At 42.8% G+C, this 144179-nt stretch overlaps 1 protein-coding gene across 1 annotated transcript; it reads right to left on the reverse strand.

Moving 5' to 3' along the window:
* Window positions 1-9294: 9294 nt before the first annotated feature.
* LOC126282327 (protein abrupt-like) lies at window positions 9295-120380 on the reverse strand. The gene is made up of 3 exons (XM_049981984.1): window positions 120327-120380; window positions 106917-107090; window positions 9295-9576 (listed from the first exon to the last, which is right to left on the reverse strand). The coding sequence occupies exons 1-3, from the start codon at window positions 120378-120380 to the stop codon at window positions 9295-9297; spliced, it is 510 nt and encodes a 169-aa protein (XP_049837941.1).
* Between the last annotated feature and the right edge of the window lie 23799 nt (window positions 120381-144179).

Consider the following 144179-nt stretch of genomic DNA (forward strand, 5'->3'; position numbering starts at 1 on the left):
TTGTAAATCGTTTACCAGCCGTACCGTGCCGCATTTCGCTGGTTCGAAGCCAAAAGCTTACTGACAAATTTCACAGAAGGCAAAGGGGGACGAAATGTCACCCCCTGTAAGATCATGTTATTTTATTTAAATGATTACAAAACCACGTAAAACGAACAGTGAGATTGTCAGTAAAAGAACATTACTGTTGTCAATATGATGTTGCACTGGCGAGGGCCTGTAATGATAGAGGGCCCGTTTAAATCAGGCATAATGTATACAGAAGTGGTAGACAGAGCACCACGATATTCAGCAATCCATATGCATTGCACACAGAAATTACTGTTACAGTGTACTTATGGAACCCAATGGGTTAATATCGTATTTTCCGGTGAGAAAGAACACTGGCAAGCAGTATTCGCTACATTAGGTTACTTAAACTGGTGTCACTCTGAGCTGGAATTTATGGTCAGCGTAAGGTCAATGGGTCGGATGCGGGTATTCCAACTGTGAAATACTTTTCCACATTACAGAAGCGAATATTAAATGTGAACTAACACTACGAAAATTTTGAACTTGGTTAGCTTAAAATCAAGGTCTTTCTGTATATAGCAAAGAAAAACAATTGATTTTCTAGAACATTCTCTGTCATGCACAACATGAAACAGGTCACGTCGACCAAATCATATGGAAGAACTGGCAGCGACGTATATCGGAAGGCAGTAAGATCCATTGGCTTTTGGTTTGGCAGTATTCGGCAGCCATTTCTAGGCGCAGGTAAATGAAGAAAGACAGTGCGTTTTTGTTATCAAGTGACATCAGCATCAATTACTTTAGTTGTAATGTAATCTACGAGTAATTGCTGATGTTTGATATTAACATAAAAAGAATTCCGTAGACAGTGAAAGAACCTGTTCTTGGACAACTACTTCTATAATGACCGAAAGGACTTAAATGATCTTCAAGCACATGTGTTCCAGCAGCGGTATGAAGAAAATGATAGTAATAATGACGGTGATAATCGAATTATCCGGTAACGTCACACTTCACAGTGGATTTTCTCGGACTAAGAAATTTCCTGAATTAGTGAAAATTTCAAAATGGCTTCAAATCGAGGCTATGACGCCTAGAAGAGTCGTTGCATCCTGCAGACATGAGAATAGCATAATCTCCACGTCAGAAGCTTGCTTCTACTTAACCATGTAATACACTCGCGTTTTTTCCCACCGTGACTAGTTTAGTAAGCTATGCACATAATACATTACAGCGCACTCCTGGGGCTGGCAAATGTGGCCACAATGGTCTGGTGGAACGAACTATCACTAGTGCAATGCGTGGGTTCAGGCATTTATTTTTAAGAGGCACAAACAGAGAAAGCTGTTATAATCCAGAATCCGCATTAAACATCACGTTCCTTCATTCCAAACTGGGCAGAGCCGGTTTACGTTGGAAAATGACTCAGGTGGAAGTCATGGTAAAGAGATATATTGTCACCAGTAAACTTACTTACATTAGACAATTTTATTTTATTTGATGAACTGATAGCCATCTAAAGGAACAGGGCTCTTATTTTACTTGTACTTGATTGAACTAGATACTTTGAAAAATTTGGTGCTTGACTGAGATTCGAATTCGTATCTCCTCTTTCGAGGATGTGAATCTCTCGGAACAGTATAGTTCAATCATTTCATTCCTTTTCCCAAGACTGCAGTCTTCCCTAGGTCTCCTCCAAAGGTAAATATGTGGGTCCGAATCCTGATCCAGTACAAAAATACTGATAATTTCATTTCAAGCCCTATCACGTGCACACCGGCCTGCTAGTGAAAATTAACGTGCATTTTTAATGTCTATTCATGTTGCCAACAATTTCCGGTCAAACACACACACATCTTACAGTTGGTGAGTAAGCAATTGATACTTAATCAATATTCGTAAACAATAAAGAAGAACGATGGGAGTACGGTTCGGTTGTCGCTCAGGCACAAAAATTTGTGTCCTTATTTTAGATTCAAACACCTACCAGCTGGCAAGAAAAACCGATACGTAACATTTGATTTTACTTAGTTAACTATCGGATTACGTGTTGGGTTCGTATCTCCGTCGCAGAACTTCACATCATGCGCTTCATCTTTAAATACATACACACTTCGTTACTTCTGAATTGAGGTATATCAGACATCTTTCATGGTTAGTTAACAGGGATGAAAGGGTCTTGATAGGAGTCCCGGTTTGTTACAAAAACTGTCGTCTTTTATTTTCAAATTTAGATATGTTTACTGATATAGGCGAAAATTTCGGTACTTCATGACTCTTCATAGATAGTCAGCAATATGATATGATTAGATTAGATTAGATTAATACTTGTTCCATAGATCATGAATACGACATTTCGTAATGATGTGGAACGAGTCATTTTAATGAAAGATTTCTTTACATACCAGTATTCAATTTCTTTACAACAATTTTTTACCCCCCCCCCTCTCTCTCTCTCTCTCTCTCTCTCTCTCTCTCTCTCTCTCTCACACACACACACACCTACACACACACATTCTCTTTTTATTTTCATTTGTTTGTTGTGCTCGACTATCGGCGTGGATCGAAAACGTCCGTGAATGAATTTCTTAGTTTTGAGTACAGTTATGAAAGAAATATAAAATCTATGATGAGAGTTACTGATTTATGATGCTTAGTAGCAGTCAGTTCTGAGTATTATAAGTAACTAAGCTCCAGTCCCTAAACCTAGTTAAAGAAATGCGAATCAGACGCATTACGTATTCCAGGCCGTAGCAGCTGCGTCTTTGAGGCGCCAGCTATGGTCACTTCCCATCCCGCTGTAGGATCACATCGGTTCGTCTTCTTCCTGCTGGTAATGTAACACAGATTTGGCAACAACGCAAGGTATGTTTGGCAACTCTGTGGTCGACGAATTACTTCCTGGTGTGCACGGAATTAAGCCTCAAAGTTCACTTGATTTCTCGTGTCATTTCCATTGAATAACCTGAGTTGTTATCGCTTGAGGTGTAACAGAAGATTGTAAATTTACGGTTTTCAGCCTAGAAAAATCATTGAACGTGAAATCGCAACTATTCTCGTTCTTTAAATAGCGATTTATGAGTTCTAGCCACTATTGGCCTCGTAAGAGGAAGGCGCAAGCCATAGCTATCCGCTAGCTCTGTGTTGACGTGCTGACCTGTAGAAACACGACTGTTATGGTTCGCGGTTCCAGTCTCACAGAGTGTAACGTTTTTATCCCTTCTGTATAAGAGCTGCAAGCAGTCAGATCAAACATCGATAAGCAAATCGTAAGAAAATACTTTTAGCTCATAGTGAAATGGTGAAAAACTTACAAAGCTGCCCAAAAGTGTTGAGTATGACACAGCATAACATGTAAACACAGACTCAATCGAAATCTAAGTGAGAAGTATTTTACTAATTCGTGCAGATAGAGGCACGCTTGTGTACAGATACCCAGTTTTGTTAAAACAGACTTTCGTCGTAAGGTTATCGTGGGTAATTTTTTTTCGTTTCTTATAATACAGTGCACAGTTTTAGTAAGGTTTCTTTTAGTGGTGTTAAAACAATACTAAACATGAGAGAGAAATTAATCATCACCGATATATGCGAATTCTCTTATGTTATCTATAACAGTCTGACATTGCACATGCAGTTTACTGATTACATGCATGTATAAAACTTGTTCTGAGTTAAAGCTGTCAAAAAAGGTTTGAAGAAGAATAAAATGCCACAAGCAGACGACAGCTAATGCAGAAAATACTTTTCTGGCTATTTTGGCACTATGGGCTGTCCCCACACATAAAACAAAAGCTTCGAGATGCATCTGCTGCCTGTCCGTCTATTAAACCTGAAAAAAAATGACACAAAAGTTAGCATTTTTTCCACATGCGACTGTTTTCCACAGTGCTGTGAGATAATGGATATGGCCGGATGTAGACGTTTGAGAGATAGACAGTTACAGCATTTCTTTTGCACTGCACGATGGTTTCAACAAACAGATAGCGCAATAGAGTAGCTCAAATGGAAAGGAACATTTCCTATTTAAATTTCTGCATCCTACACTGTTGGCAGTTCTGTGTAGGTGGCAGTTACGTTATTTTATTTCAGTGATTACAAAATAGAGTTGAATGTATGCACTGTGTAGCCAAGGCAGCTAGTTCATGGCGATTCAGTCAACCAAGTAAATTAATGTACTGAACATCGTGCAAACCACTACAGGGAGTCTGTGTGTTAGAATTCTCATCTTGTGTGCCGCAACAGTTTTCTGGTAGAGAAGTGCGTCGTAGTGAAGAGGGTTTGGTGGTCTGTCGGACTGACGATAGTCTCAGTTCGATTCCAACTTATGTCGATTTTTTTTTTTTATTTTTTTTTTTTATAGGTAGAGGCAGATTCTCTTCTCTTCTGGCTACGTCAAGTGAAGAAGGTATAATGGCATTGTAGTCTGAAAATCACATTAAACATGATATTCCTTCTCTACTAAGTAGACGTTAGGTGGAACCACAATAAACTAAAGAGTGGCGACGTGTAGAAACTCTGTCACTAGTTACCTTTCCTATACTAGTTATTTATTTCTAGTGACGAAACAAACCCTTTGTATGGTCACAGGACACTTATTACGTCTTTTATTTGAGCTTCTGTATGTAGATAAAATTGGTTCTGTACTGGGAATGCAACTCAGACCGGCCTTAACGCGGAATTTGATCCCTTCGTGACAATACAGCTCGACTAAAACTTGTTGTTAGTTCAAAACTGCAGATTCCTCAACATCTCCACATATTACGCATGAATGGGTTGGAATCATGGCCAAGCACTAAACTTTTCACTATGTATTATCAAGCTCTAGCATGAGAACACCTATCTTTTAGCGGATAATAATTTTTAATGCATTTAAATCCGTTGTCAACACTAACGATATCTGACGTTTTGACTCCCAGTGAGACGCAGAACTATTTGCGAGACCACTGTAAGTTCAAGGATGTTATTCCGAGCTGCTGGTGGAGAAAAATTCGGTACCTGACGTCTCTTTGCGTGCAGTCAACAACAATATGTGTGGGGTTCGATTCCTAGTCAGCACTGAACTCTTTGTCATATTATTTCTAGTTCAAACATGCTCACATGTCGCTGCTGGTGTAACAAACCCATACTTAACGTTCCTTTTCTCTAGAGTATAACAGCGATATGTGCCGGGTTGGAGTTCTGGGAAGGAAAAAATCAGTGTTTCGTCTCGTCATTTCAGTTAATACATCTAGCTACTGCCGATTGTGCTTCGATAACAATCCGATTAGGTTCTGGGTTCGAATCCCTGTGCAACACAAAGCTTTAGCTCACTGCATTTTAAGTAAGTTACTTGTGAAGAAGCAATATTTAACATCTCTCGTAGTTCGTTAACAGGGACAATAGATGCTGGGTAGGAATTCGCGTCCGTTAAAAATGTTTACGTTATCTAATTAAAAGTTGATATTTGTTAACTGATACTGTCTAAAATCGAGGTATATCACTTTCTTTATGCCTAGTCTGTAATGACTGTTAATTTCCGTCAGTCACGAAATCTTACTTTGCATGACCTGGGTTTGAATCCATATGCAAAACGAGTCAGTTCGTCGTGTCATTTGAAGTTCATACATATTCTCAACTAGCTGCTCGTGAATAACGTAAATTTTTAATGACATTTTGTGTTAAATAACAAGTATGGTAGGTTACTGTGAAGAGGAAATCATGAATACGACGAAATTACTACGTGCATTACCTACCTGACGTAATAATGAGTGCTAACATTTCAGGTATGTCAGTTATTGCAATAAATGCGAGCTTACAAGCCTTAAGGACAGTCTTATCTGTGATGAGGTATTCCCTGATATTTGAAGTATCGTGGTATTACTGTAAATCTTAATTTATTGCGATAGAGAGCAGTGTTTTCTAGTGGTGACTCGTTGGAACCATTTTCAATCGTCAAAAGACTGTATCAAGGAGCGATTAGAGGACCTGTTAGACGGCTGCGTTATGTGGGTTGCATGGGAATCAGGCGAAATGCAATCCAGGTCGTTTGGATACTTTTGAGCTTGACTATACTTCGTTAACAATCCGATTATATGCTGGGTTCGCAGCCCTGTCACAAGCTTTATATGACGGTATTTCAATTTTAAACATGAGCATACCTTGTTCCTTGTGAATGACACCATATTAAACGTCGTTGGGGGTAGTTCCTTGGACAGTAACTGTAATGACACGATTCCCAGTTCAGTACAAATATTTTCGTCATTTATTTTCAGGATCTGAATTGATAACTGATACTGGCGCAAACGTCTATATACTTCACGTCTCTTTATGCCTAGTGATCGGGTCTCAATAAAGCACAAACCAAGCTTAGCTTAGTTAGCAATGGCTACAGGTGCTGGGTATGAATCCAGGACCAGAACGACTACGTTGGTCATGTCATTTGAAGTTCGAATTTGTGTACACGTAGCTGTTGATGTGTTACGAGAACAATGATATTACTGGTGATTCGCTGTTAATGTTGAGATTTCCTTAGAGTGCTTGTTGCCGTTAATCGCGTTTTTCTACTGGTTCGTCCAGTATCCAGTTTCCAGAGCCACTCGCTGTTGAGCGACCTTCAGCATGTGGATGGAAAACCTTTTAGAGAGCGAAAACAGCTTTGTAACTCCACATATTGTCTCAAGTATTTAATTTTTACTAAGGATTACAGTACGATATATGTAAGATAATCCGTTTTCTCAGAACTTTAAGAATGTCACTTGTTGTAATTAAGGTTAGATTATGACTGTTATGGGGTGTCTTATCGCTAAGAACGTGCTTTCTATTACGTTTTGTATGACGATATTAGTTGACACTTAGACAGACTGCCATGAAGACCTTTGGTCTATTAGTAGTCTCTTGCGGTACCCACTGTGTGTAGTTAAACGACTGTACCCCATGGGGATTTGGTGTTTAGAGGACCTGCAACACAGCTACGTTATGTTGGTTGTATTCGGCAGTGACCCACAGTGTACAATATGAAGGTGTTTGTGCTTAATGGTACTTAGATCACTAATAAGTGTTACTTATCGTGATAGTTTTATCAAAAGCCTTTCTGCCCCGTTCTACTGCCTTCTGGCGCACGCAGCGGTGATTCTTAAGGATACACATTACAGAAAAGTTGTAAAAACGCCAGGAAATTACAGTTTGTCTCATGCAAGCAATCAGGCATGGAAACAGCAATCACGTACACGAATAAGATTTTAGAATCATCAGTTTGACAGATTGGTGTGCTTTAATGGCTGAATTAACAACATAACACTTGGCAGGCAAGAATTTACATGAGAAAAGTACTTAGGATGGGATTCCGTTGAGGTTTACGCCATGTACGTTGCATCGATCGAATTCAATATTCACTAGTGCACGTTAATTAAATACTTTTGAACTTGTGGAAATAACTGAGATCGTTCAGATACTGTTCAGCATAGCGAAGGTGCCTAATCTGGAGCTACGCTGTGATTTCTTTTTAATGACCACTAAAAAATTGCGATATGATTGGCTGTTTAGATGTAATACAGTGGTGATATTGGCTAGAGTGGGAAGAGGAAGGAGAAACGGAAGGAGGAAAAGAGTTGGGAGGCATGACTGGTTATGTGATAGATGGTGATAGTGTATTTTATCATTTAACACACTACTGGCGATTAAAATTGCTACACCAAGAAGAAATGCAGATGATTAAGGGGTATTCATTGGACAAATATATTATACTTAAACTGACATGTGATTGCATTTTCACGCAATTTGGTGAATAATCCTGAGAAATCAGTACCCACAACAACCACCTCTGGCCGTAATAACGGCCTTCATACGCCTGGGCATACAGTCAAACAGAGCTTGGATGGCGTGTACAGGTACAGCTGCCCATGCAGCTTCAACACGATACCACAGTTCATCAAGAGTAGTGACTGGCATATTGTGACGAGCCAGTTGCTCGGCCGCCATTAACCAGGCGTTTGCAATTGGTGACACATCCGGAGAATGTGCTGGCCAAGGCAGCAGTCGAACACTTTCTGTATCCAGAAAAGCCCATACAGGACCTGCAACATGCGGACGTGCATTATCCTGCTGCAATGTAGTGTTTCGCAGGAATCGAATGAAGGGTAGAGCCACAGGTCGTAACACATCTGAAATGTAACGTCCACTGTTCAAAGTGCCGTCAATGCGAACAAGACGTGATCGAGGCGTGTAACCAATTGCACCCCATACCACCATGCTGGGTGGTACGCCAGTATGGCGATGCGAATACACGCTTCCAATGTGCGTTCACCGCGATGCCACCAAACACGGATGCGACCATCATGATGTGTAAACAGAACCTGGATTCATCCGAAAAAATGACGTTTTGCGATTCGTGCACCCAGGTTCGTCGTTGATTACACCATCGCAGGCGTTCCTGTCTGTGATGCAGCGTCAAGGGTAACCGCAGCCATGGTCCATGCTGCTGTAAACGTCTTCGAACTGTTCGTGTAGATTGTTATTGTCTTGCAATCGTTCCCATATGTTGACTCAGGACCGAGACATGGCTGCACGATCCGTTACAGCCATGCAGATAAGATGCCTGTCATCTCGACTGCTGGTGATACAAGGTCGTTGGGATCGAGCACAGCGTTCCATATTACCCTCCTGAAACGACCGATTCCATATTCTGCTAACAGTCATTGGATCTCCACCAACGCGAGCAGTAATGGGGAGATACGACATACCGCAAACGCGACAGGCTACAATCCGTTCTTTACCAAGCCGGAAACGTGATGTGTAAGCATTTATCCTCCTTACACGAGGCATCACAACAACGTTTCACCAGGCAACGCCGGTCAACTGCCGTTTGTGCATGAGAAATCGGTTGCAAACTTTCCTCATGTCAGCTTGTTGTAGGTGTCCCCACCGGCGCCAGCCTTGTGTGAATGCTCTGAAAAGCTAATCATTTGCATATCAGAGCATCTTCTTCCTGTCGGTTAAATTTCGCGTCTGTAACAGGTCATCTTCGTGGTGTAGCAATTTGTAATGGCCAGTAGTGTATATAAGGAGGGCATGACTTCTTACGTGATAGATAACAGCATGGCTCTGACCTAGTGAAGGCAGCGTAGTGGCAGAACCTCAAATGCGCGGCAGAAACTTGAACTGTGGATCAAAGTAGTCACGAAAGTAATACTTTTCCCAGAGAAAACTTGATTTTTGCGGTGCAACATTTCCTAAACCGTACAAATCCAGATCTGTTCGAGAACTAAGTAGGGTAAAGATGGAGGAGATTGGAAGAATTTTGGAGTGTCAGACCTGTTTTTCGGCCGTGGAGTTCCTCACGAGTTGTCCATTGGCACGGTCAGCGTCTGTGTCGGCCACGGCGGCGCAGATGCGCAGTGCGGTCGACTGCAGCATGCGCACGCCAAATATCCTGGCGCACTCGAGAAAGCGCGGCAGCTCGCCCGCCGAGACGCGCACCTCGCCCCTGTAGATGAGATCGAGTAGCCGGCCCAGGTCGTCCGGCTCCACGCCGTGCAGCACCACCATCACGGGGTCCACGCTGCCGCGCGGCTGCTCCAGCAGCACGCGCTGCAACAAGACACACCACCGTCAACACCTACGTCATGCATTGTGTGAGGGAGAATTATTTGGTTGGGACGGAACATGTTCATTTGGATAAAAGTCATTTCGTCATCTGACGTCTCCAAGCTGTGTATATTGACAATTTGGATACTATCAGGAAGATCACGTCCAACAGTCCGTGAAGTGCTGGAATATTTCGATAGAGTAGGAATATACAGGACGGTTCATTGATAGTGACCAGGCCAAATATCTCACGAATTATGCATCAAACGAAAAAAACTACAAAGAACGAAACTTGTCTAGCTAGGTTGAGGGGGGAAACCAGATGGGGCTATGGTTGGCCCTCTAGATGGCGCTGCCATAGGTCAAACGGATATTAACTGCGTTCTTTTTAAAAATAGGAACCCCCATTTTTATTACATATTCGTTTCGTACGTAAATAAATGTGAATGTTTTAGTTGGACCACTTATTCCGCTGTGTGATAGATGGTGCTGTAACAGAAACGTATAAGTATGTGGTATCACGTAACATTCCGCTCCATCCAACTCAACTCCTATCGCTCCGCTATCTTTGTTTCGCTTGATATCTGGAACGCCTATGACCGTGTCTGGCATCCTGGGCTCCTCTTCAAACTCCACACCTATGCCCTCCCCATCAACTTCGTCCATCTCGTTGCTTCCTTCCTCTCCCATCGTCCCTCTTGTGTGACTATTCCAACTCCTGTACATTCTATCCCTCTTCCGGCGTGCCCCGAGGCTCTGTCCTTTCCCCTCTCCTCTGTCTCCTGTACACTGCCGACATGTCCGAATCTCCCCCACCTGATCATCTTCTCCAGTTTGCTGATGACACCGCCTTCCTAGCCCTTTACCCTACCCTTCAACGGTCCCAACGTACCCTCCAAACACACCTTGACCAATTCACCGCTTGGTACAACCAGTGGTTCCTCCATGTTAATCCCTCCAAGACCCAGGCGATCATCATAGGCCACACAACCTGCTCCTTCCATCTCCTTGATTTCTACCTCACAATTTATGGCCGTCCTATCCACCTCACTCCTACCCTCAAATACCTTGGCCTCACCCTCGACCGTCACCGCCATGTCCTTACCACCCAAAACAAAGCTCACAACAGACTCCATCTCCTGAAACTCCGGCCGCACATGGGGTCTGCATCCTTCCACCATCCTTCACACCTACAAATCCTTGATACGCCCCATCCTCTGTTATGCCAGTATACCTTGGATTTTCGCCCCTCCCCGGTCCTATAAAGCCCTCCGAATCCTCGAATGCCATGCGCTCTGCCTCGCCCTCTGCATCCTCCTTCCGTCCTCCACACACCTCCTCTACGAAATCATCCCCATCCCCCACCTTCTCCTTTTCCTTGAACACATCCGCACACTATATATTGTCAGCCACATTGATTCCCCCACCCCCTGGTGTCTTCCTTCCTCTCCACTCCCAACCTGTTGCCGCCCCTTTACCGCTGTGTCCCACCCTCTCTCTATCTCCTTTCCAATGCAACTTCCACCATCTACCCCTCCTGAATGATGACCTTCGCATTGACATCTACCCTTCCTACCAACTCTAACCCCATCTTTCTGCCTCCTCCTCAGGGCTCCCTCTCCTCCCCGTCCCCTCTCCTGAGCAGCTTCCCCCTCCTACCCCTCTCTCACTCTTGTACTCCCTTTCAGTGTCTCTGCACTTCCTCCTGCCTTGTTTTCACTATTCTAGGGCTAGTAGAACTCCTTGGGCAACAGAGGAAATATTGAATTTAATTGATGAAAGGAGAAAATATAATAATGTAGTAAATGAAGGAATACAAACGTCTCAAAAATGAGATCAACAGGAAGTGAAAAATGGCTAAGCAGGGATGGCTAGAGGACAAATGTAAGAATGTAGAGAGTTATCTCACCACAAGATAGATACTGCCTACAGGAAAATTAAAGAGACCTTTGGAGAAAAGAGAGCCTCTTGTATGAATATCAAGAGCTCAGATGGAAACCCAGTTCTAAGCAAAGAAGGGAAACCCGTACGGTGGAAGGAGTATATAGAGCGTCTATACAAGGACGATGTACTTGCGGACAATATTATGGAAATAGAAGGGAGTAGCCGTGGTCTAGGGGTAGCGTATTTGATTCATAATCAAAACGTCTTCGGTCCCAGGTTCGATCCCCGCCACTGCCTAAATTATGATAATCAGCATTGGCGGCCGAAGACTTCCGGCATAAGAAGTCAGCCTCAGTCTGCCAACGGCCTTGTCAAAGAGGCACTGTCTTGTCCTAGGGGTGGGAAGTTGGCACTAAAGGCAGAAGAATCAGCCTTGATCAACGACATGAGAATGCAGAAGGCAATGGAAACCACTGCATTAAAGACACGTAACGTGTATCCACAGGACATGTGGCCTGTAGTTGAAGAAGTGTCGTGATGATCTCTCCATTGGCAAAAGATTCCGGAATAGTCCCCCATTCGGATCTCCAGGAGGGGACTGCCAAGGGGAGGTTACCATGAGAAAAAGATTGAATAATCGACGAAGGGATAATGTTCTACGAGTCGGGGCGTGGAATGTCAAAAGCTTGAACGTGGTAGGGAAACTAGAAAATCTGAAAAGGGAAATGCAAAGGCTCAATCTAGATATAGTAGGGGTCAGTGAAGTGAAGTGGAAAGAAGACAAGGATTTCTGGTCAGATGAGTATCGGGTAATATCAACAGCAGCAGAAAATGGTATAACAGATGTAGGATTCGTTATGAATAGGAAGGTAGGGCAGAGGGTGTGTTACTGTGAACAGTTCAGTGACTGGGTTATTCTAACTGATTAGAATAACCCGGTCGCCAGCAGACCAACAACGACAACGATAGTTCAGGTATACATGCCGACGTCGCAAGCTGAAGATGAACAGATAGAGAAAAGGTATGAGGATATTGAAAGGGTAATGCAGTATGTAAAGGGGTACGAAAATCTAATAGTCATGGGCGACTGGAATGCAGTTAGAGGGGAAGGATAGAAGAAAAGGTTACAGGAGAATATGGGATTGGGACAAGGAATGAAAGAGGAGAAGGACTAATTGAGTTCTGTAACAAGTTGCAGCTAGTAATAGCGAATACCCGGTTCAAGAATCACAAGAGGAGGAAGTATACTCGGAAAAGGCCGGGAGATACGGGAAGATTTCAATTAGATTACTTCATGGTCAAACAGAGATTCCGAAATCAGATACTGGATTGTAAGGCGTACCCAGGAGCAGATATAGACTCAGATCACAATATAGTAGTGATGAAGAGTAGGCTGAAGTTCAAGACATTAGTCGGGAAGAATCAATACGCAAAGAAGTGGGATATGGAAGTTCCAAGGAATGACGAGATACGTTTGAAGTTCTCTAACGCTGTAGATACAGCAATAAGGAATAGCGCAGTAGGCAGCACAGTAGAAGAGGAATGGACATCTCTAAAAAGGGCCATCACAGAAGTTGGGAAGGAAAACATAGGTACATAGAAGGTAGCTGCGAAGAAACCATGGGTAACAGAAGGAATACTTCAGTTGATTGATGAAATGAGGAAGTACAAACATGTTCCGGGAAAATCAGGAATACAGAAATGCAAGTCGCTGAGGAATGAAATAAATAGGAAGTGCAGGAAGCTAAGACGAAATGGCTGCAGGAAAAATGTGAAGACATCGAAAAAGATATGATTGTCGAAAGGACAGACTCAGCATACAGGAAAGTCAAAACATCCTTTGGTGACATTAAAAGCAACGGTGGTAACATTAAGAGTGCAACGGGAATTCCACTGTTAAATGCAGAGGAGAGAGCAGATAGGTGGAAAGAATACATTGAAAGCCTCTATGAGGGTGAAGATTTGTCTGATGTGATAGAAGAAGAAACCAGAGTCTATTTAGAAGAAATAGGGGATCCAGTATTAGAATCGGAATTTAAAAGAGCTTTGGAGGACTTACGGTTAAATAAGGCAGAAGGGATAGATAACATTCAATCAGAATTTCTAAAATCATTAGGGGAAGTGGCAACATACGCCTATTCACGTTGGTGTGTACAATATATGAGTCTGGCGACATTCCATCTGACTTTCGGAAAAACATCAACCACACAATTCCGAAGACGGCAAGAGCTGACATGTGCGAGAATTATCGCACAATCAGCTTAACAGCTCATGCATCGAAGCTGCTTACAAGAATAATATACAGAAGAATGGAAAAGAAAATTGAGAATGCGCTAGGTGACGATCAGTTTTGTTTTAGGAAAAGTAAAGGCACGAGAGAGGCAATTCTGACGTTATGGCTAATAATGGAAGCAAGGCTGAAGAAAAATCAAGACACGTTCATAGGATTTGTCGACCTGAAAAAAGCGTTCGACAATATAAAATGGTGCAAGCTCTTGGAGATTCTGAAAAAAGTAGGGGTAAGCTTTAGGGAGAGACGGGTCATATACAATATGTACAACAACCAAGAGGGAATAATAACAGTGGACGATCAAGAACAAAGTGTTCGTATTAAGAAGGGAGTAAGAAAAGGCTGTAGCCTTTCCCCCGTACTCCTTAAACTTTACATCGAGGAAGCAATGATGGAAATAAAAGAATGGTTCAGGAGCGGAATTAAAATACAAGGTGAACGGATATCAATGATACGATTCGCTGATGACATTGCTATCCTGAGTGAAAGTGAAGAAGAATTAAATGATCTGCTGAACGGAATGAACAGTCTAATGAGTACAAAGTATGGTTTGAGAGTAAATCGGAGAAAGACGAAGATAATGAGAAGTAGTAGAAATGAGAACATCGAGAAACTTAACATCAGGATTGATGGTCACGAAGTCAATGAAGTTAAGGAATTCTGCTACTTAGGCAGTAAAATAACCAATGACGGACAGAGCAAGGAGGACATCATAAGCAGACTCGGTATGGCAAAAAGGGCATTTCTGTCCAAGAGAAGTCTCCTAATATCAAATACCGGCCTTAATTTGAGGAAGAAATTTCTGAGGATGTACGTCTGTCTGGAGTACAGCATTGTATGGTAGTGAAACATGGACTGTGGGAAAACCGGAACAGAAGAGAATCGAAGCATTTGAGATGTGGTGCTAGAGACGAATGTTGAAAATTAGGTGGACTGATAAGGTAAGGAATGAGGAGGTTCTACGCAGAATTGGAGAGGAAAGGAATATGTGGAAAACACTGATAAGGAGAAGGGACAGGATGATAGGACATCTGCTAAGACATGAGAGAATGAATTCCATGACGTATGTTGCATGTGATACTCTGAGATGAAGAGGTTAGCACAGGAAAGGAATTCGACTGATGACCAAAAAAAAAAAAAGAAGAGGATGTAGATGAAGATGAAATGAGAAATACGATACTGCGTGAAGAGTTTGACAGAGCACTGAAAGACCTATGTCGAAACAAGGCCCTGGGAGTAGACATCATTCCATTAGAACTACTGACGGCATTGGGAGAGCCAGTCCTGACAAAACTCTACAGTCTGGTGAGCAAGATGTATGAGACAGGCGAAATACCCTCAGACGTCAAGAAGTATATAATAATTCCAGAGAAAGCAGGTGTTGACATACGTGAAAATTACCGAAATATCAGTTTAATAAGTCACGGCTGGAAAATAATAACGCGAATTCTTTACACAATAATGGAAATGCTAGTAGAAGCTGACCTTGGAGAAGATCAGTTTGGATTCCGTATAAATATTGGAACAAGTGAGGCAATACTGACCCTACGACTTATCTTAGAAGCTGGATTAAGAAAAGGCAAACCTACGTTTCTGGCATTTATAGACTTAGAGAAAGCTTTAGACAATGTTGACTGGAATACTCTCTTTCAAATTTTGAAGGTGGCAGGGGTAAAATTCAAGTAGGGAATGGCTATTTACAATTTGTACAGAAACCAGATGGCAGTTGTCAGAGATGAGGGGCACGAAAGGGAAGCAGTGACTGGGAAGGGAGTGAGACAGGGTTGTAGCTTCTCCCTGATGTTATTCAATCTGTATATTGAGCAATCAGTGAAGGAAACAATAGAAAAATTCGGAGAAGGTATTAAAATCCATGGAGATGAAACAAAAACTTTGAGGTTCGCCGATGACATTGTAATTCTTTCAGAGACAGCAAAGCACTTGGAAGAGCAGTTGAACGGAATGGACAGTGTCTTGAAAGGAGGATATAAGATAAACATCAACAAAAACAAAGCGAGGGTAATGGAATGTAGTCGAATTAAGTAGGCTGATGCTAAGGAAATCAGATTACGAAGTGAGACACATAAAGTAGTAAAGGAGTTTTGCTATTTGGGGAGCAAAATAACTGACAATGATCGAAGTAGAGAGGATATAAAATGTAGACTGGCAATGGTAAGGAAAGCGTTTCTGAAGAAGAGAAATTTGTTAACTTTGAGTATAAATTTAAGCGTCAGGAAGTCGTTTCTGAAAGTATTTGTATGGAGTGTAGCCATATATGGAAGTGAAACATGGACGATAAATATTTTGGACAAGAAGAGAATAGAAGCCTTCGAAATGTGGCGCTACAGAAGAATGCTGAAGATAAGATGGGTAGATCACATAACTAATGAGAAGGTATTGAATAGGATTGGGGAGAAGAGAAGTATGCGGCACAACTTGACTAGGAGAACGGATCGGTTGGTAGGACATGATCTGAGGCATCAAGGGATCACCAATTTAGCTTTAGGGGACAGCGTGGAGGGTAAAAATCGTAGAGGGAGACCAAGAGATGAATACACGAAGCAGATTCAGAAGGATGTAGGTTGCTGTAGGTACTGGAAGATGAAGAAGATTGCACAGGATAGAGTATCATGGAGAGTTTCATCAAAGCAGTCTCAGGACTGAAAACCACAACAGCAACAACAATAACATATGTAACATTTTATTCTTGTATTAGTTGTCATGTGACTCGGCTGAAGAGCGGCGGATTGTGTCGCTGACAGCCCTTCCCTGCCCATATGGGGCAGGGGAATGAAATCACAATAAAGGAAAAAAATAACATTCTGCCAGTGCAGACAGTGTCTGCTTCGTGACACATTACCCGTGTTAAAAAGGACTGTTTACCAATTGCGGAAAAGTTAGATGCCGTGTTGATGTATGGCTATTGTGATCAAAATGCCCAACGGGCGTGTGCTTTGTATGCTGCTCGGTATCCTGGACGACATCATCCAAGTGTCCGGACTGTTCGCTGGACAGTTACGTTATTTAAGGAAACAGGAAGTGTTCAGCCACATGTGAAACGTCAACCAAGACCTGCAACAAATGATGATGCCCAAGTAAGTGTTTCAGCTACTGTTGTGGCTAATCCGCAAATCAATAGGAGACAAACTGCGCGAGAATCGGGAATCTCAAAAACGTCGGTGTTGAGAATTCTACATCAACATCGTTAGCACCGGTACCATATTTTTACGCACCAGGAATTCCACAGCGACGACTCTGAACTTGGTGTACAGTTCTGCCGCTGGGCACAAGAGAAATTACGGGACGATGACAGATTTTTTGCATGCGTTCTATTTAGCGACGAAGCGTCATTGACCAACAGCGGTAACGTAAACCGGCATAATATGCACTATTGGGCAACGGAAAATTCACGATGGCTGCGACAAGTGCAACATCAGCAACCTTGGCGGGTTTATGTATGGTGCGGCATTGTGGGAGGAAGGATAATTAGCCCCCATTTTATCGATGACAATCTAAATGGTGCAATGTATGCTGATTTCCTACGTAATGTTCTACTGTCGTTACTACAAGATGTTTCACTGCATGACAGAATGGCGATGTACTTCCAACATGATGGGTGTCCGGCACATAACTCGCGTTCGGTTGAAGCGGTATTGAATAGCATATTTCATGACAGGTGGATTGGTCGCCGAAGCACCATACCATGGCCCGCATGTTCACCGCATCTGATGGCCCCGGATTTCTTTCTGTGGGTAGGGTTGAAGGGTATTTCCTATTGTGATCCACCGACAACGCCTAACAACATGCGTCAGCGCATTGTCAATGCATGTGAGAACATTACTGAAGGCTAACTACTCGCTGTTGAGAGGATGTCGTTATACGTATTGCCAAGTGCATTGAGTTTGACGGACATCATTTTGAGCATTTGTTGCATTAATGTGGTATTTGCAGGTAATCACGCTGTAACAGCATGCTTTCTCAGAAATGATAAGTTCTCAAAGGTACATGTCTCCAAATCGAACAACCGAAATAAGATTTTCAAACGTACTTACGTTCAGTATTTTAATTTAAAAAACCTACCTGTTACCAACTGTTCATCTAAAATTGTGAGCCAAATGTTTGTGATTATTACAACGCCACCTATCACAAAGCGAAAAAGATGATCCAACTAAAACATTCATTATTCTTTACGTACGACACAAATACCTAATAATAAATGGGCCTTTCTATTTTTTTTAAAAACGCAGTTGACACCCGTGTGACGTATGGCAGCGGGCCAACCATAGCGCCATCTGGTTTCCCCCTTCAAGCTAGACAAGTTTCGTTCTTTGTAGTTTTTCGTTTGACTCTTATTTCGTGAGATATTTGGCCTGGTCACGATCAATGGACCACCCTCTATTGTCCGGTCGAATATATCTAGACACGAAAATGTGGGCATTAATATGTGGCGTGTGTACCCTTCGAACTCATGAAGGCTTGAACTCTGCTGGGTTCGCCTTGTATGAGGCGTCTGATTGTTTGTCGAGTAACGGCAGACCATTCTTACACAGGAACCAAACACAGAATGCGCAGTTACGTTCATCTACATCTACCTGGCTAGTCTGCAAATAACACGTATGTGCCTGGCAGAGGGTTCATCGAACCATCCTCACAGTACTTCTGTTATTCCACTCACGAACAGCGCGAGGAAAAATAAACACCTGTATTTTTACGCGCGAGGTCTTATTTCCCTTATTTTATTAGGATGACTGTATTTCCTTATATAGGTCACCGTCAACAAAATATTTCAGCATTGTAAGTGGAAAGTTGGTGATCGAAATTTCGTGATAAGATCCCGCTGCAATCGGAAGCGCCTTTGTTTTAGTGACGTACACTCAATATGCTGTATCATGGCCGTAAAACTATCTCCCCATTTTTTCTCGATAGTACAAAACGTGCTACCCATCTTTGAAGTTTGTCGGCCTACTCCATTAGTAGTAACTAGTAACAATCCCACACCGCACAACAATACACCAAAAGAGGGCGGACAAGCGTAGTGTAGGCAGTCTATTTAAGTAGATCTGTTGCATCTTCTAAGTGTTCTGCCAATAAAACGCAGTCTTAGGTCCACTTGCCCTACATTTTCTGAGTGTTCTTTTCAACTGTTCGTAACGCTTACGTATGTAGTGGATTTTAGGACCTTTATATTTGATTCATTTACTGTGCACTAGAGTTTAACGAATTGCTTTTAGCACTCATGTAGATGTCAAACTTTCATTATTTGGGTCAACTATTTCCGCGCCATACAGATATATATCTAAATCGTTTGTGGTTGGTTTTGATCTTCCGATCAGTGTACTAGACAGTAAACGACAGCACTCTTGCAGTTATATATACCACAAAGGTGATTTGCGGTTGTCGGGGGGGAGGGGGGGGGGGGGCTACATACTTTTTAAAAAGAAATTGATGTGTAAGTACAGTCTGGAACCTGAACATTCTGAATATGTCACTGTGAAATGTCGAAATGTCCGATCGACTAATGAGATTTAAATTTGTGGGTTAAGTTTATCTGAAAAATTAAGACACGTATGGAATCTTGTAGTGATTTCATTAAAAACAATCCCTCATTTAATTACGGAACCTTCAAAGATAGACAAAAAAACCTATCTATTCTTGGCATTGCGAGGCTTAAGGCCATAACTTGGACAGTCTAAATAAGCTACAGTTCAATAAATAAGTATAAACTTCGTAAAAAAGTGTTTAATTTCTAAATTTTTTGGTGCCAGAACGCACATATTCAATAACACAACATTCATTTATCTACACCCCCCCCCCCCAAAAAAAAACCACAAAAATCTTGGTATGTGGAATGCTATTTGCGCAAGCGCGCTCGCACACACACACACACACACACACACACACACACACACACACACACATTACCTCGCCCTGTGTGTGTGTGTTCCATTACCACTTGTCACTTGTAACCACAGAATGCTGGACGTGATTCTTATTGTAAGATTTCACATACGGATCCATGTTGTGACCACCAACTGATATCGCTCTCTACGTACATCAAAGGAGTCACAGCCGCAGCCCTGCATTGAGCACACTACACAACAGGGCAGAACCGATGCTTCGCTACACATTCAAGCGCCTACCACGCTCCTCAACACTGGCTGCGCTCTTTTCCTATTGGCCGAGCAATACCGCTCACTGACGACGTCGTAAGGACCGTCAATCACAACTGAGATATGACTGACCACACTAAACATATAGAGTAGAGGACACAGATTTTCTTAACAAAATTGCTCACGAATTGGCGGAGTTGAAAAATACAGTAAATATAAGTAGTGGGATGTTACAGGGCACTTTAAACTTATACGTTGCGGGCTAAATTACGAGATGGTACAAGTAAAGGGGGAAATCGTTCCACATGCAGAGATGTGTGTAAAAGCTCTTCCAGGGTCAAGAATAACGCAGTTCCATGCATACATTACCCCACATTCCTACCTGTCAACATAGAGTTCTTTACAGCTTGTTATATCTTTTCCAGTGCAGTTCCGATCTTGATGGATTAAACACTGAATATGCAGAAAGAATTATAATCTTTCAGATTTCCGGCACACTGTTTCAACAATTCAAAAAATGCATCCAACAGAGATATTCATGACTAATTGTGTCTAAGTCAACTTATGTAATGAATTCGACAGTAGGATAATGAAGTATTTGGCACCTCGGCGACGAATAGCTTCATAGCCATACTGTATGAAATGTGTCGTGTTACTTGGCAGCTTAGAGACAGAGTCATTTCTCTGTAGGAGCAAGATCACGAAGGAATGGATAGTTGGGTGTCTGGGTTTGTATCTGCAAAGCTATCTAGTGAGACTCGTATCCTGTCAAAGTGATGTTAAATTTTGAGTTAATAACTTCAACAGACGTAAGCGATCCCTGGTTCCGTCCAGGCATCTTATTTGTTGATGACATGATGCTATTTCATACAGATAATATTTCCACTTCTTAAAACAGGCGCCTCACAGTACGTTACCGAGAATTACTTGCGATGTTGTAGACAAAAATCAGTACGGAATGCTGGCCTTGTCTTCTATCCATACAAGAAGCCAAGTCAGTATTCCTGCCTAATTCGAGTTCTTTAGAGGAGATTCCACTATCTCAGTTCTGCGAGAATATTGAGAAAAGTAAGCATAATCGTGTTGAGGGAGACAATCCAGCTTTCACAAAAGCTGGTCTAGGATAACTGAAGTAAACCTAAATCACCCTAGTAGAAATAGGACGTGATACAGATTTTTGAGAATGTTTCTGTTAGCATATAAACGCGGGAAATATCTAACTTCTACGATTTACGAAGTGCAGAGTAATCTTGAGAACCTCAGTACAAAAATATTTATTAATAAGTAATGGAGCAGTTTCTGAGATGAGATAAATCAGCTGATACAATTCCTGTTTCAGTGAATTTATTCAAACATCTACGAATTACCTAAGCTCCTTCATCGTATAATTGCATAACTTAGTAGTATCTGTTAAAAGTTAATGTATTAAACATTGCTGTAGCTGAAATTATTACACTACGTACTAAATACAAAGCGAAGCAGTAACGATCTGATTATTGTGCACTCTACTACGTCTGACTTTGAGAAATACACTCCTGGAAATGGAAAAAAGAACACACTGACACCGGTGTGTCAGACCCACCATACTTGCTCCGGACACTGCGAGAGGGCTGTATAAGCAATGATCACACGCACGGCACAGCGGACACACCAGGAACCGCGGTGTTGGCCGTCGAATGGCGCTAGCTGCGCAGCATTTGTGCACCGCCGCCGTCAGTGTCAGCCAGTTTGCCGTGGCATACGGAGCTCCATCGCAGTCTTTAACACTGGTAGCATGCCGCCACAGCGTGGACCTGAGCCGTATGTGCAGTTGACGGACTTTGAGCGAGGGCGTATAGTGGGCATGCGGGAGGCCGGGTGGACGTACCGCCGAATTGCTCAACACGTGGGGCGTGAGGTCTCCACAGTACATCGATGTTGTCGCCAGTGGTCGGCGGAAGGTGCACGTGCCCGTCGACCTGGGACCGGACCGCAGCGACGCACGGATGCACGCCAAGACCGTAGGATCCTACGCAGTGCCGTAGGGGACCGCACCGCCACTTCCCAGCAAATTAGGGACACTGTTGCTCCTGGGGTATCGGCGAGGACCATTCGCAACCGTCTCCATGAAGCTGGGCTACGGTCCCGCACACCGTTAGGCCGTCTTCCGCTCACGCCCCAACATCGTGCAGCCCGCCTCCAGTGGTGTCGCGACAGGCGTGAATGGAGGGACGAATGGAGACGTGTCGTCTTCAGCGATGAGAGTCGCTACTGCCTTGGTGCAATTATGATGGTCGTATGCGTGTTTGGCGCCGTGCAGGTGAGCGCCACAATCAGGACTGCATACGACCGAGGCACACAGGGCCAACACCCGGCATCATGGTGTGGGGAGCGATCTCCGACACTGGCCGTACACCTCTGTTGATCGTCGAGGGGACACTGAATAGTGCACGGTACATCCAAACCGTCATCGAACCCATCGTTCTACCATTCCTAGACCAGCAAGGGAACTTGCTGTTCCAACAGGACAATGCACGTCCGCATGTATCCCGTACCACCCAATGTGCTCTAGAAGGTGTAAGTCAACTACCCTGTCCAGCAAGATCTCCGGATCTGTCCCCCATTGAGCATGTTTAGGACTGGATGAAGCGTCGTCTCACGCGGTCTGCACGTCCAGCACGAACGCTGGTCCAACTGTGGCGCCAGGTGGAAATGGCATGGCAAGCCGGTCCACAGGACTACATCCAGCACCTCTACGATCGTCTCCATGGGAGAATAGCAGCCTGCATTGCTACGAAAGGTGGATATGCACTGTACTAGTGCCGACATTGTGCATGCTCTGTTGCCTGTGTCTATGTGCCTGTGGTTCTGTCAGTGTGATCATGTGATGTATCTGACCCCAGGAATGTGTCAATAAAGTTTCCCCTTCCTGGCATAATGAATTCACGGTGTTCTTATTTCAATTTCAAGGAGTGTAGTCGTTATGTAAATTACTGAAATGATGTAATCAGAGCTTCTAAACGCCGTGGCATGAGCAGAAAACGACCGGTATATGTTTTGGGATCGTTTCCTCCTCGTCGTTTGAGTGGGAGTCTACAAACAAATAACTGTAATTGTTTGAAGACCGTGAGAGACAAGTTATTGCGTCAGGCATTTTACTTGAGCTACACCTCAGTTGAACGAACAGATCAGGTTTTTTATGCTGAAACATGGCATGTGAAATCAGGACATAGACTGGGCTCTAAACCTTTGTGATACAATGGCTGGTGTTTAGAGTACCTCATATAAAATTTAGATGTTGTACCCAGCTATGACTGAAAACACCACGTTTTTCATTTCTCCCATTTTTAGTTTCATAACAGTCATTACAGTCGACACGGTAGATTGTAACATGTATAGCAGGAGTGCTACGTACTTTCAGATGCATTCTCACATGACTATTGCGCTAGAGGGATGTCATCAAGGACCTCCTTGAAAGCAAAATGTCGTCATGAAGTCGGTGGACTGGAAATTTAAAATCCTGCAAGATGGAGATGAGCACGAAATTCAAAATATGCACGGTAGTAGCAAGACGGAATTTAAGAAATGGAAGAAGGCTCTGTTGGGTAATTTTAAAGATGCGAGATGGTGGTGGAACTAAAATTAAAATCTTTTAACGTTCATGGAAATGATACAGAAAATGAAAGGACAGTTTATTTTTAACTGAAATTTAACGGGCCAATAATTATATGACCAGGCGTATTCAAAAGCATTAGCCATAACAAAGTGTTTCCACATCAAAAAGTCATTTACATTTCTTGACATGAGTTGTATAAACTTGTGCTATTTATCACACATACACACACACAGACACACAAAACGTAAAAATTTGTGCGTATCTGTACTATTTACCGAAATACATAATCATATAAAATTCAGCCTATTCAGTGTACTGCATCATCAGCAACAAAAAATAAAGAAAGACAGAAAGAACAAACAAATAAATAGAAAGAATTACATGCATTTTACGTCACATTTAAACTCTCTCCCCCTCCCCTCCCTCACATCCTCTGTGTTCCTCGCTAAGTAATTGTCGCCTGAGTGAGGGATGAATCAAATAATATATTACAAAGCAGGATGGGAAGCGTAAAACGAGCAATAATACTACACACATGAATTTTATTACATTTTTTTTTTCATATTTTCACACATCCATCAAATCATAGTTAACACTGAGTTGCTACTGAAATCATTTGTCTTCTTCACCTACACCGTGGAAACACATGAATTTTATCACTTTCAGCACCTTTTGACATTTCTATCAGCTAAGTAGATTTTGGCAGCTGTATCAACTTCAACAAAATCAAAATGACAGTGAAGTGTGTTTCATGGGCAAACGGTATACAGTATGAACACACAGACCAGCTAAGCTTCTGTCTCCTGTGATGACCAGCAAGTAGTATCAACATTATAATTGTGCCTATATGTTAACTCCTACTTTGAAATTAAATATGATCGCAGACCATCTTTTACCAAGATCTAAAACATGCAGTTAGACATACGAAATTGCAAGCTACAATTACATAAACTACTCAGAAATCAATCTGTTTTGTGAAATGCATCTTTTTTGGATGTCGTTCAACTGATAGGAAGTGCTCACACACAACTTCCCCTTCAGCCGTTGAGACTTCCAATTTATTTTGAAAAGCATTAGAAACTTCAAGCAATAACCGCTACTTCTCAGATTTTATTTGTGAAGCACTGCCGACTACTTTCAAAGATAGACGCAGTACTAATCTCTCTACCAATTTAGTCGGATCATTCCAGTGGACATAGTCGAATATCTTCTGGTGATTCGATGAAGACCAGCTTTGACTCGTAAAGAAAATCTTCCTTACCGTAATCATCTTAGTCATCTTCTTGACCTTCATCATTTTCCTCATCACAATCATCGTCTTCTTCTTCTTCTTTTTCTTCTGCTTCTTCACTATCTTCCTCATCATAACCATTTATTTCTTCTTCACCTCCAATATCTCCATCATCTCCTTTTTAGAATACATTAAGTTATTTAGGTTTAATGCCTTCATCTTCTTTGGTTTATCTTCTTCTTGAAGGTCTCACTCTCGTTTTCGAGGGCTGACTTTCTTCAGTACATCTCTGTAGCTGCCGAGCGAGGAAGGTGATGCAGTGGCTATCATACTGGACTCACATTCAGGTGGACAGCAGTTCAAATAGCAATCCAACCATTCAGATTAATTTTTTTCTTATTCCTGCAGAGGCAGGTCAGTTCTAGCCAGCCAGGGGAAGCTACATTACGAGTAACCAGCTGGTATAAGACATGCTGTCAACACTGGTGAGAAGGGAGAATTTTGTGAAGTTATTGTTCTAGTTTTTAAGTGATGTGAGCCATGTACTGGCTCGTGTTGATAAATTGCAAGTGCACTAGAAACATTGCTAGTCAGTCTGCAGCGACCAGCACTGGGCACACGAAGAACTGGAGAAGTAAATTTAATGTCGAGATATCTCACAGAGTGTACTCGTGGTGGTTATTATTTTCTCTCATCTTTTAAGGAGTAGACACTGCTTGGATGGCTTCAATTAGTGTTAATGCTACATGGGACATGGGGTGATGTATTCAGTCAGAGTTCACATGAGTCGAATTATTGGCTACAGTGATGTGAAATGCCGTTTGGCAGTAATCATTCCCTGTGTGTGTACTACATGGCCAGTAGAAAAAAATTTAACATTTCAGTCGCAGACCCCACCCATCATACAAATGTCAATGACACATTGGACTTTTGTTGAAACTGGTGAGCCTGTACATTATTAAACAGTAACTAGTTGTAGTTGACTTGCAAAAGAAAGTTTTATTGTAATGTTGCTGGCCGAGTTTTGGAAGTAGGGTTAAAAATAAAATGAAGTAAATGTTATATTACGTGGAAAAGGTGTGGTCCGTAACCCTACGTAGCACCAAGTCAGATAAATTCAAATTCTGAGAGTGATGGTACCAGCGGCCATTAACGTGTTTCGCACCTCATTAACATGTTTTCACATGTGTCTGACACGCTGGGAGTAGTCCTGTGATTTTTATGTAAGCTGTTTCTGATTGTACTTCTTTAGAAGCTAATGAACTTCGTTCAAATGGCTCTTAGCACTATGGGACTTAACTGCTGAGGTCATCAGTCCCCTAGAATTTAGAACTACTTAAACGTAACCTAACCTAAGGACATCACACACATCCATGCCCGAGGCAGGATTCTAACCTAGCAACAAAAACCAATGTCATATTATGGCCCCCGTTGTCCCACGCAACATTTGTCGCACAAACTTTTCAGCTACTTTCATACTTGCAGAGCTATTCTAGGTGGCAATAGGTAGTGACTCACTATGTATACAAAACGTCACTGTCTGTTGGCTGGATTTACAAGTATCAAAAATACGATAAGGTTTCGTGGAAATGGTGAAATGGATAGAATAAAAGACGCTAGGGCATTTTAAAATTGTTATTACATCCTTTATTTATCGACAAATATGTGATGGTTGGAGTGGTTTTTTCTACTGGGTAGGGCGAAAACGACACCCAGCTGGTGCAAGTGTGAACGGCCATAATTCTTTTTATACGCATATAGATTGATCTCAGATATGTTACGCTGTTGCTGCTTGAGCTTACAGGTAGTGTGGTGCATGTTCCGACTGATCACCAGACGTTTGTGGGAAGTAATCAGATTACTATACGTGTAAAAGGAAATTACATACGACTAGATGTAAGGTGAGGGTACATTTGGCGAAGTGAATAGTGATTTGAACGCACTGAGGAGTACATTCACTTGTAAGGGATGATTCGTTCATTTTGTAAACTGCTGCACAATATAGTAATGCGAGGGTTGAACTGGATCTGGTATAGGGTACAAACAGGACGGGAACATGGCTGTAATAAAATGAATACACAGAACGTCCCCTAATAGGCTCCCCTGAGCAGATCCTCACGGTTTCCTTGTTGCACTATCAACTACAATGTTTATTATAGTATACCAACCCATGCTGGTGATGTATTTTCAACCCTTTCGTCCGCGGGAGCGCTGATGATTATCACTTAGGGGCGGACGCCTTGTTTTACAATACTTCTTTGAGAGAGACTTGGCAGGACGCAACACCTTCCAGAAGCGCTGACTCGAAGACTTCAATGGCAAATACAGACATAAAAAAAGTTTTTTATCACCCCGGTTCCCAGAACTCCTGAAGATATGCAACCTGTCCAAAGATTTAATCGACTACGCGTGAGCAGTGCCTATTACAGGGAGGTGGTTCGACAGCCGATCAGTTCGTCATTCTATCAGGAAGGAGGTACACTGCTCTTGTTGTCTGTATTTCAACCATGTCTAGACGATCAATACCGCGGCGATTGCGTCGGCATTGTTACTTTGTGCCACGATGGGCCACCATCAAGGGAAGTGTCCAGGCATCTCGGAATGTACCAAAGCGATGTTGTTCGGAAATGGAGGAGATACAGAGAGACAGGAACTGTAGATAACATGCCTCGCTCAGGCCTCCCAAGGCTACTACTGCAGTGCATGGCCACTACCTACTGCTACTACCGTGACAGCAACGCCACCATGTCGAATAATGCTTTTCGTGCAGCCACAGAACGCAGTGTTACGACTGCAGTGCACAGCATGCTGCATGATGGGCAACTTCACTTCCGACGTCCATGACGAGGTCCATCTTTGCAACGACACCATGCAGCGCGGTACAGATGGGCCGAACAACATGCCAAACGGTCCGCTCAGGATTGGTATCATGTTCTCTTCACCGATGAGTGTCGCATATGCCTTCAACCAGACAACTGTTGGAGACGTGATCGGAGGTAACCCGGTCAGGCTGAACGCCTTAGACACACAGTCCAGCGAGTGCAGCAACGTGGAGGTTCCCTGATGTTTTGAAGTGGCGTTATGTGGGCCCGATGTAGGCCGCACGTGGTCATGGAAGGTGCCGTATCGGCTGTACGATACGTGAAAGCCATACTCCGACCGATAGTGCAACCATATCGGCAGAATATTTGCGAGGCAACCTTCTTCATGGACGACAATTCGCTCCTCCGTCGTGCACATCTTGTGAATTACTTCATTCAGGATAACGACATCGCCCGACTAGAGTGGCCAGCATGTTCTCTGGGCATTAACCTCATCTAACGTGCCTGGGATAGATTGAAAAGGGCTGTTTATGGGTACGTGACCCACCAACCAGTCTGAGGGATCTACGCCGAATCGCCGTTGAGGAGTGGGACAATCTGGACCCACAGTGCCTTGATGAACTTGTGGATAGTCTGCCACGGCGAATACATGCATGCATCAACGCAAGAGGACGTGCTACTGGGTACTAGAGGTACCAGTGTGTCTATGAATCTGGACCGCCACCTCTGAAGGTCTCATTTATGACGGTACAACATGCAATGTATGGTTTTGATGAGCAATAAAAGAGCCGGAAATGATGCTAATGTTAATCTCAATTCCAATTTTCTATGCAGGTTTCGGAACTCTCAGAGATGAGGTGATGGAAAACGTTTTTTGATGTGTAATATGCTAGAACTGAGAAGAATAGAAACACTTAGCCGGCGTTAGTGTGGGCACACCATAATTTGTTCAGGTGCTGTACACATACAAATTATATATCCACTGCTTGTCTCGAATGTGTATATGTTGCACTGTAAAGTTACTGTGGCTAATGTTCCAGCGTGCGCAAAGAAAACTGCTTTTTCCGATCGCAAGAGATGTGTAGATTCAACACATCGATAGCCGTAAGATGGTTAGAGATACGTTACATGGAAATTTACGTGCTTAATAGGTATTGAGATTCGTTCAACAACTGCAGCAGTCAGGAGGAGACATCACTCAGTGTCAGACTGCACCTGCAAACGTAATGTTTAATTGTAATTACACTGATAATATATTCTTCTGGTTCCTGATATTATTGTTAGTCTGGAGATGGCCATACAAAGCATAGCAGCAAGCAAACAGGTTGCGACTGCAAACAGTAATACAGTGGATGTCTTTGTTCCGGGCTTGTCCATTGTTGCACACCATTTTGGAGAGTCCAAGAAACTTCCGGTCAGCTGTGGCTTATGACAATTTGGCTCGTGGCTAGGCTTGGATAGGTGAATACTGAACTAAGTCTGCTATGAGTTACCTATGGGACCATGTGCGTTGGAAGTGCACTTCATGGACATTTGAGAATATCCAATATGATGAGCGTTTGTGCTGGGAGTATTGATAGCGTTCGAACTCTCATCATTCTGGCCCTCCTGGGGTGCACAGACTGCATGACTGGAGCGCCCCTCTCTGGCTTCTGCAGCTGCGGCAGCCGGAAACGTTTACAGCAGTAGTTTTCCACATCTTCGAACATTTCCACTGTACTGCGGCACCGAAGCTCTGCAATTGTATGTCCAGAAGTTGAGTATGTGGGATGTAAGAGTGTTTTCAGCAATCTCTGTCAGCTAGCTGGCAATGGATTGTTTCCAAAGGGTCCACAGCGGTATTTGTTGTTGTTACTATCCTATCACACAGTAGAACCTTTCCTCACTCCTTTCGAATGTAGCTGAGAGGACCGGTCGACTTTGGAATTCTATAGTTCTTTTAAAATAGAAAATTCACTTAGCAGACCTGCAGTGGGAACTCAGTAATCATGACGGTATAAATTCCCGTTGAAATTCCAATTATGATTTCATACATCACCACTTCCAATCATGACGTCAAATAATAATATTCGATTTTTTAGTGGAATTTCTCGTCAAGAAACATAACACCATTGTTTATGCATGGAAACTACAGTGGCATGTCGGACATTTTTATTTCTAGTAATTTTTAAATGTGTGAAGGCAATTGCTTGAACACCTATATTAACCATTTAATTAATATTTCTTGTGGCACATCTTCTGAAACAAGATTTATGACACATTCAAAATGGGATATTCCACATCAGATTTAATAATACCTGAGGGATTTCGTGTTTACTGCCAGAAAAGTGTGCCAGGAATGCTTGGGCGGTTTAGGGTGGAATGGAATATCTCATGTTATTTCCTATGTCATCTACAAAACAAAATACAGCCCTCTTTCTCCTTGTATGCAACGATCTCTCTTTTTTTAAAGTTTATTTCGAGACAGCCTGCCACTACCTTTGTGACATCGTCAATTTGTATGCTTGAAATAGTTACTGCATCTACCTTACATCCCCTGTATCAAAATCATGTGACAAAACAATTATTTATTAACTTCAGAAGTATTTTTGGATCGATTCCCACTGAGGCATTTGCTTTGGAAGATAGGTGTCTTGCCTGCACAGGTATCTCAGAGGCTGGTTCATCCATAGAGATCGCTTGGTGGTGGACACTGACAGGAAGTGTGTTTTTGTTTGGGGAGGGCTTAGCTTGCTGCTACTTGCAGCAGCTGGAATGGACACTGGTGGTTCCGTGGCCCTTAAGCAATAACACACTGCTACTTGGGCCTGCACAATGAGGCAGGTAATAGCCATCATGGTCCCTGGTGTGGATGGCCGGGGCAGCCAGTGTGGATGGCATGATGAGAATGTTTTTTGTGAAAATTCAAACAATGTATGACAATGTATGTACATGTTTCCTTATGTGATCAGAATGAAAAAGGGGCCACAGTTTTTTTAAATAGTCCGCACACTGCAATCGATTTCCTAACAAATTCTCTAAATGAAATATATTCTGTTCACCACCTTGTATCCTGTAAATTGTTTAAAAAAATGTTCCACACATTGTCCAAATTTTTTATACAATATTCCACACACTGTGACTGACCAATCAGTAGTTCCAGAATCGGAAGAGGGTAGCAAGGAAAACTGAAGAATATCTATTTAATTAATTAATAAATTTGATACAGTGTATGGGGGATTATTTGGAAAACCTGGAGCAGCTTGTGAATACTGAAAGTGGTGCAATTGAGCTGATTTCTGCCAATTTTTTCAATCAATTAATTAATAGTGTCAGGTTTCCAAAAGGGTGAGGATGAGTAGGGGTGACATAGGAAACCACTTACCTGATTAATAGTTTAAGGACCCATCATTCAAGATAATGGATCATCTCCATGGCGTCATAAGCCCCTTAGAAAAATAATAGAAACAGAACCGGAATATGCATTATTAGTTTTGCCTGTAGAGTTTTATGTAATTGTGTAACAATGTTTTCAGAGACAGAATTTGAAGCCCTTGCTCTCGTCTGGTCCATAGAAAATTTAATTACTACATTTATGGCTGACAATAGTTATCCTGAATGCGTGCTGATGCCTGATATAGGAAACCTGCAATGTGCACTGATGCCCCTGTTGCCCCTCTACTAACGTTCAGGTGGCTGAGTGGCTTACCAGTCATCAGTCCGTTGCACAGACAGATGTGTTATTAACATTTGTTGAAGCATTCTGTGTGTGACCCAGGGTGATTAACGGTTAAGTGGATGATATGAATGTAGTTCCACTTAATACCTATTCTCATTAGACCTATTTAATCCCATCGGCTAAATGTAAAGCAGTGATCAAGAAATGCAGAAACTGCTGGCTTCGCAAATTATTGAAACATTCGCATCACACGACATCCGTCCGCTATTAGCACTTTCCAAAGCAGGAGAAGATAAGTGCCTTTTTCTTGACGCCCAATGTACAAATAAAACCATTGTACCTTTTAGGACCAGACCAAAAGTATTCTTCATTGCCCTTGATACCGTTCTTGGGCCACAGTTATTAGACAAAAGTGGCAGTTCACATGAACATTCCACTAATTCTGATGCCTAAGTGGCTGGAATTTTTGCATAGTGGCCAATAATATTAAAAAATTCTGGGGTTTGGGTGTCAAGAAAATTCAAACTCTGTCACACAGCAGATAGATTTTGTAACATTGTATCTCAGGTCTGGGTTGCTCCTGATCCAGATAAAATCAAAGCTATTACCTACATCATTCACCAAAAAGCAACTGAAGGCATTTTTCAGTTCAACATCAATATAAAAAAAAAATTATTCCGCGGCAACTCCTTAATAGCCAAGAACTTCTGAATTTGCTGAACAAAAATACTGTAGGGGTTAGAAAACTTTTTAGAAAATTAGCGAACCTTTGGTACGTTCAGAATTACTGCATCACCCTAATATGGGTACAGATTTTTGTATAGTGTCTGATGCTTCCTGTTTCGGAGCTGGTGACTGTCGTTTTCGAACAGTTACAGAAAATGGTAAAACCGCATTTTTAATTTTTGCCTGTAGAGTTTTCTGTAATTGTTGAACAGGTGTACTTGGCAACAGAATTGGAAGTCCTTGTTGTCGTCTGGTCCATAGGAAATTTAACTACAATATCTGTGGTTGACATATTAAAGTTTATTGTGCCGATAAAGCACTGACTTTTCTTCTTAGTTCTAAATTACTGTGAGACTAGAGAGATGGTCTTACAAGAATAGACTTTTGAGATTTTTCATATCCAAGATATTAAGAACATAGTTATGGATGCACCTTACAGATTGCCCTTAGGATAATTTGAAATCAGGGAGCTCGTTGAGGAGGTAACTGATTACAAAATTTTGGTTATGAAACATCATACCCATAGTCGGTAGTCTCTTGAGATATATAAGTAAATGAGAGATTGGAAAGATGCAAATTCCATGTGGCAAAAGGTGAAAGATATTGCAGAACAACATCCATCTCGTTGACTGACAAAGTTCTGTATGTTGCACAATATTGTATTATATTGTTGTTCCATTGGAACAAACCTTAGACTGAGTTATGAGGCCCATCAAGATAACCTGATTTGGTTCATAGTCACGCCATGGTGGCATGTGGCGTGTAAAATAGTTTATTGTTATTTACCTTATTTGCATAGATTGTGTACACCATTTATTTGGGACTTCTTTCCTTCACATCACTTAAATCTTTATGTTCAGACACCACTCTACATGGGGCTAAAAATATAAAACAAAGTAAAAGGAAGAAATATATTAACAATGGAACTTGGTTCGCTGAAAAGTTTATTCGAAAATATTTTAATAGAGAAATGTTCCTACACCGTTGAAGAATTCATGGAATACCGTCTGACACTTTGAACAATAAAAATCTATAGCTAATATTGTAGTGTTGTCTGTTTACAACAAAGGAAATTGGTAAACTGTTAATTAATAGTAAAACTTCATAGTAAAAATTGGCATTATTTTTAAAATAGTGTAAAAAGAATTTCTCTTAATCATTATACATTATATTTTCGATAAACTTGCAGTGTCTCCTGTGCAATAGATCATATGATCTGTACGTTGTATGTAATGAAACGAATAAATCGCATTCACATTCACCCATTTACGTCTGCCAGAGAGTTAAGTCACTAAATCTCTCTAGAAAGACTCTCATACACTTACTCCTTATTTCGGAACCAAGAGAAATAGTATCTATTTGTGTTGCAGAACATTGCCCCCAAGCTAGAGGAGGTATTAAATATCTTGTAGTTATCGATTATTTGATTTCCAAATATATCTGATCGTATATCTCAAGGTCCACGAAAGCAGAGCCTGTAGTAGACATATTGAAGAACACCACTTCCCAGCTTAGGAAAACTAAGAGGTGTTCTGTCTGACAACTCTTCGTCTTTCACAGGGAAAATTTGGCACACATTTTTGAAATATTACAACAGCAGAAAATTTTTAATTTAAGTCCTTTATGGCATTACAAGACCCACCTGGAGGATATTCTGTGAGTTTAGCTGTTTCCTCCGATTTACATATACAACCACCAAACTCAGAGAGTCGGGTTCATTACTCCTTTCGTACAAATCGTGAACAATTGGCCACAACTCTCCACCGTATACTCATATGAGGAGAATATACAAGGGAAGGAAGACGAAAGGATTAGGTAGACCCTCTTGTTCTAAACTAAGGAATAATGTGGCCTGGGGAATAAAGATTCGTCTAGAGATCCCATCTTTGAACACTACGGCAAGGTTCCGAAAAGATGTGTAAGGCAGTCGGCTCGGCCACATAAAACGTTTTCTGTGGAGATTTAATTTTGCTGAAGTGCCATCCAAAAATTTGTCTTTTAAAACGTTGAAACAGAACGTGGTTACCTCTGTATACTGGCCATTTCAGAATGGTGAGGATTCGTCAAAAAGAATGCTTCATGTTATCTTATACTAATTCTAGATTTATGTAAAACATGAAATTCTGGTGATTCTATTGTTTGAATGTACGTGTATGCCTGCTACTTTTTAATGTTTAAGGAACAATGAAATTTTAGTTCCCGGCGAGGTAACCTAACAGATAAATGCAAATGAAGAGTCCATAATTGTGTCCTGTTACAATATGATTGTGCGGTTTAACCATCTGTTTACCTTATGCTCCCAAAACAAACATGAGCTGATTATGTTCTATTCAAAGATCTATTATTTATTTAAGAAAAAGACTTACAAATTTTTTACACTACATAGTACTGACTCAAGAGGTTCCATATGATGTAAATCCATGTTTAGATTTTGAGTGTCAAAGCTAGTCGAACTTGTTGGAGTGGTTTAATTTGCCGATAAATCTCTAAATTTTCTTTTACCTATTACATCTACATCTACATGACTACTCAGCAATTCACATTTAAGTGCTTGGCAGACGGTTCATCGAACCACAATCATACTATCTCTCTACCATTCCACTCCCTAACAGCGTGCGGGAAAAACGAACACCTAAACCTTTCTGTTCGAGCTCTGATTTCTCTTATTTTATTTTGATGATCATTCCTACCTATATAGGTTGGGCTCAACAAAATATTTTCGCATTCGGAAGAGAAAGTTGGTGACTGAAATTTCGTAAAAAGATCTCGCCGCGACGAAAAACGTCTTTGCTGTAATGACTTCCATTCCAATTCGCGTATCAATCTGCCACACTCTCTCCCCTATTACGTGATACTACAAAACGAGCTGCCATTTTTTGCACCCTTTCGATGTCCTTCGTCAATCCCACTAGGTAAGGATCCCACACCGCGCAGAAATATTCTAACAGAGGACGAACGAGTGTAGTGTAAGCTGTCTCTTTAGTGGACTTGTTGCATCTTCAAAGTGTCCTGCCAATGAAACGCAACCTTTGGCTCGCCTTCCCCACAATATTATCTATGAGGTCTGTCCAACTGAAGTTGTTCGTAATTTTAACACCCAGGTACTTAGTTGAATTGACAGCCTTGAGAATTGTACTATTTATCGAGTAATCGAATTCCAACGGATTTCTTTTGGAACTCATGTGGATCACCTCACACTTTTCGTTATTTAGCGTCAACTGCCACCTGCCATACCATACAGCAATCTTTTCTAAATCGCTTTGCAACTGATACTGGTCTTCGGATGACCTTACTAGACGGTAAATTACAGCATCATCTGCGAGCAACCTAAGAGAACTGCTCAGATTGTCACCCAGTTCATTTATATAGATCAGGAACAGCAGAGGTCTCAGGACGCTTCCCTGGGGAACACCTGATATCACTTCAGCTTTACTCGATGATTTGCCGTCTATTACTAGGAACTGCCACCTTCCCGACAGGAAATCACGAATCCAGTCGCACAACTGAGACGATACCCCATAGGCCCGCAGCTTGATTAGAAGTCGCTTGTGAGGAACGGTGTCAAAAGCTTTCCGGAAATCTAGAAATACGGAATCAACTTGAGACCCCTTGTCGATAGCGGCCATTACTTCTTGCGAATAAAGAACTAGCTGCGTTGCACAAGAGCGATGTTTTCTGAAACCATGCTGATTACGTATCAATAGATCGTTTCCTTCGAGGTGATTCATAATGTTTGAATACAGTATATGCTCGAAAACCCTACTGCAAACCGACGTCAATGATATAGGTCTGTAGTTAGATGGATTACTCCTACTGCCCTTCTTAAACACTGGTGCGACCTGCGCAATTTTCCAATCTGTAGGTACAGATCTATCGGTGAGCGAGCGGTTGTATATGAGTGCTAGGTAGGGAGCTATCGTATCAGCATAATCTGAAAGGAATCTAATCGGTATACAATCTGGACCTGAAGACTTGCCCGTATCAAGCGATTTGAGTTGCTTCGCAACCCCAAGATGAAGACATACCTATCAATCAAGGAAGTATACTTGGAAAAGACAGTGCAAACAATGTATGTGGTAGCATACATTAAATTAAATATCTTCCCACGTTGAGATCCGTAACTCACTTGTCACTGTATGAGCCATCTAGCGACAGTTTTAGAGCTGGTCAGGTCGTATGATCCGGTACAATATGTTCCCTTTCGGGAAATACTGTGACTGTGAGCGGAAGTGGACTATCTCAGTTCTTTCTGCAAGCAGGTATGGTGGTTGGCTGTTGTAAGCGGCCAGCTGGTAGCACAGAGACTCAGAAGCGATCAGAAGTACGTCCCGTCCAGACAAATGGCCGCAGCCTGCGAGCACCTTGTGTTGTTGTTGTTGTCTTCAGTACTGAGACTGGTTTGATGCAGCTCTCCATGCTACTCTATCCTGTGCAGGCTGCTTCATCTCCCAGTACCTACTGCAACCTACATCCTTCTGAATCTGCTTAGTGTACTCATCTCTCGGTCTCCCTCTACGATTTTTACCCTCCACGCTGCCCTCCAATGCTAAATTTGTGATACCTTGATGCCTCAAAACATGTCCTACCAACCGATCCCTTCTTCTAGTCACGTTGTGCCACAAACTTCTCTTCTCCCCAATCCTATTCAATACCTCCTCATTAGTTACGTGATCTATCCACCTTATCTTCAGTATTCTTCTGTAGCACCACATTTCGAAAGCTTATATTCTCTTCTTGTCCAAACTAGTTATCGTCCATGTTTCACTTCCATACATGGCTACACTCCAAACAAATACTTTCAAAAACGACTTCCTGATACATAAATCTATATTCGATGTTAACAAATTTCTCTTCTTCCGAAACGCTTTCCTTGCCATTGCCAGTCTACATTTTATATCCTCTCTACTTCGACCATCATCAGTTATTTTACTTCCTAAATAGCAAAACTCCTTTACTACTTTAAGTGTCTCATTTCCTAATCTAATTCCCTCACCTTCACCCGATTTAATTTTACTACATTCCATTATTCTCGTTTTGCTTTTGTTTATGTTCATCTTATATCCTCCTTTCAAGACACTGTCCATTCCATTCAACTGCTCTTCCAAGTCCTTTGCCGTCTCTGACAGAATTACAATGTCATCGGCGAACCTCAAAGTTTTTACTTCGTCTCCATGAATTTTAATACCTACTCCAAATTTTTCTTTTGTTTCCTTTACTGCTTGCTCAATATACAGACTGAACAACATCGGGGAGAGGCTACAACCCTGTCTCACTCCTTTCCCAACCACTGCTTCCCTTTCATGCCCCTCGACTCTTATGACTGCCATCTGGTTTCTGTACAAATTATAAATAGCCTTTCGCTCCCTGTATTTTACCCCTGCCACCTTTAGAATTTGAAAAAGAGTATTCCAGTCAACATTGTCAAAAGCTTTCTCTAAGTCTACAAATGCTAGAAACATAGGTTTGTCTTTTCTTAATCTTTCTTCTAAGATAAGTCGTAAGGTCAGTATTGCCTCACGTGTTCCAACATTTCGACGGAATCCAAACTGATCCTCCCCTAGGTCTGCATCTACCAGTTTTTCCATTCGTCTGTAAAGAATTCGCGTTAGTATTTTGCAGCCGTGGCTTATTAAACTGATAGTTCGGTAATTTTCACATCTGTCAGCACCTGCTTCCTTTGGGATTGGAATTATTATATTCTTCTTGAAGTCTGAGGGTATTTCGCCTGTCTCATACATCATGCTCACCAGCTGGTAGAGTTTTGTCAGGACTGGTTCTCCCAAGGCCGTCAGTAGTTCTAATGGAATGTTGTCTACTCCGGGGGCCTTGTTTCGACTCAGGTCTTTCAGTGCTCTGTCAAACTCTTCATGCAGTATCGTATCTCCCATTTCGTCTTCATCTACATCCTCTTCCATTTCCATAATATTGTCCTCAAGTACATCGCCCTTGTATAAACCTTCTATATACCCCTTCCACCTTTCTGCCTTCCCTTCTTTGCTTAGATCTGGGTTGCCATCTGAGCTCTTGATATTCATACACGTGGTTCTCTTCTCTCCAAAGGTCTCTTTAATTTTCCTGTAGGCAGTATCTATCTTACCCCTAGTGAGATAAGCATCTACATCCTTACATTTGTCCTCTAGCCATCCCTGTCTAGCCATTTTGCACTTCCTGTCGATCTCATTTTTGAGACGTGTGTATTCCTTTTTGCCTGCTTCATTTACTGCATTTTTATATTTTCTCCTTTCATCAATTAAATTCAATATTTCTTCTGTTACCCAAGGATTTCTAGCAGCCCTCGTCTTTGTACCTACTTTATCCACTGCTGCCTTCACTACCTCATCCCTCAGAGCTACCCATTCTTCTTCTACTGTATTTCTTTCCCCTATTCCTGTCAATTGTCCTCTTATGCTCTCCCTGAAACTCTGTACAACCTCTGGTTCTTTCAGTTTATCCAGGTCCCATCTCCTTAATTTCCCACATTTTTGCAGTTTCTTCAGTTTTAATCTACAGGTCATAACCAATAGATTGTGGTCAGAGTCCACATCTGCCCCTGAAAATGTCTTACAACTTAAAACCTGGTTCCTAAATCTCTGTCTTACCATTATATAATCTATCTGATACCTTTTAGTATCTCCAGGGTTCTTCCACGTATACAACCTTCTTTCATGATTCTTAAACCAAGTGTTAGCTATGATTAAGTTGTGCTCTGTGCAAAATTCTACTAGGCGGCTTCCTCTTTCATTTCTTAGCCCCAATCCATATTCACCTACTATGTTTCCTTCTCTCCCTTTTCCTACACTCGAATTCCAGTCACCCATTACTATTAAATTTTCGTCTCCCTTCACTATCTGAATAATTTCTTTTATTTCATCGTACATTTCTTCAATTTCTTCATCATCTGCAGAGCTAGTTGGCATATAAACTTGTACTACTGTAGTAGGTGTGGGCTTCGTATCTATCTTGGCCACAATAATGCGTTCACTATGCTGTTTGTAGTAGCTTACCCGCATTCCTATTTTCCTATTCATTATTAAACCTACTCCTGCATTACTCCTATTTGATTTTGTGTTTATAACCCTGTAGTCACCTGACCAGAAGTCTTGTGCACTTGTTAGATATTGCTGAATAGCACCTGTAAAGTAATAGGGAATAAAGTGCTTACATATCAAAAGGGTTGTCCTCGGTCTAATTACTGCGAGTGGAAACAAGGAGAGGACAGTGAGTCTTCTAGCACTACACGCTCAAAACTTAAATTTACTGAATGAAGACAAGAATCCTGCAAGAGAACTACAACCATTTTCTGGTCCTCCAGGACGGATACACTCAGCAAGCGGAACAGAAACGTTCCAGGGCGTGTTTATTCCGGTATTTGTGTACGCATAAAAAACTGCGAGAAGATAGCCGCGTGTGTTCCAGTTTGTACCTTCCTGAACTGCCTCTGCAACGTGGTAAGTACAACTGTTGGCTTCCTACTATCACCTATCCGTTCCCAAAATGGATTCCTGTGAGAGAACAAAATTAGTCAAACAGAGAGGGGTTGAAAAGGCTGCTATAGCACGCATAGGAACCTTTTCGCAGAATGCAGATAGTGGTAGCACTGAAATATTGGAGGTAAAATTAAGCAGACTATCGCGATTTCAGGCTGATTTCGAGTCGTCTCAAGGTCGACTGGAAACTGAAGACGACTCCACGGATCACAGCAAGGATATAGGGAGGGAAGAATTCGAGGATTCATGGGACTGGATTCAATCGACTATCAATAATTTAATCAAGGTTCACGCTAAGCTACAGCCTGTGGAATCGAATCAGACAAGCAATTCCAATACTTTAAAATTACCTGCCATTAATTTGCCAAATATCGAAGGGACCTATCTTAAGTGGGCATCCTACAGAGATGCCTTTTTAAGTCTCATTATGAACAATAATTCAATTGATGACATACAGATGTTTCATTACCTATACTATTCTTCACAAAGTCAAGCAAGGAAACTTTTGCAATATATATCTGTAACATCAGGAAAGCTATCAATTGCTTGTATGTTATGGCTTTGTTAGCTCTGCCTACAGTCGTCCGTGACGTGGCAACCGATTATATGCAATTAATTATTGAAATGTCTAATCATTTGAACGCCTTAGAAGCTTTTAAACCTGACGTCCCTCTTCATGAAGTGATTCTTTCTCAAGCAGTTTGGAATGTTAGGCGACCCAAAGACTGATGTGAGTTGGAGAAAAAATGTATGGTTCCAGGTTCGTCACATTGAATCAACTGATAGAGTTTTTGGAAGCAAAACGTCAGGCTCTTGGTCAGATTCTGGGACTTCACCTGAAGGAAATTTCAGTACTTCAAATCAAACTAAACGTGTGAGGAGGGCTCATCGGGCTAATGCTGGTGATGAATGGGCATATCAATTTTGTAATGAACCTCATGCTATTAGGAAATGCAAGTTGTCCTTTTTATCTAAGGGTACGACAGATAAATTAAAACTGAAAAGAAACAAACATTAATTTCTTGTGATTGGCATTAACATTGCCTTTGCAATCACTTGTGCTATTGTTCAAAAAGTCACCAGTGACCTACAGCAAGCTGTATAGACATAAGAAGTTGGAATGTCCCACATGACCTACCATTTGCTTACCCTGAGTTCAACAAGCCTGCCACAGTATATTTAATTTTTGATGCTGAGGTTTTCTTCGATGTTGTTTACAGGGGGAGGCTGGAGAAACCAAGTCATCCAGCACTGATTGAAACTAAATTTGTCTGGATTTTGTCTGGTATGATTCCTTCAGCTTCATGCAACATGGTCGTTTTAAGTAGCCTCGTTCTTCGCTAGAGGTGACAATTTAATGCCAAACTGCAAAGGTTTTGAGACCTAGAGGAACTTACTACCAAAACGATGAGTAAGTAGGATAAATGTGTGAGGCTCACATTCAGCACCACACAGCTCGAGAAGAACATGGGAGATTTGCGGTGCGACTGCCGTTGAAACCTGACTATAAACCCTTAGGTGAACCACGAGAACAGGTGTCTCGGAGGCTAGAGAATCTTGACAGAAGATTTTAGAGGGAACAACCGAACTTGAAGGAATATGCTGCATTCATTCATATTGAACTAGGACACATGGAGGTCTCTAATTCTCAGGATATTTTTGGTCCAAGGTTTTACCTTACACATCACGCTGTCTTCAAAGAATGCCACTCTACTACTAAGTAGAGGGTAGTGTTTGATGGCTCTGCTGCGATTTCTAGAGGAATTTCTCTCAATGATATCTTGAGGGATTATGCCGCCGTCCAGTCAATTTTTTTCGTTATTATAAAATTTTGATCCTTTAATGTGGTTCTGTCAGATGACAACGAAAATGAATCGTCTAGTGTCTCTCAGCCTGATGATAGGGATTTCCAGAGAACTCTGTGGCAGGACTCACCATCTGAACCGATGCAGGAATATATTTAGTCTACACTAAGAAGAAATGCAGATGATAAATGGGTATTCATTGGACAAATGTATTATACTACAACTGACATGTGATTACATTTTCACGTAATTTCGGTGCATAGATCCTGAGAAATCAGTACCCGGAACATCCACCTCTGACCGTAATAACGGCCCTGGTACACCTGGGCATAGAGTCAAACTGAGCTTGTATGGCGTGTACAGGTACAGCTGCCCATGCAGCTTCAACACGATACCACCGTTCATCAAGAGTAGTGACTAGCGTATTGTGACGAACCAGTTGCTGGGCCACCATTGAACAGATGTTTTCAATTTGTGAGAGATCTGGAGCATGTGCTGACCAGGGCAGTCGAACTTTTTCTGTATCCAGAAAGGCCGAAACAGTACCTGCAACATGCGGTCTTGCGTTATCCTGCTGAAATGTAGGGTTTCGCAGGGATCAAATTTAGGGTAGAGCCACTGGTCCTCAAATGTAACGTACACTTCAGTCTTTGGCCACGTCATGTCGCGGATCAGTGCGAACAAGAGGTAACCGAAACGTGTAACGAATGGCACCCCATACCATCACGCCAGCTGATACGCCAGTATGGCGATGACGAATACACGCTTCCAATGTGCGTTCACCGCAATGTCACCAAACACGGATGTGACCATCATGATGCTGTAAAAAGAACCTGGATTCATCCGAAAAAATGACGTTTTGCCGTTCGTGCACCCAGCTTTGTCGTTGAGTACACCATCGCGGGCGCTCCTGTCTGTGATGCAGCGTCAAGGGTAACCGCAGCCATGGTCTCCGAGCCTATAGTCCGTGCTACTGCAAACGTCGTCGAACTGTTCGTGCAGATGGCTGTTGTCTTGCAAACGTCCCCATCTGTTGACTCAGGGATCGAGATGTTGCTGCACGATTCGTTACAGCCATGCGGAGAAGATGCCTGTCATCTCGACAGCTAGTGATACGAAGCCGTTGGTTCCAGCACGGCGTTCCGTATTACCCTCCTAAACCCACCGATTCCATATTCTGCTAACAACCATTGGATCTCGACCAACGCGAGCAGCAATGTCGCGATACAATAAACCGCAGTCGTGATAGGCTATAGTCCGACCGTTATCAAAGTCTGAAACGTGATGGTATGTATTTCTCCTCCTTACACCAGTGATAGGCTATAATCCGACCGTTATCAAAGTCGGAAACGTGATGGTATGTATTTCTCCTCCTTACACCAGGTATCACAACAACGTTTCACCAGGCAACGCCGGTCAACTGCTGTTTGTGTATGAGAAATCGGTTGGAAAGTTTCCTCATGTCAGCACGTTCTATGTGTCGCCACTGGCGCCAACCTTGTGTGAATGCTCTGAAAAGCTAATCATTTGCATATCACAGCATCCTCTTGCTGTCGGTTAAATTTCCCGTCTGTAGCACTTCATATTGTGTAGCACCCTTTAAAGGGCAGTAGTGTATTTAGTCAAGCTGATCTTCTTGCCGTGTGATTTTATTCACCTCTCACGAGAAACTGTAAATAAAAAAGACAGCGTGAGACAGGGGAGATGTAGACAATGTGGTAGCTTCTGTCTCCTGCAGGTAAGACTACTATGCGACTTGTCGGCAGGGCGTGAATCCTCTACGACAATTTCATTACTGATAGCGACACTTTATGCAGCCATGCCACCTGAACCACAAAGTGGAAGGGGCAGCAGACGTTTGGAGATATGCGGACAAGCTGGCGTCAAGGCAGTCGGGTATGTATAAACTCAGGCTCTGATACACAGCAAACACACGATAATGGGAGAGCTGTCAAAGCGGCAAAGTAATGTACGTCGTTTCCAGTACCCTTTCTGCCTCGCTGTAACACGACATTGAGTCGACTGCTGCCTGGCTTATGAGCTAGTAAGTATTTCCAACATGATCACAACCTGGCGCATATATTGACTAGCTGTTACTGCGCAAACCACCTAATAAATTATCTCAATTTCCCAAGACTTTGATAAACTATAGTTTCTATGCTAACGTTAGGAACACAGGAAGTATTTTATGAGTCAGCTTTTCGTGTTATTTATGTAGCTGCCATCCAGGCCGCACTGCACATTTCACTGTGCTCTGATGTGGATCTCGTTGCCCATCTATGTCTGAGAAATGACGATCTGCCTCAAGAAGCCAGAATACAGAAATGTAAGACAGGCAGCAAGGAACATTATTGACGCAGAGAAACGGTAAATCATCAAAGTGGGGCTATTCCCTAATTATGTGATAGCCTATATTAATTTCGCAAATTGTAGAAAAGATCCCAAGTTTTTTAGACGTGTAGTTAAAAATCTTATGCCTGATCTTATTAAAGAGCTAAAGGCTAAAATAGATATTCTCAGCGAAGAGGCATATTATCTGTACTTAGAGCTCACAAATATCTTCCGTATTAATTATAATTTTAACTTTAATGATTTATGGATACAGATTAACGAACATTTAGAAATTTGTAAACAAGGTATATTGCGTAAGCACGAAAAGAAACTTAGTAAACTTTTTGTCTGTATCCTGCTGAAAAATGTTCTCAAAGTACTTTTAAGAAAAGGACCCACGTATTTCATAAAAGAATTTTAAATAACACCAACAGTACTTTCACACAGCATGAAACTGTCTTGCCCCCAAAATACCTACAGTACAATGACATGGCCAACTTGGCAAACAAAAATGTAATAGAAAATATACTTGTGGAGCTAAAAACTGGTCTTGATTGTTCAAAAATGGATAATTCATGTCAAACTAGAATTGCCTTTGACGTATCTAACATTCTTAGTAAAAGCACGGCCTGTTTTCAAAATGTTACGCATAAGGATAGGAAATTGCTTAAATCTATTAATAATAAACTTAAAGAAGCTGACGCTTTAATAACTAAGTCTGACAAAGTTTGCGCTCTGGCTATTGCCTACAATTATGAATATATTTCTAAAACAGTAGATTTTTTAATGAAAATAATATTTCAGAACTGCATAAGGATCCGACTCCGGAATTACAAAAAGAAACGAGATCAATTATTAGTGACGCAAAATTTTTGAATCAAACCTTTCCATAACGAAATCATTATCAACACGAACCACCAGCTCCCAAAATTTCATTCTCAATTCAAAATTCAGAAACCTGACCATCCAATACGCTCGATTTCTAACAGTATGAATAGCGCGAACTATGATTTAGCCACATTTCTTCATGAAACTCTGAAACAATCGTTCGGTTTCGAGAACAGTTATTCCATCCCCAATAGTCACTCCTTAGTCCATAAATATAAAAGATTTAGAATGCAACCTACATATCAAGTTATTTTCACTAGACATCTAAAATTTATGCAAACGTTCCCATACAAGAAACGCTTACAGTCGTCGAAAAAAGTTTACATCATTTCAGAAAAGAACTTGCCGAAAAAAAAATCACTTACCTTATGAATATCATTACAGTCGTAGTCAAATACAACTATTTTGAATTTAATGAAGAATTATATCAGAAATCCGAAGGTCTCGCTATGGGAAATCCGTTAGCTGGTGTCCTTGCTTTTCATTAGCTCTCTATAAGAAAAATTTAACTGTTTCTCAGCTACAGCGCTATTTCAGATATGTCGATGATATTCTAGACATCTACAAAGGACGTGATGATGGCATTGACGGTATTTTCAATCTCTTCAATGAACTTCACGAGAAAATATCCTTCACCAGCGAATCCAAAAACGAGGCCTGTCAGTTGAATTTCGATTTGACGCTTACAGTAGAAGAAAATAAAACCACATTTAATGTTTTTCGTAAACAAAAGTATACTGATCACTTGCGTCTTAGATACAGTCACAATCTCATAAGAACGGTATCTTTCACTCTATTATTCACAGAGCTACTTCTATTCCACTCTCTAAAGAATAATTCGACGAAGAAATTAATATAATCAAAACGATAGCAGTCAATAACGAATACGAACCTGACATAGTGGATAACGTCCTTAAAATGAAAACTGTAAAGAGTTGCTACACTCGCAACCTCTACCATTGAGTCCAGCCTAAGGAAGCAGCTTTTTCTATTCCTTCCTTGGATCCCATCTCCTATCAGATCCAGCGCCATCCTCACAATAAATGCAACTATAATTTCGATTTTTCAACCAATAATAGTTTGAAAAACATTTTTATTCATAATTTAAAATCGAACCGTTCCCCTTTGCAAAACTCTTGGGTGTATAAGATTCTTTGCGGCATCTGCTCTTCTTACCTATAGGAGAAACAGGACATGCCAGTCAGATGTAGAGAACATCTTTTAAGAAGAAATGGTACTAACGCACAAAATTTGCCTTTTGTTCACCATCTTCCAACACAGGTAAAACGCCTTAATCTGTTCACGATGTCAACATTTTGCGCACAGAGAAGAAAGGGCGTACATTAGACGGGCTCGCAGAATTAGAAATTTTTAAACGTCTTTCTCGAGATGGTGGCCTCATTCTGAATCAGCAGCTAGAATTACGTAATAAAAGCTTCTTCAACGTTATAAAGCCGTTAGTGGAATATGATTTCGTTTTCCCTCTTGCACTTACCGAAATACTTTTTCTATCTAAGTCGATTCATAACTATTTGTTCATTAAATGGTTTATACTAACTACATTTCATGTTACATGGTTTTTTTATTAGCTGAGTTATTTAGCTCTTTTTGTATTTCTGTAATGGCGGTTTTCAGCCTTTATACTGCAGTTCTAAGCTTGTATGTAGACAAATTTTTACCATTTCTATAGTTGTCAGATAAAATATTGCATCTTGCTCATGCATGACTCATTTCACCTCTCTATTTGGAATGTTAAGCAGCCGGTTTGTATTTGCGACTACCAGATGGCACTTTTAGTATAACGTTCACCTGCCCACAATTGCCAACGAGGGCACTTCAGTCTGATGCTACCGCAGCTCGACATTTCATGCAGCCGTTAAGTGTCCTGCCTCTATGTGTTCTATTTTAATATTTTGTGACTGAAGCGTTATCGCTTCACATTTGTATTGTGTGTGACATACCAGTTTTAAATGTTTTATTTCTTATGAAGGCACTCTTAGAAGGCATCGGTGTATAACGAGAGTACAGTGAGGTATGCGCAAAACAATTGGCTGTTAATAATATTGCTATAAAATTAAGCAATGATAATGTAGACGTAAATCAGCGATAATGGAAGCGTGAGGTAATGGTTCTGAAGGCGAATGGAGCCAAAGGAGAATGTTGCAGACACATTTTTCAACATAAATACAGAACAGTGAGCACCTAATTCTGCTGTCGTGCAGGAAACGATGTTTGGAAGTCCGGAGACCGATTTCGGCAGCGCTCGTGGGGTGTCATTTTTAAGCCGTTCTCAAGCAGCTCCACATCCCATCGCCGGAAATTGAATTAACATGTCTAGATTTCCGATTATGGATGCCTTTGCACTAGAGACCCAATAGGATGAGGAGGCTAATGTTTCTATTTGATATAAATCTACAAAGACGGAAATAAGCAGTACCATTGCCATTATCGGTAAAATGCAGAAACAGGGTCAGAGAGTGTTCAAGAAACCATAGTGACATATCGAAGCAATTGCAAGGGAATATCGTGAGGCGGCAGAGGGTTGTCATCAGAAGGCAAAGGAATCTCGACAAACTAAGCGGAAACTTCCCAGCGAAGGACTGTCCGGAGCTGTAGAGAAATTCCTGGACAAAACTGAAAATTAGTTTCTCATTGTTGGGATATGCTGACGCCGCAGTTACTCAGTTAATGAAAATCCATGCTAGTTACTCAATGAAAACTTTTAAGTCCACAGGACCTGTTTCAGGGTTAGTAACAGCCATTATCAAGCATATATGAAACGCTAACTGCTAGTATGATTGGCATGTATATACACTCCTGGAAATGGAAAAAAGAACACAATGACACCGGTGTGTCAGACCCACCATACTTGCTCCGGACACTGCGAGAGGGCTGTACAAGCAATGATCACACGCACGGCACAGCGGACACACCAGGAACCGCGGAGTTGGCCGTCGAATGGCGCTAGCTGCACAGCATTTGTGCACCGCCGCCGTCAGTGTGAGCCAGTTTGCCGTGGCATACGGAGCTCCATCGCAGTCTTTAACACTGGTAGCATGCCGCGACAGCGTGGACGTGAACCGTTTGTGCAGTTGACGGACTTTGAGCGAGGGCGTATAGTGGGCATGCGGGAGGCCGGGTGGACGTACCGCCGAATTGCTTAACACGTGGGGCGTGAGGTCTCCACAGTACATCGACGTTGTCGCCAGTGGTCGGCGGAAGGTGCCGTGCCCGTCGACCTGAGACCGGACCGCAGCGACGCACGGATGCACGCCAAAACCGCAGGATCCTACGCAGTGCCGTACGGGACCGCACCGCCACTTCCCAGCAAATTAGGGACACTGTTGCTCCTGCGGTATCGGCGAAGACCATTCGCAACCGTCTCCATGAAGCTGGGCTACGGTCCCGCAAACCGTTAGGCCGTCTTTCGCTCACGCCCCAACATCGTGCAGCCCGCCTCCAGTGGTGTCGCGACAGGCGTGAATGGAGGGACGAATGGAGACGTGTCGTCTTCAGCGATGAGAGTCGCTTCTGCCTTGGTGCCAACGATGGTCGTATGCGTGTTTGGCGCCGTGCAGGTGAGCGCCACAATCAGGACTGCATACGACCGAGGCACACAGGGCCTACACCCGGCATCATGGTGTGGGGAGCGATCTCCTACACTGGCCGTACAGTCTGGTGATCGTCGAGGGGACACTGAATAGTGCACGGTACATCCAAACCGTCGTCGAACCCATCGTTCTAACATTCCTAGACCGGCAAGGGAACTTGCTGTTCCAACAGGACAATGCACATCCGCATGTATCTCGTGCCACCCAACGTGCTCTAGAAGGTGTAAGTCAACTACCCTGGCCAGCAAGATCTCCGGATCTGTCCCCCATTGAGCATGTTTGGGACTGGATGAAGCGTCTTCTCACGCGGTCTGCACGTCCAGCACGAACGCTGGTCCAACTGAGGTGCCAGGTGGAAATGGCATGGCAAGCCGTTCCACAGGACTACATCCAGCATCTCTAGGATCGTCTCCATGGGAGAATAGCAGCCTGCATTGCTGCGAAAGGTGGATATAGACTGTACTAGTGCCGACATTGTGCATGCTCTGTTGCCTGTGTCTATGTGCCTGTGGTTCTGTCAGTGTGATCATGTGATGTATCTGACCGCAGGAATGTGTCAATAAAGTTTCCCCTTCCTGGGACAATGAATTCACGGTGTTCTTATTTCAATTTCCAGGAGTGTATTTTTATAATATGAAAGAAGAGAAATGCTTATATATTAATGTACGGGTCAAGAAAGAAAATACAACTTACTTTAGACTGTAGAAAAGCAAGAACGAACGTAAGCATATGTTTGTAATTTATAATAATTCGACATCTACCCACGTCATTATTCCAGCCGCGTCATGTCATCCTGTTCAGTAGAAAAAGTCCTAATTTTCGTCCCGCTATAGACAGGATCCTTAAATTGGCACAACATTTTAAGGAAGTTGAGAAGCAACTTCGCTGCTTCCTAAATATTGCATGGAATGCAGTCTGTCATGGTCGTCTATGAAATTTACAACTGCCGAAGTCTAAAACGAAACAGTTGAAACAAAATTAAGTACTAAGTAACATATTGTTTGTATCGTTTCCTTTCAGTGGCCACACATCACAGTGACTAAGCCATCTTTTAAAAAAATGTAAAGCACTGATAGCCTATAAATCTCCCAAATGTCACTTTTACGCCTTTTAATACTCCACATTAAAGCAACACCTGACGTAGGCCAAAACAGTGGCCTACAGGAAATTTATTGTTCTAGCTATTAGGTGAGCTAAATTGTGTAAACCAGAGTAAATTTCTAAAAACCACGTTAGGAACACAAGACATAAAAAGGAAAGAAAAGAAAGAAACCGACGGAAGTCCACATTCGCAGCTCACCTTGTAAAAAGTAGTCAAAAGATACTCGATATCAAAGACAACCTTGGAATTTCAAATTCAATGAAGAAGGCCTACTTTATGGACGGTTATTTTACACTCACCTAAAAAAGCTAAGGAAAAGAGACTTAGTTAGCAATGCCCATTAACGAACACCAATTTCTGGGATATTTTCCGTCCTCTTACTGACAATTTTCTTTGAAGATATTCGCCAAATTGGCAGCTGTACTTAATTGTCTCTAAACGTACTTTTGTATGCATACGAATTATTGAACATGTTCTGGCTTTGTTAGAAGTGTCATTTTTTGTTGATTAATTCAATTTCCGGCGATGGGATGTGGAACTGCTTGAGAACGATGCGTCCGAGCTATGCTACAGCGCTCAACATTTCGCGGCAATTCTAGTATTAGTTGTTAGAAGTCGTACCTGTACATTCGACGTGGACGCGTCTTTCTTTGCAAAAATTTTACACATTTGTTAATTCCAAATAACAAATTTCAGCTTTTATCTACCAAATTTGGAAATGTAACTTTGAAATGCGTCAGAATATAGCTCTGTTTAACCCAATACAGTAATGGAAGAAAACAAAATACAAAAACGTCTGCCAAGTTCTCTGCTGCGCTGGGAATTAAGTATTTATACACCAACAAAAAATGACACTTCTAACAAAGCCAGAAAATGTTTAATAATTCGTATGCATTCCCTTCCGATGTATTACTTCTCGCAACCTCCGTGGCATGGAATGGACCAATTTTCTTGTAGTTTCCGACGTGATACGTTCCCATTATCGAAGAAGAGCCTCTTTCAAAGAGGCCTTACTATGGATGTCGTATTTTCTCACTCGTGTTTACAGCTCACTCCGAAAGTGTTCAATGGGATTCAGGTCCGGACTCTGAGCTGGAGTTTTAAGAGTGTGTGGAGTGTTGTAGAGCAACCACAGCCGGACAATTTGCGCCGTATGTTTGGGATCATTGTCCTGTTGGAAGTAATAATTTCTAGGAAGACCCAAGGCGTCTACACTTTGTTGTAAGTTCTGTTTGAGAATGCTCATATACACAAATCTGTTCATGATACCTTACACAAACACTAATTTACCGACACCGAGGCTGACATACAGCCCCATACCATCACTCCACCACCTCCGTGCTTCACTGTGGGTTGTATGTTGTTTCGGTCGAGGTCAGTATTCGGTATTCTCCAGACCAAGATCCTACCATCATTGTGCACGATATTAAATTTGCTTTCATCACTAAACAATACAGTATCCCAGAAGTCTGCTGTCTTGGATACATGCTGTTTCGTGAATTCCATCCGCCACTTCCTGTTCTTTTTGCTTATGTAGGGCTTTCGTCTCGGGACCCTGGCTCTGCAGCCCGAACGATTGAGAATGGTACGAACTGCCCGTGGAGTGATGTCGTTTCGAAAGTGGTCATGTATATATGCCGACAGTGCCGATGCTTTCGTTTTCGGGTTTTTCTTGATGATTCTTAGTAGCATTTTGGTCTCTCTTGTTGTAAGCTTCTTTGGACGACCGTGTCGTTCACTGTTCATTACTACACATCTGTCCTTATATCGCTTAATGATAGATTGCACAGTCGCTCGGCTTCGTCCTGTGATGTTCGCAATTTCGGCATACGACTTGTGTTGAAGATAATGGGCGACAACGATGTTTCGTTCCTCAATGGTCGTTTCCTTCCCCTTGCGACCCATTCTGCTGTTCCACGGTACCCACGTCCGACGTGCTGTTGCTTCACGGCCGCCACACTACTACACAAGTGTGGCATGCATTCCGGGGCTGCGTCAGCCGTTCGTTTGGTTGAAAGTAGTCCACTGTATGAACACATTATGCCCTGTCGTAGACCGTGCGGAGGGAAGCTTCATTACCAAGGACGTGGTTATCTGATGTTACATCATCGTACTTATTCGTATCGGCGCTGTGGGTGATTTACTATTCCAACACACTGTCGTAGTTTGTCACCACCTACTGCATGAATACTTATTTCCATGACTGTATATCCCATAGTATCATTTATCATACGCTTGCTCTTCTCAGGCATTTCTTCCCCGGAAGCTCTTTGTCAATAACTGAAATATTTATTTTATGCTTTATTGCTAGTTTGAAAGTCAATTGTTGAAACTAACAGTAGGAGTGGAGATCAGTATGCTATTGACTCTGCTGCTTCTCGTCATAGACAGGCGGTATGTTAATAAAATTACGATCTGCAGCTTCATAATTCCGTTATTATTACGGATTAGTAATTTGAATGCTTAAATTGAATATATAAGCACAAATTGGAAAAGAGTACTTTATTTGCATTGATGTGGTGCTGGATTATATCTACAGTGGGTGGTAAGGGGTCCTTTTCTCGCAGTTGATCAGATTCGTTTCAGATATAATTTGAAAAAGGAGAGGGGCTTTGATGAGTTCTTTATAGTTGAAAATGTTCAATCTTTGTCCACTCAAGATGAAAATAACTGTTGTTTCAAATCACGATCGCGGACTCGCGTTAGGAAAACAAGACACTGGATAGAAGAAAGACTAGACTCTTCACAAATATGTAAGGTATATCGTGATCCTACATCTTATATAATAGAACATCCCCGCACATCAGGCTCAAATCCAATAGATCTTTTTCGTAAAGTTTTTTATGCCCTTTAGTTTGATATTCTGACGAGAGAGAGAGTAAAATATGCTGCTCAGAAAGGGCAAAGCTTACAAATAAGTCATGACGACATCTATAAATGCTGTTATCTGGATAGTTTGGATCATGCATAGACGTATGTACTGGGAGACCAGACTTAACACAAACAATGCCCTCGTTTCGAATTCTATCTCCAGAAATACTTTTCAAAAAAATTCGTAGATTCCTCCACGTCAATGATAATGACATCATTGGAAAAAAAGATAAAGTTTATAAGGTTTGGCCATTAATTACGAATCTAAATAAGAAATTTCAAGTCATCATACAGCCTCTAAGGTCAAACTTCTCCGTGAATGAGCCCATGGAGCCTTATTATGGCCACCCCTTTATAAAACAGTTTATAAGAGGCAAGCCAATTCGCTATGGTTTCAAATAGTGGTGTTTAGCTACATATAAAGGGTATCTCATCAAATCTGAGACATATGTTGAGGAAGTCAAAGAGATCCCCATAAGCCCATGGGACATTCTGTAGTTGGAAAGCTCTGCGTGGGCTACATGCCTCAGAACAGCACAGTGTACATTGATAATTACATTAACTCTTTGTCCCTACTTAAATCTCATACTTCAAATGGAATCATCTGCATAAGAACCCTGAGATATGACCGCTTGGGTAAGGCATCCATGGCAGATATAAAGAAGGCACCACGAGCTACTACTCATATGTTACATGATACTGAGAATTCTGTCACACTTGTAAGATGGAACAACAATAGTCAAATGACTCTTGGGACAAATGTAATGGATGAAAGTGTATTAGGGGAAAGTACATGCTTGAGGTGGAATAGAGAATCAAGAAAGAGGATTTCCATACCAGGCTTCCCTAGTACAAGAATATAATGGGGCACATTGACAATCTAAAACGTCTATACCGCATTCGAATAAGATCAAATAAATGTTGCTGGTGAATGATCAGGTTCTGCCTAAACTGTGCTGTTGTGAATATGTAGATCCTATACCGGCTGCTAAATAACAATGAAAGCATACTGGAATTTACTTTCAATTCTGATTTCACGAAGCATTAGAAAGCCAAGAGGTGTGAGACCAAGATTTCTGTCACAGACTTGATAATGCTGGACACATAATTAATGGGCAGAGCACGCAAAGAAGATGTGGACAGTGTGCTAAATGCACAAAATTTCAGTGTGTAAAATGAAATGTGTGACACCATCCAAAACGATGTTTCACTTTGTATCAACGGCGCTAAGAAGACTAAGTTGTCTAATTAACCTTTATTTTTGTCATTTGTCCTTTATTATTGCAGTGTCTTACTTTGTTCGTGTAATGCAGTGCAGTTATTTGGTTGGTTCTACTCTATGAGTTTTCCATGTATACTTAATGTATAAGTAAATAATATAACCTTAAAATATAAACAAAACGAACATTACAATACCTGGAAATTATTATTCTACTTTATCTTCATTACACGTGTTATGAATGATAATCACGAAAAATCCAACATATTGCTTGTGATAAAACTTTGCAAGAAATTCTAGCCCTTATCGCCCATTGTATGATAGACTATACCTGAATAATGTTACCCCTTACTGCTCACCGTATGATAGACCATATGTAAAAATATTATGAATTTGAGGCCACCATCATAAATTAACATTCATAATATGATTAACTTATGTGGGTAGTGGATCTGAAATTTTATCAATATCTGACAAAAAAAATATGGGCAACTAAAGCACGGTAACGGTTTTAACGTAAGACACTGTCGAGTTTTTGTAATTACGAACAACTCTTTTCTAGCTGCATCATTGGGCGCGAATAGTTTATACATGAACTTTACTTTTACTATTTGTTCATTTGATGTTGCTTCTCCACAGCATAAAGTAAGATGTATATTCTCACTGCATTTGTACAACACGTAATTACTGTATATAAGCATTATTTCTCATCTCCTATTATAAAATAATACTTATGTATCCCTTATATTATGTATCAACATTGGGCAGTTTCAGATACAGTTGAAAATAATGTAATCTAAAGGCCAAGACGAGTGGTGTGTACTTAATACAGTTCTATGTAAGCAAATGAGTGGCTTTATTTTGACAAAACTGAAGAGGTACAGAGTAAAGTGGTCTAGGTAATGGAGTTTCGGAATTTTAGGATGTAAATTTGGGAACAATGAACTTCAGAAATGGATACAAAGTCTGAGAAAGTTGAGACTGGATTGAGTAGTATGTAAATATAAGAGACAAGATTCGAGAACAATGAAAGTCTCTCGAAAATAAAATACAAAATATCTAGTTGAGCTTAGAGGGAAGTGCCGGAAAGATAAAGAAAACCTCGTGAATCAAATCCGCAGAGCAGAGCATGAAAATAGAGACTTACTAAGTGGGATTTCACAGGAAATAGCTTTGAAATACAAGAGTTGGATGAAAACTTCGAAGCTCTAAATTAGTAGATCTTAATCAGGAAGGGTCAGTTGTTAAACTCGCAGAGAGTGATAAAACATGGACAACAGTTTGGATCTAACTGCACCGATCCTAGTGGCAGTTACTGACGAGATCTGGTTTGTCTTTAAATGCAATGAAAGTCAGTTTCGAACCAGTAGACGACACGGGGATTAACAACGATTCCAGGTGATTGCTCTTCAGATCAAACAACAACTGTGTCAGACAGAGAATGGTGAACTTTCCGTGTATGGGTACTGCTACAGAAAGGACGTTGAAAATGGCTAGAGAGATGAGAAGGACTGGAATGATGGACCATATTATTAGAATATCACAGCTGGTCAAAGTAAATGGACGTACCTTCGCAGAAATTCTCGCCGCCAGCACCGGAGTGTTCTGACCACAGGCATTTTCTGTTCTTATGTAATCCACACTGGAGTCTGGCTGTATCAGTTCAAGTACTCATTGCCACCCGCATGACCAAGTAGTTTCAGAAGTGAAATATCACGTAGGTGCTTTGAAGGGGAACCGGCGCTGAGAATGTAACTTACGACTCATGAATATGCAACACTCAGAGTTTTGTAGAGCCTTTCTTTCTGCATATGGGTCAGAGATGGCTCAGGATAGCGTTAAGTACGGCATAATAATGGTTTAGAACTACAACCAATAAGATCATTTCAGTCCTGCAAGTTTTTTTGAATATATGATTCACGAGAATCAGTTCGTGTATGACCAATGTAGCCCTGCATAACTGATCTCTACATACGTGTAGCGAAAGTGCTGGTACATGTTCAGCCAGTCATTTCTGGACGTTGAAAGAAAGGAAAAGGTGTCGAAGTGTTGAAGACGCTGCTTCAGGAGTAACCTAACCTAACCTAACCTAACCTAACCTAACCTAACCTAACCTATGCCGATGGCAGGCAATGTGATAGTCCGTGCTAAACACCTAATACGTACCATTAGTGCGAAAGAGGCTATGCAGAAGGAGTAGAGCAGTAGGCGTGATAGGACATGCAGACATGACGAGTTTCATCATGGACACGACCCATATCGGTCAATTGCCTTTATCAACCGGCATGGGCGAAATATGAACTAACACATGGCAGAAGCGAAAATATCGGGATTATGCCAACCCGTATGTCAGTCAGCTAAACACAGGCACTTCCTCTGCACTGACAAGTGACAACAACGGAAGACATTTTCATACACTGGACGGTGGCGCCGGCCGGTGTGGCCGTGCAGTTCTAGGCGCTTCAGTCTGGAACCGCGTGACCGCTACTGTTGCAGGTTCGAATCCTGCCTCAGGCATGGATGTGTGTGATGTCCTTAGGTTAGTTAGGTTTAAGTAGTTCTAAGTTCTAGGGGACTGATGACGACAGATGTTAAGTCCCATAGTGCTCAGAGCCATTTTTGACGGTGGCAAGCACTTGTAGGATTAACTATACTCATTGAGAAGACGGGTTATTACAAGAAATGGTGGGCAGCGAAGATCGTAGTACCAGTCCAGTAATAACAACTTTTATTGGGGCAGTGTCTTCGAGAATAGATTAAGGAGAGACAAGCTTACGTTTCTAACATTTGTAGACTTAGAGTAGGCTTTCGACAATGTTGAATGGAGTAATCTCTTTCATATTCTGAAGGTGGCAGGGGTACAATGCAGGTAGCGAAAGGCTATTTACAATTTGTACAGAAACCAGATAGCAGTTATAAGAGTCAAGGGGCAGGAAAGGGAAGCAGTGGTGGGGAAGGGAGTGAGACAGGGTTTTAGCCTATCACCCATGTTATTCAATCTGTATATTGAGCAAGAAGTAAAGGAAACAAAAGAAAAATTCGGAGTAGGTATTAAAATCCATAGAGAAGAAATAAAAACTTTGATGTTCACCGATGACAATTTAATTCTGTCAGAGACAGCACAGGGCTTAGAAGATCAGCTGAACGGAATGGACAGTGTCCTGAAAGGACGATATAAGATGAAAATCAACAAAAACAAAACGAGTATAGTGAAATGTAGTCGAATTAAATCGGGTGATGCTGCGGGAATTAGAGTAGGAAATGAGGCGCTTAAAGTAGTAAATGAGTTTTGCTATTTGGGGAGCAAAATAATTGACTATGGTCGAAGTAGAGAGGATATAAAATGTAGACTGGCAATGGCAAGAAAAGCGTTTCGGAAGAAGAGAAATTTGTTAACATCGAGTATAGATTTAAGTGTCAGGAAGTCGTTTCTGAAAGTATTTGTATGGAGTGTAGCCATGTATGGAAGTGAAGCGTGGACGATAAATAGATTGGACAAGAAGAGAATAGAAGCTTTCGAAATGTGGTGCTACAGAAGAATGCTGAAGATTAGATGACATAACTAATGAGAAGGTATTGAATAGAATTAGGGAGGAGTTTGTGGCACTACTTGACTAGAAGAATTGATCGGTTGGTAGGACATGTTTTGAGGCATCAAGGGATCACCAATTTAGTACTGGAGGGCGGCGTGGAGGGTAAAAATCGCAGAGGGAGACCAAGAGATGAATACACTAAACAGATTCAGAAGGATGTAGGCTGCAGTAGGTACTGGGAGATGAAGAAGCTTGCACAGGATAGAGTAGCATGGAGAGCTGCATCAAACCAGTCTCAGGACTGAAGACCACAACAACAACAACAACATCAATCTTCGATAAACATAGTGGACAGGGGCAGACCTACCGCCGTATTCATTGAGGCAGATTCTCGAAAATGTGAGGGAATGTGGCCGTGGTCGGTCTTGTCATTTCGAGGAAAAGAATGCTACATTTGGAAAAAGCGTAGATGTTAAAAAACAAACTCAATTTGTATTTAAGTGTCAGAGGAATGAGTTTAAAGCAAATTTATGAATTACTTACTGTATGAGTGTAGTAGCGTTATTGGAGACTGCTTTCATGATTTCCAATAAAATTGTGGTTGACGTGGGTGGAGGAGTATTGTCTCTGAGTGTTGATGGGGTCCCTGTGAAGTAAGATTGAGGTTCAAAGGAAGAGTCAAAGGCTCGTTTCCTTCTGTTTGACACGCGATATGGGTTGCTACCAAAACTGGAAATCATCTGAGTAAATCGAGTGTCCCATTATCTGATCTAGGACGGAATGACACTTTTCATGTGGTGTGAGAGACGTTGTTGGTTTTGTTGAGGGTTCTTCGGAATGCGATTAAACGGAATTATGTGGTGTATTATACGAAAATGTTGCACTATTTCTGAAGCTTCTGGTGCAATAAAGAATTATGTATTTAAGTTTGGTCTAAGGGAACACTAGAGGTCTTTTGTGGGACGATACGAAGCATAGCGTAGTGAAAAACGAGATGACAGAGCAAGGCGTAATAGCTGTGAGATCCTATAATAATACTCTCTTGATAGTGTCTGAGCGAAATGCTTTGGTCAGGATAGATGAGGATTCAAGGCAGATAAATATTGTCATAGTTCAGGTAGCAAATCGACCAGAGAGTTTAGATGAACTACTACATATATCTCACGGTGTGAAAATTCTATCCAAAATTGGCTCACGTGTCAGCTATCGGCAGATAGTGTTGCTACATAATCCGCCAATATACAGCGCCCTTGTGCTCTGGCCTAGCCTAGACGGTTTTCTTTCCGTTTGAATGTCGGGACTCACGGAATTTGGACAAGCTGCATTTCGAGTACGGAAGGAGAGAACGAACAAAGAGTTATTTCCTAGTGCCTAGGTGAGGACGTTAACCAGCAGTTTCCGACTTTTGAATCAGTGTTCTAAGTGCATTAATGCGAGACATTGTGGCAGTAGACACCAGCAGTGACGGCTGCCATACAAACTGTACCTACAGTGGCGATTAGCGGAAATCCCTAGATCGTGAAAAATTTCAGGGCCGCTAGGAAGTAGTGGAATGGACGAGTCGGTTGTTGACTCTTGTCTCGGACAGAAAAACGCGAAATGGACGCAGAGTTTTAGGTAGTACTTCATTTTATACAACTAATATTTGCCATCCATAAAGATGATCCAGCGGTATTTCGGGTATCCAAAGACTACGAGCTTGTGTGTTTATGGGCGTTGAGTTTCGTAGTCAGTATACGATGCCTCAAGGCGAGTGTAGTTTCGATCGCACAAGCACTTGACGTGACGGCCGGGGAGTTTCCGGTGTTGATTCGCGATGAGCAAGTTTGTTCTTCAAAGTATGATATATGGACATAGAAAAAGGTAGTATAACTGTTATGTGAATACGTGGCTGAGCCTTGGTGACTGGCGCTAGTTATGCTCCACTTGCGTCGCTGATGTCGGTCCTCGTGTGGTCTTTTATCTCTGGTTTTCCGGTTTGGCGTGTGGCCGAGGGCTCTCTCCGGGCGGCGTTCAACGAAGCAACATGTTTCGAAGGCAGGCCCTCGTCTCTATCCGCAGTGCCTGGGCCTCCCCGTCATTGCCGTTTTGCCACGCGCCGGGTCTACGGTTCTGATTAGCCGACGCGTTTGCGTGCGAAACGGTGGCGGGTCCATCATCTCATGCTGGACACCTTCTCATCACGTAACTGGAAGCATTAATTTACGTATGATTCATTTGCTGCTGTTAACCTGTGAAAATTGTGAAACTTATGTGGCACGTTGTGTTTGCCGGAGATCAGTTAAGGATGGTTCTGCATAATGGAGTGTTATACTGAACTTACGAAGTATAAGGCTTCGAAGTGTTGTTTCAGTGGAGCGGAATCTATTTCGGCAAATACCAAAGGGAATAATTTTATTGCTTGTTGTAAAGGTTCCTTGAAGTGTTAATTTGATGTAGTATGTTGGTGTGTTCTTCGCTCTGTTATGGTATTAGACTTTCTTTTAATATGAAAGGCAGAGCTTTAAGTCAGTGTAATTTTAATTGTTCTTATTCGGTAAATGTCTCAGTTTGATTTTAAGTTATGTTACAGATAGTCACGTAGTTCGTAAGCCTTGCATGGTGTTGAGAAAGGTAAATCAGGAGTTGAATTTGTGTGCCGCGTGAATTATTTGCTGTTGCAGAAATGGTCTGGTATGTGGGGCAAATGGGGTTTGTCGCCTTGGCGGGCATTCTGAGATCGTGTGTGTGTCCAGTGTGTTTTCTGCCCTGGCTTGCAGCCTGATGATCTTCGAAATTGTTTAGCGGTTTCTTTCTAGTCGTTTGTTCAGAGTACCCCGTGTACCACCGTGTACAACCCGCGCTCCTATCCTTCAAATATCCGGTCTGTCCACCGGGACGGACGAGATCTTTTCATAAGTAACTAAAGGTGTATCATTAATGTTGTGTAAATTTTGATTACGGAATCAATGAACTTAACAGTGTACTTATAGTGGTGACTGTCTGTGATTCTTTGCCAATTTGATCTAATTATTATCTTTAAAGTACTGTTTGTTATGTTAATTCATGATCCAGTCACATAGTTTTTCTAAGTTCGGTGAAGAACACTTGTCCGAAATTTAAAGACTTGATCGTTGGTAATTCCATCTGTATTTTTTAAAGGGGATGGACGGTTAAGGTCGGCTGTATATTTTCTCAAGAGGACAAAGGTCCGAATTACATTTTTACATTGTTATTCTGATTCTGTAATTCTGTAATAATGAAATTTGTTCTTTAGTTGAAATTAAAATTACGAGAGTGAGTCAAATGAAAACCTTAAATTTGTAATAACAAATCGAAACTTCGGGCCGTTATCCTGTAAATTGGTAAGCGTGCTACAAACAGCGTGCAGAATGGCCTGTAGGTGGCAGAATAGTGCAGATGCACACATAACGATGAAGTATCAGTATAAAGATGGCTGCCCCACTTGCGACTTTCTGCAGGGAAGAACAACGCTCTGTTATTCGGTTCTTGCGTAGTGAAGGTGTGAAACCTATTGAAATTCATCGTCGAATGAACTTTCAGTAAGGTGATGCATGTTTGTCACAGCAGCAAGTCTACGTAAGGAGTAGGAAGTTCGCCAATGTTAATAATTGCAGACAAGTAAATGTGCTCAACAGCTATCTTGAAGACATTCTTGAGACCATACAATATTGTAAGGCTTTCATGACTGTTTCGAAACATGCTGAACGCTTCAAAAGTTGAGATCAAACAAGGAGCGCTATCCTATTTAGCAATTCGCCACACAAAGCAGCGGTCTGTTCGAAACAATTATTCATCGCTGTGTCTCATTAAATGTTGTGGTGGGTTAGATAAGCCGTTAATATGAAACCATCAGTCGATAACTTAAGAAAAAAAACTCCACTGGCTATAAGGCATTGCTTTGTAAACGTGTCCCACGCTCAGCTGGATGGGCCCTTACCGCTATAGCTATCTCTCTGTCAGGAGCGTACCTGCAAATAGAATAGCTTACTCATCAGAAAATTTTTAGCTATTTGTTAAGCATCAGCAATGACTGTTTGGAAACATTATGGGTAAAAGTAACTTTTGGTCTTCTGTTAGAGGCTGAATGAGAGTTTAATTGTAGAATGAAGTGTTACAGACAGTACTGTTGGCGTACTGTAGTCCTCTTGATACTCCGTTTTAATTTCTTGATGCCTTTGCAGCTTCATTTAGGTAATGGAACACAGTTTCTACGTACGGTTCATTTCAGTGGTCTGAGGGTTTATGTTACTAGTAACTTACGTATTTTCGCTGAGGATGTCCACGTTTTGTAAATGCTCTGTCTTCTCATTTGCGTTCCTCTGTATTAGGGCAGCGCCAATCACAGTGTTCTGAAGAGGTACATTTTTAAGTCTAATATCAAAATATGTGTTAAATACGAACAATATATAGAATACAAACATCACAGAATATAAACACGAAATGAATGACGTGTGGTGGATTAGTTTACAGTTAGCAGTACACTTTAGAAAGAAAAACACCAATAATTCATCGAACATTTCCTTCCTTTTCATCCTGCCCAATAAGCCTCTCCTGACCTGGGATTCTTGGCGGCTTGTCAGAACTCTCCCCATTTTCTATACCTCACCCGTCTTTTCCTTCACCCTTCTTCCTTCTTCTTCAGTCCGACTGGCGGAAGAAGGTCCCACTGAGTACTAAAGATTGTAAATTTCATTACCTTTATATATGTGTAATATTGCCACGTCTTGGTGAGCAGATTTTTTTATCTATCATCCTACGCTATATTTTCATGCACTGAAACAGCTTTTGATTTATGATTTTCAGCTTGAAATTGGTGCAACAGTGTCACTAGAATCTACACTGTAACCGCCAATCGTACTGAAGGCACAGAGAGTAAAAGTCATTGTCCAATACTTTTGATGCTTCAGTCCAGCGTCAACTCGGCGACGCACCTGTGAAACGCGAGCTACATTCGTCGCTTCCAAGTCCTCTCTGGGTATCCATCGTCTGAGCAAACGTATTATTCCTGGGGCTACAATAGTTGGAAAGGTCGCGTAACATGTCTGGCAAATCCACAATCAATCAAGTTACTTCCCGGAGAGGAACAGACTTATCCTGGTAAATTCACTTACTTTTCACATGAGTTGCGTCATCGGGTATATGGTTTAAGGTTTTGGGTCTTTAAGGTCGTACCACGGAGAAAATTCCACTAATTTCATCTTTCCAGCTTGCAGATTATCTGTATTAGCCATCATCAAAGCGTCGAACTGCCAGAGATTATCGCTCAGGCTTGCTGACCCATTGCAAATGTGACTGTCATCTGATGCAATACCTGTTTCAGCCGTGGGCTTGAACCCGGATGAAGGACTACTATCATAAATATGTTTTTCTCTTCTTTAAACTCCTGGAAGAAAATGGGCAGCAGTATATTAAGAAAATCCTCAGCGCTGTAAGATATCCCATTACTTTGATTTAATTCATTTTAGATCAGAAAGTGAAGACATTGCGTGTTTCCTGAATTACACGCTTATTAAATGAAGCATTGTTCTCCTTCGCCCTCTAAAATATTAAAAATTTTTGGTGACTGCATAATTTGTTTAAAAGCTGAATCGCGTTGAACAGTTTGTTACGTAGGTAGAGAACAAACTCAGCTGTAGTGTTAAGGGTCCGTTTTCCGGAATGGACGCTCAACACAGGCAAATTCACAATATTCAATTGACATGCATAACTAATAAATCTGAAATGTAGGAGTGATAGTTATTTACAACAGTATAAAAACGGCCTTGCATCTTATTGCGAAGTAATGAAATGTTTCTAAGCAAACTGAACGACACAACCAGTGAAGTGAATGCCGGAATGGCGAGGCTCTTCTTCACAGAAAGAACCCCGAGATATGGCGGTCACATAACGCCTAAGAGATCCCTGAGCTTTCTGACACCAGCGGCACCACTGGTCAAATTCGCAACGGGAGAGCTCCCAGCAGCGACCACATACGAAAACATTTCATGAGATGGAGTGAGGAAGAAAGCGCTACTGTCGACTGCACGTACACACGACGGAAGATGCTATGCAGCAGGTGAAAAGAAACCCCCAGTCTTTGAAAACCGTGCGACGCCACTAATTGCGTACTACTGCAGAAAAATATTTGAATTGGAGTTGTTAAAAACGTCTTTTGAATGCTGCATATTTTCTTATTTAACTTGTACACTCAGAGGCGTTTCGCCTTACAATGCCTCTTCAGTGAGTGTCCTGAAATACCGGGCGGTTATAATTAAACTTTCCCTCTTTACAAAGTTATAAATAATTACAGTATAGAACCAAACTTGGTAGCATTAACGTCAAGAGTATGAGATGCATAATGTTTATGTCACAGCGCCACCATCCAGTTCCGCCTATGACCACCAAGTGCCGTGATCAGTCGTCGTGATCCATAGTATCACACACCGACCAGTCGCAGTGTACTTGTTGACGTCTCAACATGATCTCGGACAAAAGATGGAGGGAGCGTATTGTTAATGAAGCCCTGTTATCAACACAACAGTAATGCTGCAGCTGGACTCTGCGTATATCGGCTGCTGAGAAGATTACGGAAGGATCCACTTTCGGGTGCGTCCGGGCCTTTTCACGTGGCGCCGAGCCAAGTCGGGCGGGTTGCATCACCGACTGGCTAGGCGCTCAGCGGGCGGTGCGGCACTATGTTTTCGAATTTTTTCAAACTGTTGCATCCTTGAGTGTACGACTAGTGGTTACAGGGGCCAAGGATCACACTTTATTAGTAATCATAGTACAAAGTAATATCTCCAGTTACAGTTGCATTTTCAGCAAATACATCAAGTCCTTTCATCCATACATGAATATTCTCATCATTACTAACTTTTCTACAAGAGGGTGTATACAACGTAAATGGCATATTACTATATGCATAACTAGGTCTACTTTGGGTCTTAGGGTCGATACCACAATGCCATGTTTTGGAAGCGATGACATCTCGGCCGGCGAATGATTCAAGTCCAGGTAGCGAAGCATTTTCACAACGAACTATGGGGAGTGTAAACCAACCACTACCAGAATTTCCAGTAGCGACGTCCATAGTGAAATTAACCCTGCAGTCACGGAAGAATATAGGTCCATTTAGTATAAGTGCTTGGGCTGTTCCATTTCCTCCAAGTTTATTCTCGAGACTGATAATATGTTTGTAGACAGGAATGCGGTGGCGGCGTCATTTTCCAGTTTTGTGTGATATTCAAAACCATCCAGTAATACAAATCTGTGACATGCTGAGTAATAGCAATTGCTAATTTGTCTGCTGTTCCGTATGCCATACAGGTTAGAAAACTGATGATACGCAGATTTCAGGATTCTTCTAGAGGTGACGTAATTGCAGTTGGCACGGGTGATAGGAAGGGAACCAATCACTGTCGGTGGATTGTTCAAGTCTAACGTAGTGCATATAAACGAAAAAGAAACTCACTCTTATTCCATTTCCACACCAACTGAAGTCCACAAGACGTTATACGAATGTAAAGTAGAAGAATGAACATGAAACCAGTAAGTAATGAAATTTAAATTGTTTAGTCGAACTTCGTGATAATTTTTAATTTGCGAGATGAGCATTTTGGGCTTATAAAAGGTAATTTTGAAACAAGAAACGTAAGTGTTCGGAGCATGATGAAGTAGTTCTAATCAGCTGGAGAATTGGGCGTCGCTCCGGGGAGAGGCCGACCACAGGTGGTGATGAGATCGCTGTGGCTGCAGCAGACAACTCTGCCCGCAATTCCCGACCGTTAGGCAATGTGCGTGCTGTGTCACGACAGTTGATCCCGTGTTGTACTGTACGGTACGTGCTTCTAGCCATTCTCAAATGGTATCCGTACAAGATCCATATCGCACTGCACTACGCACCACACTACGCGCAACGGCGTGTTGACTTTGTTCTACAGTTCCCGCAAGAACTGAAGTTCGTCGTCGACCATCCCAAGGACAGACGAAGCACATTTTTCTCTTTCGGGTGCAGTGAACACACACAATTGACGAATGTGGAGATCTTCACCTCCAGTCACTGTGCATGAAGTTCCTCTGTATAGTGAACGTGTCACCGTGTGGTGTGGCTTCACGCCTACCTTCATCATTGGCCCACTTTTTCTGAACAGGTTGGCACGCAAGGATAAAAGACCTGCAGTGTGAACGGCCAGCCTTACTGCGAGATGCCTCGTTAACTTTCATACCCGCCATTCTGGAGAGAGACGCATTGAACTCAACAGTTTCCATCCAAGATGTGGTCCCACCGCAAACCGCTCGTGAAGTTTACCTGCTTCTCTTGACCTGCTTCTCCGAAACAATTTGTAAACGATCGCATTATCAGATGATCTCAATCGCTGTGATTTATGGTTGTGGGGCTATCTGAAGGACATGTTTTACAAGGGAACATTCACGCATATGCTGATCTGAAGGGCAGAATATCACAAAGAGATAGTCAGCATACTTACGGACATGCTTCCTTCTGCTATGCAGAAGGAAATCCTGCGCTTTCAGACACTTCTGGATACTGATAAGCACCATATTAAACCCCATTTGTAATAATAATGGTACCGGTATGTAATGGTATGATGTACCGTAGTGGCACATTAAAAGTATTTCAACTGGATTCTGCAGGGAAGCGTTGGACGAGATAGTAGAAGAAAAAGAGAGGAGCCGAAACTCTACAAATAACAGAAAAGTACACATCAAGAATTTCGTGAACTAGAGGAAGGATTATGTCGAATTAGAGGAGAACCGCCACTTTAATGTCTGCCAGAAATTAAATTTTTTGCACCAGACACCACGTCATGTGATACAGACGTGGATGAGCTTAGACCCAAGCTTATAACGATTCGGTAATTTCCACTGCTACAGGTACAAAGGATTATTTACGTCCTAATCGATGCATTGAAGACCTTCGTCAAACGATCGGACATCTTGACCACATAACATAAAAATTAATTCCATGTGCAGACATTTCTGCAGTTAAACCGCCACGAGCATCAGAGCAATCGCGAAACAGTGCTGAACGTCTCAAGAGTTTACGTGCTCCTTACTGAAAGCGTACTAGTCAACGGAAAAACAGAAAGAAGTGATAATATGCATAACAGTAACTGAAAATTGGTACACCATTTTAGAGGTCTCCAACTGACTCAAGATTTATTGTTGCAACAGTGCATATGGAGTACATGATCAATTACACTTACACAGTAGTAGCACAAGCATATCGGCTCATGCTGAGATACCCATGTTAATATGTGGTATAGCATCCACGGGGGGCAATGAAGGCACTGAGTCTGGCATCAAGTGTCCTAGGATGTTATGCCACGTCCGCTCGATCCTTTCATGTAATTCCCGTCCTGTCATATCCTAGATGTGCTCAATTGGATTCAAGTACGGAGATCGAGCTATTTAGAAAAGTTGCTGCTTTTTTCACAGAGCACCTTCTCACTGGCATTATGTGGGCGAGCACAATCCTGTTGGAACTACGCATTGCCTCCTGTTGCAAGAACGGCAAAAGGAACCGTTTTAATATTTTGCATGTACTGAGCGCTGGTTAGCGTCCCATCCAGAAAACCAAATGTGAACGAGAGCTATAGCTTATCGCACCCCCAAACCATAAAGCCTGCGTTGTGTCTTGGATGAAGACATTCTACGAGACTAGACTCACCAAGTCGTGCAAGCAAACGACCACCACTTCCTTGCAGGCATAATTTGCTTCCATTCCACTTCCCAAGTGATCCTCTGACGGCACCATTCGATCTGTGCAAGTCACCGTTGTGACATGGGTGGTAGATGGACTAGAGGTTTACGTGCTCTAGTCCCACTGCTGATAATCGGTTCGTAAACGTTTTGAATAGTGTGGACTCACAAGCCCGCTGATCTCTACCATTTACCACTGCTGCCCTCAAGATACAACGGTCCCGACAGCCGACCATGCTACATGGACGTCTAGAACAATGCATGCGAGCGTGAGAGACAATTGATACCAGTATCGTGCACAAGGAACAGAGCACGTCCACCTTGTGCGGCAACTCTACGAAAGGACATCCCAGTCACTGAGAAGGTCACAATTTGACCTCTTTCAAACTCGCTGAGTTGGCTGTAGGCAACACGAGTGTGTGTCCGTGGCATGATTGCCTGGTTGTTTTACACGTTGCGCCAAACGGTGCCTTCTGCCTGTGGGCACAGATGGCGCTGTGGTAGCTATACCATTACGCTATCAGTTGGCGGACGACGTTGAAACTATTATCAATACATCTACTGTCCCCAGGTAGTATATAGGATTGAAATCGACGTCATCTATCCAGATAAAAAAAATAATGTCGTGTAACTAGGGCCTCCCGTCGGGTAGACCGTTCGCCGGGTGCAAGTCTTTCGATTTGACGCCACTTCTGCTACTTGCGCGTCGATGGGGATGAAATAATGATGATGATGTCATCACAACACACAGTCCCTGAGCGAAGAAAATCTCCGACCCAGCCGGGAATCGAACTCGGGCCCTTAAGATTGACAGTCCGTCGCGCTGACCACTTTTTTGTCCTAGGGGCCCTTTTTTTGTTGCTGCTCATTTTGTTCTTATTTTGTTCTTGTGTATTTATTTGCTCACTTATATAGAAATGGAAAAAAGAACACATTGACACCGGTGTGTCAGACCCACCATACTTGCTCCGGACACTGCGAGAGGGCTGTACAAGCAATGATCACACGCACGGCACAGCGGACACATCAGGAACCGCGGTGTTGGCCGTCGAATGGCGCTAGCTGCGCAGCATTTGTGCACCGCCGCCCTCAGTGTCAGCCAGTTTGCCATGGCATACGGAGCTCCATCGCAGTCTTTAACACTGGTAGCATGCCGCGACAGCGTGGACGTGAACCGTATGTGCAGTTGACGGACTTTGAGCGAGGGCGTATAGTGGGCATGCGGGAGGCCGGGTGGACGTACCGCCGAACTGCTCAACACGTGGGGCGTGAGGTCTCCACAGTACATCGATGTTGTCGCCAGTGGTCGGCGGAAGGTGCACGTGCCCGTCGACCTGGGACCGGACCGCAGCGACGCACGGATGCACGCCAAGACCGTAGGATCCTACGCAGTGCCGTAGGGGACCGCACCACCACTTCCCAGCAAATTAGGGACACTGTTGCTCCTGGGGTATCGGCGAGGACCTTTCGCAACCGTCTCCATGAAGCTGGGCTACGGTCCCTCACACCGTTAGGCCGTCTTCCGCTAACGCTCCAACATCGTGCAGCCCGCCTCCAGTGGTGTCGCGACAGGCGTGAATGGAGGGACGAATGAAGATGTGTCGTCTTCAGCGATGAGAGTCGCTTCTGCCTTGGTACCAATGATGGTCGTATGCGTGTTTGGCGCCGTGCAGGTGAGCGCCACAATCAGGACTGCATACGACCGAGGCACACAGGGCCAGCACCCGGCATCATGGTGTGGGGAGCAATCTCCTACACTGGCCGTACACCTCTGGTGATCGTCGAGGGGACACTGAATAGTGCACGGTACATCCAAACCGTCATCGAACCCATCGTTCTACCATTCCTAGACCGGCAAGGGAACTTGCTGTTCCAACAGGACAATGCACGTCCGCATGTATTCCGTACCGCCCAACGTGCTCTAGAACGTGTAAGTCAACTACCCTGGCCAGCAAGATCTCCGGATCTGTCCCCAATTGAGCATGTTTGGGACTGGATGAAGCGTCGTCTCACGCGGTCTGCACGTCCAGCACGAACGCTGGTCCAACTGAGGCGCCAGGTGGAAATGGCATGGCAAGCCGTTCCACAGAACTACATCCAGCATCTCTACGATCGTCTCCATGGGAGAATAGCAGCCTGCATTGCTGCGAAAGGTAGATATACACTGTACTAGTGCCGACATTGTGCATGCTCTGTTGCCTGTGTCTATATGCCTGTGGTTTTGTCAGTGTTATCATGTGATGTATCTGACCCCAGGAATGTGTCAATAAAGTTTCCCCTTCCTGGGACAATGAATTCACGGTGTTCTTATTTCAATTTCCAGGAGTGTATATATATATGCGAACAGTCATAGTTAATCAAGCCTGGAAAACTAAAACAGAATGAAGGCACCATCGAAGATAGTAAACATAAATAACATGAAAAGAAAGCTACCACTTCGTATTTAGGCTTCTCAGCGACTGTACCCACTGATAAAGATTGTTCAGTATATGATCGTTTGCAGTTCGTTCTGACCTCATCTGCCACTGCCTGGAACATTCCAGCTACACCGCGGGCTGTGAAAGACACTCCATAGGTATTTTGCGAAGCATTGTCGATATCTGGTATGCCCGGAAATAGCATGACGTCTTTCTTGCAAATAGAGCCAAAAGTCACGGAAATTGTTGTGTCCGTCACGACAGAGGTAATGGACCGCATGTCCACGTATGCAGGTGACGGAGTTGGTTCGAGTCTTGGGGTAAAAATGTCTCATCCGCAAACAATAACGTGCGTGCAGGTATATGCTCCGGCCTAACTCGCAAGAGATAAGCCAGCATCTGCCGCACTAGGTGCCAAACCGGTTCCGCCTCGCCACAGAAGAGGCGGTGCTCGTCAGAATCTACTGTGTTACAACCCGCACAATTGGGAGATTCTGCCATGTGAATATTGTAGAGACGTTCTTGCGTCACCAACTTCCCATTAGCGACTTCGTACCATTGGGAAACACCATCGGAATCAAGCATGGCATCGTGTACAGTCTTCCACACCAGGCGCCACCGTACGTCAGGATATTTTAGTTCGACCACATTTAGGGGGCGGCGTTGGAGCGTGTCATGATATAGGAGTCGACTTGTGGCCATTTATTGTGTCGTGAGCGCTACACTGCAATAACTTTGTTCTAAATAGAAACGTCCTATATAAAAGAGGGGCGCTGAGATGTCCTGTAGTGGCACCGGCGCTCTTAGTGAAGCAGGTCGTAGCGTCGTCAGAAGCAGACTCGTGAGGCTCGTAGGACAACGGCGCAGCAGACATAAATGTGAGCTAATATAGAGGGCAGTGGCCCTATCATGGACGTTAACTAGGCCGAGACCACCTTTTTTCTTGGAGATGGTAAGAGATACGTATCTGATCTTCAGTAACATACCAGCGGTGACGAAGTATTCCAGCGCTGCCATAATGCTACGAGCCAAGGGTTTCGGAATGGGTAGCGTTTGGGCGACATGCGGTATGCGGGATGCAAGGTATACATTGGCATAATACGCCCGCTGAACGATGAGGGATCGCAAGCGCTGGTTTGCAGTTCCGGCCCTAATTTGGTTAAGAAGGCGTCGATAATTGAGCGTCGTCACATGTCGCATGTCGTTCATGAAATCTAAGCCCAAGCAGCGGACAGTATCACTGAAGCGTAAGGGGGCAATGTGTTCCTGCGGTAGCCCAATCCCTATGCTCAAGGCGACAGACTTGTCAACTGATTTGGCTACCAGAAGCTGTACCGTAGGTTGCAATCCAGTCCTAAGCCGCGGCCACATCGTCAGCTCCACATACGACGATCATCAAATCATCCGCATATGCGGTGCAGCGATAGATGGAGCCGCCGAACTCCAGTGAGCCTGTCTCGGAGACCACACAACAAAGTTTCTAAGGTCAATGCAAATAACAATGTTGGTAATGGACATCCCTGTCGTACTGATCGGCGGATCGGCATGGGTGCCGTGAGTCTTCCATTAACAAGAACTCGAGAAGTAGCACCATGCAAATGGCGTGTCAACACTGTGACAAAGGGGTCGCGGTATTCCATGCGCCGTAGAACGGCCGTGAGGAAAGTGTGGCCCACACGGTCAAAAGCCTGGCTAAAGTCGATAGACGCTAGGGCTGCCGGCAAACGTCTCACCCGTGCAAGGGAGATGAGATCTCTGTAACGACATAACGCAGTTCTGATGTTGTTGGGTCCCCCCAAGGACGTCTGATCGCTGGACAGGACGTGCAATAGTGTACCGCGAATACGTTCTGATAGCAGCCTCGAAAAGATCTAGAAGTCGCTGTTCAATAACGTTAACGGGCGATAATCGCGGACATGATTCAGTCCCATCGGCTTATGGATGGGGACAATCAGTCCTTCCAAGAACGCAACGGTATACCCGGGTACATCAATTCCTGACAAATTTCAAGCCAACACGGTACCAACAGTTGTTCAAATGCTCGATAGGACTCTAATGGTAATCCATCGATTCCTGGTGATTTATGGGGAGCACCTTTACCAATGGCGTCCAGCACTTCCACTTCTGTCACTTCGCCCAATAAAGTCGGTACCATGTCTGGTGGAACTGTATCGTGGACATGTGCTGAAACGGCGTCTACCGTCGCCATATCAGGGAGCACTGCTGAAGAAAGTTGAGCGTAATGGCCATAGAAGGCTTCTGCTATATGTGCTTGTTCTGCCACGTGTCGTCCGTCGTCCGTTATCATGTCGGTTACCAGTGCCCTACGGCGCCTCCTGCGTTCTAGGAGCACGTGGTGCATAGATGGCCTTTCCGATTGTATCATGTCTGGAGCACGCGACCGTATAACGGCGCCCTATAAATGATGGCGTGCTAAGGAGACGAGCTGCGCTTTCGCGCGATTGACTATGATCTGCCTGTCAGGTGAGGGCTCCATAGCAAGACATTCCCGTAGGACGGTGTAATATTCCGTGCTGCTCCTCCGTGCCGCCGCTTCTCGGCCGTAAGCCATCAAGGTGCGCCTAAGAGCAGGTTTCGCACTACCGCTCAGCTACCGGGGCGGACAACTTTCCAGATGTATTACTTTTATTTTTTCCAGCATGGTATATTGGATCGTGACGGCCCGATGCATTGCAACATTTCAGATATGTGTGAGAGAGAAATAATATTTCAGATGTGCCGTATCCGCCCCCCCCCCCCGAACTAACACGGATTTGCATAAGCAGGTTACGGAATCCGTTTAAACAGATACAGATCACCGATACACATTTACATGACACTAAAGTATTCCATAAATTATTACTTGATCTGGGGTACGGCAGGAGCGGTGAAGTCAATGTACCGGTACCCGCTCAACAAACTAGTTTCCAACCTGTGCAGCTGCAAGGAAACACACTGGGGAATGAGACGGTCGCCACAGAGACATCGGAACGGGTGGGAGACAAAACACGACTGCCGACGCTCGAGATCGAACGACCGAAAAGATGAAGGGAGATCTAACAGAACATGCGGTGATCAGAGAAACGATAGGGCACTTGACCAACGGGACAATGGTAGAAAGGAAGGAAGAGGCAACGAAGCCAACACAGGTGACTGGAGAAATAAGACCGGCAGGACAGGCCGCAATAATCGAAGACAGAGAAATTCGATTACTCGATAAATAGTACAATTCTCAAGGCTGTCAATTCAACTAAGTACCTGGGTGTTAAAAATTACGAACAACTTCAGTTGGAAGGACCACGTAGATAATATTGTCGGGAAGGCGAGCCAAAGGTTGCGTTTCATTGGCAGGACACTTTGAAGATGCAACAAGTCCACTAAAGAGACAGCTTACACTACACTCGTTCGTCCTCTGTTAGAATATTGCTGCGCGGTGTGGGATCCTTACCAGGTGGGATTGACGGAGGACATCGAAAGGGTGCAAAAAAGGGCAGCTCGTTTTGTATTATCGCGTTATAGGGGAGAGAGTGTGGCAGATATGATACACGAGTTGGATGGAAGTCATTACAGCATACAAGTTTTTCGTCGCGGCGAGACCTTTTTACGAAATTTCAGTCACCAACTTTCTCTTCCGAATGCGAAAATATTTTGTTGAGCCCAACCTACATAGGTAGGAATGATCATCAAAATAAAATAAGAGAAATCACAGCTCGAACAGAAAGGTTTAGGTGTTCGTTTTTCCCGCTCGCTGTTCGGGAGTGGAATAGTAGAGAGATAGTATGATTGTGCTTCGATGAACCCTCTGCCAAGCACTTAAATGTGAATTGCAGAGTAGTCATGTAGATGTAGATGTAGAGGGCCTGACTCGAGACACAGCCCAAGGAGTGAGGAGCCGCGAAGTGAAGGACGGTACAGACTAGGTACATAGATTTTGCGGATATCAGGAAGTTATTATTAGCTGAGGAAGGAGAAGAAAAGTAGAAGTTTCATGATTTCCTCAGCTTTAGAGAAATGTTTCAATGAAATCATTTCGTTTTACGCTGTTAAACCATTACTTATTGGGACTCCAATTTCGACACGTGGTCATTTTCCAGTTTTGTGTGATGTTGTAAACCACTCAGTAATACAAAGCTGTGACATGCTACGTAATAGCAATTGCGAATTTGTCCGCTGTTCTGTACACCATACAGGCTAGAAAAACTGATGACACGCAGATTTGTGGATTCTTCTAGAGGTGATGCTATTGCAGTTGGCACGAGTGATAGGGAGGGAACCACCCACTGTCGGTGGATTGTTCAGGTCTAACGTAGTGCATGTGAACTGAAAAGAAACTGTCATTCTTACTCCAGTTGCACACCAACAGAATTCCACATGGCGTCAAATGAATGTAAAGTAGAAGAATGAACGTGAAACCAATCAGTACTGAAATTTAAATGATTTAGCCCAACTTCGTGATAACTTTTAATTTACGAGATGAGCATTTTGGGTTGTATAAAAAGTAATTTTGAAACAAGAAACGTAAATGTAATCGATAAATGTAAGCGAAATCAAGCAATTTATTTTGTTAAAGAGTGACATAAAAGCAGGACACGAGGATACCTCTGAGTAAATTTTTTGAATTTGTGTAGTTTCATTTTGTTGGAAAGAAAACTTTTAAGAAAGAAACAGGGAATTCAAAGAGATAGTTCTGTAAAGGATTTGAAAGACAGAAATTAGTATGCGAGCTGTACACTGTTTGATGACATTAATAACATATAACTGTCCTGTATAACTCGTGTAACGAATTATTACTGAAGTTTTCGTGGTTGCACCAGTCACTCGAGGGCCAGAGAGAACTTGCAGACGAAGTAATTCACTGGATGGGCTTTGGAGAACACGGAAATGGAGGACACATGGACCGGGAGTGGACCAGGCAGGATCCGTTGGCATGTATCCGCCGCCATGTTGACGGTTTGGTCTGCCCACAACCGCTTTTGCTGCCGCTGGAGGTCATAGTATGCAGATGATACAAGCACGTGCTTTATGCTGGCCATGTCACTCGCTGACACTATGTTCTTTAACAGGCACAGCACCTAATCTGCATATTGCGTCTAAAATCTATCTCTAAGAGTGATCATTACTCGCAATAGGATAAAGACGGACGTCCGTGCTATTAGGAAGGAAGGAAACATTTGGAAGCAAACTGGATAATGTGGTCAGTGAACTGTATGCCGGGATGGGCAGGCACTCCACTGTGCTTGCTAGAATGAAAACCGACGTATGGCGGTCATACAATGGCTAAGAGCCGGCAGGTGACTGCGGGGCCATCGGCCGAACTCGCGACAGGGGGAGCTTCCTATAGCAACCACTTGCGAAAACGTTTTATGAGATGCAATGAGCAGTAACCTTAGCACAAAACGCTTTTGACTGCTGCACGAAGAGAAAATTATTGTGACAGACAACAGAGGTTGCTATCGAGCAAGTGACAAGAAAGCCCCCAGTCTTTGAAAACTGTGGGACGCCCCTAAATGCTTAGCTCCTGCACTCCTTCAGAAGGAAAACGCCTGCTGCATTCTGCACATTAAGTCCTTTTTATTTACCGTGTGCGCACAGACTTGTATTCTCTTGCTTAAATGCATCTTCATTGAGTTCCTGAAGTATTACACGATGTTTTCGTATGCATGTATAGTTTATCGTTCGGACATATAGGTTTTGATTGCTTAAGAACACAAGGACGGACGTCGGTCAAAACACACCGGATGTGATAAGGTATGAAACCTAACTACATGAGACATTTACACAATTATCATGAGGTTCCCAGTGTCGTATTGACCCAAAAGACGAACGTTACCACCTACATACTACTGTTTACACTGTAGCAATCTGATTGTGTTAAATTTCTAATTCCTCCCATAGAACCGGAAGCATACGTCGCTGCTGGGTTCCACTTAACTGTCTCCTCGTAACTCCCAACTAGAACACTGGAATGTCATAAAAATATGAACACACTATCTGAAGGCCAGTTTTCAAGCAAGAAAGATCCAGGAGCCACAGGAAATGAAGCACATCAGATTACATGTAGATAATATAGTTAATTCTCATTTTAAGGACCCAACGACCTCTGGTTATTTTCAGGAAGTGATGAGTTCGGTTAACAACAAAAGTTTGTTATACACTTTCTAAGTCATTATTTTGAACTACAAAATTGCCTACCACCCAACACTGTTGGCAGCTACTGCCATAGTGTCTCGCATTGCTGCAATTTTTTCACAAAACAGTTTCAGAATTTGGAAACCGCTGATGAACGTCCGTGTCCAGTCATATGGAAATAACTTTTCGTTCACTACTTCCTTACTCGAATTACAACTTCTTCTGTCTCCATAGATTCCAAATATCTCTCTGCACATAGTGATACGCTACTGACAGTAGGGACTGCAAACCTGCGACTATCTAGGTGCTCTGACGTCTGTGTGTGTGTGTGTGTGTGTGTGTGTGTGTGTGTGTCTGTGTCTGTGTCTGCGTCTGTTTGTGTATTTCTTGTCTGTTGTGTATGAGACAGCAAGAAGGAAAGAACGCAGGGAGGGAGAATGGAATAGGGTAGAGGGTAACCTCCTTTTCCGGAGCTCGTGGGTTAGGAAATGTGATATGGACGATTTTGTCTTGCGTGTGTCTTGGTCTATACGTGGTCCTGAGTAACCATTTTTAAACTACTTCTTAAGGCACTTGTTTCAATAGGAACAAATACACTCCTGGAAATTGAAATAAGAACACCGTGAATTCATTGTCCCAGGAAGCGGAAACTTTATTGACACATTCCTGGGGTCAGATACATCACATGATCACACTGACAGAACCACAGGCACATAACATAGACACAGGCAACAGAGCATGCACAATGTCGGCACTAGTACAGTGTATATCACCCTTTCGCAGCAATGCAGGCTGCTATTCTCCCATGGAGACGATCGTAGAGATGCTGGATGTAGTACTGTGGAACGGCTTGCCATGCCATTTCCTCCTGGCGCCTCAGTTGGACCAGCGTTCGTGCTGGACGTGCAGACCGCGTGAGACGACGCTTCATCCAGTCCCAAACATGCTCAATGGGGGACAGATCCGGAGATCTTGCTGGCCAGGGTAGCTGACTTACACCTTCTAGAGCACGTTGGGTGGCACGGGATACATGCGGACGTGCATTGTCCTGTTGGAACAGCAAGTTCCCTTGCCGGTCTAGGACTGGTAGAACGATGGGTTCGATGAGGGTTTGGATGTACCGTGCACTATTCAGTGTCCCCTCGACGATCACCAGAGGTGTACGGCCAGTGTAGGAGATCGCTCCCCACACCATGATGCCGGGTGTTGGCCCTGTGTGCCTCGGTCGTATGCAGTCCTGATTGTGGCGCTCACCTGCACGGCGCCAAACACCCATACGACCATCATTGGCACCAAGGCAGAAGCGACTCTCATCGCTGAAGACGACACGTCTCCATTCGTCCCTCCATTCACGCCTGTCGCGACACCACTGGAGGCGGGCTGCACGATGTTGGGGCGTGAGCGGAAGACGGCCTAACGGTGTGCGAGACCGTAGCCCAGCTTCATGGAGACGGTTGCGAATGGTCTTCGCCGATACCCCAGGAGCAACAGTGTCCCTAATTTGCTGGGAAGTGGCGGTGCGGTCCCCTACGGCACTGCGTAGGATCCTACGGTCTTGGCGTGCATCCGTGCGTCGCTGCGGTCCGGTCCCAGGTCGACGGGCACGTGCACCTTCCGCCGACCACTGGCGACAACATCGATGTACTGTGGAGACCTCACGCCCCATGTGTTGAGCAATTCGGCGGTACGTCCACCCGGCCTCCCGCATGCCCACTATACGCCCTCGCTCAAAGTCCGTCAACTGCACATACGGTTCACGTCCACGCTGTCGCGGCATGCTACCAGTGTTAAAGACTGCGATGGAGCTCCGTATGCCACGGCAAACTGGCTGACACTGACGGCGGCGGTGCACAAATGCTGCGCAGCTAGCGCCGTTCGACGGCCAACACCGCGGTTCCTGGTGTGTCCGCTGTGCCGTGCGTGTGATCATTGCTTGTACAGCCCTCTCGCAGTGTCCGGAGCAAGTATGGTGGGTGTGACACACCGGTGTCAATGTGTTCTTTTTTCCATTTCCAGGAGTGTAATTTATAGCTCAACTTGTAGCAGGCATGAGTCCAATGCCAGACTTTAAAAACTATATAATTATAGTTGAGTTGGAACTAAGGCGGTAAGCAGTGATATCTCAGCTATTGAAAGCCGCCAGTCCTGCAACGCCCTTCACTGTATTTCCTCAATACCGCACAAGTGCAGCAGTTACCCAACCATTACCATATTGATTCGCAGCGTTCTGCTCCAGTGTAAATTTGAAACACATCGGCAAAAGATGGACAGCCCTTATACAACGGCTTGTGCTTTCAGAAAGAAAGTGTTTTGCATTACTTAGTTGCTCACATTGCTACAACCATCTCTTCTTTCATTAGCAATACATCTGGTAAACACCTAAACAAGGTAGGCGGAAATTTGAAAGAAATCTGTCTAAGCCAACAACTAAATGGAAAACACTATCACTGAAAGAACTGTATGGTTTCAAAATTATTAGATGTTTGCTGTCGACACTAAGCTGTTATAGAAAAGGTAGGTATCGCATTCTCTGTTTCCATCGCTTTAGCATAGAGTGAATTCATGTTTCAGCTGTACCCATTCAAACCATATATCACTTGGTAGATTAAATTTGGATTCAGCAATAGTAAGTATCTTATCAGTACAAAATGGCTGACTTCATAACACGAGTGGCAGAATTGCACATCGGTATTTTGTTGTTTCATCTGTATAATGTTGTGTTACAGATGTTCTGGTTCAGCAAAATTAATTATTTGAGTGCTAACATGAATTTGGATTACTGAATTCAGGTACATGATTTCAATTATGTTACGTGCTATGGTAAAACACTGGAAATCGTGTAAAAGGGAAACCAAAATGTTACATGAAATAGTTTAGTGCCAATGAGAGCGAATACGGTTATAGATGATGTAAACGCTTCGCTTTACAAAACAAGATGACCTGATGAAAGAAAAGTAATTAATCCTATCGTTGGTCGAACCACCAATATATATCAGATATACTGCATCGCAGTTCAGCAGATTTGTTTAAACAAATCGCGGATCAGTTATCTAAACTGTCATCAGAAAGTTAACGAAAATTGTCATCTGAAACTTTTACCCTGTAATGAAGTTCCTCTCCAATTAAATGCCTAACCACCACTGCATCAAATTTAACTTTATAGCAAAATGCCGTGAAGACTGACGTGACGAACCTGTCATACAATGTGGCACCTTCACTACCAAAATAGTTGTGGAAAGATGCATATTGGGGCTTGCCTGACACAATGAAACAACTGTCTGGTGAAGAAAAACAATTCAATGAGTCTGTTCACAAGTGGAATTCAAAGGCAGAGAATTTTACTGCAGAACAGGAAGTGTAGATTAACCATCAGTTTGACATACAAAGAGAAGGCTTTGAGAAAAAACTATCCCGATTGCAGTTAAAGCAGAGAAACCAGTATTAAGGAAAGATTGGATTAAGAACTGCCGCATGATGTTCAATAGACAGTCAACATAGTAATACTTCAGACAGGCACATTGGGAGAAACCATTTACATGGAGTTAAACAAAACTGAAAGGGTGCTAAACAAGGACATACCGAAGTAGTGTGAAAATGTTGTTTCTCGAATTATTAATATCCCACACTAACTAATATTTGTTCAACAGAATGTAGCTACACAACACAGTAAGACAATAACATTAGTCTTATGCTGTGTGAGGGAATGTATGTCAATGATTTAAGTAACACAGGCACTGTCGTGTTTGAAGTCTATCGATACGGTGATAATTTCGAGTATTCTTCTCATTGCTTTCATTAAGAAATTTGAGTGTAACACTGAAGTTCTCAACTAACGAAACAATTCATTCCGTCACAGATTTCGCTCAAGGTGAGTTTAACCTTCGGCTTACTGAGATGCCAAGAGAAATATAAACATTGCACACAATGTAAGCAAGTGTTTTAGCTTAGCACACTTATCGGTGTGTCCACTAAAGACTTAGCAGGCAGTGCAGCCTTCGCAAATATTTTCGAAAGAAACCAAATAAAACAATTAATGCAAGATAATGGGGCGAGATCATTTCTAAACGGGAAGTTCTTACGATATTAAAGGCTAAACTGCCACTGGATATCATGAAGAAGTTGTAGCTTGTGCCTGAAAACGACATTGATCTTTAACATCTGCGCTGGGCTTATTTCACCTCATACAAGACGATTGTAAATTGAGTAGTTACAACAATAACAGCACGGCACTGTTCTTTCTGCCACACCCACATGATACACCCTTGGTGGGACAAGAGAGATTCGTGTAAATTGTCTCACGCACCTGTGTCCACCTCCCATACAAAATCCACAACTGACAGATAGCGGTACACTTATCCTGAATGAAAAAAGGTGAAATGACAAACGATATTATCCATGTTGTTATGCTAATAGTAATAGGCACTAGACCACCCAAAAACAACCACAACAACTATCGGAGAAATTTCCTGTGGGGAAATCAGAACCACCATCCCATGCATGATATTACATTACAAAATCCAACAGCTGAAACTGGTTGGTGACCGCAGAACCTGCTGCAAACGTCACTGAAGTGACGAAAGTGTCACAACACAATAATATGGGCTCAACCGACTACGTCTGGCCACATTGAATCCTCAAATGTTGACCTTGGTGTAGATTGAGGTAATGATAATACTGTAAATCTATTATTCTATAATGATGCCCAGCACATCATACAAGAACTACGTTTAGACTATTTATATTTCACAGAGAAGTGACTGTACACACCACAGTACATTCTGTAGTCAGAAAGAAACCCATCATGTCTGTACTGAACATGGATTCTAAGGTGAGTATTGCATTGTACAGTTTTTTCAATAAGATTAATGAAGCCATAAAGGTACCCACATATCCTATAAAAAGTTGTAAACTTCTCAGAGCTATTGTCAACATGCTCATTCAGGAGTAGACTGATAGGAAATGGAGGGGCAAAATATCTTTTCTTACTTACAAATGGACTTTTAGTAGAATGCATTTGTTTCCTCAGAGAGAAATATACAATAATTGTGTACTTGTCAGGTAAATGTAAACTGCAGAATACTATAGCAGTTCTAATAAAGACAAAATTAGAGATTGGTAAATAATAGAAGGGATTAAAGGTAAAGTTACTTAAGTCAAGAACAACATGCATCAGCAACAGACCCTCATATTGTGGTCAGATTGAAAATATTCTCCCAAATGAGATATATTGTCACAACATGTTTCCCAGGGACCAAGAGGGTAAATGTCACAAATGAGATGCTTGACTGAGAATAACTGAACCTTCAATGTCACCTTATTGTAGTGCACTCTTATCTGTGGAGAAACCTGATGGAAATGTTCATTCTGTTTTGGGGGTGAAGGTAATTAATAAAACAATTTTTCCAGTAACAACTTGACCTGTAAACTTTAATAGTTCCATGGAATTAAATATGTCACTAGCTTAGTTTTGAGAAGTTTATATTAGCTCATGCATCTCTGTAAGGAATGTAGAAAATATACTGCCTTTTTATTCAGAGGAAATAGTTACCGATACTGGATGCTACCGTTTGGTTTAAATGTGAATACACGAATGTTTATTACTGCCTTACATAATGTACTACGCCCAAAACTGTGAGACCCAATTGCATTATACGGTGATGATTTATTAATAGCCAGCAACACCTCAGTAGAACATGTAGATTTTAGAAACAATGCTATATAAATTCTCTGAGCGAGGGGCTAGTGAAATCCTGAATATGTCGAAATTTTTAAGGGACTGCATTAAGTTTTTTGAAAATCATAAATTCGTCTACAGGTGTCACACCAGCTGCGAACAAAATCAATGAAGTAAAGTATTTTCTTCATCCTAATATGAAGAATCAGCTATAACAATGTTTCGCCTTGTGTTCACTTTTTAGAAAGTTTGTGCGTACTCAGCTTTCAAATAGTACCATTCTATTAAGTTTATTGAAGAAAAATGCACTGTGGGTGTGGAAAAGTGACCGCGAAAGTATTTTTATGTAATAAAGAACGCCTTAGTTAACGCTGATATTTTGCACCACCGAGAGAAGATTTTTGCCTAGTGTTACCCTCAGAGATGTGTACACTGGTCAACAAAAATATTCTGACGACTTAACTAATAGCCAGTATGTCCACCTTCTGGCACGGATAACAGTCGTGATGCGTCGTGGCATGGAAGCAATAAGATTTTGGTAGTCTGCTGGAAGGCGTTGGCATCACATATGCGCACACGTCGCCTAATTCGCGAAAATTCCGGGAACGAGGCGATGAGCTTTGACGCCACGTTCAGTCACATTTCAAGTTTATTCGAAATGTTCAGAACTGGCGAATAGGGGGGCCATTACATGAATATGAACTCGCCGCTTCGTTCCTCGAACCAGTCAATCTTACTCTGGCTTTGTGACAAGGCGCATTATCTTGTTGAAAAGTGCCATTGCTGGCATGAAACATGATCGTCATGCAGGGGTGTACGTGGTTTGTAACTAATGTACGATACTCCTTGTCCGTCATGGTGCCTTGCACGGTCTCCACTGCACCCATGGACCATGGATGCGCACATGAATGTTCTCCAGAGCATAATGAAGCCGCCGCCAGCTTGTTTCCGTCGTGCAGTACAGGTGCTAAGGAGCTATTCCGTCTAACATGCCTGATTCGTGCCCTCCCTTTACCACGAGAAAAAAAGGTATCAGGATTAATCAGACCATGCAACGCTCTGCCACAGCACAAGAGTCCAGAGCTTTGTGTTACCAATGGCAAAATAACGCGTTGTCGGCAGACTAGGACCACCATTAGGTGTGTTCTATGTACTGCGTCTTCAGACACAGTTACACTCAGCCAAGCACTAAAATCTGCTGTTAGTTACGCCACAGTTCGCCATATGTCCTGTTTTACCAGTATGCCCAGCTACGACATTCGAAATCTGTAATATGGGTTGCCCGCCTAGCCCCAAGCCGTATGGTGGACAGGGTTTCACCTTGGTTTCGCCACGTGTTGAGGATACTCACGACAGCACCCATCGAATATCCACGAAGTCATGCAGTTTCCGAAACACACATGCCGAGCCTCTGGCCATCATAATCTGTCCTCGTTCAAATGCAGATAGATTGCGATCCTTTCCCATTGTACAAATGGACAGCATACTCATTGATACCACATCCACCGTACGTGTGGCAGACTAGCAGTCACACCTCACCAGTTGACGCTGCTATCGCCTCGAGGGGTTTATATCGATAGTAGGTCGGTGGTCGTAATGTTCTGGCTGATCAGTGTAACTAAGGATCTTCCAACATTATTAACAAAGTGGCCTTAGCAATTCGAGGAGGCATTTTAGTAAGTAATCATCTAGTACACTGTCTAGTCATGGGAGAGCGATATGCACATGTACAGAAGGCTGTGGTATCGCGTACACAAGTTGTAAACGGACTGTGCATCTTCGGAGGTATCGTTTGTATTCAGGTGTTTCATGTGAAAAGGGTTCCGGTGTGATTACGTCCGCACAACGGCAATTAACAGACAAACGTGGAATGTTGGCTGAGCAAGACGCATGGGACAATCTGTTTCGGATATCGTTAGGGAATTCACTATTCCGAGATCCAGTGTCAAGAGTGTGCCGAAAATACCAAATTTCAGGCATTACTTCTCAGTACGGAGAAAGCAGTGGCCGACAACCTTCACTTATACACAGAGTGCAGTGGGTTTTGCGTAGAGTTGCCAGTGCTAATAGACAAGCAAAAGTGGGCGAAATAACTGCAGAAATCAATGTGAGACGTTCGGCGGACGTATCCGTTAGGACTGTGCGGAGAAATAGGCGCTAATGGGCTATGGCAGCGGACAATCGATGCAACTGCCTTTGCTAACAGCTAGACATGGCCTGCAGGTCCTCACCTGGGCTCGTCATTATATCGCTTGGACCCTAGGCGACTGGTCAGATTAGTCCCGAGTACGAATTGGTAAGACCTGATGGTATGGTTCCAGTGTGGCTCTGGCTCCATAAAACCATGGACCCAAGCTGTCAAGAAGGCACTGTGCGAGCTGGACTGCGGCCTCTCGTACAACTTATTCGATCATTGACAGAAGTGGTTATGCTCGGATACCTGGAGACTATTTCCAGCCAATCACCAATGGTGTTTTGATAGATGTCAAAGTTCAATGTCACTGGGCCACAAATGTTAGCGACTGATTCGAAGAAAATTCTGGATATTTCGAGGGAATGATCAGGTCACTCAGATCGCCAGACACAAATTCAAATGAATATTTAAATAACATAATCGAGAGGTCAGATCCTGCACAACATCCTGCACTTTCGCAGTTTTGAACAGATGCAGCGGCAGCACGACTCAATATTTTGGCAGTGGCTTCTGACGTGAGTCCATTCTACGTCGAGATGCTGCAGTATGCAAAGCAAAGGGAGATCCCACACGATGTTAAGAGTTATCCCATGCCTTTTTTCAGGTCAGTGTATACTTTAGTAAAAGTTGATCGTATTTTTTTTTTCATTCTCCCAATGTGAAGATGATAGGAGTATATATGGCTTACTGATTAAGAGTTGTGATGAAATGACAAGAAACGGATTATTTTTTTCTGATTTTCTGCTGTTAATGTCCCATCCAGAGCAAATTTTTAGTTGTGGTCCATTGGGCAGAGTAGGTCCGTAGTCGGAAAAGTTACTTCACTTTGTCTTACCCTGAATGCGGTTTACTAGGTGGTGATGAACTGATTTCCTCGCGCGTATCGTGTCATCTGTGAATGGGGTAGCATTTACGTAAGACAAGGTATTCACAATATTAAGAGTGTAGGGGTGAGAACACACGATGCATGGCTGAACATAGCTTAGAAAACGAGCCTAAAATACACTCCTGGAAATTGAAATAAGAACACCGTGAATTCATTGTCCCAGGAAGGGGAAACTTTATTGACACATTCCTGGGGTCAGATACATCACATGATCACACTGACAGAACCACTGGCACATAGACACAGGCAACAGAGCATGCACAATGTCGGCACTAGTACAGTGTGTATCCACCTTTCGCAGCAATGCAGGCTGCTATTCTCCCATGGAGACGATCGTGGAGATGCTGGATGTAGTCCTGTGGAACGGCTTGCCATGCCATTTCCACCTGGCGCCACAGTTGGACCAGCGTTCGTGCTGGACGTGCAGACCGCGTGAGACGACGCTTCATCCAGTCCCAAACATGCTCAATGGGGGACAGATCCGGAGATCTTGCTGGCCAGGGTAGTTGACTTACACCTTCTAGAGCACGTTGGGTGGTACGGGATACATGCCGACGTGCATTGTCCTGTTGGAACAGCAAGTTCCCTTGCCGGTCTAGGAATGGTAGAACGATGGGTTCGATGACGGTTTGGATGTACCGTGCACTATTCAGTATCCCCTCGACGATCACCAGAGGTGTACGGCCAGTGTAGGAGATCGCTCCCCACACCATGATGCCGGGTGTTGGCCTTGTGTGCCTCGGTCGTATGCAGTCCTGATTGTGGCGCTCACCTGCACGGCGCCAAACACGCATACGGCCATCATTGGCACCAAGGCAGAAGCGACTCTCATCGCTGATGACGACACGTCTCCATTCGGCCCTCCATTCACTCCTGTCGCGACACCACTGGAGGCGGGCTGCACGATGTTGGGGCGTGAGCGGAAGATGGCCTAACGGTGTGCGGGACCGTAGCCCAGCTTCATGGAGACAGTTGCGAATGCTCCTCGCCGATACCCCAGGAGCAACAGTGTCCCTAATTTACTGGGAAGTGGCGGTGCGGTCCCATACGGCACTGCGTAGGATCCTACGGTCTTGGCGTGAATCCGTGCGTCGCTGCGGTCCGGTCCCAGGTCGACGGGCACGTGCACCTTCCGCCGACCACTGGCGACAACATCGATGTACTGTGGAGACCTCACGCCCCACGTGTTGAGCAATTCGGCGGTACGTCCACCCGGCCTCCCGCATGCCCACTATACGCCCTCGCTCAAAGTCCGTCAACTGCACATACGCTTCACGTCCACGCTGTCGCGGCATGCTACCAGTGTTAAAGACTTCGATGGAGCTCCGTATGCCACGGCAAACTGGCTGACACTGACGGCGGCGGTGCACAAATACTACGCAGCTAGCGCCATTCGACGGCCAACACCGCGGTTCCTGGTGTGTCCACTGTGGCGTGCGTGTGATCATTGCTTGTACAGCCCTCTCGCAGTGTCCGGAGCAAGTATTGTGGGTCTGACACACCGGTGTCAATGTGTTCTTTTTTCCATTTCCAGGAGTGTATATTTCCTTTACCACAACCCTTTCGTACCTAAACCCCGTCAGTCTGAAATGGATTGTCTTACACAAACATTACTGCAAAGGCCTAAGTTAAAACCTCGATCTGTCAGTTCAATGGAATTAAATAAAACGAAGTCCCGAAAAGTAAGGCCTTTGAGTTCCTTAATCTGAAAATTCTCAAAGATTCTTAAATACAATAAACAAAAAGTTTCTTAAATACAAAACCCTGAACATCTAGGGGTGTGCCTCTGCGGTAAACAACCGTAGTTGTAAATCGAAGCTTGCTCCCCCCAAGGTTAACTACCTCCGAAAGTCAACCATGGGAAGGTCTTTTAGGAAAAAAATTTCCACCGTCCTGTCCAAAAATGTAGGAGAAGGTTACATCGGATTCGGTGGCTAGCCACCTAGAAGGCGTCAATGATTCAGAGCATTCTTATGCTAGTTCACATGAACAGGATCAAACAAGATCAGATAAACTACAGTACAACTCTTAATATTAATTCTGTACTTAAAGCAGGAGAACTAAAGTATTTGACAGATAAATTAGATAAACAGAAAATTTTAGTAGCAGGCCTCCCAGAAATGAGAAATACTACAGAAGAATCATTCGAATCACGAGGCTACAGAATTTACGATGGGAAACCTGGGTTATGAAAGAATGTCGGCAATTTGGAACTGGGTCTGTAGTCAATATGAAAATAATAGATTCGACTATCGATTTTGAAGCTATTTCCCCTAGAAGTGCAACTTTGAGTTTAAAAGCATCCAACAAAATTCATACCAATATTAATGCCCATCCCCCTACTAATGAAAAGAATTTTCCAACAAAGACTAGGAAAGAAGTGGAAAAGTTTTGTGATCGCCTTGACCAAACAATAAACCAAGTAAATATTAACATTCGTAAGACCCTGTTAGGGGACATCAATGTCCAACTCGGAAGAGAAAAGAAATAATGGAATATAATTGGGAATGGGCTCCATATAAACAGACAAATAAGAATGGTCAAAAACTTGTTGAACGCTGTAGAGAACACAAACTGATATCAATGTCCACATACTTCAAAAGGAGGCCAAACAAATTTAAAACTTGGAAAAAACCTGATTGGAGAGAAGGAGAATGGCAGTAGGATCATGTATTTCTAGACAAATTCTTCCACAGACAAATCTACAATGTTAACGTATGAATAAGGGTAGATACAGGTTCACAGAATTACATTGTCAAAATCAAAATTAAGTTCACACCACTGGAAAGGAAACCAATATGCAATAAACGAAAGAGGAACTTCGGTCCCCACCAATTAATTAGAAATGATAAATATAGAGAAGTCACACAAAACATAAAACTGATAGATAATTTAGAACAAGTGGTTCAAATTCTCAGGCAACAAGCAGAAAATTGAGCCCCATCAAACCCATGTAAAAGACATGTCTGGTGGAACTCAGAATGTGACAAAATTCATGAAGAAAGACATCATATTTTACTAAACAGAAGAAAATGCAACCAACCACAAAAATATCAGGGAAACATTCACACAGATTATCAGACAAACCAAGAGACAATCACAGAAAGATCTAACCGACTCAATAGAAGAAAATTACCATAAAAACAATTCCGGAGACTTTAACAAAATGTTTGGAAGACAATTACAAAAATTTGCCCCTCCCACGTTGAGGTTGAAAAGCGAAGATGGAAAAAGGGCACATAATGACAAGTAAAATCATGGTAAAAGCATTCAGTAAACCTTCGAATTATGAAGAAGCCCACGAACTTTTAGCAATTAATAAGACACATCCATCAAGACGCCACCTGATCTCATAAATCCTCCAACCATCAAAGACATAGAAACGGCACTCAGAGAGATGAAATATTATAAGATATGCAGATAAGACCACGTTCTTGCAGAAATGTGGAAATACAAAAATTTGTATAACAGAAATGTTTCCCAAACATAGGTCCAAAGCCATAATCCACCCACTCCACAAAAAAGGAGATAAAAGCAACCCAGGTAATTAGAGGTACATGTCTCTTAGACTGCACATACAAGATTTTCTGCATAATCCTATACAAGAGGATCAAAGAGAAACTAGAGAAAGAATTAAGTGAATACAAAGGAAGCTTCAGACCTTGGAGAAGCTGTGCAGAAAAGAACATCACTTTAAAATTAGCCATAGCATATTACAAGAAAAGAAATAAACCTCTTGTAATAATCTTCGTGGACTTTAAAAAAGCACGTGACTGTATACATAGACCTTCAATATTAAAACCTTAAGAAATTTAGGGCTCCATACAAAATTAACCAGATAGATAGAACTCACCTTAACCAATACTGTATCAAAAGTGAAGTTCAGTGGGGAACGTCTGAACCATTCATCATAAAAACAGGTTGAAGACAGGGAGATTGCTTGGCACCTTTGCTCTTCAACTATGCTGTAGAACACATAAAGAGGAAATGGTACAATACTAACCCAAAGAACATCCATATTGGAAGACCCTAAGACATATTTAGGATTTGCTGATGACCTTGGTCTTGTCCTACAGTATTCAGGAAACGAAACAAGTTCTCACTACAGGAAATAGCACAGAAAATTGGTCTTGGAATATCCTTTGAAAAAACAGCATCATGTTAACCGACTCACTACTCATAAACAAAATTGTCATAGGAAACCAAGAAATCAAAATTGTAGATAAATTTAAATATCTGGGGAAATTATAACATATAACCTCAATGAAAAGCCAACATGGAATGACAAAATAAACAAATTGACCAGAGCACAATATACCACCAAGAACATCTGCAACAAAAAGAGCCTGCCAACAGCAACAACATTAAAACACTACAAAAGTATAACTAAACCAGAAATAACATACGCAAGTTTAAGCGTCTTCAAAACAACTAACACTGCACAAATAGACAAAATACTCAAAATAGAGAGAAGAATCATCAGAACGTGCATCAACGAATCGTACTTGAAAGATGGGCACTGAAGAGTAGCTACAAATGAAACAGTGCACAAGAAAGTAGAACCGGTAATGAGTACAATGAGGAAGAAACGCATTTCATTTTTCGGACATCTAATCAGAACACCAGAGAACAGAATCATCAGGAAAATAATAGAAAAATTGCGGAATAGTAAGTGCAACTTACGGCCCAATCAAGGAAGATATGGATGAGCTACCGATTACATTGGAAGACCTAAGAAACAAATCTGACGAAATCAAGAAACTCACAAACAAACCAGACTGCAAACGAGAATCAACAAACAGACAATGGGAAGGGTGATTTCCGATGAAGGAAGAAGGATAAGATCTGAGAGAATGAAGAAGTACTGGAGTGATAGGAAACTGAAAAATTCTTTGTATAAAGTTGGCTAGAATGGTCCAATGAAGACCATAAAATGTAAATAATAATAAATAATAAACATTATTAACATTCTGTATCTTCATTCTCCATGTCGAAATACATATTTCACAACATAGCCACCTTGGTGACGAATTCATCTCTCCAAACAAGAGACCGGTTCTTTGATTCGGTGAATGTACGCTTATTTTGTCAGTGGAGGTGCAACCTCAGATCTGCTAGCACCGCCTCACCACTATTGAAGTGAAATCCTGTAAGGCGTCGTTTATGCTTTGGAAACAGACGAGAATCGGATGGGGTCAAGTCAGGACGGCATGGAGTAAACTCAAGATTTCGCAAAGTTGCAGACGTCGTAGTACTCGTATGTTGTCTGGTATTGACAAGCTGAAGGAGATGGTGCTCGACGTGTGGACAAACTTTTCGAATGCGAAATACGATTACAGCACTCTGTTTCTCACGCACCGGCAAATTTGGCAAAGGGCTGCAAATACAGGGTACAATTACTGAAATATAAGAAAAAACGTAAATTAGTTACAAACTACCGTGAGCACACACATTATTCAACATGTTAACGCCACTACAGATGTTTGGATGTAGGTTACGAAATGTTCGACATGCTTGCCATCATTAATGGCTGTGTGGAGCAGAGGAATAGCGACATTCTACATCATCCGCTGAAGTGTCGAATCATCGTCGCTGTCGATGACCTCCTAAATGGATGTTTTCAGTTCAGCAATGGTTTTTGAGCTTATTGCTGTACACCTTTTCTTTAACACGGCTCTACAAAAAGGAGTCACATCTGTCTATATCCGGAGAATACGGCGGCTAATTGAGTCGCAAGCCAGGGCCTCTGGGTACCCAAGAGCCTGAATGCGGTCCCCAAAGTGTTCCTTGTGTAAATCACAGCGTTTCGAGATCAGAGTCACTTAAGATAAAAAGGATGAAAACCCAAAACTTTCGCTTACCCTTCGGTAGTCTCCGTGCCATCAAGGAATATCGCACTGATTATTCCATCACTGGACATTGCACATCACACAATCACCCGTCGAGGGTAAAAAGACTTCTCGATGGCGAAATGCGGATTATACAATGAAGGCTTTCACGAGCGGATGGTACTGTTGTTGTTGATAATTCTTCCGGGTTATATGGCCGTGGTCCATGGAATTCTTCTATTCTTTCGTCCAATGCTACGTTGGACATCCTCAGAGGTATGGTTGGTAGTGCTGAGTCCTGCCTACTAATGCGAAATGTTCAGAAGCTGTGATGATTTTATTTCATATAGTTCAATAATTTTCACTCTGTCTTAGACACGAACAATAAGGGTGAAGAAGGTAATAATGTTCTTTCATTTAAATAGCTTAATGTTTATTCAGAGAAAGGATGTGGAAGCGCTACTTCTCATCATGCCCTCGTATTTGTCTAACTACTGTGACAAGCATATTATTCCTAATGTATTTATTGTCTAGTTCAAACGTTATTCAAACGTTACTTGTGATTTTTACACTCTGACAAGTCTCTTAGTTCAGTAAACTTGCCTCTAATTTAAATCTCCAGTTCGAGCGTTGATACAGGTAGATGAACATACGTAGGATTACTGATATGTCTTGTAGGCCATGGTTTTCACAGCATGTCGCATTGTATTCATTCTTGTCGCATTAATTTTCTCACTTTTTCTCCAGTTTAGGAAAATACCCTGTTGCTAAATTTCAATAGCCCAGTTATTAGAACTGAGGTACTGCCAATCTCAGTCGTAAACATGGATCAGCTGCGAATTTAGTCGTTTGTTTGGGTTATTCCCGGATTTTAAAAACAATAGAAGTCATGAGAAGTTCAATGTTTACAGAAGTTTCATGTCTCTGATTCTCGCTGTCCCAGACTAAACATATATTCAAGACAGTGATATGATTTGGTATTACTTGTTATACACTCCTGGAAATGGAAAAAAGAACACATTGACACCGGTGTGTCACACCCACCATACTTGCTCCGGACACTGCGAGAGAGCTGTACAAGCAATGATCACAAGCACGGCACAGCGGACACACCAGGAACCGCGGTGTTGGCCGTCGAATGGCGCTAGCTGCGCAGCATTTGTGCACCGCCGCCGTCAGTGTCAGCCAGTTTGCCGTGACATACGGAGCTCCATCGCTGTCTTCAACACTAGTAGCATGCCGCGACAGCGTGGACGTGAACCGTATGTGCAGTTGACGGACTTTGAACGAGGGCGTATAGTGGGTATGCGGGAGGCCGGGTGGACGTACCGCCGAATTGCTCAACACGTGGGGGGTGAGGTCTCCACAGTACATCGATGTTGTCGCCAGTGGTCGGCGGAAGGTGCACGTGCCCGTCGACCTGAGACCGGACCGCAGCGAAGCACGGATGCACGCCAAGACCGTAGGATCCTACGCAGTGCTGTATGGGACCGCACCGCCACTTCACAGCGAATTAGGGACACTGTTGCTCCTGGGGTATCGGCGAGGACCATTCGCAACCGTCTCCATGAAGCTGGGCTACGGTCCCACACACCGTTAGGCCGTCTTCCGCTCCCGCCCCAACATCGTGCAGCCCGCCTCCAGTGGTGTCGCGACAGGCGTGAATGGAGGGACGAATGGAGACGTGTCGTCTTCAGCGATGAGAGTCGCTTCTGCCTTGGTGCCAATGATGGTCGTATGCTTGTTTGGCGCCGTGCAGGTGAGCGCCACAATCAGGACTGCATACGACCGAGGCACACAGGGCCAACACCCGGCATCATGGTGTGGGGAGCGATCTCCTACACTGGCCGTACACCTCTGGTGATCGTCGAGGGGACACTGAATAGTGCACGGTACATCCAAACCGTCATCGAACCTATCGTTCTACCATTCCTAGACCGGCAAGGGAACTTGCTGTTCCAACAGGACAATGCACGTCCGCATGTATCCCGTGCCACCCAACGTGCTCTAGAAGGTGTAAGTCAACTACCCTGGCCAGCAAGATCTCCGGATCTGTCCCCCATTGAGCATGTTTGGGACTGGATGAAGCGTCGTCTCACGCGGTCTGCACGTCCAGCACGAACGCTGGTCCAACGGAGGCGCCAGGTGGAAATGGCATGGCAAGCCGTTCCACAGGACTACATACAGCATCTCTACGATCGTCTCCATGGGAGAATAGCAGCCTGCATTGCTGCGAAACGTGGATATACACTGTACTAGTGCCGACATTGTGCATGCTCTGTTGCCTGTGTCTATTTGCTTGTGGTTCTGTCAGTGTGATCATGTGATGTATCTGACCCCAGGAATGTGTCAATAAAGTTTCCCCTTCCTGGGACAATGAATTCACGGTGTTCTTATTTCAATTTCCAGGAGTGTATTTTCCGTGAGTGCTGACTATAAGACGTAGCTACATTCAGTTTTGATTAATGTTTTGAAACTTACAGTAAATAAGGAATCCGTCATAAGTATTTACGTACATCCACGCCATTTCGACGCAACATCACTTCAATCATAGGCAGTCAGAGTTGACTGTAACATTAAGTTTTTAATTTATAAAATATGCACATGAAGTAAATATAGGTGATAGACCATATTAATAGATATTATACTATTAAATATCACTTTATTGGGGCATTTTGTTATCAGCTATTGTTTAACAACAGGTTACTGATGTTTTTAGTTTCTTCAGAGTTTTATTACAATCCAAAATTTTCATTTCAGTTTATTGCATGTTAAAACGGAAATTTCCTAAGAGTTATGTATTAAAGACCAGACACTCACAGTTGGCATGTATTTTAATCTATAGTTGTTTCAGATGCTAATCTCTGTCGAAGTGTGACTGACTTCATTCCTAGAATTTCTACTACATAGGCTTCGTGGATAATGGTTATTTACTTATTATCCTCCAAATTTTGAACTGATTTAACTGGTGTTCTTCATTGCTTCCTATTTTCAAGCAGCATTTGATACTCATGGTACTTACTACACTTAATGTCCTGAATAATCTATTCAACATGTCCCACTATGCCTGTGCAGTTTATGCCCGTGTAACTCTGTGAGATGCACATTATTACATTACTGTAACGGGACAGAGCAATACGGGTTCCAAGTTATAAAATATTTTACGGAGTTCAACCACCTTGATGTAAGGTAAGCTGGTCACGCCACGATTAGTACAGTGATGCAAGACAGAGGGACAGCAAAGACTGTACCTCTGCAGTAGCGCACCCGAAAAAAAAAAAAGAGGACAGCGACTGAGCAAAATAACACGCAAACTTGTTCGCGCAGCGGAACGCTGCAAGAAGCAATAGCCACGGCTAGGGAAAGCACTCACAGACCAATTTAACCCTGCTGCTAAGAAAGAACTAAAGCAAGGATAGCAGAATAACGAGGGCACATTCGGTCATCGCTAGTAAAAAGCACGCCACAGTACTACGGAGAGCTCTTTTAAATACGAGAGCCCCAGCTCCAAGTAGAGAGAACGGTTCGGGTCAATGGGAACGATGGAGTCCGTATCGACGACATTGCGTTTCATGACCATGTTGCTTTAGTAAGTCATGCCTCAGATCAAATAGCGCAGTACCAACCAGTCTTACAGTGCCGCAGAGCTGAACTCCACTGACGAACTTCACGGTGTGTCACACCACCCACTACTGATGTGATAGCTGATGCACTACCAGCAGCAGTGCAGTAGCAGGTGCTCTACTCTGAGTTTGGGACGGAAGACCACGATCAGGTCGGCAGTACTGGGTTCAACGCCTGTCGCCTACACCACACCGCGGATGGGGTGGCCCAGCCAGTAGCCGCTATCCATCCTGTACCCGTCTCGGCTTAGCATCCGTATTGGCGCAGGAGGAACGTCGTCTCGCCAGGACACAAGCGCAAGGACTGGCGCAGCGTCGGACAGCGAGAGTCTCTCCGTGACCAGGCCAGGAGGCAACTACGGCCAAGAGGGCACCACCATTCGTAAAGTTGTCACAGTAAACGATTCACTAAATAATCATGTTTTCTTAGCGCCACGAGCGCTTCCAGACGATTCCTAATATAGTGCAGAGGCGTCATCCGCTCGGTCCCTCTGTAAATTGGTGCAGAAGTGTCGGCTCCGCTATTTTCATCTGGAGGTTGGGCATCGAAGGTGCTCGTCCTCAGCGCTTGCATTAGAACACTGTAGCGAGAATACAGACTTCGCAACAGCAACTGTAACGTGGTGAGCATCATAAGGATATTTTTCCTGTTCTGGTGGCTATGTCACGGGTTTAGTTTATGGAAGACATATGTTGTAGTCATTATTTTAGTAATATGTGGATGTGGGATGGAGGAAATAGTAATTCTAGGTATAGTATTTGTAAGTAGTTTTCATTAGCATGTGTCAAGCTGGTTTAAGCCATATTAGTTGATTTGTCAGTGACTGGATCACCTGTATGTGTTAGCGTTAAGGTGTGCAAGGAATTTGGTCTAGTGTGATTAAACGGTAGAGTGGACCGTAATTAATTGTTATTCACCTATTATAGTAGTAAGTTTTGTTGTCTGTTCTGGTCCAGTGTCATACGTTTCTATTATATATTACGGCTTATCAGATAGTAGTAAGTTGCACAAGAATGCCAGACTCAAGGTCGGTTTCTGTCAGTGAGGCAATACCCGAATTAACAGATCAAGTATCACATTTGCTAGAAGAAGATGCACAGCAGAGAGTGCGTCATGATGAATTAATTGCAGAAATAGAGGCTTTACTAGCTGCACAAAATTCACAGCCAGCTTCGGGTGAAACAAAAATTTCAATTGGACAGTGTCACTTTGAAGTATATTCTTCTGTAGCTCACTTGATTACACCTTTCTCCGCGAAGACAACTGAGGATGTCATGGTATTTATTAGTGATGTCTTGGCTACAGCCAGAATGTGTAATTGGTGAGATGAGGTTATGTTACGGAAGGCTAATGTACGCCTTGTGGGTGAAACGAAGTCTTACATCATACACTCCTGGAAATTGAAATAAGAACACCGTGAATTCATTGTCCCAGGAAGGGGAAACTTTATTGACACATTCCTGGGGTCAGATACATCACATGATCACACTGACAGAACCACAGGCCACATAGACACACGCAACAGAGCATGCACAATGTCGGCACTAGTACAGTGTGTATCCACCTTTCGCAGCAATGCAGGCTGCTATTCTCCCATGAAGACGATCGTAGAGATGCTGGATGTAGTCCTGTGGAACGGCTTGCCATGCCATTTCCACCTGGCGCCTTAGTTGGACCAGCGTTCGTGCTGGACGTGCAGACCGCTTGAGACGACGTTTCATCCAGTCCCAAACATGCTCAATGGGGGACAGATCCGGAGATCTTGCTGGCCAGGGTAGTTGACTTACACCTTCTAGAGCACGTTGGGTGGTACGGGATACATGCCGACGTGCATTGTCCTGTTGGAACAGCAAGTTCCCTTGCCGGTCTAGGAATGGTAGAACGATGGGTTCGATGACGGTTTGGATGTACCGTGCACTATTCAGTGTCCCCTCGACGATCACCAGATGTGTACGGCCAGTGTAGGAGATCGCTCCCCACACCATGATGCCGGGTGTTGGTCCTGTGTGCCTCGGTCGTATGCAGTCCTGATTGTGGCGCTCACCTGCACGGCGCCAAACACGCATACGACCATCATTGGCACCAAGGCAGAAACGACTCTCATCGCTGAAGACGACACGTCTCCATTCGTCCCTCCATTCACGCCTGTCGCGACATCACTGGAGGCGGGCTGCACGATGTTGGGGCGTGAGCGGAAGACGGACTAACGGTGTGCGGGACCGTAGCCCAGCTTCATGGAGACGGTTGCGAATGGTCCTCGCCGATACCCCAGGAACAACAGTGTCACTAATTTGCTGGGAAGTGGCGGTGCGGTCCCATACGGCACTGCGTAGGATCCTACGGTCTTGGCGTGCATCCGTGCGTCGCTGCGGTCCGGTCCCAGGTCGACGGGCACGTGCACCTTCCGCCGACCACTGGCGACAACATCGATGTACTGTGGACACCTCACGCCCCACGTGTTGAGCAATTCGGTGGTACGTCCACCCGGCCTCCCGCATGCCCACTATACGCCCTCGCTCAAAGTCCGTGAACTGCACATACGGTTCACGTCCACGCTGTCGCGGCATGCTACCAGTGTTAAAGACTTCGATGGAGCTCCGTATGCCACGGCAAACTGGCTGACACTGACGGCGGCGGTGCACAAATGCTGCGCAGTTAGCGCCATTCGACGGCCAACACCGCGGTTCCTGGTGTGTCCGTTGTGCCGTGCGTGTGATCATTGCTTGTACAGCCCTCTCGCAGTGTCCGGAGCAAGTATGGTGGGTCTGACACACCGGTGTCAATGTGTTCTTTTTTCCATTTCCAGGAGTGTATATCATGAAAAATTTGGTGAAGCAACTTCTTTTAAGCAATTAGCTGAAGGTTTGCAGTAAAGGTACCGTAAACAGAATAGTGCTAGGTTCTTTAGAGAACAATTGAGTTTACTCAGAAAGCAAATGAAACAGCAGAATGTTTTTCGGACCGAATACGTAGAGTGAACGCTCAGACATATGAATTAACGAGAAATCCAGAATCCGAATGTTTTATCCTGCGGGAACCTGAGAAAAGTGTTTTGAAGGGTATTCCTGCGAATTTTCACCACGAGGTAGGATGGGAGATCCAGATGATTTAGCTGCAGCACTGCGTATTGCAACGCATGTGCAGGCAGTAAATAGCGCGACGCGAGGACGCACAGAAGAACGGTTGTTTGTTACAGCGAAAACTTGCAATCGTTGTGGAAACAAGGGACATGTCAGGGCACAATTTAACAAGGTGCAATGCTACCGGTGTGGGCATTTCAGTCATAAAGCCATAATATAGGAGTAGAAAGTGGAATGGCGTAAACAGACGGTAGAACGTGTTAAACCGCACCACCGTCGTATAGCATTCCCAGTAAATCAAAATAGTACAGAATTTAAGGCAGAGACGGATTGTTCTTTCATGAGCATTAAAACTATCATGAAGTACAAGTTTTCGGTCGATACTGGGGCAAATACTTCTGTGGTTAATCTAGACCTCATGCGTAGGAGAAGATTAGCGACTCCTAGGTATAATTTACGTTGAGTAAGAGACAATCATGTGGTGCCATTGTTGTTTTTTGTTGTTGTCTTCAGTCCTGGGACTGGTTTGATGCAGCTCTCCATGCTACTCTGTCCTGTGCAAGCTTCTTCATCTCCCAGTACCTACTGCAACCTACATCTTTCTCAGTCTGCTTAGTGTAATCATCTCTTGGTCTCCCTCTACGATTTTTACCCTCCATGCTGCCCTCCAGTGCTAAATTTGTGATCCCTTGATGACTCAGGACATGTACTACCAACCGATCCCTTGTTCTAGTCAAGTTGTGACACAAACTTCTCTTCTCCCCAATCCTATTCAATAACTCCTCATTAGTTACGTGATCTATCCACCTGATCTTCAGCATTCTTCTGTAGCACCACATTTAGAAAGCTTCTATTCTCTTCTTGTCCAAACTAGTTATCGTCCATGTTTCACTTCCATACATGGCTACACACCATACAAATATTTTCAGAAACGACTTCCTGATACATAAATCTATATTCGATGTTAACAAATTTCTCTTCTTCAGAAACGCTTTCCTTGCCATTGCCAGTCTACATATTATATCCTCTCTACTTCGACCATCATCAGTTATTTTACTTCCTAAATAGCAAAACTCCTTTACTACTATAAGTGTCTCATTTCCTAATCTAATTAAGTCAGCATCACCCGATTTAAATTGTCTACATTCCATTATCCTCGTTTTGCTTTTGTTGATGTTCATCTTATATCCTCCTTTCAAGACACTGTCCATTCCGTTCAACTGCTCTTCTAGGTCCTTTGCTGTCTCTGACAGAATTACAATGTCATCGGCGAACCTCAAAGTTTTTACTTCTTCTCCATGAATTTTAATACCTGCTCCGAATTTTTCTTTTGTTTCCTTTACTGCTTGCTCAATATACAGATTGAATAACATCGGGGAGAGGCTACAACCCTGTCTCACTCCTTTCCGAACCACTGCTTCCCTTTCATGCCCCTCGACTCTTATGACTGCCATCTGGTTTCTGTACACATTGTAAATAGCCTTTGGCTCCCTGTATTTTACCCCTGCCATCTTCAGAATTTGAAAGAGAGTATTCCAGTCAACATTGTCAAAAGCTTTCTCCAAGTCTACAAATGCTAGAAACGTAGGTTTGCCTTTTCTCAATCCTGCTTCTAAGCTCAGATAGGTGCCATTGGGGGACAACATAACTCGTTTTCCATATCGGAAATACTGAATTCTGTGAGCAAATTGAAGTACTGCCTTCTGTGGGGCATAGTTATTGTCTGATTCTTGGACTTGACTTCATGAATAGGCATCATTCTGAAATTAATCTTTCGCAGCGCGCAGTCGGCGAAAACTTGTTTTCAATGGTTACGACAGCAGTAAATGTTACAATGTCACAAGGTGCACCGTGAGCTAATGTGTTACCAACTGAACTGCGTGCATATCCATTAAGGATAGTCGTGCTCATATGAAAAAAGTACCTGCTCGTACAGGGAAGTCAGTTTGGGTAGCGGTGAACACGGATGTTCCACTGGAAAGATTGTGTGTGGTTGAGTCACTGCAGAACAGTGAGACATTGGATGAAGTGCACTGTTATATAAGGAGGAGTCTCGCGCTTGTCAAATGTTAATGGGGAACTGAAGATAACGGTTAGAGTGGATAATTTCGGGGCTGATGAAGTGGATCTCCCGAAGGGCTTACTTATATGTACTCTACGGAGAGGTTATGTACGGATCACACGCAGATCCAGGCTTCAGGCAATCCGTTAAGGCAGAGGTACTATGGAGCAAGATTAGTCACTTGAAGGATGCAGAACGGGAAGGCATGGAAGCTTTATTGTTGCAGCATATAGGTCTACTTGATTCGAATGGTCCGCTCCCAGCAAAACCGATCACATAGCGTCGTACACGAACAGGGGATAATTCGCCAGTGTATAAGAAGCCATATAGGACTGCAAAGCATCTACAACCACTAGTACACGAGTTCATTGACCAGCAGTGGCATGAAGGCATCGTAGAACATAGTGATAGTGCTTGGTCCAGCAAAATAGTCGTCATTCCAAAAAAATCAGTTTGATGGTATAAAAAAAATATAGATTTTATTGCGACTATCGGTTTTTAAATCCACGAACTACAAAGGGTGCATATCCAATTCCAAACATTACAGATACGTTAGTATTTTTCAACGATAGACCTTCGAAGCGGTTACCACAAAGTAGATGTTTTCCCGGATGATAGACATAAGACTGCATTCACAGCGAATTCCGGGCGTTACCAATATCAGAGAATGCAGATTGATTTGAAGAACTCTCCTGCTGCTTTTCAGAGGTTACTAGATGGTGTCCTTCGTGGTTTAAAACCCAAAATTTGTTTGGTCTACCTGGATGAATAGTAGTACATTGAAAAACAATGGAAACACATTACTGGTTTAAATGACTTGTTTAGTAGGTTACGAGCAGCCCGTCTTACTTTAAGTGACAGAAATGTCGTTTTGCGCAAGCACAAGTAACTTATGTAGCTCTTATCGAGTCAAAACGGATCCTAGACTTACATCAGCCATACGTAATTTTCCAGCACCTGTAATAGGGTGACCAGAGGAGGTGACGTGAGCGGGGTTGCAGGGCGTGGCTGGGTAGACAAAGGTGGCTGTTTTTGGCAATGTTCCTCTTTATTGTTGGTTCTTCCAATACATTTTCCGGTAGCTCAGCCCCACCGCTCGTGTCGTGGTGGAGACGTGCTGGTGAGCGCCGTCCAGGGAATGCGACGCCGTGCTCGGTCAGTGGCTGCGCAGGCGGTAGGAGGTTAGCAGCATGAGGTCCGGCCTAGCACGCCTCCCGCAGACTCTGTGGCTCGGTGACGCTGGGAGTCACCGGTGCCACACTGGGCAACGCCCTCCACCGGCCAGTCCTCATGGACAGCGTCACTCAAGACGACGACATAACAGCGACCGAACGCCCAATCGGTCGAACCGATGCCGACGCCCACCTCTGATGCCCATAAATAGTGCAGACCGCTGCTGAATCCACCGGTTATGCGGCGCCGTGTTTATTAGAATGTTCTCGGTGAGTTGGCTAACGCAACCACGCCACACGCTGCCAGCGCCTGCGTAATTCTGCAAACGCTGCGTTCTGGCTGTTGATGGCTGCCGCACATGTTCATACATACCGACGCTCGTTCGAAAACTATGTCACCTGCATAACGCGCAGGCCAGCGTTCGTCCGCCATCTGCCGTGAGGGTGGTGCATCGCGCAGTGAAACACACTAAATCGCAATTTCTCATCATATTTCCTAAAAATAACACCTTGTCCTCTACACACCAAAGGCCATTAAGCAGTTGCAATCTTATCTTGGTTTAAGTAATTACTACCGTAAATTTGTAAAAGGTTTTGGTGAAATCGCATGACCATTAACCACCTTACTTAAGGAAGCAGTTGGATTCCATTGGTCACAGGCCACAGTCAAGAGGCATTCAAGAAACATAAGAAAATCTTAGCGTTAGATCCTGTATCAATGTTTCCTGATTTTCAATATGAATTCATATTGGGGTCTAGCGCATCTGATATCACGTTGAGTTGTGTATTGAGTCAAAACACAAATGGAAAAGAACATCCAGTGGCGTATGCCTCCCCAGGAGTTTAATAAAACAAAGAAATTATTCCACAACAGAGAAGGAAATGCTAGTCGTTATATACCGAATTTCATACTTTCGTTGTTGTTTGTGTGGTCGGAAATTCAAAGTCGTTACGGACCATGCCTCTCTCAGATGGTTACTAGGGTTAAAGGATCCATCAAGCCGGTTGGAGAGATGGGCACTGAAATCTGGACCTTCAAATAATAATGCTGACGCATTAAGCAGAATGGTTGCAGCTTTACAAGTAATAGGTTTTGACTGGATGGACTGTATAAATGCACAACTAGCTCACAGAGAGTTTCACATTGATTTGCATGCAGCCACAGTTCGAAATACAAGAAGGCTTGCCGAAGTGTATACACAGGTTCACATTAGATCACCGAATTTAAGCGCTGTCGAGCGTGGCCGGCACTTGGATGGGTGACCATCCGGGTCGCCATGCGCTGTCGCCATTTTCTAGGGTGCACTCAACCTCGCAAGGCCAGTTGAGAAGCTACTCGACCAAACAGTAGCGGCTCCGGTCAAAGAAACCCATCGTAATGACAGGGAGAGCGGCGTGCTTATCACACGCCCCTTCTATCCCCATCCTCAGCTGAGTATGACACCGCGGTAGGATGCTCCCGTTGGGCCACTTGTGGCCTGAAGACGGAGTGCTTTTTGCTATGCAGAACTACAAAGTGCGGACCACACATTGTCTTTCCTGCAGTGCTGAGACAGTAAGTTTTATGTCAAGTTCATGACCAAGTTTTATCAGGTCACAGAGGTAAATGTACAACAGATCGACGAGTAGTTGAAAGATTCTGGTGGAAGACACATCATGATGATATAGTGCAGTATGAAATAACTGTGTTCAGTGTGTGCAACGATCGGATTTAACTCATCAAAAGATTGAGTTACAAAGGCTACCTGAAGCAGATGACCATTTTGTTTTTTCGGACTAGACATACTGGGACTTTTTAACAAAACACCTGCTGAGAACAAATATTATTTGGTTATGGTAGCTATTCCTGATCAGAAGGCTAGTACAGTAGCACAAGCAATGGTGAACAATTGGCTACTAAAGTATGATATACCTGAAACTATTATTACAGAGCAGGGAAAAAATTTTGTATCTGTACTACTGTAACAACTACGTTAGTTATTGAAAATTAAGAAGTTACCTACCAGTCCATTTCATCCTCAAGCAAACGGGTGAATTGAACGAGTTCACCTTACGTTATCTAAGATGCTGAGCCACTACATTTACTCACAGCGCTTAAACTGGGATGTCTGTCTGCACCTACTCCTCTGTGACTACAATGCGAAAGTTCATTCTGGAAAGTGTCTCTCACCATATAAAGTTGTATATGGTAGGAAAATCCCATCAACTTTCAATGTGCTCCAATGTAACTGGGTCTTCAAGGTGAACCAGTAAAATAATACGCAAAAAAGTTAAAAGAAATTAGGAAAATAGTGAAACGTGTCAACACAAAAGCGTTAGAGAAACAAGAGCATATTGGGCAAAGAGTAAGTAAACTACCACAGTAGAGAATAGGACAATGGGTATTGTTAACTTATCCTTATAATCTGATAGGCAAAACTTAGAAATTTTTGACTAAGTATCAAAGACCGTACCAAGTTGTTGAAATGACTTCATTGGTCAACGTAAAACTGCAATTACCAACAAGGACTTCATTAGTGCATTCAGTCGAGTCAAATCATTAGAAGGGTGTAGTTGACACATTGCCACATATCTCTTCAACGAATTCCAGAAGATCAGAAGGACGAAAGAAGTAACTAGCTAAGAAGGGTATACATTATTCACTTAGATCTAGGAGTAAGTGAAGTGGGATTCTCCAGTGTAATCAAAGTATCATGATTGTTCTTACTGCGTATCATTTTTTCTTATTTTACACTGTTTTGTCTTAAGTTAGTTCTTTAAAGGAGGGAGGGAAGTGATGATGTTTACATTTCTCTCAGGTTACGTGGCGAGATGATGGGCAGAAATAATCTTCTGTGCGTAGCACTGCTATATTCTTGCGAAGGAAATATAACGCAGAATCAACCACTGCACAATGCTATCCTGTTCTATAGAAAGCAGATGTCCTACTAAGAAGCCACAATTAGTAAATGAGTTTGCATTTGATGCTTGGGAAGTGAGAAATGAAGTAAGAAGACTACAAGACGGTTTTGTAGCATTACAAAAGAGGTCGATGGATATGAAAAGTGAGTACGAGGAGTTGAAACTCTCGTATGAAAAACTGAGGATTCAGTTGCAAGAGGTAACCGAAATTTACAGCGAGCATCAGGACGAAAAAGCACGTTTGGCTAGATGCAGGAGGGAAGCTACTAAAACGGTATTTGGGACAGCAGATAGTCAGGATATTGAGAACATCCACAGTAAGACTCAGAGTCTACAAGAAATAGAAGAAGATACGAGAACAAAAGTGAAATGGCACGCGACACAAGTTGGGAATATGGTGCAAGGAATACTCAATGTGACTAGAAAAGTAAGAAATTTAAAAACAGAATTAGAGCAGCATGCACCTGGAACGAGAAATGTTTGAATATTGATTTAGAGAAGATTCAAAGACATTTGAGTAGTTTAGACGATAAAAAGCTAGTGGCCGTTCACTAAGCACTCTAGCGAACGCACTAGACCTCATAGTAGAGGTAGAGACATTACGTGAGGCAATACACCATGCTACTCATGAGCAGTTGAGTCTAACATTGGTAAGCATTACAGCAAGCAGAAAGATACTTCGCCTAATGGTTGCGGCATATCGTACCAATAGCTTATCTTTATTTGATCGTATATTTACTGTAGAAATAACCACTGTTCAAGCTAGGACACATGTTAGAGCTAAATTTCCAGTAGTGGGAATGAATGCACAATACCAATGCTACACAGCGGATCTACGTCCAATAAAGTGGAGTACAATTTACAAATACATACAATTCCTAATACGAGAAGTATTATTAGTTTCTAAGAAAAAGAGATGCTCACGTTGTCATGTCCGTTTCGGATTTCAGCGACAGCGGTCAGGAAAGAATTATTATTTGTCCAGCAAGCGCAGTAGAAACCAAGCAAAATTCATGTTAAATGCAGTTATTTTTAGAAAAGCTAAAGCGACAGACTGTGAGAAAGAGGTTTTAGCGCCACAAACGTAATACCAGAAATTCGTAGACCACTGACTTCATTATATGTTCACGTCATAAACAGTAATCATTACTTGTTACGAAAATGTAAAACCTACAGGAATTACGCGATTAGATTAACAAGGTAACGGATTGCTAATATATGGGACTAGGTGCGAGATAGCACGAAACAAATTTCACCTTCCAGCTTTCACTACGGGTACAACAATAATTAACTTGTGCAGACCAATGTTGGTTGTATTGGCCAGAAAGACTCCCCACCCCCCCCCCCCCCCCCCCCACACACACACATTCTGTCCCACCTAAACCTAACTTTTATCAACAACTCATTGGATTCAACTTCATTACAGTTCATAGACAACCTGATAAATTCCGAAAACCGACAAATTTCAGTAAACCAAATACTGCCGCGTGTTAAAGGGTATTATGAGATGCATTGGCAGAAGACCATTATTTACAGTTTGTCAAACATGATCGTAATCTTGGTACTGATATTTGTTTGTGCAATCTACCTCTGTTTGGAACGTAAGATGGTACACTCAAGTGAAATAGAAAACCACGAAATCCCCGTGAAATGTATACAACGCAGTTATAAGACGGAAGCATAAAACACAACACTGTCATTAGATAAGCTTAGCAGAAGCAACTAAGATCCAATACTCCATTGTAACTTGGCACGCTGAGAAATATAAATTAATGATTAAGAAAGTATAGGCAAAGTAAGAACAAGTGAACCTGAAAATTTGGGGCGAATTTTAACAAAGGGGAGGCATGTATTACGGCACAGAGCAATACGGGGTTCCAAGATATAAAATTTTTGGTGGAGTTCAACTACCTCGACGTGAGACAGGTGGGTTACGCCACGATTACAGGCGGACCAGTAAGCACGGTGAGTCAGAGAGCACACAAGCAGTGGGAAAACAGAGAAGGGCTGCAGCTAAGCGAAATAGCACACAGGCTCGTTCCCGCGGAGGAATGCCGCAAGAATCAATAGCCACGATTAGTGAAAACACTTACAGACCAATTTAATTAACTGCTATGAGAGAACTAAACCAAGGGTAGCAGAATAACGAGGGCACATTCGGTTATCGCTAGTAAACCGCTCGTCACAGTACTACGGGGTAGCTCTTTAAATACCAGAGCCCCGGCTCCAAGTAGGGAGAACGGTTGGTGTCAATGGGAACGATGGAGTACGTATCGACGACATTCCGTTCCATGATCATGTTGCGTTAGTAAGTCTTGCCTCGGATCAAACAGCGCAGTACCAACCAGCCCCGGAGTCCCGCAGAGCTGAACTCCACTGACGAACTTCACGGTGTGTCACACAACCCACTACTGATGGGACAGCCAATGCACTACCAGCAACAGTGTAGTACCAGGTGTGGGACAAATACGATGACCCGGCCGACAGTACTGGTTACAACGCCTGCCGCCTACACCACACCGTGTGTTGGAGTAGTCCATGGAAGAAGAGGCACGGAGTGGAACAGAGTAAAATCTCAGAGCAGAATCAGCTATCCATGCTGTACCAGGCTGGGCTACGCATCCCTATCGCCGCAGGAGGAAACGACGTCTCGCTAGGACACAGACGCAAGGACAGGCGCAGCGTCCGACACCGAGGGCTCGTCCGTGACGGGGCGGGACGCAACTACGCTCAACAGTGCCCCGCCCTTCGTAAAGTTGTCACAATCAACGATTCGCTCAATAATCATGTTTCCTTAGCGACAAGATCGCTTCCAGACAATTCCTGACATCGTGCAGAGGCGTCACCCGCTCGGTCCCTCTGTACTACTTGTTCCTTCCGATAACACACACTACTGGTCATTAAAATTGCAACACCAAGAAGAAATGCAGATGATGAACGGGTATTCAATGGACATATATATTATACTAAAACTGACATGTGATTACATTTTCACGCAATTTGGGTGCATAGATACTGAGAAATCTGTATCCAGAACAACCACGTTTGGCCGTAATAACGGCCTTGATACGTCTGAGCATTGAGTCAAACTGAGCTTGGATGGCGTGTACAGGTACAGCTGACCATGCAGCTTCAACACGATACCACAGTTCATCAAGCGTAGAGACTTCAGTATTGTGACGAGCCAGATGCTCGGCCACCATTGACCAGACGTTTTCAGTTGGTGAGAGATCTGCAGAATGTGCTGGCTAGGGCAGCAGTCGAACATTTTCTGCCTCCAGATAGGCCCGTACCGAACCTGCAACATGCGGTCGTGCCTTATCCTGCTGAAATGTAGGGTTTCGCAGGGATCGAATGAAGGGTAGAGCCACGGGTCGTATCACATCTGAAATGTAACATCCACTGTTCAAAGTGCCGTCAACGCGAACAAGAGGTGACCGAGACGTGTAACCAATGCCACCCCATACCATCACGCCCGGTGATACGCCATAATGGCGATGACGAATACACGCTTCCAACGTGCGTTCACCGCGATGTCGCGAAATACGGATGCGACCATCATGATGCTGTAAACAGAACCTCGATTCATCCGAAGAAATGACGCTTTGCCATTCGTGCACCCAGGTTTATCGTTGAGTACACCATCGCAGGCGCTCCTGGCTCTGATGCAGCGTCAAGGATAACCGCAGCCATGGTCTCCGAGCTGATAGTCCGTGCTGCTGCAAATGTCGTCGAACTGTGCGTTCAGATAGCTGTTGTCTTACAAACGTCCCCATCTGTTGACTCAGGGACCGAGACGTGGCTGCACGATCCGTTACAGCCATGTGGATAAGATGCCTGTCTTCTCGACTGCTAGTGATCCAGCACGGCGTTCCGTATAACCCTACTGAACCCACGGATTCATTATTCTGCTAACAGTCATTGCATCTCAACCAACGCGAGCAGCAATGTCGCGATACGATAAACCGCAATCGCGATCGGCTACAATCCGACCATCAAAGTCGGAAACGTGGTGGTACGCATTTCTCTTCCTTACACGAGGCATCACAACAACGTTTCACCAGGCAACGCCGGTCAACTGCTGTTTGTGTATCAGAAATCGGTTGGAAACTTTCGTCATGTCAGCACGTTGTATGTGTCGCCACCGGCGCCAATCTTGTATGAATGCTCTGAAAAGCTAATCATTTGCATATCACAGCATATCATTCCTGTCGGTAAAATTTCGCGTCTATAGCACGCGATCTTCGTGGCACAGCAGCTTTAATGTCCAGTAGTGTATTTCCCCTTGCGTGTTCTTGCAATTACCTTCTTAGTTGATTTACAGAGGACATACATATTCCTTCTGTTTTCTATTCATTGTCGTATTTGTAATATGGTGAATAATATATTTTCTAAATCATTCTTCGACACCTGAGCAAACCGTGATCCTTTGCGTAAAGTTATGTTTACAAGTGACATCTCCTTTAAATCCTTTTACAGCTACAGACCTGAGATATGGACGTTACACTCACCTCCAGATATTCACTGCATGCAGACAGCAGGATCCGATGAGCCTTGAAGCTGCGGCCCTGACACCAAAGCGTCACATCTACAAACACGTTGTTCGTGAAGTATCTGCAGAACTGTTGCAGCAACTCCACCTCATGCTGCTCCCAGCGCACTAGTAGTAGGTTGTCGCTCGCCTTCTGTCAAGAAGTGAGCGGTACTTATCCATCACATACAAGTGGCCACATACGAGAAAGCTTATTTATTATTAAGTTATTTTAGGCGCAAACAGGCAGACTGTACAGTCGTTGAGATGCGAACAACTAGTATAGCAATGTAGAGTTCAGTCTTACCTTATAGCTTATTCAATGTTTGTTCTTTTTATGACAGAGACATATTAAGTTGTTAGCGATGGTTAACTTTTTCTGAATATCGATTAATAAAAGAGGCAAGCACTGTTAATAACACTGATCTTATGAGAATGTGCATCAGTGACGTAAATGCAAGGAAATCAACATATACCCGTTCATGAAATTTTGTCACGGTGTTTAGCAGACTGAAACCACAGTACATCTACATGGATCTGCAAATCACATTTAAGTGCCTGGCAGAGGGTTCATCGAACCACCTTCACAATTCTCTATTATTCCATCCTCGTATAGCGCGCTGGAAGAATGAACACCTATATCTTTCCGTACGAGCTCTGATTTCCCTTATTTTATCTTGGTGATCGTTCCTCCCTATGTTAAGTCGATGTCAACAAAATATTTCCGCATTCGGAGGAGAAAGTAGGTGATTGGAATTTCTTGAGAAGATTCAGTTGCAACGAAAAACGCCTTTCTTTTAATGATGTCCATCCCAAAACCTGTATCATTTCTGTGACACACTCTCCCATATTTCTCGATATTACAAAACGAGCTGCCTTTCTTTAAACTTTATCGATGTACTCAGTCAGTCCTGTCTGGTAAGGATTCCACACCGCGCAACAGTATTCTAGAAGTGGAAGGACAAGCGTAGTGTAGGCAGTCTCCTTAGTAGGTCTGTTACATTTTCTAAGTGTCCAGCCAATAAAAAGCAGTCTTTGGTTAGCCTTCCCCACAACATTTTCTGTGTCTTCCTTCCAATTTCAATTGTTAGTGATTGTAATACCTAGGTATCTAGTTGAATTTACGGCTTTTAGATTAGACTGATTTATCGTGTAACCGAAGTTTAATGCGTTTCTTTTAGCACTCATGTGGATGACCTCACACTTTTCGTTATTTAAGGTCAACTGCCAATTTTCGCACCATTCAGATATTTCTTTTAAATCGTTTTGCAGTTTGTTTTGATCTTCTGAATTTCTTGTTGCTGTAGTCATAGGTATCATCGATTAGAAGAAACCTTATGAAAATTCCACACAGGTCTCTGACATTTAATTTCTGAACATTCTGAAGGTACACTAAAAACTAAAAGATTGGTATCAACAAAATAATGATGTAGTGCTTGAAGTTTATTATAATGAGAAAGAGATGGAGCGATACATATGTACTTTAAAGAATTTTTCCTAGCCAATACATTTCTTTGTGTTATGGTCTCCAGAAATGAAAATGCAATATTATCGTATAACTGAAAACGATTTCTAGAAAAGTCTATCAAATGAAACAGCTGACTATGTGTGCCTCACTGCCTAATTGTATGAATCTCAGTAAATTACGCTGCAGAAGCTTTTACATTCAGCAGAAACCTTCATTCTCCAGAAATAGCAGCTATTAACTCTGAAACGGTATTACGATTGTGGACTGTTGGAAAGGTGTATTTAGACCTTTTTTGTGTTAAGTAAGAGAAAACAGTAGTTTGTTATGAAGAAAAGAAACATCTTTCAGTTTATTACTTCACTCCTTATAGCAATATAGTTCACCTGTGTGACCATCGTGTTTGTGGTTTCTTTACGCTATCATAGGTATTCCAAATGAGTCTTCACTACTATTAATGTACTTAATGTCATATATTTCACCCTCAAACATAAACTGATACAGGAAATACTATCTATGAAACCAGATGATACATAACATTGAAATACATATCATTTGCACAAATGAGGAGAATACGAAAAGTCTTTGTGTATACAGCGTTAGATGCTTTGTTCAGTGGATACCTTACCTTACCACAACATTGAAAAAAAAGTGAAGTAACTATACTATGCTACGGTTGTTCTGTAAGTTGTTCATCGAAGCCGTATTCAGATAGAATATACTTAATTTTGTTTCCCTGTATCCCAGTACGCGGACAGCAGAAACGTCGTTGAACACTACACTACGGTTGTTCTGTAAGTTGTACGTTGAAGTCGAATGGAGCGCAACGTGAATACTGTTTCACTGTGTTTAAGACACGAAATAAGTCTTGTACAGGATCAAGACACACAGTCCATTTTGTTCTCAGACATGAGATTCAGTCGTACCCTCTCTTTGGATTCGGAATGTTGTGGCATTCTATTCCAATAGAAGCGAACTGCAAGTAAAGTTCTGGTGACACCATCATAACACGGATGGAAGAACAACCTGTAACGGTAATTCGGGAGCGTTCCATTACCACCTGCTCCTGTTGTAATAAGTGAGTAAGTGGCTGGGGAGTGGGAGGAAAGGCTCTCTGTATACAGAAAAATGCCAATCTTTCTGTGGTATTCTGCGTTTCATATACTAGAGTAATGAGCCTAAGCACACTTAATATTTTTATCTATACGAAAGGAAAGAAAAACCAGGAACATAAGAACGTGAAGTCAGGAACTAAAACTGGATTATATACACACACCAAAAAAAGTTTTGCATCACCCTGGCCCCCACAACTCCTGAAGATAGACGTTGACTGTGGATACTGTATCATAGACACAGTCCCTTTGACTATTCAGAGATGTCACTGAACCCACCCAAAGATGTAAACAACTATACATGAGCAGCGCCTATTAGACGGAAGGGTCCGACAGACGATCAGTTCGTCATTCCACTAGGAAGGAGGCACACTGCTCGTATTGTCTGTAGTTCAACCTAGCCTAGACGGTCAACACCGCGGTTCGATCACGTCCGCATTGTTACTTTATGCCAGAAAGGGCTCTCAACAAGGGGAGTGTCCAGGCGTCTCGGAGTGAACCAAAGCGATGTTGCTCAGATAAGGAGGAGATACAGATAGACAGGAACTGTCAATGACATCCTTCGCTCAGGCCGCCCAAGGGATACTACTGCAGTGGATGACCACTACCTACGGATTATGGCTCGGAGGAACCGTGACAGCAACACCACCATGTTGAATGATGCTGTTCGTGCCGCCACAGGACGTCGTGTTACGACTCAAACTGTGCTCAATAGGTTGCATTATGCGAAACTTCACTTCCGATGTCCAAGGCGAGGTACATCTTTGCAGCCACGACACCATGCAGCACGGTACAGATGGGCGCAACAACATGCCAAAGTGACCGCTCAGGATTGGCATCACATTCTCTTCACCGATGAGTGTCGCGTATGTCTTCAACCAGACAATCGTCGGAGACGTGTTTGGAGGCAACCCGGTCAGGCTGAACGCCGTAGACACACTGTCTAGCGAGTGCACCAAGTTGGAGGTTCGCTGCTGTTTTGGCGTGGTATCATGTGGGGCCGACATACGCCGCTGTTGGTCATGGAAGGCGCCGTAATGGCTGTACGTGAATGTCTCCTCCGACAGATAGTCCAACTATGTCGGCAGCATATTGGCGAGGCATTCGTCTTCATGGGCGACAATTTGCGCTCCAATCGTGCACATCTTGTGAATGACTGCCTACAGGATAAAAACATCGCTCGACTAGAGTGGCCAGCAGGTTCTCCAGACATGAACCCTATCGAACATGCCTGGGATAGTTTGAAAAGGGCTGTTTATGGACGACGTGACCAACCAACCACTCTGAGGGATCTACGCCGAATCGTCGTTGAAGAGTGGAACAATCTGTTTACACCCGAATTCATCATACAATGCTCCCATTATAATGAATGTTGCTATACTGGAATTTCATTCTAAGATGATGATGTATGGAGCTATCGAAAACACATTTCTCCTCTAATAGATGCACAACTTTTGACGTTGTGGAAACGGGTTTAGAGGTATCGTTGTCTAAAGACTGGACAGGTGTACTTAAGGTTTTGGAACATATACTGTGTTCTAACAGCAGTAAATGTGTTCGAAATCACTTATAGCTGGCTAATCGCGAGACACAAAAGTGCAATCCGCCCTATATATGATTGGTGGTAGGTTAAACTCTTACTAAGAATTTGGCTATGAAATACCAACAACCAATTAAACGTTTTGGACAGTATAAGGTGCATGTAGAAAGTGGCCTAATCGCAGCAGGCGTGTTACTCTACAAATACGATCATGTCTGCATGTCGGTCCATCAATAATCTTTATAAGCAGGATATACCGTTTATAGAAAGTCTAAGTGTGGAATCCTGCCTAGTTGTCAAACATGGGGTAGGAAACCAACTTCTCGGATCGCTAGACAACAATTGAAGCAAATCGTATTAGTGAGCTTTATTACTAAAAGTACATGGCAATACGTAACTTTGTGTTAAACGGAGGTGTGCATAATCTCTGCTGTAGAACTGGGCTGGCGTGGCGCTGAAGTCCTCTTCTCATAGAGGCTGCTGCCATCGCGTTGTCTTCTTGGAGATGGGTCGGTCAGCGTGCAATTGGCTGACGTCTTCAGCACGGCCCTCTCTGCTCTCTCGTTTCTGATTGGTGTGCCGGCGCTTGACTTTACTCCGTGACATTAAGTATGAGATAGAGGGTGACTGTCAGTATTTGGAGGGGCACGGCAACAAAATTATGCCTTCTGTTTACAAAAGCTACTGATGAAAAAGAGAACTGTGCTCCATATCATTTTGCTGTCATATTTCAACGGGAAGCCTCACTGAGCAAAGAAATATGCTTATCTGTGTATCGTATTTTGCAGTTCGTACACAGGAGTAACAGGCCCCTAACCACGGTTAATGTATTATGTATACGAAAAAGAGGGCCTCAGTCAAGAAACGAAAAGAGGACTATCAAGGACGTAGCCAGGACTTTATCAAAAGGAGTGGGGCTCAAATTTATTTAAGTGGACTTACAAAGGCTCACGGATTTCATTTATTCTAAAACTCATTCATTTATTGTATGTTCTTGCTTCATGAAAAAGAATGACGTTATAACATATATTCTGAACTCTACATATGTAATTAGTCGGATTCAGATCTCTTTTGACAATAGCTGTCTTTCTCCTAATCCTAACAGAATCTTCGGTTTCAATTTGCAACTTACCTGCAACCAGGTCAAACTTCTGCAACTCATCAAAGAGCCTTACGTTCCTCAAGTTAACCTCAAATTTTATTAAATATCTTTCATTTTCTAAAAATTCTTCAATTTCCTTAACTGATCAAGAAATTACTTTACATTATTATTTCAACACTTAACGTGAGGCCGGCCAGTGTGGCCGAGCGGTTCTTGGCTCTACAATCTGGAAACGCGTGAACGCTACGGTCGCAGGTTCGAATCCTGCCGCGGGCATGGATGTATGTGATATCCTTAGCTTAGTTAGGTTTAAGTAGTTCTAGGACTGATGACCTCAGAAGTTAAGTCCCATAGTGCTCAGAGCCATTTAAGCCATTTGAGTTAACGTGAAACTGTAGCAACCAAATTTATTTACAAAACGAAATGAAATACACAGAGACTATGAACTATATTTTTGGAGTCTTAACGTTGATTCATATGTTAATTTCAACTGGACTGTAATGTATGTGACGCCGTAAATCAGTTTCTGTTTGTCCATGATAATGCAGTTACACAGTATTTGAGGTTAATAAACTCCTCTATGTTGTACAATATGCCTTGTTGTTTATAGGACGTTAATTTACAATTATATTGGAGTTGTGGCAGTTGGACTCACTTTTCCAAGGACATTACGAATAAGACATTTCACAGGTGAACGTCATTCTTAAAGACATGACATATCACAAGTTCACAAGTGAGTTATCTTTGCCTGCAGACACACAGTCGAAAATGACGATTGCTAGCCGCCGTCCACTGTAAATATGGGCCGAGAATCTCCGTAGAGACGTTCGAGTTGCTTTCAATGCAACTACACTCCTGGAAATGGAAAAAAGAACACATTGACACCGGTGTGTCAGACCCACCATACTTGCTCCGGACACTGCGAGAGGGCTGTACAAGCAATGATCACACGCACGGCACAGCGGACACACCAGGAACCGCGGTGTTGGCCGTCGAATGGCGCTAGCTGCGCAGCATTTGTGCACCGCCGCCGTCAGTGTCAGTCAGTTTGCCGTGGCATACGGAGCTGCATCACAGTCTTTAACACTGGTAGCATGCCGCGACAGCGTGGACGTGAACCGTATGTGCAGCTGACGGACTTTGAGTGAGGGCGTATAGTGGGCATGCGGGATGCCGGGTGGACGTACCGCCTAATTGCTCAACACGTGGGGCGTGAGGTCTCCACAGTACATCGATGTTGTCGCCAGTGGTCGGCGGAAGGTGCACGTGCCCGTCGACCTGGGACCGGACCGCAGCGACGCACGGATGCACGCCAAGACCGTAGGATCCTACGCAGTGCCGTATGGGAACGCACCGCCACTTCCCAGCAAATTAGGGACACTGTTGCTCCTGGGGTATCGGCGAGGACCATTCGCAGCCGTCTCCATGAAGCTGGGCTACGGTCCCGCACGCCGTTAGGCCGTCTTCCGCTCACGCCCCAACATCGTGCAGCCCGCCTCCAGTGGTGTCGAGACAGGCGTGAATGGAGGGACGAATGGAGACGTATCGTCTTCAGCGATGAGAATCGCTTCTGCCTTGGTGCCAATGATGGTCGTATGCGTGTTTGGCGCCGTGCAGGTGAGCGCCACAATCAGGACTGCATACGACCGAGGCACACAGGGCCAACACCCGGCATCATGGTGTGGGGAGCGATCTCCTACACTGGCCGTACACCTCTGATGATCGTCGAGGGGACACTGAATAGTGCACAGTACATCCAAACCGTCATCGAACTCATCGTTCTACCATTCCTAGACCGGCAAGGGAACTTGCTGTTCCAACAGGACAATTCACGTCCGCATGTATCCCGTGCCACCCAACGTGCTCTAGAAAGTGTAAGTCAACTACCCTGGGCAGCAAGATCTCCGGATCTGTCCCCCATTAAGCATGTTTGGGACTGGATGAAGCGTCGTCTCACGCGGTCTGCACGTCCAGCACGAACGCTGGTCCAACTGTGGCGCCAGGTGGAAATGGCATGGCAAGCCGTTCCACAGGACTACATCCAGCATCTCTGCGATCGTCTCCATGGGAGAATAGCAACCTGCATTGCTGCGAAAGGTGGATATATACTGTACTAGTGCCGACATTGTGCATGCTCTGTTGCCTGTGTCTATGTGCCTGTGGTTCTGTCAGTGTGATCATGTGATGTATCTGACCCCAGGAAAGTGTCAATAAAGTTTCCCCTTCCTGGGACAATGAATTCACAGTGTTCTTATTTCAATTTCCAGGAGTGTATTTTCCTCTGAGCAGAGAGGCTACATCTTTAAAGTTAATGGAATCTAGCAGAAAAGACAGGAATTCGGGAGGAATCGACTGTGGCTTATACTAAGGGACCATCCCTGGCATTTGCCTAATCTGAAAAGGGAAACGACAGAAACCATTTTCAAGATTGCGGGTAGATGCATTCTCGCCTTCTGAACCCAGGGATTGGAAGCTTAAGCCGTCGGCACACGGACCGTGCACCCGAACGTTGAGCGTTGAGCGTGCCGAGTTTATGACGTCATAGCGTGGAATAGCACGTTCAGGAGTCTTTCCGAACGTGCAGACCAACATTTAGCATGTCGGATATTCCGAGCGCGCGTCTGAGCGTTGACCAACGCGATGGCACAACGCCACCTACGTCACAAGCACACCGTCTCCTTTCAGTACAGAGTCGTTAGGCGCCATATTGGCATTCATTTCAAGCCTATACGTAAATGTGCCGTTTCTGAACACCAGCAAATTAAGAATCACTGGAAACTGTGTGATTCGTTCCACTAAAATAATGAGAAACATCATATTCGTTGCAAAAGAATTATTGTAAATTGAGTACTATGAGAGTATGCTATTTGAAGGCGACACATTGAAGATCCATCACAAACGCTTTGTTCTTGGTACAATTTGTTATAATCAGATTTCAATTAATAGCATATCCACGATTAAAGTTTTCAGCAAGTGGTAAGATGTTATGATTGAATATAAATACCTAGTTGTTGGTTCAGCAGCCGGCACGGTAGCTCAGCGTGTTCGGACAGAGGAATAGCTACTCTCAGTAATAAAGAAAAACGGTGTTAATCGATCACCAACGAACTTAAACGGATGTCTTACGACGTCCGCCCCGAGCAGATTCAACGAACAAAATGAGATTTTTTTTTTAAAGCGTGTTCGGTCAGAAGGATAGCTGCCCTCTGTAATAAAAAAAACTGAGTTAATGGATCAACAACGAACTGAAACGGGTGTCTTTCGACGTCCGCCTAGAACAGATACAACGAACAAAATGAGATTTAAAAAAAAAAAAAAAAAAAAAAAACGTTGTGAGTAGCGTCACTGATCAGTATCGTGTTGCTTGTTAGGATGGTGGTTCACGTCCCAACACTTTCAAATTTTTGTTCCTAACACTCGCGTTTTTATTAAGTTATGATACTTTTTTACTAGTTTACCATATGTATATACTCTAATATTTGATGTTGTGTAAATACAAGTTCTTTTTTTTTTTTTTTTTTTTTTTTTTTTTTTTTTAGGGGTGACTTTGTTCGATTGGCTTAATCTATAGGACAGCGTGCGCTACTTCTGTAAAGATATTTCTCTGCTTTTTCTTTTACACTTCGTAATTCACATGTTGCAAAGATTCTGCTACTTGGTAGGAACAGTGATCAAGTAAGACTGACCTTAGAGTTTTACTGAAATGTGGGAATCAAGAAATAATGTTTATCTTATGCCGAGAAGTATTCCTAATTTGTACCGCACTGTTTGTAATGGAACTTTTATAAGCCTGTGTCCTTATTGATTGGACATGGTATTTTCCTTTTCGTGGACGATGGAGAAAATGTGCGTTTTAATAGAGCTAACGTGGGAATTTTAGCTAACGTGGGAATTTTACGCACGCCCGTTTAATAAACAGTGTGATTTACGAACTAGAAACATCCCGCAACTGCCGCTGGAGTGCGTTGTGATCGCATGCACAAGTCACGTCGTTTCTGAACGTTCATCGGCACGCTGAAATTAGCACACTCAACGTTGACGTTCCACAGTACGGTCCGTGCGCCGACGGCTGTGGCGTCCCAACGGGCAGTGATATGCGACAACTTATAGTGCTTTCGATATATCGACAATTTGTCTATCGATGGCCTTGTTGACTATCGATAGTGTGGTTCTTTTTTCGTCGTACGACTGGAAACAAAGCAAATGGATGATAAGAAAAGTTTCCTTTCGGAAGCCATACAGTCCAGAATTGGTAATGCACTCGGGCAAACTCCCCTAGGCACTGAGGTAATGATCCCAATGACGCGCCAGGTTGTAAATACCCGTTTGGTAAAACAGCATGTCCCGCTGCGTGAAACCCTGCGTAACTGCCTGCTACGCATCATCTTCTAACAGGAATCGTGACCCTTTAAGCCCTTATTTAAGAGGCCAAAGGCGGGATAATCTCATGGGGAGAGATCGGAAGTATAATCCGGGTGCTCAAGTGTATCCCACTTGAGTTCGCGTAACTTCTGCGATACGACGTATGGGATATGGGGACATGTGTTATCATGAAGTATCGGCATTCGTTCTCACTCCATTGGACAATGGTAGTTTTCGACAGATTTGCCTCCTAAATCTTCATTCTCCGATGGATGACAAGAAAACAATAGCTTATTGTTTGTGCTGTATGGACGCATTTGCTAATAAGTTCACCATAGTTCACGTTTCCGCCTTTACTGTACTCACGCCAGAAAGGTACGAACTCCAAGCTAATCCCTTGCCTATATGTTGTCGCTTATATTCTCCCTTCGAAATCGGACTGCGTTGCATATTATCTGCAGCAGCGCCGTCAAACGGAAACTTTCTTATCGCACCTTATGTCTTTCAGTTTCACCACATGCCAGTTCGATCGTGTGTAATTTCGTTTAGGTGGTAGGAGTGATAGAGGGACTACGGACAACCAGGACCCTCCCCCCACCCCCACCCCCCTCTGGTACGGTCCTTGGGAGTGGAGTATATAGTTTAGACAAGAATCTAATCGATGTATTGACTGTAAACACTACAAAACAGGACCATAGCCCATGTTTCATATTCTAAGTGATTAAGTGCAATCTACAGCATAAAGAAGGTCCAGGTAATTACTAAAGTATAACCTTAGTTGTGTCTTTACATCAGAATGTAAAGTAAATATTACACCCTACCTAAGAAACTTTATAGAACTACCCAAGCAAACTGTCTACGCCGGAATTTACAATAGCATTCACTCACTTTTATGTGAGGTGTGATGCTACAATTTTGTAGCAACAAGCAGACGTATGGAGCAATTTGTTACTCCATCAGTTTTGAGTTCTGCAAATGGTTGTTATGTGTCATCACCAGAACTCACTGATGGCTTGTATGCGGGTTAGAATAAAACAGAAGTCGGAATGCAAATAAAGGGTACAATAGACTCATGTAGCACTGAACAGGCTGGATCACGTGTTTTGATCCTGTGCAAAACTCCATAAGTGTTTTAAACATCATCGAACAGTATTTACGACGTGCTACGCTCTTCCATTTCCAATTTCTTCCATAACACACGCAACAGCCGTTGTGTTGTGTTCAATAACATTTCTGCTTCAAATGGCTCTGAGCACTATGAGAATAAACTTCTGAGGTCATCAGTCCCCTAGAACTTAGGACTACTTAAAGCTAACTAACCTAAGGACATCACACACACCCATGCCCGAGGCAGCATTCGAACATTTTTGCTGTTTGTCTTCTGTCGTACAGGTAAACAATCAATTATATTCTATCTGCATATAGCTTTCACAAACCATTCTGATTCTGATAAACGCCACACACATGTGCTACATTGAAACCTGGGGGAAAAATTGTCATCGACTATACCGCCAGCGGCACAGTCTACACATTGCCATTTGACAATACGTTACACACTAATCGTGGGATCCACCATTAAGTTATTACGTTAGTTATTATTCACAAATAGTTGGCGGAATATGCAATGATGTAATTTATGTATACACATCTCTTTGAAGTTTTTCTTTTTGTTGGACGAATGTATTTTCGTTAATGATTCTAAAGAGCTTGTCTCCTGTGCTTATATTTTTCGTTTAGACTCACTTCGTAGTCGTTCAGTGTAACGTAATAACAAATGTGTTCTCTGACGGCGTAGTGGAAATATATTCATTGTCACCGATGTTGAAATGATCTGCCGCTAAAACAGACAAACGTATAAAAAATTATCTCTATTATTTTGTAAGATTGCCCTTCCCTCACACTTGTTTTGTCTTTCTTCGGTAGTATGTCACAGCGAATAGATATTCTGTGTAATTTGCGTTTAAAATTCATTGTTTACTTGCTTGAAGTAAAGAAATGCGATATCTGTTTACAACCATTACAATTATTTTAAATTACTGTTTCCTAGTGTGGGTAATTACATGAGTTTAGCTAATGTGTCATATGTTTCAGATGGGAACCTGTGACGTAGGCAGATAATTGTGTAGAGGCGTATTAATAAACCACAGTTTATCGCGACCAGTCTATGATTTGTCATTGTTCATAGCAATCAGCAGACCTGAGATTAGATGCCGATTTATTTCGTGGAGGTGATGTTACGAATGAATCGAACAATGATGCTTTCGGTGCTTGCCCATGTCATACACTGGCCACAATTATAATGATTAAATTGTCCATCGTCTTAAAATGAAGTGCTATCCTCTCCTGATGTAAATACAGATAAAGTAAAAAGTGGTGGCGCATAATTGTTTGGCTCCCAACGTGGACCCGACAAAAATATTTTTACGTGTATTACATGTTTGTCTTTCTCTGTTTCATGTTCTTTATTTGAACTAACTTTTCTAGTAAAAATCCTGAAAAAACGAAGGAGAATATTTAGGAAGTTGTAAATCCTGTAAAAGACAGAACTACATTACCGGATGAAAATAGAATTTTGATTGCAATGAAACATTATGAAGAAAAGGTGAGGGATACCAACGTTACTCGCTCGCTTTGCATGTTGGACAACTCTCTCAAGTATTTGGTTGAATAATTTATGACAAGTTTTACATTTTGAATGGAACATTTAATGAATCGTGAAATAGTTCTGCACATTGTTAAAACTGTCATACTTTGCCTCTTTTGCTCTGCTCGCTGGCAGTATGTAATGCTAGTCCGTCTAAAGTTTTGTTTCGCGAGCTTTCACCTTATTCGTCTGTTATATGTAATAACTACTGAAGCGGTTACTTAGTGCAACTATCAACTGAGCCACAGCGACTAGCAATTACATTCTAAGATGTTCTGTAAATTGCATCGTGCAAGAATCTGTAAACTGACAATGATGGAGATGAATTCCGAGACTGAAGTTCAAATTCTTGTCGACGCCAGCGACAATGCCGTTCGAACAAAAGAAAGGTGGAATCGGGTGCAAATGCTTTAGCACCTGAAATTGCTAATGTCAGTGGTGTTTTTGAGGAGACAGTCATGCAACCGCCAAATACTGAGGAAGTTCGATGATTTATTTGAAAAATTTGCTGAAATGTTGACTTCTCAGGGTGCCGAATTAAAGAAGTATTAGCTTCACAATATTCCAACTAACGGAAAGAAAAAGAAAATATTTCTCGCAGTGGGGATGACAACCTTGTAAAATAAATAATACATTAAAAGAACAGTCGTGACAGAACAATCCTTTAGGACGGACATGACGGTCGATGAAGTAGTCAAAATATTGAGTATTACCGAGATATATCGTGACATACCGTATATTGTAAACCAACTAACCAGTTGAGGGTGTTAAAACTACATTCGAAGCTGATGTGTCAAAATTCACGAACGATCTGGAATTTGATCAGAATAAGAAAGTAAACCAAAACTTCGCTGTTATAGAGAACGATTTACCAAATAATTTAATGAGTGACTTTCTGAGAGAGACACTGATCCATTAGAAGAAGGTGAACAGGAAATTTGTGCAGCGGTGCAGTCCGTTGGTACGGAAATCTTTCCTATACTGAAGACCTCAGGAGAAGCTATACAATCTGAGGTTTGTCTCATAAAACGGATATTAACTTGTGATTTTCATCAAAAATTAATACAAAGGTCTCCGACCTAAAGCAGAAGATGATAAATGTTGACCCCATGAGACAATGCCTTAACCGAGATCCGCGGACGAAAACCATTCTTTCACTACTCACTATAACCACACCTTCACGCGCCATCAGGTCCAAAGCAACCCTTGTGCGGAACATTTATGCTATACGATGTGGGCAATATCCACGTTAAGAGTCGTGCACCGGCAGTTTAAATTTTCAACGCCTCAAAAAAGTACCCACATCCCTTCAGTTTCATCTGATGTTTCTGGAATCCTCTCTAAAACATGGAGTGAAAGACAAAATATAGAGATTGCAGTATGATCCATGCAAGAGGAATCCTCGCTGTGGACTGTGACAACCTCCTTAACATGTTCAACTTGCGGTAAATTTGAACAGATGTTTCTCGTGAAGTGCTAGTTAGGGAAGTGTGAAGACGTATTTAAGAAGCACATGCTACAGTGACAACCCCATAGCACACAAAGATGTGATTGCAAGACTGATGGGCACGCTGCCTATCAGTAATCGTCAAAAATTATGTCATACACCAGACAACACTGTGGAGAATATACTCTCCCTCGTTGAATCACCTGACTTGATTCAGGAGCATGCCAAACATTCTATTGACAAATCTGGTGCTACGATTCAGTATTTCCTAAATTGTAACAGTCGCCGCAATCACGTCACTTGGCGGCAACTGCGTCCCACCTCCACGTGGACACGGAAACGTAAATAGCAAATCTACCGGTCGAAATCGTTCGGTTTTTGATACTGATCAACCACAATCACAATCGATAGCACTCGGAGTATAAAAAAAAGTAGGAATGGATCACCTCAGGGATATTCGACATGTCTGACAATGGACGTCAGTGGCAGCCTAACTTTCACTATCGATCACCACCCATACAGGATGGGAATCAAAACCGAGATCGGCCTGTCTATTATTCTAACCACCTCTAGGTTGGTAACCACAACACTCCGGATACATTCAGGTAGTTGACGTGAGTGATGACCGACCTCCAAATCCTAGCCAGTGAAATAACCAACGACGGGCTTATCACGCTCCTGGATAGCGTGCACTATAACGATGAAATTCACATACATGATAATCGATATCAAATACAGAAGCTCAAAAAGAACAGATTCAGGTAGCGGTTCAAGCTATCTTGGATGGAGCTCCAAAAATGGTAATAATTTTAACCGGTGCAAACATGAAAGTCTTAGCGAGTCATTTTTGAAAAAGATTTGTGGGACGGAGAAGGTTTCGAGGTTGCAGGTACAACTGGTGTCGGGGACTGTTGGTGCCCGCACACAGCGTCTGGGGAAGAATGCGCAGACGGAGACACGGAGTGAAGATTTGAGAACGGAGCCTCTGGATGCTCATTCTTCATCGTGGAAAGTATGACTGCCGTGCTTACTGTGAATGGAGTTTCTCTGACACGGGAAGGGAGGAGGAGTGGGTAGGCAAGAGTCGACATCCAAAGCGGAAAATAAAGTGAAAACAGGTAATGTGTCAGCATGTGTGATTCACATACATTTCTCTCTCATAAATCTACACTAGAAGTTTACATTGAAGAGCTTTACTGTTGTACCATGCAATATGGATCGAGATGAGGATACTGACTAAGTTCTACGTACCATGTTGTTAATAATGTGTTGGAATAAATGTTAGAGTTTAGCGTTCCTGAATCTGGTAGAGGTGGTACACATGGTAATCAGGAAAATAGGAGGCGAGGAACTGTTAGAATTGAAGCTATGAGGAGCAGTCGTGACTCGTGCTTTGGTAGCTCAGTCGGTAGAGCACTTGCCCGCGAAAAGCGGAAGTCCCGAGTTCCAGTCTCAACCCAGCACACAATTTTAATCTGTCAGGAAGTTTCACAGTAACTTGTGTCTTGGTATCTAACACTGGCGACTGTTTCTGAAGTTGAAATGCGCGGTGTTCTGGCGTCTGACACTGATGACTGTTTTTCGTTTTGAAATGTCATAGATAAGCAGGGAACAGGCTATTCACCTTGTAAGACTTCGCTGTTTCGTAAGATATATTTGCTGTCGCTGACGATTATTTTATGGGAATGAGCCGAACATATCAAAAAGTACAGACTTCATACATCTCTGGAAATCTATAGTTATGTCAGGCAGTTAGAGCTGTACTGGGTCTCAAACGTAGTGATTCGACCCTCTTAAAGTTGCACCATAGTATGTCGAAATTACTATCTGGATGTGCGTTTAAGAACTGTAGGATGGTGTTATATTACTATCATGTTCGCATTGTGTGTGTTCTGCACTCCCACCTTATGCACATATATCCGATGCTCGGCAAACACGAAAAAAATTGTCTATGGTTCAAAAAAGTGCACTGCTCCTCAGAAACGTGTAGCTAACCTTCAGCTTCCTTGTAGCTGTTTCAGGTCTACCGCAGAGAAGTGAATACCTTAACGTAATAATTCAATGGATGCTATTAGCAAATATCGCAACTGCAACTGTTCTGCTAGTCTGAAGACGCAGTAGTAATGTAAAATGGGCAATATCGCAAGTCAGCTGCGAAATTTTGGAAGTCGTCCTATGGTCTTTCTAGAAACAGCCTTTCAACAACAACATGTTTTTCCTTCTATTTCGACCTACCAGGAGCTTGTCCAATCCATGTACCTCAAGTCATGACACTGTATCGTGTGCAAAATGGAGTGCATCTACACGGATAAATTCAGTCTTGGCGGTTCAATATTTGTTTGAGTTTCGTAAGACTACATCTGGAGAGAGGTTAACACTTATTCAGGTGAAAAATTCATTGATTTCGATACATTATTGGTTGATTCTACCATAAAATTGAGAATTCAGTGCCTTCGTGTATGTATGCCATACGTTGCCATTTAGAAGTACTACGAAGAAACAAAACTGGCGTTCTACGGATCTGAGCGTGGAATGTCAGATCCCTTAATCTGGCAGGTAGGTTAGAAAATTTAAAAATGGAAATGGATAGGTCGAAGTTTGGTATAGTGGGAATTAGTGAAGTTCGGTGGCAGGAGGAACAAGACTTTTGGTCAGGTGAATACAGGGTTATAAATACAAAATGAAATAGGGGTAATGCAGGAGTAGGTTTAATAATGAATAAAAAAAATTGGAGTGCGGGTAAGCTAGTACCAACAGCATAGTGAACGCATTATTGTGACCAAGATAGACACGAAGCCCATGCCTACTACAGTAGTACAAGTTTATATGCCAACTAATTCTGCAGATGATGAAGAAATTGATGAAATGTATAATTAGATAAAAGAAATTATTCACGTAGTAAAGGGAGACGAAAATTTCACACTCATAGGTGACTGGAATTCGAGAGTAGGAAACGGGAGGGAAAGAAACATAGTGGGTGAATATTGATTGGGGATGAGAAATGAAAGAGGAAGCCGTCTGGTAGAATTTTGCACAGAGCATACCATAATTATAGCTAACACTTGGTTCAAGAATCGTAAAAGAAGGTTATATACATGGAAGAATCCTGGATATACTAGAAGGTATCAGACAGATTATATAATGGTAAGACAGAGATTTAGGAACCAGGTTTTAAATTGTAAGACATTTCCAGGGGCAGATGTGGACTCTGACCACAATCTATTGGTTATGAACTGTAGATTAAAACTGAAGAAACTGCAAAAAGGTGGGAATTCAATGACATGGGACCTGGATAAACTGACTAAACTAGAGTTTGTACAGAGTTTCAGGAGGAGCATAAGGGAACAATTGACAGGAAGGGGGGAAAGAAATACAGTAGAAGAAGAATGGGTAGCTCTGAGGGATGAAGTAGTGAAGGCAGCAGAGGATCAAGTAGGTAAAAAGACAAGGGCTAGTAGAAATACTTGCGTAACAGAAGAAATATTGAATTTAATTGATGAAAGAAGCAAATATAAAAACGTAGTAACTGAAGCAGGCAAAAGGGAATACAAACGTCTCAAAAATAAGGTCGGCAGGAAGTGCAAAATGGCTAAGCAGGGATGGCTAGAGGAGAAATGTAAGGATGTAGAGGCTTATCTCACAAGGAGTAAGATAGATACTGCCTACAGGAAAATTAAAGAGACCTTTGGAGAAAAGAGCCACTTGTATGAATATCAAGAGCTCAGATGGAAACCCAGGTCTAAGCAAAGAAGGGAAAGCAGAAACGTGGAAGGAATATATAGAGGGTCTATACAAGGGCTATGTACTTGAGGACAATATTATGGAAATGGAAGAGGATGTAGAAGAAGATGAAATGGGAGATACGATACTGCGTGAAGAATTTGACAGAGCACTGAAAGGCCTGAGTCGAAAAAAGTTCCATTGGAACTACTGACGGCCTTGGGAGAGCCAGTCCTGACGAAATTCTACCATCTTGTGAGCAAGATGTATGAGACAGGCGAAATACCCTCAGACTTCAAGAAGAATATAATAATTCCAATCCCAAAGAAAGCAGGTGTTGACAGATGTGATAATTACCAAACTATCAGCTTAATAAGCCACGGCTGCAAAATACTAACGCGTAGTCTTTACTGACGAATGGAACAACTAGTAGAAGCGAAACCTCGCCGAAGATAAGTTTGGATTCCGCAGAAATGTTGGAACACGTGAGGCAATACTGACCCTACGACTTATCTTAGAAAACAGATTAAGGAAAGGCAAACCTACATTTCTAGCATTTGTAGACTTAGAGAAAGCTTATGACAATGTTGACTGGAATACTCTCTTTCAAATTCTGAAGGCGGCAGGGGTAAAATACAGGGAGGAAACAGATGGTAGTTGTAAGAGTCGAGGGGCATGAAAGGGAAGCAGCGGTTGGGAAGGGAGTGAGACAGGGTTGTAGCCTGTCCCCGGTGTTATTCAATCTGTATATTGAGCAAGCAGTGAAGGAAACAAAAGAAAAATTCGGAGTAGGTATTAAAATCCATGTAGATGAAATAAAAAGATTGAGGTCCGCCGATGATATTGTAATTCCTTCAGAGACAGCAAAGGATTTGGAAGAGGAGTTGAACGGAATGGACAGTGTCTTGAAAGGAGGATATAAGATGAACATCAACAAAAGCAAAACGAGGGTAATGGAATGTAGTCAAATTAAGTCGGGTTATGCTGAGGGAATTAGATTAGGAAATGAGACTTAAGGTAGTGAAGGGGTTTGCTATTTGGGGTGCAAAATAACTGATGATGTTCAAAGCAGAGAGGATATAAAATGTAGGCCGGCAATGGCAAGGAAAGCGTTTCTGAAGAAGAGAAATTTGTTAACATCGGGTATAGATTTAAGTGTCAGGAAGTCGTTTCTGAAAGTATTTGTATGGAGTGTAGCCATGTATGGAAGTGAAACACGGGCGATAAATAGTTTGGACAAGAAGAAAATAGAAGCTTTCGAAATGTGATGCTACAGAAGAATGCTGAAGATTAGATGGGGAGATCACATAACTAATGAGGAGGTACTGAATGGAATTGGGGAGGAGTTTGTGGCGTAACTTGACAAGAAGAAGGGACCGGTTGGTAGGACATGTTCTGGGCATCATTGGAGGGCAGCGTGGAGGGTAAAAATCGTAGAGGGAGACCAAGAGATGGATACACTAAGCAGATTTAGAAGGATGTAGGTTGCAGTAAGTACTGGGAGATGAGGAAGGTTGCACAGGATAGAGTGGCATGGAGAGGTGCACCAAACCAGTCTCCGTGGACTGAAGACAACAACAACAATAACAACAACAACACAGAGAGAACTGATAAATATGCACCGTAAAACACAAAGTGAGGTGGAGACGTTGGTGCTGCTGGCCTAGTACCTAGATGTTCGCGTGTTTGAGGGTACTGCTATTTTTTTTTTATTTTTTTTATTTTTTTATTTTTTTATTTATTTATTTATTTTTTTTTTTTTTTTTGCAGGCACTTGTACCAGTGTCCGAAACCAGGAAGGCGATTGGGCGTCGCTAGAGTTTTCAGTTTCGTTGCAGAATGTGTGTGTGACTCATAGGTTATTTTCAATAAAGATGAATATTGGGTCCCTGTCTTTTGGGTTAAATTGTGAGTGTGGTTCCTGCATTATCGATGTTTCCCCTCATTTTAACTTGAGTCATATAGGCTGTGGCTCCTGTGCTGTCACAACAGAATACTAGCATTAGGAATCTGAACTTCTGTACTCCATTTCATATTACTTTGTCCAACTGGTAGTATGAATGCGGTTTCTTTCTGAAAGGATGTGCCACTACTGCGCAGTGTCTCGATTCTAAGGCAACTTGACTTTGAGCAGGGTACTGCTGAACAATTGGTGGCAGGTTTCACGACCGCTTTGCTCATCATGAACTTGGCGACAACAGGAATATCGAGCTCCCACTGGCAAGGTATGTGTTTAAGTAAAGACGGAAATGGGGTGATTCAAATATGGAGTTAGGAAAAGCAGTGATCACCCTTTTTTGTGTGAATAGTAGCTTATAGTAAGATTGAGCCAGTATCTTAAGTGTGGGCCAACATGCCAGAATTATACGCTGTTACAAAGAGAGCCCAAGAGAAGTCAGTTGAATTGTGACATGAAAGGGTAAAGCCCAGTATCCCAACTCTGAGCACCAGTATTTCACGTCTGGGCCCAAATGCCTGAATTCTACTCTGCTGTAAATAGCCAACAAGTCTGAGCTGTGCTGTAATGAGTAGAACTGCGACAGTATGTCCCTGTTGTCACTTTCGATCACCATCTTGTATTCTGTGTCAACAGTGTTGGATACTGACCTCATCATTAGTCTGGTGCTCGTATTGCATGGGGCCAAGGCTGCCATTCCATGCCATATTTAACCCAAAAGACAGGGACCCAAAATTCTTGTTTATTGAAAATAACCTATGCGTCCTCCACGTCATGGTAATGTACATGTGCGTCAGTGAAAAAGACCAATAGAAAGGTGTTAGCATGTGGACGTAATGTGCTGTTCCAGTCTCTTCTGTACCTAAGCTCCATCACCGTTCCCTTTGGATCCCTATGTAATTCGGTGCTCTCGACAGACACGATCGAACAGCGGAGGAGTCGTACTCAAGCGTCAACTTCAGGTTACAATGTCTCCGGACGTAATTAACATTTTACAATGCAACAAACGGCACTAATTACATATTTGTTTATTTGTTCAGATGTGCTAACAAAACAAACGGGGTTCCATTTTAATAAAACGTAGGTTTGTGTTAAAAAACATACTTCCGTGCATTTTTTATGGTTTGTATTAACCAATTACACTAGCCCCTCTCCTCACGTTCGGTCTGTGGAATCGATTCGTCAGTATTTGATGTGGTTTGTGAAATACACCCAGAGGCAATGATAGGTGACTCACCCTGTATATGAACATTAAAACATACGTTAGCGGAAATTTGTAATCATTAATTTAATGTTGTAAACAAATCGTATATCTAAATGTTTTACATTATACCTACTGACGAGACAATAAGGGCGATCAAAAACTACACAACACCAAGTGAGGAAAAATAGTTATCCTGGGAGAAGTTAAAATCTTTATATATTTTGTTATTTGCTTATCTGTGTCAAAACTTTATGTTGATAATAGCCCACAGTTCGCTGCCTGTGTTTAAAAAGAGATTAAATAATTACTGTATGATATATAGCAATTTTCTGTACTTCACAAGTCAAATTAGCTACAGCAGGCAGAGTGTTTTTTTGTATACGTAGTATGACGCAACTACGGCGGTTGCAATATAGAGAGTTCGGTAATTGATCATCATACTCATTATTTTTATACTAAACTTAGTTTACTTTCGAATTTTTCGTCAATCCATGTTATGGTACAGACTGACAACCAGAACTGAAAGGAACATATGCCGGTACGCCAGGGGTGGTGCAGAACTTATCAGATTGTAGAAATAAAATGAGCGCAAATCGGAGCCGAATCAACAGCATGGAGAGATACTGTAGAAGAATAAAAAGAAAATGTTTAACAAGAGATAGCAGAACTAAAAGATAACGTGCAAGACTGTCAATCCGTATCAAACGGTTCGTAAAGCAACAATTTCATTTCAGAATCGAAACTGAATGGGCTGCAGGAAATGCAAGCTAAGCTGTAGAATACATTATTGCACAATACGCAGTGCAATGAAAAGGCTGTACCATTTAACACCGCCATGTCACTAGAGAATAATTTAATACCAAGTCAGCAGTTCCACACTTTTTCCCAAACGAAAAGTCTATTCATCCAATCGTATTTATTCGCTCGTTCCGTGGGACTATGCCAAAATCCTGGTCATATGTCCAGAAGTGTAGCTTTATTCTGGGGATTTCGCTCTGTGGTCCACGGAGGCTGCAAGATGTACAATGAGTTTTAGAAAGCTTTTCTGGCGAAATACAGATCCGACGGAGTACAGAACGACTTCGCAAAGAAGTATTCAGCTCGGACCATTTCAGATCTAACAAGGCAGCTTGTGCAAAAATATTTTGAGAAATACAATAACAAAACAAGATACATTAAAGTGAAACAGCAGATGCATATACGGGAAAAGATAATTACTGTGGAAGAAAATTTCTATTGATGTTAGACTCGACCCACTTCATTCAAGAAGACGTGAAGGTCATGTTCTCTAACGGACGGTTTAATATAAATGATAAAAACATACATGCTTCAGCACAGAATATTTACGTACGTCATCATAATGGGGAAAAATAAATACAAACAGTATTACAATAACGGTTTTGATAAGAAAAAAAGCAAAAAAGACACGATAATTAGTAATATCCGGGATATGCAAACAATAACAATGACAATCAGTGGCAACAAATGCCAAAGAGTGGATAAATTAACGAGAACTTGCGCTGTTCAGTTCATATACGAGAAATGGTTAGCGACTACATCATCCATCATCACAGAATTCGATAAACTAATCTCGAACCTGTTGAGACCCGAAACAACAATTGAGGGATGGGGTACACGCGAAAATCAATCAGTCTAGCTTATACGATTCGAGGACGGACGTGACATGACGGACAAAATATATTCTGATTGTGTAGAGCGTGATAGTTGGCATGTTGCCACGGCCCCGTCACCTGTTAATACGTATGTAGGCAACAGCTTAACACTGAGGTGGAACCGGATACCGGTGTTGCTGTTAACGTTATCTCCACGAACATATGCAAAATAGTGTGCAAATATATGAACGTAGCAGTATTTCCAGTAACATCTGCAAGTTTGTGGGAGTGACAGGCACTAGACCACGGAATATCAAATGGCAGGTCTGCACACCACTTACCCTAAGAAATGCAGCAATGTTATGCTCGTTCTTGGTGACATATTTATCGGTAACAGATTGTATATTAGGAATGTAGTTTCTCTGGGAGAAGAAAGCTATCATTGATTTTTCACTTGGATGTCGACGGCCTCAATGTAGCGGTAGAGCTGCAAAAGACGTGGAAATAATGTCAGGATTTAAAGATTCATATAATAAGCAGTAGATTTAGCTGTACATGTAGGCATCAACTTGCATCGGTTCGTGTGATAGATAGTACGTAAAACAAACGAGGCTACATGCTTAGGCAGCAAACAGTCTAGAGATCTGACTTGTGTGCTGTTCAAATACGTAAAGTTATTTGACGAAAGATCTGCTATAATCCGAGATCACGAGTGTCACGTGAATGTTACGGCGCCGAACATTTTTCCGCTCCATGATCTGTTGATGCTATTCAGTTTTGGAACACAACCTACGACCAGCTTGGAGACAGAAGTGATGGCACTTTCTGTAGAACCTGACCATCATTTTGCGGGACAATGCTCAAGCACTTACAGTGCATGCTGTTACTGATTCGTTTGACTGATGGGCTATATCACTATATCACCTAATGCAGTCTCCTGACTTAAGCTCTCGTAAGATCAACTCGATTTCTAAACTGAAGGAAACACTTCACGGCATTAGCTTCAGAACTACTACAAATTCGTAGGGCAATAGACCGCGCCGCTTGGACTGTCAACACAACTGTCACTGCTAAGAGTATCCTACGACTTCCACATCGCTGGCAGTGGGTTGCACACAATGTTGGTGACTACTTTGAAGGCCAGTATCGCTTTGAAACACGTATCAATTTTGTACGAGCTGTGAATAAACAGTTGCCACTATTAAAATTCCAACCCTCGTACACAATGTAGACAAGAGTCAGCAACATAACATCTCAGAAGGATATAAAATAATGTTTTGTGACTGTGGGAAGTTGACTGGGACTAGCTTCGAGATTTGAAGAAGTCATTAGTGAATCCCACCCGTCAGTACTTAGCGTCCATTACGAGAATCCTAAAATTCTGTTTATGGCAGAGCTAAGAAAGTCACTACTCTCCACAAACCAGGAAAAGACAGATTACTGAATACTGTAGAAGAAATGGAGACATGCACACAAATGATGAAACACCTTAACAGCGACCACAACGAACAAAGTTATAAAGTAAGGTGTGTATTCAGAGCCTGAAGAGAGTTTTAATCGAATGGGCTCGTGTAAGAGTTTCTCCGTTTTTCTATACACAAAATCGGCTGCATTTGACAAGATACGTTGTTTCACTAGTAGATCCAGGTCCGAGTTGACAACCTCGTCAGATATAGTGGACACGATTTTGTTTATGTCCATCTCAGAATTAATTCGTGATGGTTAACATCTGCTTTATTTAATTTGCACAGTAATGTGCTTTAAGTATTCTGTGATTACATATTAATAGTCAAGTCTGCTGTTCAAAACACATAGTGGCAGCATGTCACAGAGTAGGGGTTCCCAATCTATTACTCTGACGGATCACTGAAAAAATATTGTACTTTACTTAAACATCTGATTTACTTTGAAGGTTAACAGAACTTTTTTTAAGAGTAAAAAACTTGTCTAATTCTGTTATTACTTAAATTTTTATTCATTATTAACAACACAGGAATCATAGCAAAATTTCAGAATTAATTAGTAACATAAAATATCGAAAAGAGACTCGGTATGTTCTTAATAGTTTTTCTCGGAGCACTGATCCACATCCCGCTTCTCACCAGTGTTGCACCGAACGTAGTTTGTGAAATCCTGCCCCATATGTTTATAATGTACATCTTTATATCGTGTGAGAGTTAACAACATACTTGTAATAGAGACTCTTGCTCTGATCACCAGTTCCCTGTTTACAATTTGTGTCTGTAACATGGACGCGAGACAGCCTGTGTGAAGGTAGCGTGTGCACTTTACACTCGGTTGCATCTCAAATATTCTTTAGCACTATAGCAAAAAATTTGCACATAGCCAGTGCACCTTTTTCGCTAGATTACTACTACGACTGAGTAAGAAATTGAAAAGCAGAACACTAGTTAACTGCAAACGGTAACCTAAAGGAAGGCTAGTGCTTACGGCTGTAGTTAATAGCAACTAGAGACATTTGCGTCGGTGATTCTTTCGCATTTCAGTATCTGCTGTATCTGAGATTCTTTCTGATGTCTGCAGCTTCATATGTTAAGCACTTTAAGGAGTTCTTAAAGTATGTCAAGGAAAGTTAATGTAAGTAAGACATAATTGATGAAATGTGAATAATACATACGGCTTGTTCCATTAACTATTTGAAAAAGCCTGCTGTATAGCTGGAGGGCAAGTAGCGTGTTCCGGAGTAAGCCATTCAATTTTTTTTCATAGAAAATCGCTAACATGTGAAATACAACCAAGAAAGATTATGGTGTCTTTCGTAAATTATTAATTATAGTCAGCGTAATAGATACATATTTATACTCATTTGCTTTCGAAGAAATTTGTTGTTCTTTACCTTTCTGAAAAAAGGAGAAAGGTTGTTGGAGTTTGTTTTAATCAGAGAAATACATTTTCATTCAGACCTATTTGATTTCATGGAAATTTATTGTACTATTTCTTTTTGATAAAATGAAATAGAAGGCTCGTGCTTACTCACTCCTTTCTCGCTTTATAAAGGCATCTAATGACTTTATCGACTTCTCATGTGCTCAGATAGACTTTGCGTGCTTCATAAGATTTTTTATGTGTCATATTTATTTTTCTTTGGTATTTGCGCTGTCGATCTCTTCGACACCAGACGCATCTAGACACCTACATTCTTCCAGCACGAACGCCAAGTTCTCTACAGACCGCTCCATCGCTTACGTAACGCATGTCAGCGACAGACGCAGAGCAGGTAGCGAACGAAAGCTGTGTGTACTGCTTGTAGCGAAGTCACGGATATCTCGAACTACTTTTGACAGTTCTCTAAGAGGTCAACAACCAGCGAATGCGAACCGTACAGGACTGAATGCTGTCTGATCGCTCTCCTATACCGTTTTCACCTGAGAGAAATCTCGTTCGCTCAAGCTCGTTCGCATGTGTTCCGTCCGGAGTAAACTAGGTTTAACGACGATCCAATGCCCGTGGCCTGGCTGACTCACTTACCGCCATCAATGAGATGCAGCCAAGCGCCGCGATGGCACGTGTCAGATCGTGTGTCTCCACGGTTGCGGCCCACATGTGACTGGCAGTGATTTCTTGGTGGAAAATGTTGCCCCCACCACCACACAGTTTGCCGTGGGAGGCCTCATAGCATTCGACCAATGGCGTGCCCGCACCACCACTTAGTTTGTGCCAGCCCCTCCCCAACACTGTCCTTACTTTGTTCTGTGTTTGCTTTCCCTCGAACTAGTTGGCGACTCCAGCAGCCACGATAATTAACATGTCTTTTAACGTAAGTGAAGCATTAAGTCAGTTTCCCCAGTAAGTAGCTAGGTTTGTCTACGACATTAACTAATTGGTCGGGGAGCACAGCTCTTGCGTGTTTTAACTCAATACACTACCTACCGGGACAATTACTACGTAAACAACAGTTACGAACTTGCGGAATAAAGTAGACATATTTGTATTCATCCTAACACAATGTCTGCTTTCCTTTATATAGGGAACATGTACACCAATATTCCTATAAATGAACTAATGAGAGGAATTAAAAATAATTTGAAAACACACAGGACACTTTCCCATGGAGTAATCTTTGAAAATCATCAAGTTTCTGAAAATCGTACTGAAGTGCAACTACTTCGCGTTTCAGGACATTATCTACCTTTAAAAAAGATGGTTTAGCTTTGGGATGTCCGTTGGCAGGTACACTGGCATATATTTTAATACATCAGTTGGAAAATAAAATCTTCTGACCTGTAAAGTCATCCTGAAATCTACTACGAACGATATTTGGCGACATTCTTGTCCTATTCCGTGGTTCGCTACAAGAAACTGACCAATTCCCCAAATACGTTTTGTCTTAACTCGACAATATTACTTTTAAGGTCGAGCGTCTGTAGAAAATCGGTATTAAGTTCTTAGATCTTTTTATCTCCACAAATGGACACAAACGTATGTTTGGCATTTAACATAACCCCTTATCTTCCAGCCACATCGTTCCATCCTGCTCAGCACAAAAAGGTTATTTTTCACTGGGCGGTGAGCTGACTCCTTAGTTGCCACCACTAGCTAAGGAAACAGAGAACGGACTTGAGTGGCGGCGAAATAAAACACGGATTAACAGATATCACAGCACTGTCGTTGATAAAAGCTACAATTTGACTTCATGTAAAGAGAATCAATTGACACAGAACGAGGTGTTACATTTAACAACAGAAAAAGTTTCGTTTCCCTTCAATGTCTAGGTCTCACACAGACTAAGTAACCTTTTTAAAAATATAATGTCCGAATCACCTGTATATCACAATCCCCCTTTATGCCTCTTAACTGTCGACATTAACACAACACGCGACGTATACCAAAAACAATTGCATGTACAAAATTGATTTCTCTGACCGTAAAGCGAACTACATCCGTCAATCCGGCAGAAATATCAAAACGCGGTGTAAGGAACATGCGGGATTAAAAAGAAAAGAAAATAGAAAGCAAATCCACATTCACTACTTATCTTATACAAAATAGTCACATCAACACTGTAATACCTCATACAATGACGAAGGATACTCAATGGCCACATATGGAGAAAAATTTACACGCGCCTGGAAAAAAGCCTAAAAAAAACGATAAGCGAGCAACGAACTTTAAGGAACTCCAATTTCTTGGATATCTGCCGCCCTGTTATCGATAACTTTCTTTGAAGATTTTCTGCATGTTCGCAGCTGTAGCTAGTTGTTCGTAAACATACTATTGTATGCAACCGATGATGCGTCCAAGCTATGCAAGACCCCCAAGCCATTCCCGGTGGCTCTAATTTTACTCATTAAGAGATCGTGCTTTTACATACGACTTATAAAATTCGTGGGTTGCAACTATTTTACACTGTTATAAATCCCAAATAATTACTTTCAGCTTGTGTTTCTAAAAACATGTAATTGTAATTCTGACTTTCAGCTTCTGTTTCTAAAAACATGCAACTGTAATTCTGAAATTAGATTAGAATATAACACTTGTAAGCTAAGGCATGTTAACACTTTCTCGAATTGTACGTTTTCGTAATTACGACACGTCCATTGTCTTTTTACGTCATTGAGTGCAAAACTTTTGAATCTGCTTGACTTTCCTGCTTTATCGTTTACTTTTAGCATTTTATCTACAGAATATTCCATGTAGTTTTGGAACACATCAGACATCTTTTTTAAGCTAAATCATGTTAACAGTTTAAAAGTATCGGATTATGTTGTATTCATAATTACGGCACGCGAGGTTTCTTTATTAAATCATTCGGCGAGGAAGTTTTATAAATACACTTCATTTCTACTGTTTTTATTATTTGATGTTGCCTCTATAGCATAACGTTATTTGGAGATTATTTTTGAACTTGCACTGTACATAAACGTGCATTGTCTGTCTTATTCTATTGTAAATACAATGCTACAACCTCCAGACCACATAGGTTGTAATTTGTCAGAACGGCCGAGAAGTATCTGGTGTGTTAGCACGTCGACAGCCTGTGCCTCCTTGTATCTTATCCAGAAACACAGTACGCAAAAAGCCCGCTAGAAACACGCAACTGGTGGCCGATGCGCTTACCACTAATATTTTGTGCTCCCGTTCTTCCCGAAAATGGTGTATATGCCGCTAAATGTAACCGTAGGCTTCCGCGGCCGTTGTCAAAGTCAATAAAATTCTTCTGGGTTAGAGACCGCATTGTCATTTATAAAATTCCAACGTTTCGGTGTCTGTTGCAAGACGCCTTCCTCAGGGTGTGTTGTTAACTGCTGAATGAGCGCAAGTGTGGGTACATACATACTATGGAAGAGTGTTGTGATTGGATGTGAGGATGAGGAGGAAGGGTACTAGGAGTTCATTTTATTGGCGTTTGCATTGCGTCTTGTTATTGGCGGCAATAGGCGTTTTCCATTGGAGTTTCCTTTACTGCCTGCCATTGGTGGAAATCGGCGAATAGGAGACTTAGCGGCGGCTGCAGCGTAGCGTTGTTTACTAACTGCCTAGTATCGACTAGGCCGCGTCAGCGCTCTGTGTACCATCCTCCGCTGTGGCCTACCGCACGCCTGTTGCTTTGCGCGAGCTGTCCTTCCGCAAAGCTGTCACAGCAGGCAGCCAAGACGCTGGAAGTCTGTACCCGTCTTCTCTGTTCATATTATCGGGTCGCTTGGCTATTTCTATAGCCTCTCTAATCTTCCTCCTCAAACTAAACGGCTGTTTCGCCAGTACTCGGGCCTCTCGAAATTCGATGTTCATCCTGCACTGCTCATGATGTTCTGACACCGCTGATTTGCTATATTGTTTGAGGTAGATATATCTCTCATGTTCAATTAGCCTCGTGCTTATTGGACGCCCAGTCTCACCTACATACACCAGTCGACATTCACACTCGATTTCATAAACTCCGGCGGCATGAAACTTGTCAATTGTATCTTTTGTCGAGCCCAGAATGTCTTTTATTTTGTTGTTGCTACGAAAAATCGGCTTAATACCTGCCCGACGGAGAATTTTGCCCAGACGTTCAGTAACCCCTTGTACATACGGTAGCACGGCGGTGTTCTGTGCTTCGTTCTGTATTTCCCTGTTGCCCTCCTCCTTCGGCGCCATGGTTTTGCGTATCAGCCTCATGTCGTAGCCATTAGCTCCAAAAATGGTCCTGAGGTTCTGCAGTTCAACTTGCTGGTTGTATTCATCGCTGATCCTGTAGGCTCTCTTAGTTAAAGTTCGCAGGGCCGAATTCTTTTGCATAGGATGGTGGTGGGAGGATGCATGCAGGTACCTGTCCGTGTTGGTGGGCTTCCTGTAAACTCTGTGTCCAAGCTTCCCGTCTGGCTTACGATAAACTTCTACGTCGAGAGAAGGCAATACCCCGGTCTTTTCAATCTCCATGGTAAAATGAATTTTACTGTGCTGCTGGTTAAGATGTTCGTGGAAGTTCTGAAGCTCTTCTTCTCCGTGTGGCCAGATACAAAGGTGTCATCCACGTATCGTAGCCAGCATTCCGGGCGTAATGGCGCGGACAGGAGTGCTGTTTCTTCGAATGCTTGCATAAAAATGTCTGCTGCAGCAGGCGAAAGAGGGGAACCCATAGCAACACCGTCCGTCTGCTCGTAAAAATCCCCTTTCCACCTAAAATAGGTGGTCGTCAAACAGTGGCGCACTAGCTCGCTGATGTCAGGTGCCATGCGTTCCTCTAAGATGTTCATGGTGTCCGTCACGGATACATTCGTGAACAAAGATTTCACGTCAAAACTGACCATCAAATCCGTATCAGAGACACGCTTCTCTTTCAAAAGTGCTATAAAATGGGTGGAGTCCCTGACGTATGCATCTGTATGTCTCACTAAACGTCTAAGCTTTGGAGCCAATTCTTTCGCTAATTTGTAGGTCGGCGAGTTGATACTACTCACTATCGGCCGTAAATGGAAGGCTTCTTTGTGGATCTAAGGTACCCCATATATTCTTGGTGCCTGTGGCACCTGTGGAATGAGTCTACGGGTCGTGTCAAAATTCATCCTGGTTTGCTTCAGCAGCGCTTGCGTCGATTTCACTATCTTGACCGTCGGATCCCCCTTAAGTTTATGGTAAATGGGTTCCTTCAAAAGATCCTCCATCCGCTTATCGTCATCTACTGGGTCCAACACTACGGTGGCATTTCCCTTGTCCGCCTGTATTATCACAATCTGAGAGTTGTTCTTCAGCTCCTTGATGGCCTGACGTTCCTCTTTACCGATATTTTGCTTCGGAGGCTTTGCGTGAGCCAAGACTCGTACTGTTTCTTGTCGGATCTTCTCTGCTTCTGGTTGTGGTAGATGGCGTACCGAGGCCTCCACTGATTCGATAATGTCTTCTTGCGGTACTAGTTTTGGTGCGATTGCATAGTTCATCCCTTTCGCCAAAACTTTTGTGGCTGCATCGCTCAAGGTGTGGCTGGAGAGGTTCACCACTGTTCGTCGCGTGTCCAAAACTGGTCCTTCATCTCTTGTTTTCCGTTGCAATTTGTCAAACTTCGTCACCTGGCGACTGGTGGTACATTCACTTGATCTGGCAGCTTGCTGGAAGGTTAACCTGTCGACCTTGTGCCAGTCTTCCTCATCCAGTTTCCCACTCAGAAGGAGGTGCAGTTCACACAGTTTTATGTTGTTCACGTCGAGATTACCACGAATGTGACGGATCCTTTCCCGCAATAAAGCTTTGCTGGCCTGTGCACAGATATTGCTGGCCTTGTACGATTTTATGTGGAACGTCAGCCGTAAAAATGTTGGTACTACATTGGCATTCCTACATCTCTTCAGGAACGCAAGATCATTCAGCAGTTTACCTCTTTTCAGCCTCAGTGATTCGAGCTGCCTGATGTTTGCGTAAATCTCCTGCCCATACAAGCATTCGAAGAAACAGCACTCCTGTCCGCGCCATTACGCCCGGAATGCTGGCTACGATACGTGGATGACACCTTTGTATCTGGCCACACGGAGAAGAAGAGCTTCAGAACTTCCACGAACATCTTAACCAGCAGCACAGTAAAATTCATTTTACCATGGAGATTGAAAAGACCGGGGTATTGCCTTCTCTCGACGTAGAAGTTTATCGTAAGCCAGACGGGAAGCTTGGACACAGAGTTTACAGGAAGCCCACCAACACGGGCAGGTACCTGCATGCATCCTCCCACCACCATCCTATGCAAAAGAATTCGGCCCTGCGAACTTTAACTAAGAGAGCCTACAGGATCAGCGATGAATACAACCTGCAAGCTGAACTGCAGAACCTCAGGACCATTTTTGGAGCTAATGGCTACGACATGAGGCTGATACGCAAAACCATGGCGCCGAAGGAGGAGGGCAACAGGGAAATACAGAACGAAGCACAGAACACCGCCGTGCTACCGTATGTACAAGGGGTTACTGAACGTCTGGGCAAAATTCTCCGTCGGGCAGGTATTAAGCCGATTTTTCGTAGCAACAACAAAATAAAAGACATTCTGGGCTCGACAAAAGATACAATTGACAAGTTTCATGCCGCCGGAGTTTATGAAATCGAGTGTGAATGTCGACTGGTGTATGTAGGTGAGACTGGGCGTCCAATAAGCACGAGGCTAACTGAACATGAGAGATATATCCTCCTCAAACAATATAGCAAATCAGCGGTGTCAGAACATCATGAGCAGTGCAGGATGAACATCGAATTTCGAGAGGCCCGAGTACTGGCGAAACAGCCGTTTAGTTTGAGGAGGAAGATTAGAGAGGCTATAGAAATAGCCAAGCGACCCGATAATATGAACAGAGAAGACGGGTACAGACTTCCAGCGTCTTGGCTGCCTGCTGTGACAGCTTTGCGGAAGGACAGCTCGCGCAAAGCAACAGGCGTGCGGTAGGCCACAGCGGAGGATGGTACACAGAGCGCTGACGCGGCCTAGTCGATACTAGGCAGTTAGTAAACAACGCTACGCTGCAGCCGCCGCTAAGTCTCCTATTCGCCGATTTCCACCAATGGCAGGCAGTAAAGGAAACTCCAATGGAAAACGCCTATTGCCGCCAATAACAAGACGCAATGCAAACGCCAATAAAATGAACTCCTAGTACCCTTCCTCCTCATCCTCACATCCAATCACAACACTCTTCCATAGTATGTATGTACCCACACTTGCGCTCATTCAGCAGTTAACAACACACCCTGAGGAAGGCGTCTTGCAACAGACGCCGAAACGTTGGAATTTTATAAATGACAATGCGGTCTCTAACCCAGAAGAATTTTATTGGCATTGATATATGCTGCTACTTTTGTTCATCGAAATTTCCTCTTGCTGTGTCTGCAAAAGCGCTGGATTTAGTGTGTTCTTAAAAGACGTTAAATACCCTCCTTGTGACAAGTACAACGTACTCCGCGACAATCTCATGACAGTTGAGCGTGTGAGCGCAGCCTGAACGCGAAAATCCGTCCCGACTACCTCACAACTCGTGCCATTAACAAGCATTCCATGTTCCCGAAACTCGAGCTTTATCGACGCTACCGTTCTGTCTTCTTCGTAGCACGTCAACCACGCATTTTCCGGCGTGAAGTCGATGAGTACTTCCCATCGATAGGTCTGGTAGAAGCTCCTTCCCACAACTTGTCCCATTATTTCCCCAGCAACAAACTCGCTTCACATGCGCGCATATCAGTTCGTACTTGGTCAAAAATAGCACTGTCAACCCCTTCATCGTAAGTACAATCCACAATACAGCAATATCAGTAAAGACATTTCTGCAAAAAAGAAGAACAACAAATATAATTACACAAAAAAGAATACGTGCTACCTGCTATATTAAACAAAAAAATATTACAATTACACACATTACTTGCGTGACCTTAATCTATATGGCACGTCATACACCTTACGTTGCTCACTAATTCCATGTGCCCTCTTTCTAGCTTTTCTAACTTTCAGCTCCTGATTCGCTGCCGAAAACTGTGATAATCAATCCACAATTCCTTTAAACGGTTTTATGCGATTGACGTGTATAAAAGACGCTTTTGCGGGGAAGTATGTCTTCATAGGTGGGGTCATTTCCCCTATGTGACATAAATCCTGGTATTTTGTTAAAAATGTCTTCGTTTCCCCTTTGACATACAGAAACTAGTGACCAAAACTCATTACCCTACACGTTATTACGCAATTTGCCCATGCGTTTATTTGTTTGATACTGACGTTCCAGCGCCTTCGTGTTTGCTTTTTGCACATTCCTTCAAACATCCATAATTCTTCCGTCAAACTCTCTCATCGACTGAGCATCCTGTCCTAATTTAGGAATCAATGTTCTCTGTGTCAAAAGATATGAGTGATGCTATTTGTGGGATGTGTAAGTCCCTTATTTTTGTTATAAGATGATTTGTTTTTTCACTGTTCTGATGTTGTTTTTTTTGTTTCGTAATACTGCATTACGATTTTCTTCAGGTGTTTTTCCGCGTAGTATGATAGTGCATTCATAAAATTAATAACAGGCCTCAGTGAAATAAGGAGTTTGTGAGCCTTAGGCTGTCTTCTGAGCTTTGGTGCTTTTGGGTTATTCTGTGTGATGTGTTTGTGAGTATGTGTTTGATGTCTTTGAGGTTGTTTTGTATGTATGTCTGAAAACTTGCTGTTAGGTCAGATTTTAGTTTTGTGATGTTGTTAGAGGAGATGGAATCTTTAGATTTTTCTGTATGTGTTCTTTACAGCTCTTGTGACTATGATGTTGGTATTGTAGTTTTTCTTTAAATTTCTTAGTGGTGTTGTTGTTTTCTGTTTGCAGTTTCCCGTTTTCTTCTTTCTTTTATGTGTTGATTATATTGTTTATTTTTTCTCCACTATTTGTTCTGTTGGCCCAACACTTATAGCGTTATTTTCTTCTTTCTCTTCCTCTGTCAGGATCTTTCCGTTTCTACACTTATATCTACTACATACTGGCTATTTATTTTAGTACTGATGTTGTGTTTGGGTCCTTTCTCCAATACCTATATTTCTTTGTCTGTTAATTCTATATCTGGGAGGTTTATTAGTTTTGGATGAAATTTGTGGTGATGAGTGTGTTGTACTTTGCCTTGCTATTCTTTCTGGTTATTTTTGTTAGTAAGTGTTCTGATTTTTCGTTTGTGTTTCTTCTGTGTATATTGCAGCTACAGTAATTAATGACTAGATATGTATAAGTGAGTACTCTTTGATCTTGTTAGCCGCTGAAACATGAACAACCAGAGATGTGGAACATAACCAGAATGAATAATTAGTAAATCTTCCTCTTCCCACTGTCTCTCTCTCTCTCTCATACATACGCACGTGCACACAAACAAACACACACACACACACACACACACACACACACACACACACACACACACACTCGCACACACACAGGGAGAGGGAGAGAGATATCCATTAAGAAAAGGAAGCACCTTCCCACAAATAATTATACTTTAAAATTCTCATACATAGAGATAAAGATTTAATAATCACATTTTCAATGTCTAAATGTTAATTATTTGTTGAGAGTTGAAAGTAATTGAACTTGCTTGTTATGTATCACTTGAACCCTGAAAGGAGTGATAAGTTAAATGTAGAATGAAAAAGGGGGAGGTTTTGTTTTCATTTTAGAAAAAATCCCATACTCTCATTTATATGAATTTGTGCATTCTTGCTATGTCACAGCAGAATTTCTAAATAATTTGAGACGATCCGAACCTAACATTAGCGGTATTACAGGGCCAAAATTAATAGCTATGTAGAATATCTGTTTACCATCCTGGGCTTGAGAAGACAGTATGTTATCCACTTGCTCGCGATCACAAAACAGCTTTACCCACCAGCATTTTACACAAAATGACATCACGTTACACATGAACATGGCAATCAAATGAAACTGGAGAATGAAAATAAATGGAAAATTTAACATATTATAAAGCAGTATGGAACATCCATTGAAACTAGTAATTTCTAAAGCAGTAGGGAAATATTTCAGATAAGATAAATATTACTATAGCGCATCATTGCTTGAAGTATTGAGTTCTAGACTGCTTTTCTTACAGTTATGTTTGGAGATTCATTAGTACATTATTCTTGCTGTTATACAAAGCTAAGCCTGCAGCTCGTGGTCTTGTGGTAGCGCTCTCGCTTCCCGCGCACGGGGTCCTGGGTTCGATTCCTGGCGGGGTCAGGAATTTTTCCTGCCTGGAGATGACTGGGTGTCGTTGTGTCGCGTTCATCATCATCAATCATCCCCATTACGGTCGGAGGAAGTGAATGGCAAACCACCTCCACTAGGACCTTGCCTAGTACAGCGGTGCCGGTCTTCCGCATCGTCCCCTACGCTTCTCGGAGTATGGGACCTCATCATCATCATCATACATAGCTACAGAGTTTACAGCTAACAGTAGTGAACATAAAAACACGCACTTTAGTTAGTCTAAATTGGACTACTTTCAGACGTCTCGCACGTAGTGACGTGTTCCATTACTGAATTAAATGCTGTATTGCAGTCATCTTGCAACTGCAGTATTAATATTTTCCTCTACTTCATAATTTCAGTTAAAATAAAAAGCACTTCACTGCGATTTGATAGGTTCTAAATACGATGGTAAATATCGGAAACAGGAGAATAACGGATGAAACAAATCGCAGTAACACATTTTCAGACGAAGAAAACGGTGAAGCAACAAACAACTGTGGAAAATATTAATGCTGCGGCATGCAAAAGAGTACATCAGCTGAAAATAATACAGGTCAGTCAACTTTTCAACCGACTAAAAGTCATGTACAGATGGCAACTGGAACAGTTCAACCTTCAGTTGCCATGGCGTTTCCGTCATTGTAAAATTCTAGTGAATTCACTAAGCAGGCAATGACGCAAAAAACTCTAGACAGTATGAATAATGTGAACCACGAAGGTAGCTATTTTTGAAACCACTAATAAACTATGGGCTGAAATGACATCGATAACTGCTGAAAGAATATTAATATAACAACACAGATTTCTTATTTATCATCACCAGAGTCTAGTTTACAAGTATAGTATCATAACATCGCTACTGATGTTATAAACAGTCGACATAAAATAGGGATTTAGAGGAACGACAAGAGACCATGCCTGGCAATGGGCCAAACTTCGATAACGTATGCCAGCGTCTATCTAGAACCGTAGACGGACTTGCTGTAGAAAACACTAGGCTCAGAGAATCTCTACGCCTCTTACAGAGTTGAACATTTCATCACTGAGCAAGCTGTTAACCATAAACTGCAGTTTTATGAACAAGTGGACACTTCCAAAATAGGAATAAGCATATTGATTAATGCATTACTGAGGAATTACTGCGCGCGGTGCATCGGTCTGTGAGTGAGTAGTACGTGACGAAATTCCGAAAACTGACCGACCTAGAGGGCACAGCCGACTTCCTTCCCCATCCTTCCCTATTCCGTTGCTACCGATGACCTTGCTGTTTCGTCCTCTCCCGCGAATCAACCAACCAACCGAAACCTGTAATAGTAATGACTTCCAACACCTTAAAGAAGCTATTGATAGGGATCTGCCGACCTGGCTGCAGAGTGTCACTGCGTAGTTCCCTCGATTACTATAAGAGCGGAAACAAGTTCAAGAAGGTGTGACAAATTCTTCACTAACTGCGTGCAGCCTCGCAAGAAAATTACAATCCTGTGCAAAAGGCATGAAACTTTGCCAATGAAATCATATTCAGTGCGCAGTTCCCTACTAATGATGTACTGTTTAATTCAGGGCAGTAACAAATTCGTCATTCATTCTTCTAGACGAGAGATTACAAACGAATCGCCAGTTTCAGACACTGAGACATAAGGAAAGAGCTGTCCTTACTATAATTTTTGTCGTCATTTAAAGCGGCAGTACCATGAACATGGAATGAAATGGTTCAAATGGCTCTGAGCACTATGGGGTCATCAATCCCCTAGAACTTAGAATTACTTAAATGAAACTAACCTAAGGACATCACACACATCCATGCTCGAGGCAGGATTTGAACCTGCGACCGTAGCGGTCGCGCGGTTCCAGACTGTGGCGCCTAGAACCGCTCGGTAACTAAGGCCGGCGAACATGGAATGAGAATCA

Source organism: Schistocerca gregaria, chromosome 7 (genome assembly GCF_023897955.1).
Source record: "Schistocerca gregaria isolate iqSchGreg1 chromosome 7, iqSchGreg1.2, whole genome shotgun sequence".
Classification (NCBI taxonomy): domain Eukaryota; kingdom Metazoa; phylum Arthropoda; class Insecta; order Orthoptera; family Acrididae; genus Schistocerca; species Schistocerca gregaria.

Excerpts from the sequence above, each read along its gene's own strand:
- LOC126282327 (XM_049981984.1), bottom strand. The coding sequence starts at position 120,380 with ATGTTCCGCACAAGGGTTGCTTTGGACCTGATGGCGCGTGAAGGTGTG. Across the intron at positions 107,091-120,326 it reads CGCGTGAAGGTGTGGTTATA|AAGGCGAGCGACAACCTACT; the intron begins GTGAGTAGTGAA and ends ACTTCTTGACAG. Across the intron at positions 9,577-106,916 it reads CATGCAGTGAATATCTGGAG|CGCGTGCTGCTGGAGCAGCC; the intron begins GTGAGTGTAACG and ends GTCTTGTTGCAG.